The sequence below is a fragment of the Nipponia nippon genome, unplaced genomic scaffold (genome assembly GCF_047370975.1).
Source record: "Nipponia nippon isolate SJK-2023a ecotype South Korea unplaced genomic scaffold, ASM4737097v1 scaffold_3, whole genome shotgun sequence".
Lineage (NCBI taxonomy): Eukaryota > Metazoa > Chordata > Aves > Pelecaniformes > Threskiornithidae > Nipponia > Nipponia nippon.
This window is the reverse complement of record NW_028262347.1, coordinates 7795711-7936867: the sequence shown is the minus strand read 5'-3', so window position 1 is coordinate 7936867 and position 141157 is coordinate 7795711. Positions and strand designations below refer to the sequence as shown.

General features: G+C 46.4%; 3 protein-coding genes and 2 long non-coding RNA genes across 18 annotated transcripts; 2 read left to right on the top strand and 3 right to left on the bottom strand.

The window, feature by feature from the left end:
• Positions 1-6960: 6960 nt before the first annotated feature.
• Positions 6961-27252, bottom strand: MCM10 (minichromosome maintenance 10 replication initiation factor). Of its 4 annotated transcripts, none has more exons than XM_087765570.1 (20): positions 27166-27252; positions 25870-25924; positions 24745-25065; positions 23866-23970; positions 23137-23271; positions 22446-22617; positions 21475-21640; positions 20549-20716; positions 19025-19141; positions 17358-17557; positions 16258-16358; positions 15073-15174; positions 14850-14967; positions 13676-13904; positions 11953-12112; positions 11153-11271; positions 10175-10288; positions 9139-9284; positions 8886-8928; positions 6961-8506 (listed from the first exon to the last, which is right to left on the bottom strand). In XM_087765570.1, the coding sequence occupies exons 2-20, from the start codon at positions 25874-25876 to the stop codon at positions 8423-8425; spliced, it is 2607 nt and encodes an 868-aa protein (XP_087621696.1). In that variant the 5' UTR covers positions 25877-25924; positions 27166-27252; the 3' UTR covers positions 6961-8422. The 4 variants fall into 4 exon arrangements, with proteins under 4 accessions (XP_087621696.1, XP_087621699.1, XP_087621698.1 ...); XM_087765573.1 differs by having other exon boundaries at positions 11971-12112; XM_087765572.1 differs by lacking the exon at positions 27166-27252 and adding an exon at positions 27072-27129.
• Positions 27253-33199: 5947 nt separating this feature from the next.
• On the bottom strand, positions 33200-57572 carry OPTN (optineurin). Of its 4 annotated transcripts, none has more exons than XM_087766663.1 (14): positions 57438-57572; positions 56410-56589; positions 54404-54606; positions 51800-51958; positions 50318-50394; positions 48046-48180; positions 46816-46900; positions 43561-43676; positions 42742-42891; positions 37093-37186; positions 36262-36420; positions 35429-35559; positions 34401-34480; positions 33200-34169 (listed from the first exon to the last, which is right to left on the bottom strand). In XM_087766663.1, the coding sequence occupies exons 2-14, from the start codon at positions 56573-56575 to the stop codon at positions 34048-34050; spliced, it is 1677 nt and encodes a 558-aa protein (XP_087622789.1). In that variant the 5' UTR covers positions 56576-56589; positions 57438-57572; the 3' UTR covers positions 33200-34047. The 4 variants fall into 4 exon arrangements, with proteins under 4 accessions (XP_087622789.1, XP_087622788.1, XP_087622792.1 ...); XM_087766662.1 differs by having other exon boundaries at positions 57311-57451; XM_087766666.1 differs by having other exon boundaries at positions 48046-48177; positions 57311-57451.
• A 38-nt stretch (positions 57573-57610) lies between these two features.
• On the top strand, positions 57611-61926 carry LOC148054493 (uncharacterized). 2 transcript variants are annotated; one of them, XR_015706648.1, is made up of 5 exons: positions 57611-57743; positions 58288-58702; positions 59518-59588; positions 60153-60325; positions 61659-61926. It is a non-coding gene; the product is annotated as an uncharacterized LOC148054493 (long non-coding RNA). The 2 variants fall into 2 exon arrangements; XR_015706647.1 differs by lacking the exon at positions 61659-61926 and having other exon boundaries at positions 60153-61639.
• Positions 61927-64859: 2933 nt separating this feature from the next.
• LOC148054492 (uncharacterized) lies at positions 64860-85919 on the bottom strand. Of its 7 annotated transcripts, XR_015706605.1 has the most exons (11): positions 85873-85918; positions 85524-85605; positions 84835-85091; positions 84077-84661; positions 83375-83481; positions 76067-78243; positions 72640-73760; positions 71942-72157; positions 68433-68523; positions 67133-67453; positions 64860-66283 (listed from the first exon to the last, which is right to left on the bottom strand). It is a non-coding gene; the product is annotated as an uncharacterized LOC148054492 (long non-coding RNA). The 7 variants fall into 7 exon arrangements; XR_015706602.1 differs by having other exon boundaries at positions 76067-76170; positions 77306-78243; positions 84835-85919; XR_015706600.1 differs by having other exon boundaries at positions 85524-85919.
• A 247-nt stretch (positions 85920-86166) lies between these two features.
• Positions 86167-129697, top strand: CCDC3 (coiled-coil domain containing 3). Its single transcript, XM_009467282.2, has 3 exons — positions 86167-86798; positions 87749-87923; positions 127048-129697. The coding sequence occupies exons 1-3, from the start codon at positions 86386-86388 to the stop codon at positions 127321-127323; spliced, it is 864 nt and encodes a 287-aa protein (XP_009465557.2). The 5' UTR covers positions 86167-86385; the 3' UTR covers positions 127324-129697.
• Positions 129698-141157: the final 11460 nt, after the last annotated feature.

Below are 141157 nucleotides of genomic sequence, written 5' to 3'. Positions count from 1 at the left end.
CTTAGAATTTATGTGCTCTTTTCCAGACTAACAGTTCAGACATGCCAAATTCAGTCTGATTCCTGCCCTTGCTGACTGTGGGTGCACGCTCAGCGCTTTGATATGAAGGCACGGGAACAGGTGCCAAAGGAAGGATTTTGAATCTTGGCTTTGGTTTCTAGTGCTGCCGATCAAAGTCTTTCTTACTTCATACAAGAGAAACGGGGGGGGAAAGGAAGTTTAATTAACCACATTACAGTTTTTTCAAAGTTGATTCGACTCTTCATAAGCTGTTGCAGGTCAGCAGAGCTGAGGCCTGAGCTGTTTCCTATTCAGAAGCGCCCAGTTTCTGCGCGGGCACAGAGTACGTTGAGTTATTAAAACACTCGGTTTGTTCGTGCCATTCCCAACAACTCCGCAGAGCAGCGGTGGACCCAAGAACCATGGCTGGGGTCTTGCTGTGCCCTAAAGCGAGACTGAAACCCATGGGGCCTTAGATCCGGGATGCACGAGATTTTTTTTCCACCAGTCATTCGTAATCGATGTGGTAGTGAGCGGTGCCCCGGTTCCTCGGGCAGCGTATAAGCTGCCACTTCACCAGTTCAGAGCGCTACTACATTGACGTTAAGAACACGATCCAAGAGCACCTGCAGAAAGAAGTGATTGAATTTGGACATGCAAAATAGAAAGTCGCTTCTGCCTCACACCTTGCGGTAATCTTAAATCATGATCTTATCTTGTAATTAGCAAGAATTTTTGGCCTTCTAGCTGATAAGGCTGCTTCTTGCTGCCTGGCTGCCCGTGCTGGAGAAGTGCCCTTCCCCTCCAGGCAGCCCCTTCACGTCTCTGGAAAGCAGCAGAGGAGCTCTGCAGGTTCCTCCTCCAGCTCTGCTCATCGCCGTTCCCACCTCTGAGCTGCCAAAACTGATTTCATCCACGCGCCTTGGTACCTTTCAGTGCAAATCAGCCCCGCTAGGGCAAGCTTAGGCCAGCAGCTCTTTAGGTGACCCTAACTGTGACCATGCGAGAACAGGCGGACACGGTTTATTCAGTACCCATCTGCGGCGTTTGCTCTGCACGCCACGTCAGTCCACTGAGCCTTTTGGCTTATTTCAAGCCAAAAGTGGTTTTGTGTGTCGGGATTTGTAGGTTTTTTTTATTCCATTTAGTGTTGTCCGTACTTTTCTATTGGGGACTTTGAAGAGACAATGAATAAGTTAATGGGTATTTTTATGAATACATGGCCAAACAGATAAGCTCATGCCAGGAATAAGCAGGAAACACTGTATCCAAAGATGGTGGCTTCTAAGTATTTGTTTGTTTGTTTGTTTTTCTCTTTTTGATGCAAGGTGTTTGGAAGAAGCAAGCAAAGGTCACGCAAAGAAAAAAAAATGCTAATACAAAATAGTTGCACTGAGGTTGAACAGCTGAAGAAAACCTGACCTACAAAACCAGATTTGCTGTGGTTATTTTACGTAATCAAAGAAAAATGATGATGAGAGATGTGCTTCACTTCTTGATTATTTTTTTCTAATCTCTCTCTTGATATACTTTTGGGCTGATGCTCTATTAACGTAAGGATACGAATAATCTTAATAGAACTATAATAATTATTATAGTTTGATGAAATTAATATTATTTACATAAGATTCAATGCACGATTATGTTTTTAAGGTTCCTAACATCCTTTTTTCATGCAAAGTAAACACAGTGAATCAGAGTTTCATGCATGTTTCAGTTTGAGCCCACATGGGAAGTCATTAGTACAGCTGATGAAGATGCGGATTTTATTTTTATTTTTGAAATAAAGATTAAATTAGAGCAAAACCATGTCTGGTGGCTGCGTTGTCGTATTTCTATGGTTCAGAAATTCTCTTGGTGGGTGTGTGGTTGAATAACCAAAGTGAACCCTGAAAAGGAAGGAGTTTGGGCTGAGAAAAACATTAGGATGCTGCAGCTGAGAGTCACCCAAAAACCAAAAAACAACTGCCTGTGTCCTGCCTGTCCTGCTGCCTTGTGAGCTATGGTCAGTTTTTTCTACTTTTAAATCCTAGCAGACACTTCATGACTCTCTATTACAGCCTTTGCTCATAGATATGGCAACACCAAGACCATTTTGGAAACAGCTTTGGGCAAACCACCTGCCAGTGTCTCTTCAGCTCCTCACTGCGTGACCATCCCGGTCCCAGCCCGTGTCCTGGCTTCCACGCTGTCGGAGCCAAATGGTCAGAAAGCAGCGTATCGGTGCAGCAGTAGCTGAGTTATGCTGTGTCTGTGATTAAAAGCCAACTGTCCTAAGGAATTATTGTGTGAAATGCAAAATGAGCTGCAGCTGAAGGCCTAAGGACAGCTTGTGTAAGAAAAAACTGGCATGCATGCTATTTATGGAAAGGTTTTGTATATTTTTAATAAGGACTTTTGTTGAGCAACAGGCATGAAGCAAGTTTTCATGCAGTCAGTTTATGCACATGCATGTGGAGCAGATAGCCAGCTTGTCCGTGGGGCGTGAGGCAACCTGCATTGAACTAGAAAGTTTCAAGCCCATCGTCTCCTTGCAGACGTCTGGTCACCTGCACCACCAGGCAGGGTGCATGGTTTCAGGGCTGTGAGTGACGCTACATGTTGTTCATGTAATTTTCAGACCACCTTTCCCCTGGCACATGCAGCCCTTCCCCTTCCCCTTCCCCTTCCCCTTCCCCACCACTCTCATTGTGAAAAATTTTTTCCTTATGTTTAGTCTAAATCTACCCTCCTTTAGTTTAAAACCATCACCCCTTGTTCTGTCACAGCAGGCCTTGCCAAAAAAGTCTGTCCCCATCTTTCTTGCAGGCCCCCTTTAAGTACTGAAAGGCCGCAATGAGGTCTCCCCGCAGCCTCTCTTCCCCAGGCTGAACAACCCCAGCTCTCTCAGCCTTTCCTCACAGCAGAGGTGCTCCATCCCTCCGATCATTTCTGTGGCCTCCTCTGGCCCCGCTCCAACAGCTCCATGTCCTTCCCGTGCTGAGGACCCCAGAGCTGGACGCAGGGCTCCAGGTGGGGTCTCACCAGAGCAGAGCAGAGGGGCAGGATCCCCTCCCTCGCCCTGCTGGCCACGCTGCTGGGGATGCAGCCCAGGGTACGGTTGGCTTTCTGGGCTGTACTTCCCACAGAGCAGAGGTTTCCCCAGGTCCGTCTATGTCTCTAGGCCTTGGCTGCATTTTCGACCTTGACGATCACTCTAATTCACACATGGGCCTAGGCCTATTGACCCCACTTGTGATTCTGATTACGTTGTTAGCAGTGTCTGGGGCATGGCCTTCTTTTTTTCCTAAAGATTCAATTCCAGAAATTCTCTGGTTCACATGAGGATTTCAAGAATTAAAGAAAAATGGGAAGCAGAAATCTTCTTCCCAGCCCTAGTGTTTCTAAATACTGAAGCTTGAAAAAACAGGAAAGTGGAAAAATGGGATCCTAAAGCTTCAAAACCAGAAGAGGGAAATGAAGAAAAATCCCATTTCATCATAGTTTTAGCCCTTATGATTCTGTAAGCCAGTTTCATAATTTTCAGCACTTGACAAAGCTGCTGCTGGCCAGCTTTATTAACAAAAAGCATCCACCCTCTCATACCTCGGCTTGGGGTTTGGCTTGGGAGCTTTCCAGATGTTCAGCTTGGGTCTTCAGCAATTGTTTCTATTGCTGCATGAAAAAACATTTTCTCAATGAGTTATTCTATTCCTAATCTCAAAACTAAAGGAAAAAATTCAGCCCAGCCTTTCCAAGAAATCTCCCTTCCAGACTAAGACCTGGCATGTGAAATTTCATCCCCAAAAAGGACTTATCAAAAGCAGCAACAGCAAAAAAAAAAAAAAAAAAGAGCATGAGAAAGCCTTTATTGCCACTGCTCCCAAGCAATTTCTAGGCTGAGACCCCACATTCCGCTGCGGCCTTCTCTTAGGAGCAGAGCAGCAGTTTCAGCGATGAACAAGCACTGAGATTTTTGGGAGGGATTTACATAACTCACCAAACCTAACCTGGGTGTTCAAGTGCTTTATCCCCAGGATCTCCACGGGCCTGAATGAAACCAGACTGACAGCATCAGACAGGTTTAACGCACAGGACATACGAGTCTTGGCATGTGTTGTAACTGAGGCCTTAATTTAGGAAGGTAATTAAGACCCCATGTAATTACTTCCCGTGCACATGCCGTGCTGCTGGAGCATGGGATGGGCTCAGATACAGGGGCACCAGGTGCTGCGATTTGCCCACGATGGGCTCCCATCCAGCCCCTGATCTCCTCTAAGCCGCCCCATTTACTCCAGCTCTGCCAGGGAAGGAGGAACCTGCTGGTTTTGTGCTCATTCATGTTCAGTGTCCTCTCCTAAAATCAGCACAGCCGACAAGTGCCGAGTTATCTGGGGTTACGGCGCAGGCGCTCGCCTGGCGAGCACTCCCTGTCGGGACGGCAGCCTGCACGGATGTCGCTTATTTTCACGTTTGCATGTGTACCCTGTGTCTTTCCCAGCCCCATCTCTGCCTGGATAACCAGCCCAAACGTGTCTGGTCTCCAGCCCTTAGCTGCTGTGGGGAGAAACAGGGAGCAATTACCTTTTCCTATGCCAAATACCCCCTCTCCTTGCTCTGATTACGCCCCGGCTCATTCTGCAAGTGGTGTGGGTACCCCAAAACCAGCGCTGCTCCTCCCTTGGCTCTAAGTCTATGAAGACAGAACAGAAAAACACAATATAAGCAGCTGGGCTGGCGAGGAAGCCATGTGGCATGTTGATACGGCAGCAAGTCCGGCTGCCTGTGCCGCGCGCTGTCAGGCAGCCAACAAAAGGCATAAGCAAACAGCAGGTCAGGTAGGAAAGTCTGGGAGAAATCAAACAGCAAGGTGCAAACTTAATAGTGAAAATAATTGTCCTGGAGAAGCCAGGTCCCCAGAGACACTAAGGGTTTCCCTTCCCTCTGCATTTACCTCTCATTCTAAAAGTCAGGTTTTGAGTTTTTGTCTAAGGGACCACGGGCAAAGGTTATCTTGCCATTTTTGTCACTGTTTGTCATTTAAATAGAGAAGAGCACTGATTGCTCAAGCTGTTTTTTCAGCCAGCAGTGGAGGATCCCAGGTGCTCCTCCAGGCTCTCCCACAGGGGCATCGCAGGGCTGTTTTCGGGGCAAAATGAAACAAGGTCTGCACCACAGCTTTGCATGGGAAATGAGAATAAAAGAACAGGAGAAAAGTTTTGCCTGCACTCTTGTCCCACACATGCTTAATTTTGGGAAGAAAAAGCCAGGCAGCAAGTGGGTTGGGAAAAATAAAATGATGTGAAATGGCTGGGCGAGTCCAGCTTGCCGGGGGAGCTGCACATGATGGCCCAGGAGACCATTGCGCGGGCCCTGCCATGAAAAACTGACGGGGAAAAAGGAGGTCCTTTAGCAGTTACTTATTGTGAAAGCATATTTTCATTAAGCTGATTTTACTCAAGAGTTAATAAGCCTAAACTGGTTAGCGCGGAGGGAGAAAGTGCTAAAGGTTTAGTTTTTCTTCAAAGCGTCTGTAAAAATCCAAGAAAAGATAATTTGTGGCAGCAGGGTGAGGCGTTCTAAATCAACACGTCAGCAGTAGCCGAGGGCTGAGGGGAGGCAGGACGCTTAACTTACCTAAAAACCAAGACTGATTTTGTAGGAGGTTATTAGGAGAAAACCTGGATATCTTCCTGCCCATTTTGACTACACACAGGGCATTTTGTAGCTGGAGAAACAACTGTGCAGACAGGTGAAAATTCGGCTGGGGTAAGGGCTGATTTATCAGCTTACTACTCCGTAAATCTCAATAACGGCTCTGAGAATGCACATTCAGCATTATATTTCCAGTGTGATTTTGCTTAATGATTGAGGGGACAGGGCAGCTTCAGCAACCCTGCTGTTGTGATTCACCAGTGATGCTAATGGCGGCGGTTTCTGTAACGTGAATCCAGTTTAATGCCTTATACCCACTTACCGGTGTTAGGGCAGACTCTTGCTAACACAGCCTGGCATGCCGTTGGGCTTCTTTGTTACGAGGTTGGAGGTCTTTGCATCACGTTCCCCAAATTGGGACAGCTTCAGTGATAGCGTAGAACCAGCTGGGCTTGTCAGGTCACGCCTGAGCTGCCTCTCGTGGGTCTCTGCTTCTGCTCTCACTCCCAAGGATCGGTGGCAAAGTACCGGCTCGGTACGGACCGGAGACCCCGCCGGCTGCTCTGGCACAGTGCCGGGGCTGTGCGCTCACGTGGCAGCACGCCCCAGTGCGTAGCTCCCCTCCTGCCTGCTTCTGCTGGGCTGGAGCCATCTCTGGCACGAGAAAAATATCTCCAAAAATAGACTGAGGCACATAAAATCCGTTACATCCATCTCCCCCGCTCCTTGTTTACTGCTGGGGTTTAAGCAAAGCAACGGGCCTTGGTTTCTTCATCCCATTTTTGCGTACGAGGATGAACTGAGAGTATTGCTTTCATTCCTTGGCTCCCAAGGAGGAGCATACCTTTCCTACATAGGTATGTAGGAACGGACAGTAGAAAAGCCCCAGTCACGGTTCCACAAGGCTCATTTCTTACCTGCAGTGATTTTTTGGGAGCCTGTCAAGGGAAATCAAGCCTGGGGGCATTGATGAAGATAAAGCATTACCCCACCTTTGACAGTTTCATTTCTGCAGAAATCTCCTTTTCATTGGCCAGAGACAGGAACTGGAAAAAGCCCGAAGCTTTCAACGTGCTGGCTGAAGGCTGATACCAATGTGGAATTCCATGCTGGTTTTGGGGACTCCGGGTGAGAAACTCCTGCTGGTCTGAATAAGAAAACCGCATGGCAGCCAGAGTTATGGACCACAAATCAATTCCTTTTTGTGATTCAGCACCAAGCTCTTGGGCAAATGAAGATACTGAGCAAGCAACTCATCCTCTTCCTCAGAGAAATGATACCATACAAACGCAGGGAGTGTTTTATTGCGCACCGTGTTTATTCTGAATGAGGAACCAACAGGAGAGATTGCCAGGCAATGTCACAGTCACACATTTAGTCACCTACTAGTGACACCTCACCCATCAAATGGTATCGACGCGAGACTGAAATGAATGTAGTATGCCTAGCAAAGCTGCCCAGCAAAAGCACCGGTAGGAGATGAGGGCTGCAAAATACTGAGATAAATCTGTCCAGTTGCTTCAAATGAAGTAACTTACTTCTCTTGCAGCCCCTGTGCAAGCAAACAAAAGAGGTATCGACAAGGCCACTGGGACACGTGAGACTGCTGGTGGCAGTTTCACCAAATCACTGAGGTACTAGTGGTTTTAGGCACTTAAAAATACCCTGTGGTCTTACGGGGCATGAGCTAGGGGCAGCAGAAGGATCAGGACCAGGAAAAGCTGGCCAAATGCCACAGGCATCCCTACAGAGATGTGCTTTCAGAAGAACACCTGTATGCAGAGAGTCCTTTGCAGGAGCCAGCCCTTGGAGATCTCACCCTGCTTGGTCCAAGACAGCTACTGTCCCCATGCAGCTGTGCCAGCAGCAAAGGGTGACATGGTGATGACCAGGAAAGATTTCAGGAAAATTTAAAATGCCAGAAAAAGGGTAAAAGCTGTTAAATGTAATCGTTCAGCTCTTTAAAACCACTCACAAAACGGTCTCAGATTCATTAAAATTCTTTTCAAAGTGGGAGCTGGAGGTTTGTAGCCGTAAAGGTGCTGTAGTGTGGATGGTGCTGGGAACCCGGTATGGGCTGTGTGATAGGGAAAGGGCTTTCAAAAGAGCTCGTGATAGTCTGCAGTGTAAACACCGCTGGTTTGCAAGACCAAAGCCACTGAGGGTTTTTTTTGACACATAAGCCAAGGAGACAACTCAGGAATCATTTGACATCTGTTCTTAAAGGTTAAAAGTGAGTAATTTTGGAGCCAATGAAGAGTGTTCTGTGGCTACAACCCTCTTGCACCCCTTTCTGGCCAACAGCTGGAAAACCTTGACAGGCTGGCATTTACACACCGCAATAACAACTTCACAAGTGCTTATGGAGTCTACAGTCCTCACAGTTCATGATGATTTGTCACTTAAAATTCTGGTGAGGTCACTCTACACCAGCCATTCAACATAAATGGTGGGATCCCTAGGGATTTCTTGGTACAAATTCTTCTCTAGCTGTCTCTTTTCTAGGTTAAATCTTGTAAACACGTTGTTAGTAAGAAAGAACAGGCATGAATGTGTATTTCACATGCAGCCTTATGCAGTCACTTTTAAAAAGATCAAAGCTGAATATCCATGCAGTCGCCTGGTGGAGACTTTGTGGATGTCCTTCTCATCAGGAATTCGCTCCCCTGCTCATTCATCCCTAAAACCAGAATCCTCTTGGCATTCCAGTAAAGAAATGTGTGTTTTAGACACAGAAATACAGCCTTATGTTGTGGAAAAAAAAAATTAAAAAAAAATCAACTCCGGGTCACTTAAGACTATTGAGAAATTTCGGTTGTTCCTCCCCTCTTGGTAAAAGTGTTTCTCCACCAATTGCCGGACCTTTTTTCTCCTAGAAACATGAACCATGGAGAAAAGAAGTTAAACGTGTGGTAAGATGTCTCCCAAACATTTCTTTGACAGAAGTTGTGGTAGGGCTAAATTATCTGATTAAATATTGACAGACACTCTAGGAACCTTGACATTCTGAATTCTCAGAACTTTGGTCAAAAGCAAATTCCCTACGGTTAAATAAAACAAAGCTTCAAGAACAGAAAGCAAGAAGAGAAAGTCCATTAAAACACAGCCTGCAGGTACCTGTATGCACCTGACAAAACGCAGAGCTGCTTGGGTTTGCTGGCAGCGGTAAGGGCACTAAAGCAAAGCGTGGGACAAAAGTACCAAGAGAAGCAGAGTGCTGAGGCGCTCAGAAACCGCTGGCTCCCACTCACCTTTAGCATCCCGTCTCGCTCCCACTTGAAGAGGCCACAGGTACTGAAAGATGAAGATGGCAGGTAAGGACCACTGTGGTGTGTTTGCTGCACAGTATGAGGGGGTCCAAAACTAGCCCGCACCTTTCCCACACTGCTCAGCACAAGGGCTAACATTCCCCTTTTAGGACATGGTTATGCGACTCCCAACATGTTACTTGTGAACGGAGAGTAGAAAAGCCCCAGTCACGGTTCCACAAGGCTCATTTCTTACCTGCAGTGCTTTTTTGGGAGCCTGTCAAGGGAAATAGCACGGTTTCCACAAGGACATTTGAAAAATCGCTTGATGGCATCATGCCAGTGGTAGTCGTGGTTATCCTGCACACACGTCTCCAGAGGCTTGAAATAGGTGTAATTACACTGTCAGGGAGGAGAAAGAGCTGTGAGTGCTTCACCAGCATGTGAGGCTGGTGACAGCGGAACATCTGGAGGAAAGCAAGCAACCTGAGCAACTTTGTCTAGTGAAAGGTGTCTCTGCCCATGGCAGGGGGGTTGGAACCAGATGATCTTCAAGGTCCCTTCCAGCCCAAACCATTCTATGATTCTATGAAAGCACCTCTGTCTTCTCCCACCCTGAGGAGGCCACTGACTGAGATCATCGCCCCAGGCTTTGTCACTGCTCCTTCTAATGCCATCCTCCCCTCTCTGCCACCACCCTGTGGCCCTGCTCCCAGCACCTCATGGGGCACACAGTGGCCCTCTGTGCAGCCCCAAAACAGATAGGAAAGGCAGCAAGAGGGGAAGTCCAGCAGGGGCTGAAACTCTGGGAATAGGAGGTAACTCCTCCCTTCCTCTCAGCACATTTAGGATAGTAACAAAGCTCCACTCCTCCTCCTGACGGCAAAGTCCCTGGAAATCCTGACAGAGGAATCCCACCCAGTGTTATGTTTTCAAGGCACTTTGCTTATTTTGTCATCTAATACGGGGAACTGAGGGTCCTGGTACAAAGTACTTCAAGGAAGAAACTGATAAATATTTTCAGGATACCAGCACCTCAGGAACCCACTGGTTCCACCAAAACATCAAGTTTTGGTGTTCAGCACAGCACTAAAGCCTGCCTTGCCAGCGTCTTCATGTCACTCAGTGCAAGGGCTGCTCTCAGCAACAGGCATAAGGAATGAAACTGTTTCCATTTGATCCCTGCACTGCCAAGAGAGGGACTAATGGAAAAAGTCTGCAGGATGGTCCAGCATTATTTTGTACAACCCATATCCCACTCCCCTGCTGTCACCCCGCTCCCCTTCACTCACCGTTTTACATGTCACAACTCGACATTTCACTTCTTTAATGCTCCTCATCTTCTCTTCCATTTCTTCCTTTTTCACCAGGGGCTGAAAGTATTGCTCCTGCAGTTCAGCCTCAGCCTGTGGGGGCACACAAACAAGGGTTGTGAGGAGATAAAGATGGGAGAAGCTACTCCATAAGCGGCCTTAGGGCAAATTACTACCGGGCCTGCTTGAAGCAGACTGCAGACTGGGAGCCAGAGAAACACCAAATATCTCTTGCTTCAAAAAAATCCATGTAGTGCACGGGCTGCGCTTCACCAACACTGAAATGAGCCACCTCTGAGATGTATGACTGGGAGGGTTTAACAACAGCATGTACTACTGAAATAAGCACATACCTACAAGGACAGCGCAAGGAGAGGTCAGGTAGGCAGATATAATGAACAGACTTGGTTCTTAGCCAACATATTACCCCTCAGAAGACCTTAAAACAACTAGGACTTCATACCAATACAAAGTGTCCAAGACAAGAGCCCTGTGCCACTGGAGATGCTGTATCCCTGGAAACATGCTCAGCAAAGGCCCCGATGGGAGAAACCCAACCTGCTGGCATTTCACAGGCTCCACAACTTACACGAGTCTCAGATGAAGGTGGCAGCTGTCTTTATGTGGCCAAGATGTCAAGAAATGAGGGACAAAACAGGAACATGGCTAATGTGGTCTTAAGGTAGAAGGATTTATTTGATCATCCACTAACCAGGAAACTTCACTGATTCTTCCAAACACAGCAAAAAAAGACGAGGGCAACTTGACCTTACCATGGCTATGGCGATAATGCAGACTTGCAGGCACTGTGCCCTGTGTGCTCAGAGACCCCTGACCCTGCTCATCAGGACGAGGTGGTGCCTATGACATGTTTGGGTGCCTGCTTCTTGCTGAAATCATTATGAGGTGTCCAGACACAGTTCTGAGCCCTCAGTTATGGCTGGATTGAGGCCATACCTCTTTCAGGACATCTGTGTGCTTGGACTTTGCATTCAGGATTTTCTGGAACTCTTCTGACTCCAGATAGGCCAGCTGCTCACGCCGTTTCTTTTGGGCAGGCTCCAGTGCATCCATATCTAGGGAGACAAAAGGGCTCAGTCCTACAGAAGCCAAGTTCAAAACAAGGTTGTGATCTCTAAGCAGGACCACTGTAGGAGATTTTGGAAGTCTCAGGTCTCTCAGGCAGATGTTCAGGTCAAACAGCAGCCTTTCACAATTCAGGAGAACATGAAGCCAAGTTCAAATATGGCTTCAGAAAAAAATAAAAGCATTTTTTTAAATAACATTGCATATTCTGTCAAAGTACTGTACTAGGAATTTTCACATCACTCCCAGGGGAGACAGCAGTACTGCTTCCCTGACTGACAGAGAAGCTTTAAAGGGAATTAAGCAATTCATCCAAGATCACACAGTAAATCACCAGCAGGCAAACTCAAGTTCCCACAGAAAATTCAGAAACCTTCACAGGTGGGACTATTTCTTGGTTTCCCTTGGTTAAGTCAGCCACGCACTGCAGACGCTCAAATGCCAGAGGAAAGGGAACAGAGATGAGGCCAGGGAGCTATCAAAGATTACATCTCACACTCTCTCCACAGGGTTAGAGATTGTTTAGCTTTTGCATTAAACCCTTTAAGTTCTCAACAGACCTAACTTGGCCTCTCTTTGGCACAGCAATTAAGTCCTTAGCCCAGCAACTAGTGCTCCGTTCAGCAGGACATAATCATACTTTTTCTATTCTAGAAGCCAACATAACATACCATTCTCTGCTTCTGTACCTTGTGGCTGAGCAACATTTTTCTCAACTCTTTCAACAATTTCTAGGACATCATCAACATCAGCTCTTTTCCTCTTGACACTGTTCGGGTCAGTTTTAGCAAGAATCTGGCCTTTTGCTCGTAGTCTGTGTATCGCAGCCAGCTAGAAAACAGGAAAGAGCAGTGAATACATTGGTGACCACTCTAGCTCCCGTGTTCCTGCTTCCAGAAATAGCAGAGGAAGTCTGTCAAATGGAGGAGACAAGATCCACTGGCCCGAGCGCGGAGCTGGCCGAAGAGAGGCCCAACAAAATTCCCAGCTCTGCCGTACATCTAATTCACCACATCGCCCAACCTCTTGTGACTTCCCAAACCATAAAATCACTCCTCCAGGGGTGTTACCAGGCTTGCTAACTCTGCAGCTGTGCTTTAACTGCTTCACAAATCAGTAAGTTTTCCAGAGGAATCAAATCACTTGAGATTTCCACATAAATTGGTAATAATTGGGAACTAATAGAAAATTGCGTACAACTATTCCTTTCCATGCTACCAAAATGTTAAGACTCCTTCTTCTTTGCTGGAAGAGAAAAGTTTCTTTGACAAACATGTGAACAGATTTGTGCCAAGGAAAGATGCAGTCTGTTCTAGCTAGACACCAAACTTGTCCAAACTCATGGCACAACATAGCTAAACCAGTTTAGTTGCCTGTTGTTTACCTGGCAGACGGCAAACACCCACAATACACAGCACTAGCAATGCCAAAGAACAAACGTGCACAGTTTAGCACTCCAGGGATTTTCAGCAGAAATCCCCTGCCCCTTCCCAGCACTTAAGGGTTTTCATGCTCGTAAAACAATCAGTAGCGACAGGCCTTGCTCTCCCTTCTTCTGTAAAAATCACTTCAGCACCTCCCATCCTGGTCCAGGACCTATCCAGAACCCAATACTTTAAGGTGTCCCAGGCTCCCAAAACATAAGAGCAAAAGAGCAGCCACTGGTGGACAGAGAGGCTCTGTCCCACTTGCATGAAGAACAGAGTGCAAGCAGAGCAACACAGCTACTCCAAAATGCTCTCCAAAGGTCATGTCCTCAAGAGGTGACAGACTATGTCAGGTCATGAAGAACAGAGTCAATTCTACTCACAGAAGCTGCTAGCGTGCATATAGAGGTGTTTCTTCAGCAAAAAGTTTAGCATCAGGCTCACGACTTAAATGAGATGCATTATCTCCCCATCTCCTTTTCCTCAGTCCCATCCCAAGAGGCTCCTCTGTCCCCTGCCCACACCCAACTGGCATTTGCCAAAATTGCCATTGTTCCAGTGGCTTTACTGATGCTTGTCTTCAGAGAAGATCAAGAGTGAGCTCATGAGCATCACACATGAGACAGATCGTAACAACTCACTGCTGACCAATTCAGGTGAATTTTGAATTAGCAAGAGACACCAGCTCCTGTGGCCAAACGTCACAGACACAGCCCCCTCTGTAGCAGCTCTGCCACTGCTCTGGAGGTTGACTACACGCATGACATGAACCTTGGTACTAACAGCAGTCAGGAACCACAGGTTTCTTGTGTACTGTAATACAGCCCAGTCCAATCCCACAAATCAGAACCTTCACGAATATCAGCACTGAGCTGTCCTGTACTGATCAAAGACTCCTCTACTACCACAAACCAAACTTCCCTTAACCTCCCCTTCTTAATACTCCAAAGATTCAAAGAGATGTTACCTTTTTGGCTTCTGCCAAGCTATCTAGCTTTGGTGTTGGAGGTGGAGACCCGTCAAAGAAGAGGATATCTTCTCCTTCTGAGAAGCCTGTGCCCAGCCTGGGCCTTTGAGAAGTTGACATTTTTGCAGCTTTGGGAAACTCTGCCCCAGGTATTGGGGAATGGAGCAAGGATTGTCTGGAGGAGGATGGCAAAGCAGGGGTGCCAGCTTTACTTGTGTTCTGGAGAAACCTTGTGAGACAAGAATAATCCATTGAAATAGGGACACAAGTCAAAGAGACAGAAAGGTTTAAGAAACAGATAGGAGCGGAAGGGATGCAGACTGATTTTTCACTAATTGGCCTTTTATTGCTAGAAAATCATGCAGCAATTCAGGCATTCAGGAGAGGAAAACAAGACCGGTAAGGAAATCGCTGGGTCGCTGAAGTCAAGAGTGACTTGAAGAAGCCACCAGGAGTGAATGACTAATTGCTTTCCAAAATAAAAAACAGAGAGAAGAAGCATCAAATGAAGCTGGGAGCTGAAAACACAAAAATGGGCTTCTCTGCAGAACAGGTAGTTAAGCAGTGGGACTCCTTGTCACGGGAGTCACATAAATGCTTAGGTTTACATAGGCCATGGTGAAGAGGTTGGACAGGTTCATGGGGAAAAAAAACACCAAACCTTCAGAAATATTGTGACAGACACCACCTCTAGCTTGGGAAGTCCCTGAAATACATAGTGGTGTAGGCTGGAAGAGTATTTGGGGGAAATATCATCATGATTGTGCCTAGTCTTATTATTCTCCTTCAGGTTCTGTTTTGCTCCTGTTGAGCCTTTTGAGGCTACTTGACTACATCAATCTCAAGTCTCACCCAGGCTCGCTCTTCTGAAGTTCTTCTTAGGTTTGTTAACAAGATATGCACAAAACACTTGGCAAATCTTAAGGTTCAGAAGACCCTTGCAAGCCAGCAATGAACAGAACCATGACTCCTGGCCCCAGTTTCGTACTCTAAGTAGCCTCTTCCCATCATGCTTTCCAGTTGCTGGGCACTGTGCTGGAGCATTTGGTTCTCCACTGAATACTGGGGTATTTCTATTTAAATGAAGTTTTTATTAAAATAGCAAAACACCTCCCACAGTTATACTTAGGGCCACAATAACAGAACCCTTCCTGTGAAAGTCAGTATGTATTACCGCCTCTGAATCTCTTCAGATCGCTTTTTCCTGGCCTCCAGCCACTTCTGTTTCTGTTGCTTGAGCAGTGCTGAAGCAGAGACAGACTGGAAATTGTCTCCTTGCTTCTTTTCAGCATCTGGGAAAAAAACAAACCAAACCAAAATAAAAAGCCACTAATGTTTGCTCAGAGGAGGCTGAGTGATTTCAGGAGTGGGTTTTCCTTCAGGCAAAAGGACAATACCTGCTTTGGTCCAGTGTTTGCAGAGGTTTCGTGCTCCAAAAGTTGGCTGTGCCAGCAGTTCCTTGAATTCATCAGAACACTGCATGGGTCTCTTTGCTGCACCTGGAGCGGAAGAGGCAGGAATACAACCGATTTGGAGCCAGGAAGGGAAACAGGCTTGGCTTTAAAGATGTAGAGTAGTCTAGGTTGGAAGAAACCCCTGTGGGTCACCTGAGTGAGCACCCCCGCAAAGCAAGGCCAACTTTTACATTATATTTGGTTGCCCAAGGCCTTGTCCTCACAGAGCACATCACGAAGACATTTCTACCCCTTCAGCAATTTCATTAGTCAGTCAGTTCCCCATCAGCCTTGGCTGTCTGCGGTGCTCCCACCATCGTTCCCATTTTTAGAATGCTTGAAAACCCCAAAGACACCACATCTTATCCCTGGAGAATTAAGAGCAGCTAAAAGCTAGAGACAGGACAGACACTGTATTGGCTGAAATGGAGGCAACGGTTGGACTTGATGATCTTAAGGGTATTTTCCAACCTTAACGATTCTATGATTCTAAGACATCTATGTGGCATCTAGAGCACATAGTTTGAATAACCTGTCATCTGCTTTCCACTGAGCATAAAGAGGGTGTAATATTAAGAGCTTTACAAACACAAAATGGAGGCAGAGAAGATCAGTGACATCCCAAAGGCTATGGAAGGAACATGCTTTGAAGATCACAAAAGAAAAGCATTAGAAACAGGCCGGATACTCAGGAGGTGCCCTGCATTGCAGACCTGACTCTGATTTATACTTAGTATTCCTTGGAAGCTTTCAAGACTGACAGAAGTCATTTATTTTAATCAAATAAAATAAATTCTCTGGTTCAAAGTTCTTAAAACTTCCAATTCCCATTAATCTGGCAAAGATCTTCTGTCACTGTCCAAAGACAGAACAGGAGACTTAATTCAGGGGCACTGATGAAAAAAAGATGCATGGAGCTACACAGTTGCTTAGTTACATTTGCCTTCCAGCTGCGATCTCAAGAGGGAAGAGGAGTTTTAATCAATTGAGAAGGCAGCCTGCAAACAGCTATCTCTGTAGCAAACCAATTGTCAGATTCATTCAGTGAGTACCAGGGTCCTGGGACACAGCTACATATCAAGCTAGCAATATCTGGAGGGTGAAGAGACTACATGGGTAGTTAGGTACCAATTTTCTGCCTGGTTTCCTGGACAATTGCATCAACTCCTCTCACGACCAGATTGGAGAGAGTGGTTTGAATCTTCCTTTTCGGTACTGCAGCTGCTGCACTAGAAAGAAGAAACAAAATCAAAACATCAGTTTTCCCACGCTTAGAGCAAGGACAGGAGCTTGAACGCTAGCCCACTGCTTCAACAAAACTCCAACCACCCTAAAAAGTGCCTCTCTCCTGTCATCTGTCTGTCTTTGGGAAGGATGCGGATCTAAATCCGAATTCTAGCACAATGTTTAGGATCTCCCATTTCTCCCTGGGTTGAGATATGTATTTCCTACGCATTGAGAAAAAACTAATCACAGGTAATGGCTAAGCTTTGCTCACAGTTAGTTCCAGGGATGGAGAGGAGGCTGGAATTGCTTCATTACTGTGGAGTCACACCAGTTATCAGAGGGCAGTGGTAAGGGAACGGAAGCTGTGAGCAAGCACAGGGCTTGATCCAGCTCTGACTCAAGTCTTTCCACAGCTGAATTAAGGGGGATTTGGATGAAGAACATGGCCCCTCCATGCTAGTTATGAGATGCATACTGATCTACTGATCTTGGTCACTTAATAATACACAGGGTGTACTACTGTCTCTTCATTAACACAGTGATACTGTATTATTTCAGTCAAGGAAGAGAGAAGGAGGAAGTACAGAATACACTGAGTCCGAGATTAAATGCAATGAGCCATAACAAATATGGTAAGGGAACGACACTGAAAAATACTCATCTCAGAGACTCGCATGCTTGGGATCTCATGATAACGTTCGCTTCATCTACTGAAACACAATGCCACCTGGCTTCACAACACAGTATTAATTTAGAGGTAAAAACATCCCTTACCACATCTTAGTGCTGACTGTTAAAATTTTCCTATCACATAGCACCTCTGTTACCCCATGGGGCCAGGAAGATTACACCAAACGTGGGCATTTATTCCTATTTCGTGAATGTAGTTAAGTCAAAGGGATCTCTAACTAAACAGACCCCCTTAGAGATAGCTTCAGGCTCACTTCTATATGGGAGGGAAATTCTGTTCAAAAGCAAGGGAAAGAAGCAGTTTATCTTACACTGAGGCTGCATACGCTGCTGAAGAGACACCTCCATAGTAAAACCCATCCTGACACAGCCTCTCCTTCAAACTGGGATTTTTCCGACCAACTTTTCTGGGAATGCGGCCACCAGAGAAGGTGGACTGCAGATCTGCCCGCTTCGAGCTGAGCTTCTTGTACTGGGATTGTATGTGATACTGACAATATTCACAGTCGTTCTGAAAAGGAATGGGAGAAGCCTGTTGCAGAACACTAGCCATTACAATTTACTTCATTCCTCTCACCCACATGCATCCTCCTATGGCTAAACTGAAGTAACATCTTGATCGTAGTACTCCAGCATTTGACCAACTCAGCAAACATATGCCCACACTCCAGCAATGAAAAACAAAACTAAAGTTGCCCATACTAATCACTGGAAAAAATCCTGCGTGTCAAGGAATTTTTAAGGCTATTCCTTGGCTCAAGTCAACTGATGTCGCAGGTCCTCTTGCCCAGATTCTGTACTCTTGACTCTGAACTGTATGCAATTTTCTTACTAGTATGAACACAAAGGAAAACTAACATCAGAGCATGATATTTCATGCACTCATTTCAAATTAATTCATCGGTTTTCAGTGTCAATCTGAGGGAGTTTAGAACTGAAGACAGTGAGTCTGCCAGTCAGAGACAGCAGTGCCATAAACACACTCACTCAGGGTGTTCTTTAACTTCTTACCAAAAAAATAACTCTGTTCTCATTGAGATTCATCTGCCCCAGATTTGTATAACTACAACTACCCCACAAGCAAACATTTTTTGCCACTAACTAAACAGACAGCCAATGCTTTCAGCAGGTTCTTCTGCCAGACAGCCTCCATCTACTGTTTGTTCCAGGTGGCACTGGAACATCTCACTGACACCGAGAGCCCTGTGCACAGCCACCTCCTGGAGTGGGTCTGCAATCACAGCCTTGTTTTGCTACAAGTACCTTCTGTATTTGTCTTCCTCCCACTCCGCACACTTTGAGTTCCTCCCCAGCTCTTCATTCCTTCATTTTGTCTCCTCCTTCTAAGTGCTACCCGACTAACTATAACCCTTCCAACCTAGGGTTCCTTTCAGGTATCATAACATCACCATGGCCATGAAGTGACATAGTCCACAAGTCCTTTAAACTAGTACAAGTCAGTACTATCCCCAAAAAAAGAATCCCAACACCTTTTTCCTCTCATCCCCAGTGCCCCACATTCAGGTATAAATATTCTGACAGCTTGGGGGCAGGCTGGACCAGGGAAATCATTGGGTTAAAACCATCTCCAGAAACCACAACCATTCCCAAGAAAAACCTCCTATTGTTTTACCTTGGATGAGCTCTCTAGTGCAGTGCATGGAAGCTTGCACCGGCATAAAGGAGAGTGAAAGGGTGTGGAGACGGTGGCAGTCATGGGTCAAGATCGTCCTTTTCCACTGCAGCACCAGCTTAAATTTTAACTAAATTTCACCACTTAGGGAACTACCGTGCTGCTGCCACGGTGCCATCACAGAAACAGCTCCACTGGGTTTAATTTCTCAGTTTCTCCACCCAGTTTAGTTAGTTACAAGTCAAGATCCAGAAACAAGTCAAAGAGTCGGAGCATCAGTACAAAATCAGCAGCCAGATTTTTTTACCAACAGCTTAAGGATGTCCTGACTACTGAGATACAGACCAGGTTCACGATCTGTGCACAAGGATCACCGTTCTTCTTTCTGGCTTTGCAAGTGCCCATGTCCAGAGCTTCACCCATGAGGAGGATCTTCTGGGGATGGTCAACAGACAAACACACCTAGAAAGAAATCAGAACATGCCTTGAGGAGGACTGGATGAGCTTCTCTCTCGATGACAGTGGTTTGGCTCTGGTCCAGTTTGGTACCTCTGGTATTAACAATGCAGTTTTAAAATGCAGGCCTAGTTTCAGAAAGCCACATGTCCTGTTCAGATTGAGAAAAGGCTCAGTTAAAAAGAAAAAAGTGAATTTCTTTCTCACAAAGAGATGAAAGACATTGGATTTCTATGCTCAGAGCCCCAGGAAACCAAGGACCAGTAAAGGCAGATCTACTTGTGCTATAAATGATGGTCCTGTACAACCACTTGGCTCCGATGCCATCATGGCAACCACATTCGTCAGCGGATGGGAAGAGGAGCTGTACTAGAGCTCTCTGTCCCTCTCCATATGTCTAGGTCCAATCAAAACCGACTCCTGTGCAAGCAGAGTGTCTACTTCGCACAACCAAAGATACTAGGAACTGTGTCTGTAGGTAAGAAACACTTCTCAAAGTCAGTTTTAATGTAGTTCTAAATGTGTACATATTAGCTAAGAAGAGCCCTTCTTAACAGTTAAATACAGCCCTTACATTAAATCTGTTATGCCTTTCCACTCACCAACAGGACTTTCTACTGCTTATTCATGTTAATTCAAGCAATTACATAGCTTAATAGACAATTAATGAGATTCTTAATTTTTCCATTTGGAGAATTTAAAATGCAAAACACTACATCACCAGCTACTAGACTGGAATTCCTCTTGACAGAAGTCAGTAAAAACGGTTTCCATTCCGGTGCAATTAAAAAGATATTAAAAAAAATTAATTTATTAGCAAAATGAAGCCACCTTAAATGTTTTGATACATACAGAAAAGTAATTCATCATGTTCTGCACTTGCAAGTAATTCATTAAACAAGCGAACTACTATGTATCAACTTATCATACATAATACATCATTTGTTTAATAAATCAAATATTACTTCTTCTCAGTCATGATTTTGGAACCAGGAAACATTTTGCAATCACATCTCATGCTTAAATTAGAAGAGAGAAATGAGCTTCCCCACCTTTTTCAGCTTTGAGAGACCTCTAGGCTGAAACAGGCATTGCACTGAAGTAAATGAATAAACCGAAATGAAAATACACTCCCTACATCTGTGGAAGAGCCGACTGCTACCGAGAGCAGATTAACCACTTGAATAAACTCTGGGTTTAGATGCTTAATAGGACTTCTTGAAGTTCAGCCTTCCAGAAGGCCAGGAGCAAATACACACCACGCAAATATCTGAGTGCAATGTAAACTGTTTAGGCAGACTGCTGAAATTTCAGCCTTAACATCTGTTATAAAGCTAAATCTCAAGCAGATATGAAAAAGTTCAGCTGTGCGTTTTTATCTACAGCTGATGGGCAAGTGAAAAATCCTCTCACCTCATCTGAGCCTTCTTTAGGTTTCATAGGATTAGCATTGAGCAGCCCGATGACTGTGCCTTGGTCTGTCTTCCAGTGCTCTTTGTGGACATCACCAAACAAGAAGAGTGAGACACACTGATTGAGATCCCGCAGGTCATTCAGCCGCCAGATACTGAAGGTTCTGCCCTGGAACAGACATTCGCTTTCCTTTCAGCTCTCAGTACAAGGACACTGACTGCATCCCCTCTTGCTGTTGCTTTTAAGGAGTTATTCTGATTTCCCCCCCTCCCCTGAGTCTTCTTGATTTAGAAAAGCACAATTTGTAACCTCCGTAGAGGTTAGATACACTATCTCCAGCCATGCCACACAGCGAGTCCTGGGATTCTTAAAGGCCAAAATAGCACACTAACACTGCTACCACCACTCTTCCTGATATTAAAGCTGGACAGCACTCTTGCTTTCATCCCACTGAACAAACAAAACCAAGGCATATCCAGATCTCTGTTTCATCACTGACTTTCTACAGGACACATACACCATCTAGGACAGAATGACCTCTAGGGAAATGATGGAAGCACCATGTGTTGGCACATTTAAAACAAGAGGGCTGTCTAGAAAGATTCAGAGTCGCAGTCTTTTTTTTTTTTTTTCACACTGGCATTTAACATATAACAGTGGATGAACAGATTTAAGACAGATTTATGCCATGGTTGCATTAGCCAATGCTACTGTCTGGGACAGTTGCACCAGATAAGCTAAGGACTTACTCTGAGGACTAAAAGCAGCATTACTGCATGAAACCAGACGAGCCAAGATCTTTAATACAGTAGCTTTTCATTAACTACATGGAGTTGGCTGATTAAGCTGAAGACCTGATTAGTTTATCAGGAAAGAAGACCAGCATTTCACTTGAACTGAGCAAGGGATACAACAAAGTTACTTACATTATTTGCGCTCTGAGGAGTGATCTTCTTCACTATGACTCCAAATGTTACCCAGTCTATTTCCTCCAGATTTTCTGCAGCAAGTTTGCTCTTCAGCTGGGACAGTCGGATGAGCTTCCGGTTAGCCATTTTCCTGTCCATTTCAGCTGATGAAACCCGGGGTTTTCTAGATCAAGCAAAAGCATGTAAAAGAGAACACATCCATTGGCATAAACGGGCAATCAAAACCATCCAGCATTCTCCTGGGGAGGCTATGTCTTGCTGCAAAATGCCTCTGTGCCTTATTTCACCCTGAGTTCACTTGACACAAAACCTCTCAGTTCAGGACACCATACAAATATCAGAAAGCTACTGATCATGCTGGTTTTTGTCAAAAAGCTGCACCGCAACTTAGCTCCAAGCCTGTGTTAACTCTACTCATTTCAGGAAGGACTGAGTCTCATGACTGTCTAAGCAAGGTTTGGAAATCCAGCATGGTTTCTGGTGAGGAAAGGCACCATCAGTATTCAGAGACCTCTTGTGGCCACATCGAGTATGGGGATCACGAGTGGCTCCCAAGACTTCTCAGCGTGGTGCAAAATCTGCTGAACCGGAGCACAGTCAGGCCTTGCACATGCCCACTGCCTCCCTCCTCCACCACTGAGGACATCCCAGGGAAGGCAGTGTTAATGAAATGATAGCTTTTTCTGTTAGAAAAGAGCAAAGGTGAAAACGGAAAGATGGTAATAAGCCAAAAGTCAATGTCACCTATTGACTGATCAACCAGCCAATGCTGTGGCTTTGTGTTACATCCTCTAATGACAGTTGACTAATCTGACATGTTTAAATGATGTATATACAGCAAAACAGAAATCCAGTCATCCGCGCACCACCTGTGTGACAAGCATCACAGGATGTCGGACTGATTGCATTTTCTCTCCCATTACTGGAGGGTGATGTCCCCAGACAGAGCTCAGTGCTGGGCTGCTGACCTTAATCTCAGTCCCGAGAAGGTTTCCACAGACACTGGCTGAGTTGTTGCAGAGGAGCAGGTAGGCATGTGAGGAGTCCTCTCTCTGGTCACCTTACTGGGCGTGTTCCCTGTGGCAGACTTGAGAGGCTGGAAAGCCAGACTGATGACTTGCTGTGGAGGAGTCTTGTTCTCTTTAGCAGGAAAAAAAGGAAGAAAAAAAAAATCATCTTGATAATGAAAGAAAACTTCTAAATACAAATTACATTTGACCAGATACAGGAGTCTAATATAACACACTTAAGAAAAAGGTGTAAAACTGTCTTATTTGTACTGAACTGGTCTCCCAGTCAGCTGGGAACTGACAGCTCCAGATCAGCCACATGTAACTCAAGCAATGAGTTCTGCCTGGTGAGGAGCTTCCCAGGGCAGCTCTCATTTTCCAGGCAAGCTAAACTAACTGTAGGATACACAGATGCAAGCTAGACTGCTGTCAGTGTCCAAGTCAACCATAGCAGTACAGAGCATAGCACCCATTGCAAAAACACAACAATTAACTCTGTAATGAGCTCTGTTCCGCTGTGACCAGACTGCTACTGGTGCAGCGACTAGTGTAAAACTATCCTGGATGTGTCTACACTGCTGCTGTGAACTAGATAGGCTTTCAACAAAAGTCCAGTGTGTTTCAGTGAAAGGCAGACTGAGAATGGTACCTGCTGAGGATGCTTTTGATTTCTGGATTCCTCGCTTGGCTGATGGTAAAGGATTGCCCAGCTGGGCTGAGAAACATGGTGACTCTTGCAGCTTCTGAACTTTCCTTTCCTTTAAGGGTGGACAGTGAGATTTACCTGGCCAAGAAAACAAAAAAATATTTATGAGATCTCAGGATCTGGACTCAAACACTAAGAACTACTCCAAATTAAGCAATTCTCTGAATAACAAGTCTACATAGAAGCTCTTCAACTAAGTTGCCAGCATCTGAAATGGAACAGCTGGAAAAGCCCCAATGCCTCTTCCTCATGGTGTCCTAAAACTCTGGATGTCACTGAAACCACAAAGCAGTGGCAAGTAGGAACTTCCCCTTGCTTTTCAATTTTCCCATGTAGTTTCATTACTACACCTAACGTGCTACAGCAACAACCACAGTTGTGTTTTCTGGGTGTACCAACGTCTGCCAGTAAGAAGGGATGCTTCCAGCAGAAGACCCTGGAGCACTTCAGTCACAAAAGCTGCCCCATGTAGAGTCAACCCATGATGCAGACACCAAAACTGCAGCTCATTAATTTAGTCTGTAGCCGCAGGAAACAACCTGTGTGGGAATACACCAGATCACCATTCCTCCCTGCTACTCAGTGCCCACTTTAGGATTATCTGGAGTCTTGCCTATGAATTGCACGTTGGTAGGCCAACCAATCATAAACCCATTTAATTAGTCTCATTACCAGGGGTTTTCTTCTCAGGGCCTGAACTGGACTGCTGCCCAATAGCGGTCTTTTGCAACTGCTCTTGTAATGTCTTCATCTGTTCTTGCAATTTTCTCAGCTCAGCTAGGAGAAGAAAAAGGATAATAATGAAAACAGCAGGAAGCCATTGCAAACAGGGATTTATGAGATCCCTGGAAGTCTGGCAGTTTTACTACATCATAAGAACTTAGAAAACAAAGACTCGAGCCACAACACATTTACTTAAGTCTACATAGCTCACAGGGAAGGGACACTTTTCCATACAGCCTGGAGCTGATTTATCTCATATAAATATTTTACTTGACTGTGGTATGTTCCTTGCCATGTTGCATATATCTTTCCTACCGAACATAAGACAATTTAAATGGCTGATGATTGCACTCCTTACTGTAAAGAAATGCTTCCAATATAACCAAATATGTGGCCTGGACACAGGAAGGCTCGGGCCAGCTCTGCTTCCACACTGACTGGTATGGCAGAACCTCCTGCTGCTAGGTCCTGAGGGGGAAGGGATTGTTGTGCTGGTGAAAGATGCCAGGACGACAGCCCTGAAGACTGAAGCAACATTGCTCTTCATCAGACAAGACACAGGGACATAGGCAACTTTCCCTGTCCTGCTCACCAGAGCTAGTTTAGTCTCCCTGGCTTACTTCAGTCCTCTGTCTTTCTTTTGGAAAAACAGGTTTGGCGAGTTTGGCCATTGAGCACTGAAAACTGGACTGAGAAACTTTCACAAGGACTTTCTGTATTCCCCCTCTGGGCACCATCCTAAAGCGAGAAGCAGCAGGCCCTGCCTTCTGCCCATTAGCTCTCTAAAGATATATATCACAATCAGATAAAAGATGCTGTTACAGAAACCTTGCAGTTCTTCGTTGGTTTTCTCTTTTGCCTGACTGGGAGCTGAAGTGGGGACAGCTTCTTCTGCCGCCTCCTCTTCCAACAAGTCATCTACATCTCCAAACAGCGTAGCCAGGTTCTCCTTCTGCTCATCAATCATGCTGTCCTCAGTATCGACCTCCTCAGTGTAGGACACATCATCTTCTGCATCGAAGAGCTCATCGTATTCATCTGGTTTTCCCCCCTCATCCTCTGGGGCACCTTCCTCCTCAGGAGAATTGCCCTCCTCAGTGGCCTCGCTTTCTTCCAGGAGGGAGGCCAAAAGATCCAAGTCATCATCAGCTAAGGCAAAAATTAAACTCAGCGTTATTTCTGTCCAGTTAGAGGAAAGCTGCCACGGAACAAAACATCCAAGATACTCTAATCACAAGCTAATGACAACTGAAACTAAATCAGAGCAGCAAGTGGTATTCTTAAAAAACTACTTCAACTTTGGCTAAAGGAAGATAAAGCAGCTTCCTGCTCTCTGGTTGGATGGAAATGTGGTTGCAGACACTCTCAGCTTGTGATCCAGGCTGACTGGTAGGCAGAAAACTTGCAGCCCACTTAGAGCTGGCTTTTCCTCCTGCGCGGCTGCTTGTACAATAGCTGCTGTTAAAAAGAAAAGCCTTGAGACCTGTAAAGTTGTAGCTAGGAGCTCTACAGATGCCCATGTGGCTTTTGCCAATAGAAGCTGACGAGGTAGATGCAAGGGAGGCAAGAAAGCATATCCTCACATATGCTTTGCTCAAGGAAGAGAACAGAGCAAAGAAACATGGATCAAAGGTACAAATAATGGAAAAAAGAAAATCAAGTACAGAGAGAGGAATGGGACAGACAGAGCAGAACTGAAATTCAGAACAAAATAAGAAATATATTCAGCATTTTCTGCTGAAGAAAACACAAAACCAGGGAAAGGGCAGAAGCAGCCTCACAGAAAGGTGACAACGAAGGCAAGGGGCAACCTCAAAGGCCTCCTCAAGTGAAGTCAGTGCAACATTACTTCCCTTGCTAAAAGGTTTACCAAGCTTTCTGAACACCCACTAATGTAATACATGGTCAGAAGACAACTTCCTACTGAAAGTAAAAGAGTACTTTCCCCCTTACCGTCCATGATTTCACCAGGATTTCTTCAAGAGCCCCTCAAGGAAAAATATATTCTCTGTTATGGGGAGAACAACATTGATACTGTTAAAACAGATATAGCTCAACCAGAAATACATGTGTTCAGGCTCCTTATTTGATGATTTGCAAACCACCAGCTTGTTTTTGTTTACAGCTGCAGATGAGGGCTCCACTAAATTTAAAACTTCCATGTACATTTTCTGCATCTAAAGTCTGACCTACGCTGAACTCACTGCAGCGTAAGGGCATTACTTTTAGAAAAAAGCCTATAACAGACACAGATTTTAAGAAATGCCTACCATGTTCTCCCAGTAATAGCCATTTACACTTCATCGGTTCTGTGTTATAATTAGCATTTAACTAAAGCAAATTTTCCAAAACAGATTCAGTCTTCATTCGAAAATGGAAGAAGGTAGCAGGGTTTCGCTCTCAACTCACAACCCAGTTCTTATTCTTAAAAGCACACGGTCTACATTTCTCATAGCTCCTCCATTTCACAGGCACATGGCCATGAAAAATAATCAGCATGGGCAGACATAAATGGCCAAGGGAAGACTGGATAACAGAAGAGAAATCCACTGGGGATGGATTACTCTCAAACCCAAACTCTAACTCCGTGCTTACAGGTCTTCCCGCTGCAGAGACTTTTGTTTCGCCCATAAACTCCATTTTTAATGGTTCTCTCTCCTTTTCCTCCAGAATATTAATTTTCAGCAAAGAACAAAACAAAACTCAAGGGCATACACGAGCAGGCATGGCTAGTGACCACCGCACAGCTCCGGGATCCCGCTGTCCTGCTGGTGACACTGGCCCGGGGATCCGCCCGGTGACACTGGCCCCCGGATCCGCCCCGCCGCCGAGCGGCCCTCACCCCGGGACCTCCCCCCGCCTCTCTCCCGACGGGCAGCCCCGGGCTCCCAAGGCCCGGCAGAGGCCGCCCCCCTCCCCGTGGACCACAGCAGCGGCGGGATCCCCATCCCTGCCCCCAGTGGATCCCCGATTCTCCTCCAGCGCTGCCCGGGATCCACACCTCCCCCCCCAGGGGATCCTCCTTCCCCTCCCGTCCTCCTTCCCCTCACGGCCCTTCCTCCCCTCCCGGCCTCCCTCCCCTCACGGCTCCCCTCCTTCACCCAGGGGAACCCCGACCTCCCCCAGAGTTTCCCCGCGGATCGCCGATCCCTCACCCCAGCCTCTGCCCCCCAGGGACGGCTTGCAGGGTCCCGCTCCTCCCGCTCGTCCCGCTCCCCCCTGCCCCTTCCCTCACGCTGCCCCGCTCACCGCCGGCTGCCCGCTCGCCGGCACCCGCCAAAACTCCAACCAGGCCCCGCCCCTCCCGCTCATGCGCGGGCGCGGCTCCCGCCCGCGCCATCCTTAGTTCTGGCAGCGGCGGCGCCGCCCGGCGCCATCTTGGTTGTGGGCGGGTGGCGAGGAGGATGGGAATGGGAGGGGGAGATGGCGGCGTAGGGATGAACCGCTGCGCTGAGTGAGGTCACGGTGACGTCATGGTGCTGTTATACGCCTCGGTGGAGCTGCCTGAGGTGTCCCGGCCTGCTCTCTGGGGTAGCCCCGCGGCCTGAGGCCTGTGTCCGCAGGGTGCCGTGCCCTTGGCTCTGGGTGGGCCCACTTCAGCTGCCCAGAGCTGCCTGTGTCTGCTCAGAGCGGGCTCTGGGAGCGGTTACAGCAGGGGCCATAGTCCTCTGAATAACCTAAATAATCTCTTATTTGTGTGTGCACTTGGGTTAGGCCAGCAAATTCAAACCCAGGTATTGTCATGTGCAGGTTTTGTAGTCCAGTTAAGTATTTCTTTGGTACAAGCAACTACGATTCTGTGAAAAATAATATTTCTGAATACATACAAGCTCATCACTCTAGTCCCTTTCCCCTTGCATCAACTGTATGCAGAAATTGCCCCCAAAACAGAAGGATTTTAGCTCAGACCCCAAGGCTCTTGCAGCAAAGCCACCCTGTACAAAGAAAGAGAGGAGGTCTCTGGTATTTAAAGGCCAGCAGTACCGGTACCGGGTTAGGAAAGATAAACTAAGGACAGAAATTCCGTGGCAGCTGAAGGAATCAAGAAAAAGTTCCAGCAGATGGCAGGAAAAAACCCAAAGAGAGAAATGCTCTGCTGAATATGTTGTCAACCAAGCTGTCCGGCGCGTATCATGTTGGACTCTCTTGTTTTCAGGTTTTCTCCCAAAAACCACGTGCCTAGCCCAGGCGTGCTGGGCTAACTTGTTCTGGATGCATCCGCCTGCAGGGTGCTCGTGCAAGGGTGTTTCGGGGAGCCGGAGCAATGAAGAACGACAGGAGCTGGGGAGGAGCGTGTGGGCGCTGGGGGCCCGAGGGGACCCCTGCGTATTGCCGCTCATCCACGATGGAAGCGGGGAAACACCTTGTGCCCCATCTTGGCATGGGTGCGAATCCATGGGCAGGCATCGGGACGCTGTGTTTTTCATATTTTCCCTCCATCTTGCTGCTAATTGCCAGCGTGACCCAGGCTAATCACAGAGCATCACCAAGTCCCCCTACTCACCACCTAACTGGAGTGATGATGGCTTGCCCTCTCCTGCGACTTAAAGTTTGCAAATCCCGAGATACCTTCCTGCTAACAAATCTCAAGCCCACCCCACAGGACTGTTCTGGCCCCTTCCCAGTCTGGATTTTAAATCTGAAGTGGAATGAAACTCTTCTGGCTCCTGTTCCACGTCGAGTCAGGGTACTGATTGCGGGACACGCTGCTACACCAGGATTGTCCTTTGTTAAAAACAGGGATATGCGGACACGTAGTATTCCACGGATGTGTAGATCCAGTCACTTTAAAACACAAATACATTTTATCTTATCTTTCATCTAAGGGAAAACAAAGGGGGTGTACTTAAACCTGTGCTAATGAGCATCTGCTGGCCACCTGTCATGATAGCCGTCTGTCTGTCCTCTGGACTGCAGTTAATGATGGCAACAACAGACAAATAATCCTCCCTGTTGTGTGGACAGGTTTCAGTGTATTGTGGTTTTGTTCTTTGCAGTTCCTTGTCCCTCCTGATTTGCACTATTAGACCTGGTATCTTATCTTTCTATGAAGACCTACTTCAGCTAATGCCTATGTCTTCCTGTTAGTATTCCTGTGCTAAGATCCCTTCTCTTTCTGACGCCTCTTAAAATGATTAATTTTGACTTGACAGATGCATAAGTAATTCCTCCTTTGGACTTTCGCATTGATTTTCTGTGTTTTCATTAAGGTTAATGCTCCTCAGATGAAATCAGCTCTATTATCATTCTATTAGTTTGATTTTGGCCTAGTAACGTTTCCATCAGATTTTGATCATCGCAGAATCCATAACTATCACAAAGCTCCCGTAATAAAATTGGATTCAGGGAAAAAAGCCCATAAATTCTACTGTCGCAAGGAACCAATTAAAAGCCAATAAGAGATTGCGTCTGCTGGGAGTACTTGTAATTGATGAAGAAGGTTGCAACCAAGCTGATGAATACCTCTTCACAACAGATTTCAGTCAGTTCTTGCGTTACCTGAAATTATGGATGAAGCTGCGTGAGAACATGAGCTATAGCCAACAGAAAACAAGAATACGGAGTCTACAAGAGATAATTAGAAAAACAGTGACAACCAGCAAAACAAAAGCAACTCCTCGCTTTAATTACAAGGGCAAAAAAGGGATTGTTTTTCCTGGTGTTGGTAGCTGAGCATTTGCTGATGGCATGACATGAAAAATACACCGAAGGAATATTTTCTTTGGCCCAAGAAACATCTGCAGGTATTTTGCTTGTGCATATTTTAAGAATATTCATCTGCTGAGAGTGAAGCATAAATCTTACACTGTTGAGGCCTTTGTTTTGAGTTAATCACCTCTAGACTATTTTCTGTTTCAGGTTTGAAGCAAAATACTGAGTAAAATATTGAGTCACCAAACTTTTCATTTCTAATTCCACTATTGATCTGTTCAGTGTGTTTTCTCCTCTGTGATTTGGATCTTTACCCACAGGGCAATTTGGAGAAGCACTTATTTATGGAAGCAGGTTGACAGGAGAATTTGTCACGTACAAAATATCTGCGATAACTCTGCCCAGTCAGTTGTGGTACCCAACGCCCCTAAGGCTTTCTCCTATAGAGTTGTTCCGTTCTCCATAGCAAAACATCACAAGATGACATAAGCTATATATATTAATTTTACTGCACAAGCATCTCTCTCTTCTAACTTCAGAGCACAGAAGCATGTTGATCAGCCACACGTGACCTGATCTTTACCTTCGTTTGGAAGACAAGCGTTCCTGCCCCTGTACCTGAAAAGCCGTGCTGCTGATGGACAGCAGTAACGCCTGGACTTTGTACCACAGCTTGAGTTTTTTTTCCTTGAGAATGCTCTGCATGGCCTTGTCTGAAGCTGGGGGCCCAGCGGAGTTTTCCATGTACCCTCTTACGCTAGAACAGCCATCCCCAAAGCAGAGCCCCTCTTCCAGGTGCATGAAAATGCCCTTTCTCCTCACCACTCAAAGCACTGAGCTGGGATCTTCTCATAGACCCTGTGAGTGCAGCGGAGAGAGGACAAGCGATGGTAAAAACGGGTGCTTCTTTTAGCTAATCTCTCTTAAAACTGGAATCCGATGTTTCTGGAAGTGAAACCCCCCCGTGAAATGAGTCAGCAGCAAAGGCCACGGACCAGTTGCTGTCGGTCGTAGTCTCGTGTTTCTTACAGAGGGATGACACAGCTTGTAAGCCGCGTCGCGGAGGGCGAGCGCATGACTCCTCCTTGTAGGCAGCACTCCAGCGAGGGTGTCAGATGTGCGAGGAGCCGTGTTTGGTCTTGCCTCCCTGGTGGAGTGCTTGTGACTGCCCTTTTGCAGCTCAGCAGTGACAATTGCTTTCTCCATTTCTGGTGTACGTGGAAACTGAGAAAACCCAGGTTTTTGGACTAAACCCATTGCTAACTGTAGTCATATCATAATCTGTCCTGACATTTAAGACCTTTTAAGATCATAGAATCATAGAATTGTTAAGGTTGGAAAAGACCCTTAAGATCATCGAGTCCAACCGTTAACCCAGCACTGCCAAGCCCACCCCTAAACCATGTCCCTAAGCACCACGTCTGCCCGGCTTTTAAATACCTCCAGGGATGGGGACTCAACCACTTCCCTGGGCAGCCTGTGCCAGTGCCTGACTGCCCTTTTGGTGAAGACGTTTTTCCTAATATCCAACCTAAACCTGCCCTGGTGCAGCTTGAGGCCGTTTCCTCTCGTCCTATCGCTTCTTACTAGGGAGAAGAGACCGACCCCCACCTCACTACAACCTCCTTTCAGGTAGCTGTAGAGAGCAATAAGGTCTCCCCTCAGCCTCCCCTTCTCCAGACTAAACAACCCCAGCTCCCTCAGCTGCTCCTCGTATGACTTGTGCTCCAGACCCTTCACCAGCTTCGTTGCCCTCCTCTGGACACGCTCCAGCACCTCCATGTCCTTCTTGTAGTGAGGGGCCCAACACTGAACCCAGTACTCGAGGTGCGGCCTCACCAGTGCCGAGTACAGGGGCACCATCACCTCCCTATTCTAACTGAACTGTATTACGTGACTATCTGCAGAACGGGTACGGAAGTAGCTATTCTTTTCAAACGGAAAAAAAAAATGCGTTGATGGAGATCTGTTAAGTCCTGAACTCACCTTGCTCTGCCCCACCTCCTTTGTCCCTCAGCCGATTTACTCAATCGAATGCTATCCCGTAACTCCTGCAACGGGACACAGTAAATACTGTCACCGCAGCTGTCAGTTCTCAGTTCACAAATCCCCGCTTTGGACTACTCGAAGCCTGCCTGGTGAATAATTAATGTTACAACGGTCTTTTACCCTGATTGGCTACGTTCTGAGCAGAATTCATGCCCTTTTTATTCAGTACACTTTTTAACCATTTTATTAGACTTATGCTGAACAGCTAGCATTTTCATCAGACTGCGCGACAGCAGCCGTTTAGGACGACTGTGGCACTGTCCTAAGGAAGTCGGAAACAAGGAGGAAGTCAATCGCTTTCACTCACACTAGTTCTGCGGGAAGCTTATGATCCACAGAGGCCTCCAGGGAGATTTTGGGTGACCTTCTCCACAAAAGGCATTTCCCTCACCTTTTCCCTTTCTGCGTTAGGAAAACGCAATTGCCTAAAATCCAGAGACAAAATTCCTGCTTGCTTGCTTTTAATTCCCAACAACTTTTTAACCGATGAGTCCCTCAGATAAGCATACCCCACGGTTACAGTAAGGTTTTGGGATCGGGGCACTGTTTTTTGTTAAAATAATTACAAATGTACAAACAAAAACTAATTACAATTGCATTTTGTTATGGTTTTGCCCTATACGTAAACCTACGCCAGCATAGGTGCTCTAGTTATACATACAATTTCTTCTGCATTTTATCTTCCAGAGGTCCAAGCATTTCTATAGATTGCACTGCCTAGATATGTAGGAGGATTCAGGCTTCCTAACTCTGGCAGCCCAACACTTCTGAGACCACTGCTCTCAGCACTGTGATGTCAAATCAGGGAACATTCAGGCTTATTATAATGTGCACTTTGAAGTGGAAGGGTGAGCCACGAAGTAATAAAGTGATACGAAGTGTTGAATTTTCACATTCAGGCTGTGTGATCATCCCAGCCTGCTCCTTCTGAACACCGCGCTCTCAATTCTGGCAGTTGGAGTGAAGTGGACTGGCCACAAACAGACTCTGCTGGTGCCCCTCAGTGAGCCCGCCAGACCTACCACAGAACAAGGTGGCACAGATCTAACTACGGGGTTGTAGTGCGTCCTGGCATGTTTGCTTCCAGAAATTCAGTTTTGAACAGTGGAGGAAAAAAATAAAAATCTTTCCCTACACCAAGACTGGCAGATCAGTCCAAAACCACTTAAGAGGCTTCCTTCCAACCGGGCAGTGCCTTCGTTTCTTCAGCAGGAAGACGATGCCCTAAGGAGACACCATTTTGGCTGCTCAGAGGTTTTCGTGCATCTCTTCCTTCCCTTCCCTGCCCGTTTCCAACAGTGCCAACGCCAGCTATTTGCAAAAGACATGAAACTCCTCATTTGCACGGATCCCAGCAGTTTGCTCGAGTTGTTTCCTGCCGTTCGTGCTGGTTCATATTTTCTTAGGAGTTGCGTGTTTTCCTCCCTTATGCAATGGCAAGTTAAGAACTGTTTTTTGTTGAGATAAAAACACCCGTGAGAGCAAGAACAGATCTAATACACTACAGTTCTTTCTACATGAGCTTTTCAGCCATAGGTATTTACAATCCCCTTTCAGCCTCCAAAGCATTCACAGGCATAGATAACTTTATACTTGGAATAGATTTATTTTGAGATGTGAAAATCCATTATACTCTTCACTTTAAATTAGGTTACATCCCTCCCAGCTCCTTCTAGCACAGTACTGTACAGGTTCAAATGAATTTATTATAATAAAGAAGAATCAGCACAATACCTTAAAAATGAACAGTTCTGTAAAACCAAGTGACTTAGGTACACCAGGAGCTACACATATCAGACCTAAATGATCTGTTTTAAACCTTACCCACATCTGGCTAAAGCAAGAAGTTACATAAGCCATCAAAAATGTAACATCAGATTAGCATGGTCACAAGGGCAGCAATAAAACTGCCATCTGGAGAAAGAGCAGGGTTCATTTCAAACGCTCGAGGAATACAGCACTACTCCGTTTTGCTGGAAGCTTCTCAAACAGCTTTTTTAATGTATTATTTTCCTGATCTATAGTGTATGAGAGATGAAGTATTTACAGCCTCACAGTACTTAATTGATCAGCATATATCCCATCTCCCTTCTGACTTCAGTGATTCGGCCCCGTTCTGCAGGCCAGCCATAAGAGCAGAGCACATCAGGGGAATGTTCCTTAAAGATTTCATAGCAGCAGACACACTGGGAGTTCTTTAACATATCCATGTTGTTAACCTATAAAAATTATTTTCCTAAAGCAGATTAAAACAAGATTAGTGAGTACAGGGCAGGGTAGGAGTTTTACCCTTTTCCCATTGAATTAATGAGAAACCCTCTGAAAACCTCCTTCACAGGATGTAGAGTTGAGCATTATTCGAGCAGGAAGAAAAAAACAAATGCGTTTGGCAGGTGAAATTCCAGAAGATGAAGAATTGGAGGGCATCACTCAATTAATGCAGTCCATGACGTGAATCTGCAGTGTGTCCAAATCAGGCAGAATTTCTTCACATTTGGGACATGAATACATTGAGATATTCCGCTGCTCTGGCCAGTCTTGACTACCAGTTCCTGCAAGCAGAGAAGATAAATGATTACCTGTTATGCTACTTGATTTTTCCACTCTTTTTCTGGAGCGGTGGAAAGAGGATTGGCGGCTTGCTCCTAACAGCCAGAGAATCACGTTCTCTGCAACTACCCAGCTGCCAGAAGAGCCACAGGGCAGCTGGGGAGCTGCTTGCAGCCAAGCAAAGCTGTTTTAAACTGAACACAGCAGGGCCTGGCCCCATGAGCTGACAGTACCTCTTTGGACAAGGCGAGGTGAGTGTTCCCGATCTGGTGCCCTGGCTCCGTGGCGATTCTGCATCTCCGCCAAAGAGTTTCTGAAAATAAAAAAAATAAGTCAAGGGCTCTGAAAAAAGACTGAGCAAAAGGTATCTTCCCTTTGTCTCCAGACAATGTAAGAGATTTCAAAATAAATCAAAGGATTTGCAAGTAAATCATGTCAACTGGTCATGCGTTTAGTTCACAACTGCTGCTCAGGAAGAGGACCTGGAAACGCTGCTGCTTTGTGAGATCGTGCCAGGGTCCTGCTGAAATCAGGGTCACACAACTGACGCCAGCAGGATTTGCGCAGCTGCACACCTAGGGATCTGGGCACACTCCTCTGGAAAACTCCAGGGACTCTCAGCTATTCAGGGCAAACTGCAAATTTGATTAAAGTAGAGAAGCAAGTTATACCAGAAAAAGGGTTCAGTGCACAGTTAACGCAAAACGTAACTTGAGTCTTCAAATTCTGGGCACTCTTCTCCTACCCATGGCTTCCACAAGAGGAGTGGAGGACACATGGTTAATACTTTTTTTTTCTCTTTTACAGCTAAGAGTGCTAAAATGGTGCAATTCCGGGGTATCACAGTACTTGAAACTAAGGGTACTCACTCACCGCTGCCACCTGGAGAAGCAGCAGATATCCCTGGCACACGTGTAGCAAGCTTAGCTGCAGTTTCACCACTAAAATTGAGGCCAGAACCCAAAGAAACTCAAAAAAAATCAGCAGGGAAAATTTACCAAGTATGAATCACCCAAACTGAAATCTTGCTAAGGCACCCAAGTAAGAACTAACGTGCCTTACAGAGATCCTATCACAAAATTAAAATGAGAAGTCAGCCAACTGTTTTTTTTTCTCTTTTAAAATTAAAATTAACCAAGACATAAATGTCTGCAAAGTTGTTTGCCTTTCTACTGAGATGCTAGCAAGACAATGTTGGTCATCTCCAGCACACAGGGTAACAAGACAGTCCAAAGGCAGCTCAGCCGAAATCTGTTCTCACCGGCCAAGATCTTCGAGGTTTTGCTGCTCTTTTAGCAGGTAGGCCAGCTGGACAGCCAACTGCTCCTTCTCCTCATGGATCTTCTCTCTTGCTGCCCTCTCAGCGTGGAAGTCAGAACAATAAACCTCCATCTGATCAGAGAAATGAAATTGTGCTGAGAATTTGTAACTTAGACTGAACCACAGTCATATACGATATGCCAAAATAGCAAATCTGTACGATAGCCTGCATCTACTTAAACCAGCCCCACAGCACCTACACACTGCAAAGTGAAGTGAAGCCCTGCACTACTTACAAGGTGAAGAAGACTCAGTAGTTTCTGGATTCTGTATAAGATACTTCAAGTGTCTTATCCAGGACACTGCTATTGCCCTCTGCTGCACAGAGGCAGAAATGAGGTACGAACAAGCAGTGAGGAGGTGACTTGATCGATGACACAGACAAATCTGTGGCACAGACAGTGGAACCGGGCCAAGATGTCAGTTCTGTGCCTTAAATGCGAGGCAGACCCTTTTTCGTCACTGTTTACACATACTGGTTTGAGTAAAATCATCCCTAAAACATAGGCAGTGATTCTTAAGACAGTGGTTTTAAATACACAAACACATCTATTCCCAGCTTTTGTTTGTTGTGCCAGACTCCAGCATACAGTTCCTCCTACAGAACCGTAGGATATGGTGTAAAGGCTCTGCAGGGATCTGCAAGGCAGGCCGAGGAAGGGAATTATGCTTTGGAATTGAGCAAGCAGATATTCAGTATTCCAGAGTGAGCCATTAAATGGTTTCTGAATATTGGGTGGGGGAACCAGCCAATTTCTGAAGACAAGCCGATACCTGAGCACGGAGCACAGCCATGGTTTCAAGGTCCTCCTCTTGCTTAGCAATTATCTGCTTCATTTCATCTATCTGGAGCTGCTTTGCAGCAAGGGCTTGTTCTGCCAACTCCACCTTTGCATTCAGCTGTTCCACCACAACTTTATCCACTCTGTCCAGCTGCAAGGAAGAACTATGATTACGAGATGAACTCTGCATACAACACTGCTTGAAGTGAAAGTTTGCTTCTTACTCTGCCTGCCCTTGGAAAAGCTTCCAATTTTGGTCATCACAGGAATTTAGACTAAGCCAGCAATGGTGATTGATATTTTAATTTAAAGATTAGGTTTGAGCTTTCAAACTACATTGTATCAAGGTAAAAGAGAACTCCTTAATGGACACTGCAAAGGAAGTTTTCCCACTTTCCAAAATTATACAGAAGAATCTGGCACTTCCATGGAGCCTCAGTTATGAACGAGACCTCGCTGTGGCAGGCATTCTATTTAAGATTACAAAAATGTTTAGAGGTCTACCTTCCCATATTTACAAATTATGCTGCAGGAACACCTATATGCCTTTGCATATCACTGGCTCTAAGGACTGGACTCCACACTGCACTGCAGATTAGACCTTATCTAGAAAACACCATGGAAGTACAGATGTGTGGATAAAGTTTTCTATAATTGACAGCACAAGGTGTATGTTTAATCAGAGCAATGCTGCCATGCTGCATACTGTATTATGTGGAAGGGATGACAGTTGTTCCCTGCCCAAATTTCTTCCTAGATACATTCTCCCATCCCTTCCCGCTCCCCCCTAATTAATTATGATTTCTTCTTGTGATGAGTTTACCTCTTTGACTTTCATTTCATCGATTGTTTTCTTTGCCTCAGCGAGTTCAGGAAGGAGTTTGCTGTATGCATCCTGCAAGCTAGTAAATCTTGCCCTGTTTATAACAAGAAAAGAAGTGAAAGTTTGAAACACTGAAAAATTCTTTGAAATCTAAATAATCTGTTAGAATTTAGAAAAAAAAAAACACCACCAGCTCCTTGAAAACTAATCTGCATTTCTGATGAGAAAAAAATCATGCTCCATGTCTCAACATCTCTCTTCCAATGAGTTGTGTGCTGCTCTACCCATGGACCCAGTCCAAACAAATGTCCTTACTGATCGTCTGCATTTCAGATTGAAGAATCCATCATCCAATATTTTTATATCAAGCTCACAAATTCTGTTCAAAATTTAACACCTCTCTTAGGAAGACATCCAAGTCTTGACTCAGAGACTTCAAGTGAAGAGAATTCATCAGGAGAATCATAGAATGGTTTGGGTTGGAAGGGACCTTAAAGATCATCTGGTTCCAACCCCCCTGCCATGGGCAGAGACACCTCCCACCAGACCGGGTTGCTCAAAGCCCCATCCAACCCGGCCTTGAACACTTCCAGGGATGGGGCATCCACAGCTTCTCCGGGCAACCTGTGCCAGTGCCTCACCACCCTCACAGTGAAGAATTTCTTCCTTATATCTAATCTAAATGTACACTCTTTCAGTTTAAAGCCATTACCCTTCGTCCTATCATGACATGCCCTTGTAAAAAGTCCCTCTCCAGCTTTCCTGGAGGCCCCCTTTAAGTACTGAAAGGCCGCAATGAGGTCTCCCCGCAGCCTTCTCTTCCCCAGGCTGAACAACCCCAACTCTCTCAGCCTTTCCTCACAGCAGAGGTGCTCCAGCCCTCTGATCATCTTTGTGGCCCTCCTCTGGACTTGCTCCAACAGCTCCATGTCCTTCTTACGATGGGGGCCCCAGAGCTGGACGCAGGGCTCCAGGTGGGGTCTCACCAGAGCAGAGGGGCAGAATCCCCTCCTCGACCTGCTGGCCATGCTTCTTGTGATGCAGCCCACGATATGGTTGGCTTTCTGGGCTGCAAGCACACATTGCTGGCTCATGTTGAGCTTCTCATCGACCAACACCCCCAAGTCCTTCTCCGCAGAGCTGCTCTCAATCCCTTCATCCCCCAGTCTGCACTGATACTGGGGGTTGCCCTGACCCAGGTGCAGGACCTTGTACTTGGCCTTGTTGAACTTCCTGAGGTTCGCACAGGCCCACCTCTCCAGCCTGTCAAGGTCCCTCTGGATGGCATCCCTTCCCTCCAGCATGTTAACCACACCACACAGCTTGGTGTCATCAGCAAACTTGCTGAGGGTGCACTGAATCCCACTGTCCATGTCACCAACAAAGATGTTAAACAGTGCCAGTCCCAATACCGACCCCTAAGAAACACCACTCGTCACTGGTCTCCACTTGGACATCGAGCCGTTGACCATAACTCTTTTGAGTGCAACCGTCCAGCAATCCAAGCGGTCTATCTGTCAAATCCATGTCTCTCCAATTTAGAGACAAGGATGTTGTGCGGGACAGTGTCACATGCTTTGGACAAGTCCAGGTAGATGACGTCAGTTGCTCTTCCCTTATCCACCAATGCTGTAACCCCATCGTAGAAGGCCACCAAATTTGTCAGGCACAGTTTGCCCCTAGTGAAGCCATATTGGCTGTCACCAATCACCTCCTTATTTTCCATGTGCCTTAGTGTAGGTTCCAGGAGGATCTGCTCCATGATCTTGCCAGGCACAGCGGTGAGAATGACAGGCCTGTAGTTCCCCGGGTCTTCCTTTTTTCCCTTTTTAAAAATGGGAGTTATGTTTCCCCTTTTCCAGTCAGTGGGAACTTCACCAGACTGCCATGACTTCTCAAATACAATGGATGGTGGCTTAGCAACTTCATCCGCCAGTTCCCTCAGGACCTGCAGAGGCATCTCATCAGGTCCCATGGACTTGTGCACCTTCAGGTTCCTTAAGTGGTCTCGAACTTGATCTTCTCCTACAGTGGGCGGTTCTTCATTCTCCCAGTCCCTGCCTTTGCCCTCTGCGACTTGGGCGGTGGGGCTTGAGCACTTGCTGGTGAAGACTGAGGCAAAAAGGTCGTTGAGTACCTCAGCGTTCTCCATATCCCAGGTAACCAGGTCTCCCGTTTCCTTCTGGAGAGGGCCCACATTCTCCCTAGTCTTCCTTTTATCGCTGATGTACCTAGAGAAGCTTTTCTTGTTGCCTTTGCTGTCCCTGGCCAGATTTAATTCTATCAGGGCTTTAGCTTTCCTAACGTAATCCCTCACTGCTTGGACAATTTCTCTGTATTCCTCCCAGGCTACCTGTCCTTGCTTCTACCCTCTGTAGGCTTCCTTTTTGTGTTTGAGTTTGTCCAGGAGCTCCTTGTTCATCCATGCAACCCTCTTGGTGTTTTTGCCTGACTTCCTCTTTGTTGGGATGCATCGCTCCTGAGCTTGGAGGAGGTGATCCTTGAATATTAACCAGCTTTCTTGGGCCCCTCTTTCCTCCAGGGCTTTATCCCATGGTACTCTACTAAGCAGATCCCTGAAGAGGCCAAAGTCTGCTCTCCTGATGTCCAGGGTAGGGACCTCACTGTGTGCCCTCCTTGGTGCCCCAAGGATCTTGAACTGCACCATTTCATGGTCACTGCAGCCAAGGCTGCCCTTGAACTTCACATTCCCCACCAGCCCCTCCTTGTTGGTGAGAACAAGGTCCAGCATAGCACCTCTCCTCGTTGGCTCCTGTATCACTTGGAGAAGGAATGTATCATCAACGCATTCCAGGAACCTCCTGGATTGCTTATGCCCTGCTCTGTTGTCCCTCCAACAGGTACTGGCGTGGTTGAAGTCCCCCATGAGGACCAGGGCTTGTGAACATGAGGCTGCTCCTATCTGTCTACAGAGGGCCTCATCCACTCCGTCTTACTGGTCGGGTGGCCTGTAGCAGACCCCCACTGTAATGTCACCTGTCCCTGCCCTCCCTTTAATCCTGACCCATAAGCTCTCGGTCAGCTCCTCATCCATCCCCAGGTGGAGTGCCATACACTCCAGCTGGTCACTGACATAGAGGGCAACACCCCCTCCTCATCTCCCCTGCCTGTCCTTCCTAAAAAGCCCGTATCCTTCCATTCCAACACTCCAGTCATAGGAGCCATCCCACCATGTCTCCATGATGCCAATAAGATCATAGCCCTGCAGGCGTGCGCACGTCTCTTAACTCCTCTTGTTTATTCCCCATGCTATGTACGCTTGCATTTCAGGCATTTAAGTTGGGCCCCGGCGAAGCTGACTTACTGGCTGGAGTGGCTGGAATTCCTTTGTGCTGCTCTACAGGTGCTCTCCTGCTGACCTGTGATCCTTCTCCAGGCTCTCGGCATCTATTGCTGACACTGGCATCACACTGGGAGGAGTGGGATGGACTGAGGTTCCCCTCCACCAGCAACTTTAGTTTAAAGCCCTCTTCACCAGCTTGGCAAGCCTATGGCTGAAGATGCTCTTCCCCTTCTCTGGCAGAGGGACCCCATCAGCCCCTAGCAGACCGGGTTTCTCAAAGTGAGTCCCATAGTCTAAGCAGCTGAACCCCTGGCTGTGGCACCAGTCCTGTAACCATTTGTTGATTTGCCAGATTTGACTGGCCCTTTTAAACCCCTTTGCTTTGACCAGAAGGACTGATGAAAAAACTACCTGCGCTCCAGAGTCCCTTACCGCTGCTCCCAGGGCTCTGTTATCTTTCTTGATACCCCTCAGACTGCTCCTGGGTGTATCACTGGTGTCCATGTGAAACAACAGCAGCGGATAATAGTCAGTGGACTGTACGAGGCTTGGTAGTCTCTCGGTGACATCCCTGATAAGCCACCGGTAAGCAGCACACCTCTCTAGAGTGCATCACTCGGCAAATGGGTGCCTCTCAGAAGCAAGTCGCCTACTACTATCACCCGTCGCCTTTTCTTAGTTGTGCTGGTTGTTATACGGGGAGCAGATCGGGCTGCCTTACTCAGCTCCAGTGTCTCTCCTGGTGTGACAAGTCTTTCCTCTTCAGTCCACAAGCAGTGAAGTGGTTCTGCAAGGGCACCTCAGGCTTCGGGGGGAAGTCTCTTCCTCCTGCTGGTCCCTGTCGTTACAACCGTCCATTCTTCTGCGTTATGGGATACCCTCCCTTCTGTGCGTGCCGGTGGGGGAGTTTTTGGCTGTTTGGCCGTGGGCTGTGTGTCCACTGCAGACTGCGCTTGGAACCAGCTATTTAACTCCTTCTCAGCCTCCCTGATGTTATGCAGCCTTCTCACCGCCTCCTGCAGGAGGTCCTCCACCTGGGCACAGCTTTTGCAGGCAGGTCTGCCGCCTGTCCCTGTCCCAGGAGAAAGGTCTGGGCACTTCCTGCAGTCTGAGGTCTGCACTGCAGCCTCTCCCTTCCGCAGCTCCGTCTGGGTGGAGGCATCGGCCACCACTGGGGTGGATGGTGCAGACCCGCCCAGCCAGAGCTGCAGCCTTTGCTCTCAGATGAATGCCCGCCATTCTGCCTTGAGGGTCAGGTAGGATGAGTGCCCTTGACCTGTGCCGATGGTCACAGAATGGTGCCCAGTTGCTGGGTTACGTGTACTGGGTTATGTGTACAAGTCTCCCACTTGGCCAGTGGAATGCCCCTCCTTCGAAGAGGCACCCTCCCTGCACGACCGCCTGTGCAAACTGCCGCATCATGCCCTGCATGACACTCCGCGTCCTGTTTGCAGCACTCCTGGTCGCTAGCGCTCCCTGGGGCTGATTTTGTGGGAGCAGGGGGTGGCTGCTGTCCCCACCCAGCCCTCGTCAGCCACTCTCGTGAGAGCTGCTGGCTCCTGGCAGGGCTCTGCGCTCCCCTGGCATTTCCCTGGCTCAGGAACGCCCCCTGTACGCCATGATCCCCTGCTCCGCTGTGGAATGTGCCTGCTCCAGAGCAGAACCAGACACAGACTCCAAACATAATAAGCAGCTTCTCCAGTAGCTGAAGACAGGTCCTTCAGGCAGTTCAGCCTCTCTGAACAGCTTGGACTGACATTTTCACACTCCTTACATGGATTCCACATGAAAGGGAGCAGGGAGCCAGAGCAAACAGTGAGTCTCTTTACCTCAGCTTCACTGCATACTTACCTCTCTTAGTTGCAAATGTATTGTAGAGACCATAGACCTCTTTATTAACATAACTGTCTCACCATTGTAACCACCTGACTTGTCCCTACCCTCCAGGCTGTGGACACATTAACCCCTGCTAGTCAATGGGGACAGCTCTTGTCACTTTTCTGCTTCCTCTGCTTGTACGTTATACCTGACCCTGTTCTGTCTTTGACTTTATGACAAAAGAAAGACACAAGTCAGGGCTTACAGCTCAAATTTTCCTAAGTGAGGGGTTCACTAGATGAGAAGATACAATTCAAGCCTGATGTGGAGACTCCAGATTCAAACTGACACAGACACTGAGGTGAATGCAGGTTTCTAGTTCAGACTCTACAAACATAACATGGCTTCAAAGGGTGCAGAACACGAAACTCGTATTTCAGATTCAATTCCCCTTTGGCCAGGTTCGCTTGGACTTCCCTTCCTCACTGACAATACCTCCCTGAAATATAAACCCAAGTCATACTCACTTTTCTTCATGTGTCTTGGCTTGTTCCAGCTTGACCTCTGCCTGCATGCTCTCCACCTGAAGTTCCAGTTTCTTGACGGTGTATATTAGCTGCTGCTTCTCCTCCAATTCTGATGCAGCAGCCAAGCTTTTCCTTTCCAGTACCTGGCACCTGACAGAACAAGGAAAAAAGGTTGATCTCTCCTGTTCATCTTTTCCTGATGGATTTGGCACACTAGGCATAAAACAAAAAGAATCTTTGTGTGGTTCACTTTAAAGGCTTATTTTGATGAAGAACGAGGAAAGACAAAAATGAATCTATACACAACCATCAGAAAACAAAGTTACTGAAACCAATACTTACTTTCTTACTATTAAGAACTGGAATTTGACAGAAAACTAAGCAACTAAAGGGAGGATCTTATACTCATTTTTTATAACCTACACAATTGGTCTTCAAAAGCACAAACAGTTCATGTGAAACGGGTCATAACTAGGTCCCTTAGCTTCTTACCCTAAGACTAGAACAGGGGTTGATTATGTGAAGCAGAAAAGAGGAAAGATTTGCCTTTACATCAGGAAGGGTTAAAACCCAAATCTTAAAATTCAAGGCACTGGGGTTCTATTTGTAGAACTAGGTTGGCAGCTCAGATTTTCTGACAATTACTGTATTTCTGTACTTTCATCTCCGCTTACAAAGAAGCAGCAATCTTTTACAGCGTTTCTATGAAACAGACATTTAAGTTGGTATTGGTAGAGCTGGTGAGTTTCCCAAGGTGGGAGTTGTCATACAAATATATACTGGGTGTCATGGCAGAACTTCTGTTCTTCTGAACCTTACTTTTCTTGAAGTTTCTTCTGAATCAATTCTGCTTCTTTTAACTTCTCATGGGCTTCCTGAAGCTCTTTAAACAGAGCACAAACTTGCAAATTCAGGGTTTCTACTTCACTGCCAACCTTTTAGAGAAAAAATAAGGAAAATTACATACGGACAATTCAAGATAGAAAAGTTGCAGGCTAACTAAGAGATCTAATGAGGAAGTATCATTCTTTCTCTAGAGGAAACAGCATAAGTCATTACGCACCATGACACTCTATACTCAATAATAAGGCCCATCCACAAGGCTTCACCATTACCAATTATTCCTAAATATGGCAGAACCCCATTTTGACTTAACACTTTCATAAAATCCAGGTGACTCAAAAAACAACACTATTACTGACTTTCCAACATTGGCTAGAATACACCTCATGCAGGTGGGAAACACGTCTACATTTTCTTTTTCAGAGTTCACAATTTAAAACATGCATCAGCAGAGCAGGCAGACGTAGTGATTACTGCCAGTCCTCTAAGCAATAGTTACAGTCTGTCAAGGAAGCAAACACATGATCGATCCCTAGGTAGGCTTCCAGTCTGCTAGCATCAACGAGCTCTTCTGAAAGAGGTGTGGCAGCAGATGTGGAACAGAAGCAGCAGTTTGGAAGCAGAGAAGTAGAGGAGGCAGACTAAAACCTTAGACTTTCTCTTCCCAGTTATATCCTGCACTGGGATTACCCCTTCCATTCTAGTTTCTCCATTCTTGTTTCGCACAGGAAGCAGAGAACACGGAAGGTTTTATGCATCGTTATTTCAATTATGCATGAAACCCCTCCAGCCAAATGGCTCTCTCCCTACACACACCAGCCTCTCCCACCCCACACACATGAGTACCACAGGACTGGAAGGCTTCAGCTCTTGACTTTTTGAAGGAGAAAATACAACCCCAGGTGGTAACTCCATTACCATTTATTCATGAATCAACTTTGCAAACCAAGAAGAACATGATTTCTAGTAAAACTGTAATAATTTTTCTTGCAAGTCACTGGCCCTCTCATTTGGGCTTTAGACCACAGGAGGATCACTGAAGGATCCTAAAGATAGGCAAAAAGCAGGAGGAGGAAAGAAACAGCAGCTGTGTTCTCCTCCAACCCAAGACACAAAGGACACATATGAGTTTCAATTCTTAAAATATATCCCCACGTTCCAGAAGACGTGAAACCTTTGACTCCTGCTGGTTTGTAGTCTCTGAAGGTACATCCTGGAGCTTTCCTAAAGAAACATCTGAATCTCATTATCATGCTAGCATCAGTTTAATTGTCCCTAGCACTCTAATTTTCACTGATAATGTCTTATCTCATCAAATGCACAGAAACTCTCCAGTCCAACTTGTGAATGAGCTGGGTGGCTGTGACTAAAAAGATACCAGGTGTATCAAGAGCATGCTGCTGTCCTATTTTCTTGAAGAAAAGCTCTCGTTTTCTAACAGGGAAAGTCCACCACTTCTTCTACCATCATAGCTGCAAAACAAGCCACAGAAGTATTCTATGCAGCAATCCAACTAATCCAATCACACTCACAGATGAAAGCAATGATTTTTGCAAGGTGACGGCATTTCAATTTGCAGAAAAATAGGCATTAGTAGAAATTGCCTTAACAGAAAACGTGTCCACAAATGAAACCACATATCACTGGCAAAAGTCTGACTTCTAATAAAGCTGCGCTGTGAATTCTTGGTCCCGGGTGAAAGCCATCGTAATTCAAGATATTTTACTTAATTGGAACACAATCAATCCATGCTTCTGGAAAGCAAGTCTGGCAGCCTTGCTGAAAGAAAAGGCTAACCCAACTCAGAAAATCCCACCCCACAGTACAGACTGTCTCTTCCCAACGCCCATTTCTTAGCCTGCCCAGGAAAGGAGCAACACCTCAATCATTGCCTCCTAGATCTCTGCTTCTGGGAAGCTTGCAAGCAACCTCCCAGGGAAGGCAGAGCAATAACTGCGGTGGGGCTTTAAGATGACTTGCCTCAGGAGACCTGGCTGAGGTTAGTGTCCAGCTGCTGTCTGGCAGAGGATATGCTCTAGCCTCTTCTCTCCCAGCCACTCCTCACTCTCCAAACACAGCCAAAGCAGGTTTGAAAAACTTTTCCTTCTCTCCCAGGATTTCTTCAAATGCAGAGCCCTCAAATGGTCCACACTGTACACCCACACTGTTTCATTACAGATCTACATTTTACGAAGATCTGCATTTTACAATAGGGGGAGATAACATGAGCTCCACGGACAAGAGCCCTCTTGCTATGCTGACCTCAGTATCAGTACTTAGATGAGGAGCATCTGGCTCAAGCTGTAACTCAGGCAAAGCTGAGATAAAAATACTGGAAAGAATTAACTGAGGCATCATCTGCTTTCCTTAGAAAGGACATCTCTTGGCCTGACCACAAACTGGTCTAGTTTAACTAAGCCAGCCCTGCCCTAAAATACTTGTCCTGGCCTTCAGAAGGGCACAGGTCTCCAGCAGATCCCACAGCATATTTGCTAGCCCCACGCACCTCAGATAACCCACACTGCCTCATATACAGGCATTCTTCGTTGCCTGTGTTATGGAGTTTAACTGAACCTGAATGGGTCTCCACTGCTATGGGAGCTGACACGCTTACCTCACATGGAGACGCCTACGACGGTAGGCACATAAATTTACGTGTCTGAATCTGGAGCTGAATCCCAACCCTAACATCCATTCAAACCCTTAACTGAAAACAACAGGACTGAGTTTGCCTGGAACTGTGCCTCAATCCAAGATAGTTATGTGCCACCATTGTAATACATCTCACCAAAACCATGAAAAAACCCCAAACCAGGTGCCATATGAGCTCCACATTTAAAGTCTGTTTTACAGTATGCTGTCATTAGATTCTGATCCAAAAGCTGACCTAGCCAGCAGTGAGGAAATTCACCCAGTCTAGAAGACTTTCTGGAGCTAGAAATGACTGCATCTCTCTCTGTTTAGTGGGCATGGCCAGGGCAATGAGGTATACCTGCAGTTATGCCACACTTCCCTAATTCTTGGCCACCAATCTCACCGCTTTTTGATGGCTGGTGTAATTTGGAACCACCTCTAAGATATGGATTAGGGAGTTCAAAATTCACTTCCATGCCCTGTGCAGGATATTTGCCCCTTGCTCCCTAAGTGCAAGTGGAAATCTAGGCCCTGAGGTTGTTGGCCTCAAGAAGCAAGCTGTACGTTGTTAAATCTTGGCTCAGGACAGGTACTTACGGCCTCTGAACTCTCCTCTTCTTCCTGTTCAGTTTGTGTCCCACTCTCCAGGCAGTTGCTGGTTTCCTTCTCCAGCTTTGACAGTCTGGAAAACAGAAGGATCCAACAATAATGGATTTGGCCTATATTTAAAGTGAGATTGTGACTATTCAAGGATTTCATGCAAATGATGTACTGTCTTTCTAACATCACAGCCACAAACAAGAGGTGGAATTGAAAGCACAGACATGCAGGAAAGCCTGCACAACCATGGGGGTTCCTGAAGCACACAGGACACCCAGCCTGTATATTTAATTAAAATGGATGTATAAGCCTGCAGGTGTGGTGAATCACAGTGACATTCAGTCCACAGTGATCAATCTTTGGTACAGTCAAAAACTGCTAACCCTTTGGAAATGGGTCAGTCTGTTCACTGAATCCAGTAATTAATATTGCCCCTATTTTCCTTTGGTATTTTCAAAGGCCGAGATTTCCAAAAATCATTTGGCTATGGCTCATTACCTCTTCTAGGAAGACCACACAGAAGCAATTACCATGACACCAACCTTTCATAGTCGATAATGTCCAGCAAGTCTTACTCTGTCTCTGCGAAGTGGGGATTTGCAACAGCTACTGCTTAGGCAATTTTCCACGCCTGAACAGTCATGCCGATTTATACCACTAGAACTGAGCTGAGATGGACCCTCATGCAGGTCTCACTGGAAAAACTCTCTCTTAGACAAGTTTGGAATTAAACTTATTTTAGACATTTCTAAGGAGCTTTTCCAAGCCCATGCGTTGCTAAATGTAGCCTGCCAATATCACGAAGAGGACTGTAATCCCTGACTTATACATAGTGATTTGCTTAAGGCCCCGCACGCAGATGATTCATACAAACCCAAATAACTATGGAGGAGTGACTGGAGAGAACATCCTCAACTAGTCATCATATCATTCTGACATAACCTGGGGAAAGTTCAAACCCAAGAGGAAATGGGTAGCTTGTCTTGATCTGTCGTGCTATAGGAAATAACGATAAAACATGGAAACCCTTTTGCCCATGGAAGAGAACCTGTGGTTTATCCCTAGAAGGACTACCACAAAAGTAAGTTATTAATACGGAGTGCTCGGGAAATTCCCCATCCAGGTCACACTGACATTTCAGCTTGTCTCTGATCAGCCACAGACTTGATAACTGCAGCAGCCCTGAAAGAAAACAGCTCCAAATGTTACCGTGCACCTGCTTCATACCTCTCTCTGTGATCCTGCAGCTCCTTCTCAAGTTTTTCCCTCCTCTGAGTTTCATTTCTAAGGCAGCAGAGCAGCTGGCTCACAGTTAGCTCCTCAGACTCCAAATTCTTCGATTCATCTGCAGGTTTGCTCCTGCTTCAAACCAAACCAGAAGTAAGTAACAACAGCTATGGTTGTACTAGAGCACTCCCTTATCCCTAGTTCTGGGACCCAGTCTGAGAGGCCAGCATTTCACACGGTGCTGAAAAATAATGTTCTGAGCAAAGGGCTCATTCCCACAAGCTGCCCACAAGCTGCTAGCCACAGTCCCCGTGCGTGCGAATGCAGTCCTTGCTTTGTGCAGTGCTCAGACAGTCCCCGTCAAGTTGGGGGAACAATTTAGCAGGTAAGCAAGGAAAGCAAAAGCAGTCAAGACAATACAAAACCCAGTGCATTTATTCTGACCTACTTTGCAGCTCCTTCTGCAAAGTGCTGCTGTTTGTTCCTAAAATAACTTTTTTTTTTCCAATGAAACATGCAACATTTCTTATCTCTGTCTCATTCCTTTCCAGGAAAAGAAGGCAAGTTCCACCAAAAACAGTAATCAGAAATTGCTTTCTTTTTCAGAAAAAAATCTCTTCGATATTTCACCTCCATCATGTTCTATAGCTCTTTTGAAAATCGCATTATGCTACTGTAGAAATGAACCAAAACAAATACAAAACCCTCTGAAAAATAAGGTAAGTTAATTTCCTGGTGATAAAATGCTGTGTTTCATTCCCTCCATTTTTATGTCCACCTAGAGAGAAAGTAAAAATCCCCTAACTATATGGTAAGATACGCAGGTTATATACATTACACTTCAGAAGCTCAGCTGTTAAAACGGCATGTGTTTTTTATTTTGCTTTTGTAGTTCAGAACAGAAAGTAAAGCGTAATCCTTTATGTGCTCCTCAGAGCTAGAAATCTTTGGTGAGCAAAATTCAATACCCCAAAGACAGTGTTCTGCCAAGGTATTTTAAGTAAATAACTTTTATCAGGGGATTTTTAGTGCACCGTTCTACTCTTACAGAAATAAACCTGTCCTGAGTGGATCACATTTCTCTGAACCTGTTAACAGCACCAGTCTAAAGTTTCAACGCTGCACAAAGACACATGGTGACACAGGAAATATTTTAAGAGGTATATATACCTCCTGTTCTTGTAGATGTGGCCCAGATACTCATCAAAAGGTAAGCAAGTCCCACAGAGCATGTCTTCTCCTAACCAGAGTGTTCTCACAAGCCACCGCTAACAGCAAGCTGAATACCTGCAGCCTGGTCTGTGGTCAGCAACCCTCTGTTTCATCCATGACCATAACTTCCCCCCCCCCCCCGCCCCCCTTGAACTTCTTAACTGCATGCTGAGGGACAAGTTTTCTATATCATTACATTAAAACGCTGTTCTCCCTTGCAGTGACACAGGGAATGACGGGTTTAAGGGAAAACCTGTACATGGAGCACAGATTTCTGGCCTGCTATGCCCTTAGCATTTCCTATATCCTTTCCTTCCAAAAGCAAAGGCCACGAAGTAAATAAGAGAGTTCAGCCACAACCATCTAGCTGCTAAATTGGGCAGTATCCAAAATGGAAAGTGTAACAGTATCAGCTGTCTATGTCCATGAGGAGTAAAGGTTCAGCTAGGGGCAAGAAAGTCCCCTGTGCCCTCGAGCTGATGTAAAGATCAAATTTTGAGAAGTAACCTAAACAGAATGCTGGTGTCTTAAGCCTAGTAACCTGAAAAATAAGAACTATGTTATTGCACTGTCTGTCTACCCCACCGCGATACACTTTATACCAACCACACACAAACAGAACAGACAGGGTTCAGATCTGAAAGCCTACAAGACCTCTGATTCTTACCAACATCATTATAATTGGGTAGAGGACAGATACTCTATCAGATGGTCTCCAATGACTAGAAGGGAGGGAGTCCCTGCAGCCTCTATCTTTATCTTTTCTGTTTGGCCACCCTTAAAAGCCTGAAAAGTTGGCAAGTCAGCATGTACAGAAATGCCTGGCCAACTGGCCAGAATATGCACTCCCTCTTGTCAGCTAGTGAAAATTGGAAGGAAAAATGCCAGAGAGCTGAGGGTCTTTCTGACATGGTAGGAAGGTAGGGCTACTGCAATGGAGGGATGCAAGGCCGCAGAAAAACCAGGATTTTCTAGTGCATTCCTCATAGAAAAGTACTTCCCTCACATTGAAAACAAAATACATTGCAGAAATCTGAATCACACACAAAAACCTACATACATGTAGACAGCAACGTTACTGGTCGTTTCACCACTATTCTCCTGATGTTCCTTTGCAGTTCTATTTATTTCTCCTTCCTAGGAAAGAAAAAACACTATTAGCTTGGTATTTGGACTAAGCAGGACATAGTTTTATTTACTCGAGTTAAGGAAGGAAGAAAAACAGGGAAAACTACTATCCTGGCAATAAAAAATAAATAAAAACTCCTACAGATCAGTTTCATGTTTGGAAATTCGTAACTTAAATACTTCACATGCCTTTCCCTGTATCTCTTCTGGACTGATCAGAGAAGAACAACAATGAGATTTGGCCTTCTCCTTTCATCATCAACTTCCATGGCCACTCTCCCCTATGAAGATGACTGGGCACCACACAGCAACAGCCAACATCACTGCAGGTGACTTTAAATATAAGCCTAAAAACCACTCTCCTGCCTCCCAAAAGAACCGCACTTCTTTCCCACTACAAAACTCACTCCTTGATCTTCACAGTCCAAAGGTGAATCTTTGTAGCAGAAAAAGGAGAATGCATCCTTGAAGGTTTCCTGAAGTCAGAAGTTGTCTTCAACAACTCCAAACAAGTTTTAACTAAATCCTCTTAATTTCTTGTTGCACTTGTACTTTCCAGAGAGGGATCTGCTATTATGGGGATAGCGGAGACCCACATTTTCACATTTTGCCTGTGAAGATTTTTCAGATACAAGAACAGTAGAAAAAGATTTTTGTGCCTCTCGGGAACACTCTACAGCTTTGCACTTAGTTTTGTTTGCCTGCATCTCTACATATCTGTCAGTAGAAAGTGAGCCTCGTTCTCAAAAGAAAATGCCCCTTCTATGCATAGGTGTTGCCCCTTAACAAAACATAGCCCAGATGTTCCCAGGAATTCCAACTAAGATAAGACTCAACATTTTGAAGTAGTCCGAAGTCACCTGCTGGACCATGCTGTTTTTTCCAGAGAATATTTTTAGTGTGATGGAGGCTACCTATGAAATTAATTTACTCTGAGCATGAAAGTGGAAGGACAAAAATAAATTCCAAGTCCTTTACCACTACATCTTGTAACGCACAAGCGCTCCATGTCAGGTAACCTAAGAGACCATAGAATCATAGAATCATTTAGGTTGGAAAAGACCTTTAAGATCATCGAGTCCGACCGTGCAACTCTTCTCCCAAATCCACCGCACCTATATCTTGTGGTACTGCTGTTGCTGGCAGTTTGTTGTTCCCTCTCAAAGAGGCATAAAGACTTTTCATTGACATGGATACAGAGTCACCCTTTCTACTAAAGCAAAACAGGGTGCTAAATACCTCGCTGTAGAATGTCACCAAGTAGACATTGTCACCATAATTACACTCAGACCTGACTTCCTCATCATTTAGCCTGGTGCAAGAAGAAAATTCAGTTTGCAAAAAAAGAAGGACCAAGCTGAAACCGAAGTTTCTGGCCGCAGGTCACTGTGTTCTTTTTATTCCCCTCACTTACGTTCATCCCAATCTCCACAAATGAATCCTCTGCTGAGGAGATGTTCAGCTTGACCTGCAGTTCTGAAATGATGGCTAGCAGATCTGCCTTCTCAGCCTGGAGCCGCTGCACCTGGGATTTCAGCTGCCTCGCTTCCTTCTCGGGAGCCATGCAGCCCTCCTGGGATAAAGACACCTTGCATTAGCCAACCAAAAGGAAATGCCAGCCAAGGAGCACAGAGCCTGAACATAACAACAGTGTCCCGCATCCCTTCTTCTCTGTTTAGGTTTGCCTGGAAACACCCGGTGTACAGATCCTTAAACTATGCTTTGGTCCACTGGACAGCAAGAAGTCTAAACTGTGAAACCAAGTTAATCAAATGATGAGCGTCATGCTTCTGGAAAACATGGGCCTGGTTCTCTGAATGCACAGATAATTAGGATGTAAATCTTCGGCTGAATCTATGCCTCTCACTACCACGTAGGGTCTCAGCCAACCTACAGAATTATTGTCCAGCATTATTTTATTTTTTCACCCATATCCTTATTCCTCTTTTCCCAAACCTACCTAAGATTCTAGGGAGAAAAGACCAGTGGGCAGAGAGCTTGTCTACACACCCCACTTTCAGCCTTCCTCCACCATACAACTTCTCTGTACCCTATCTCCATGTATAAATCTCTCCCTATATCCCTTCCCTTCCACAAAGCCTCTGTCCCTCAGAGATTCTCCCCAACCTTAATCTCTCCTTCCAGTCATGACCATCTCCTTCACCTTCTGCCTCTTCCCATTCCCCAGGATCCTCAAAACCCCTCTCTTACACCTCTACATAACCAGGAAGCCTCAATTTTTTCTCTCCTTTAGATGCTTCTCCCCATTATGAAACTTTCCCTGCGAGTTTGTTTCTTCTTCATTTTGTAATCTGAGCCTTCCACCTCCTGGTAATGCCTTTATTACACCACATACCATCAATGTAAATTCTGGACAATTCCCAGAGTCTGAACTACATTCTAATCTATCGTTCATGCCAAATCTCCAAATTCTTGCTATGCTTACAGTGTCTCTCATCCTGCAGTACCACCCTACCCACCTGACTTGCTGCTCTCCCTGACTTTGTGCTTAGGCTGTAAGAGGATGCAATTAGAGTCAGCTTCAGTGAAGAAGAGACAGCTTCACAGCAACTTGCGCTAACACAGATACGGTTTTGAGAGAAACCCTCCTATGAGGGCTGGTTTATCACTAAGGGAGGCAACACAATACATCTGTGATTTACTTTGAGTGAAACAGAGGTGTCCCTTAACGGTGGCAATAGACTATAGTCTATCTCAGTTAATAGTAAAACACAGAGGAGAGAAAAATTAGACTAATTTAAAATTATTCTTTCTATCAGAGGAAATTTTTTTATGCTCTTTCTAAACAAAAAAAGTAAAAGGAAAAACAATTAAAGTAGAACTAAAGCATTAAAGACAGAAGGTCATTTTGGCTTAAATGACAGTCAGCCTGAAAATCATAATCAGAAATGAAAATGTTGCTGTCTAAATTACAGTTACCACTGGCTGATAAAACTGCAAAGAATCACAGAAGAACGAGTGCTTACTCTATGAAGCTCTTGGAATGACATAATTAGAAGAGATTCATTTTTACTTATCCGGATGTTAGATTACTCAAGCAGGTTGGATCACTCTGTCAATAACATACTTTAAGTATTCCAAGTACCAGAAGTTCTAAAACAGGTAGAGGCAGAATAAATCCTCTACTTCCCCTTTGAAAACTATTCCAGATTTATGAAATTCTGAGTTTCCTTGAGAATCCTGAAGTACAACTTTTAGCCTGTGAAGTAAAGATTGTGTAAGTAATGCTTACACATTCACACTATTTATACATGACTTTCTTCCCCCTTGTAACTTCTGAACTCATTGGCCAATTTTGATTTACATGCTGAAAAGTTTCTTACAGAGTTCCATAAAATAGGCAGTCAGGAGAGGAAAGGAGAGTCTACTAGTGTCTCCGTTGAGAAAAAGGCTAATACTAAGCAATCACCTGCAATGTTAGAAATGATGTGGTAAAGAGCCAAAGTTAAGGCAGAGGGAGGAAGCCCAGTCAGACTCAAATGGGGCAGCAGAAGTACAGATCTAATCTGACCTCAGTAAAAGAGTTTTCATGAGAGGAGAATGATATAATAAAAATAGATGGCAGGTAATTTCTTTTTTTGCTTACATGTTGACTTCTTCCTGGAAACACAAATACAAAAGCAATTAAATGATCATGAGACATAGATAATCTAATGAGCAAAGGGAGGGATAAAGTCAAGAGACAGCCAACAGTAAACAAAATAAAGAATGAAAAGTTAGCAAGAAATGTTAATTTCTTGTTTCTTATGTCAAGAATGTTAATTATCACTGTTAATTAAATGTTAATGGCAATGTAAATTATCTCAGATGTGGCACTATTTTCTGTTACTACACTCTGAGAAGCCTCACTTTGTAAAACACGTCAGGCCAAGACCTCTTGTATTGGATAAAGATATAAGCATAAGGATAAAAATTGAGACGTTAACACATCTCCAATGACTGAATGATCCAGACTTTCAATTCAAAAGTGTGTCAATCCAACCAATTCCTTATTTACCATTTCAGCTCCTTCTTCTCTTTCCTTTAAGCTCTGAAGTTGTTGCTGTAGCTGTTCATTTTCAATGCACTTGGCTAGCAAGCACTGCTTGGCCTCCTTAAACTTTAACTCGTAAAATTCTCGTTCTTCTTTCTGCTTCTCTCGCCAGACGGAAAGTTCCTCATATCGGTCCTTCATAGCTTGGTTATGCAACTTCATGGCTTCTAAACGACAGCCAGAGACAAGACATTGATTCACATTAATACTCTGTCAGTGAAACAGCAGATTTCCACTACGCTGAGCTCAGCACTCTTCAGTATCAAATGGATTAGCAATAACTGGGTATGAAATGCGAACCTCCTTCTCGTGTACCTTAAATACCAAAGCAAAACTAAACTTCCTATATCCGTTAGCACTATAATAAATAGCATTAAATCCACTGCTGAAATCACATGCCCACACTCTCTTACTTCTTGACCTATTCCTAAACCAAGAAGTAGAAGCTTCCTTTACGTGATCAACCCAAATGAAACTACTGAACTGAGATTCTGAAACTACTGAGACTTGGTAGGGAAAACAGACATCTTAGACTGGTAAATTACTGCATGAAAACGGATGCTATCAAATCAAATGTCTCAAATATGCCCAACAATGCTCTACTTGAACATTTGGTTAAGATTTGATTGAAAGCATTGAAAAAAATACACCCAACAATTTACAGCAAAGTCAGTTCCCCCTGGCTGGGAAGCCATACGTATGTAACAAAGTCAGTATGTAACAACAGCAGTCTTACTATTCCAAAATGCTTACAAGATTTTTAGGAAGAGTCAATTAAAGTATTTCAGACTTGCTTTTTTTAAAAGCAACAAACTCAAAGCCAGTTGCTTGAAAAATCTTTTATACATTGTATTTTCCAGTAAGTTCCATTATGTCCTGATGTCATATTATAAACAGCCAACAAATCCTGCAGGTTATGTAAATAAATGTAGCTCTGGAGAATGATTCTGCAAGGTCTGAGTTACAGCAGCTGTAAATATGGTCCCACAACATTATCGTATATGATATAGGACCTTTTAGCAAAATACCAGAGGTACTTCTAGAAACAACTTTCCTGCCAGATACCCATGAGACTCCAAGGCAGAGAACTTGGACCAGGTCCAAAAATGATTCAGGCGGAATTTAATCACTAGTGTAAAATCACAGCAAACAAGATATGTGACTTCGCGCTCTGCTGCCATGTAAACAGTGAGGTACCTCTGTCTTTTACACAGAAAATTCCTAGATCCCTTGAGTTTTGCTCTATTGATTTAAAAAAAAAAAAAGTCGTATCTGACACCTAAAGTCCTGGGATCCAGAAGGAAATCTATCTCACTTGAAAGAGTCACATCTTTAGGCGTTTTCAGGGAATCCTATTGGTTTCTCCCAGATAGACCCTGCCATGGCCACCACTTCCTTTTGAAGTACAGAAGGTGCTGCCACATCTAAACGTTCATAGTCGTTACGACACACACTGCAGGACAGCCTGCTCTCTGCCCGAGAGGATACAGCTCCTTTCAGACAGCATCCCAGCCCAAACTGTTCTGGGCATTGTGCATTACCCACCCCTCCTGATGCAGCTATGGCAAAACATTAGTCTGTCTGTAACGGAGCTGCCCGACAGTCCTAAAATACAAACCAAAAAAGCTTTTAGAGGTTGATGAGCAAAGAGCCTATCATAGGAAGAGATTTTTCACCTCGCCTCCTAAAATACACAGTGCTCTACTACTTGTACATATAATTCTAAAGCAAATAAGTCACCCATACATTGGGCTGTTCTCCCCCTGATCTTCTATACTGATTCAATCTGATGTGTGCTATCACACTGGCCTTCCCACTTGCAGAGTCATTTATACAGCGAATGCTACCCAGGTATAAAATGTTATCCAGCAAGGGCAAATGACCACGGAAATCATACTCATAGAACAAAAACCCCCACAGAACAGACTCAGGGCTTCTGCATTTCAAGACCAGTTCACATGCACATTCACCTTTTAACTCATTGTTCTCAGTGATTAGTTCTTTCATCTGTTGTACCATCTCTTCTGGGGTGTAGGTGCTAAGGGCTGGGGCAGCCATGCTGTCCGTCCCGTTTTCCATGTTACTCCTGGGATGCTCTCCATTTTCAGCAGGATGGCTCTTCAACTTGCTGGACATCTCTGAAGCGTTTACTACAAGGTTTGCAAAGAGAAAACTCTTGATTTCTTGCCCAATAAATATTTATAAAGGAAACATAAACACACCTTCCTTTTATGAAGACAAGCAAGCCACACATCTTGTCATAACAGGCAGGCACCTTCTAACGCCTCTGACCCCGCCACACCAGAGTATCCGTGGGTCTCCATATCCCATTAACCCCTCACAGACTGCATGAATAAAGCAAGTGATCCCTGAGAGGTCTCTCGGGCCAACCAACCCTTCCTCGGGAGCCCCTTCCTCTGGCGATGGAAGAACCCCCCTCTCCCCCACTCTACCCTCAGTCCCTCACCAGCCTGACAGTATTTTGGGAGGCCGGCAGCTCCCGGCCCTGAGGAGAGCGGGCTCCGACGCCCGCCCGGCCCTGACAGGGCCCGGGCCGCCGCCGCCTCCCGCTGCCGCGCTCGGCCTCAGCTCCCCCCGCCGCTGCGTTTCACGCCGAGATGCCATTTCCGCTGATTTTTAACTTTCATTTTCGCTTTCTTGACCCCTTTTTCCTTCTCCACCGCACGCCCGCCACCCCGCCGCGGCACCGGGGGGGCCTGAGGCGCCCGCCCCCGCCTCTGCCCAGTCACGGCCGCTCTGTCCCGCTGCAGACCCCCCCCGCCCCGGGCCGGGGGCGGCCTCCGGGAGCCGCAAACCGGGGTTCCCCCGCTTGCCCTTCCCCGGCGCGGCCCGCCCTCCCCGCAGGCCCACCCCGGATCCGCCGAGTCACCGGGCGAGCCCGCCCCAGGCGACCGCGAGGGAAACCGGCCGCCGGCCGCCGTCCCCCCGCGCCGGGCTCGCCTCAGGGGCAGCCCCCGCCGACTGCCGGCCCGCTCACCCCCCTCACGGAGCGCCCATGGCGGCGGCCCGGCTCAGCTGACTGCCGTCCCCGCCTCCTCCTCCTCCTCCTCCTCCGCGGGGACTTCCCAGGCTGCGGGCCTTCCTCCGGGTGCCCGGCCTCCCGTCCCAGCGCCCTCGCCCTCTCCCGGGCACGTAGCGTCTCCCTTCCCTCACACCCCCTCCCCGCCCCGGTTCCCGCCCTGAGGAGCCCAGGGGCTGCCAGCCGAGCGGGAACAGAAGCAAAATCCCCCAAGGAGAAGCAAGGTCGTGCGGGGAAGCACGCTGCCCGTCAGGGGGGAAAATGGTGGGTCTCCACAGGAGAAAGACTAGAGGGTATGGTGGAGCAGAGAGCGGCGTCAAGAGGGATGGTTAGGAGGCCTAAAAGATGGGATCCAGCAGCGGGTGTGAGGCAAACAAAAAGGAGCGCTTGTCGCACAGAGCGTAATGACCTTTTGTTGATTATTGCCACGGGAACAAATCAATTCGGATGGGGTTTGCCACACTGTGGGGGTGTCATCCCAAAATGGCTGTTAAATATCGTGGCTGGATGCAGTGGCTGGGCTGGGAAGTCCTTAGATGCCTGGTTCCCGGGGATGGGGTTAGCTGGGGCCGTCCGTCCTCAATGGCTGTCCTTACCAGGGTGCTGGGCGGGCAGGACCCCACAGTGCCTGTCCTTAGGGCACAGGCCCAGCTATGGTATTGTGGTTCCTTTGTTTTCAATGGGAAAAATGTCATTTTAGCTAAAACGTCAGCTTTCTATGTGGAAAATACCAATCTTCCATTAAAAAACCTGCATGGCTTGAAAATAAGCTCTTCTGATTTGAAAATGCTGCTTTGCTGTCTCCTAGGAGCTGTGAACTGTCTGCTGTTTAACGAAGGCATGCCCTTCTGTGGATGGTCCCTCCAAGCGCTGCAGCCAGGGACTCCCCAGCATGAGAGAGAGGAGAGGTGCACGGTGGAGGGTGGACGGTGGACGCTGGCAGGGACCAATCCTTTTACAGCTGAGGAACTTCAGCATTCAAACTGAGAGTGCAGGTTACAAATCTCCCTGGAAGTAAAATCAGCAAACATTTGGGACCACCTGCATGGTAAAGAACAGGTCTGATAGCACATTTATGCATGCTGAGCCCATAATCCATGTGCTTTCTGCTTACACTGCTAACAAATGGAATCCGTCTCCTTGTTGGTGCACTGAGATCTTCTCTGCTTGGGGGAGTGTGAGCTCTGAATTACTGTCATCTCCCATCACTGCATCCATGGATGGTATGTTTCACAGGAGTGTACGGGAGCTAGAGGGGCAATAAAGGTAGCTTCTGTGAGAAGGAGGAGCAGAAATACTAGCAGCTCATCATGGCTTTTTATTTGAGATCTGAGCTAAGTTGTTGCGAACTGCAGGACCTTACTGTGTGTGCAGCAAAGGCAAAAGAAGAGCAACAAAGATCAACTGAGTTTTACTTGTCAGAGGAATTTAAAGAAGCATTTGCTATTTTATTACACTTCTCATAGCTGCTTGCTCCCACAGTAATCCCAGATCTGTTTTCAGTACCCAGAATTCATTTTTGGGAACAGTTCTTATTTAGACAGCAAATACCCAAGTTTTAGGGGAGCAGTTTAGCATTTCGATGTGTGCTTCACTGCCAATAAGATCTGTGTATCTCGCAGTTCTTTGAAGAGATCCAAATGCAAGAACAGTCCTTGCTTGCAGTTGTAAAATGGAGGGGGGTTCTTGGAATCAGAAGTGATGTACCTGAGTCTGGTTTCACTCCTAACTGGAGTGAAACATTTTGCTTTTTAAAAGCCAGAGAAAAATTAAAGTCATTGTAGATAGGGGAGGGAGAGAAATAACCAAAGAGGCCTTGTGAAAAATAAAAAAAATGAGACAATTCAAGTTTTTTACATAAAAGGAAAAATTGCTTCTATCTAAGGAACATTAAAGTGTTTGCACAAAACTCTGTTGTTACACATCAGTGTTGTGGGAGTGCAGTGGAGAAAACAAGTGTTTGGGCCCACCTGTTTTATTCAGATCTTTTTTTCACCACAGTCTCTCACATGATGAATTCGTTTTGTCCGTTCTGCAGGACATGGGTAACACGTAGGAGCGGACCGTGTTGGCTCTGTGAAGGAAGGAGATTTCTGCTCTAACTCTCTGGTGAGTGGTCTGAGCTGCTGGGCTGAGTTATGACTAGCTCATCTAGCTGTGCTGTACTGCACAGATGGTAAATATTTGGAAGCAAGAGGTATAAAAGTATCTAGCTTTCCCCAAGCCACTCCATGACATTTGTTTGTGAAAACAGACATCGGTCAGCTCTGTGTCTGAGGGCTGAGATTGAGTCAAGTTACTTAAGAAATTCCCTCGCGGCAGCTGAGCCATGGAAACAGTCTTTGTGTACACCCTCGCTCCCTAGCAAATGTGAGATAACGCAGCTTAGCTTAGTCTGAAATGACGGACGGTTGTGGTGAATTATCTTCACATCGCCCTGGGCTAACAGCTTGGATACTGTTTGCAGTTGTCCACAAGCTGAACCCTGAGAATCTGACAGAGCTGGGATAAAGGCTTGAACTTCAGAAAGCTTCGATACGAAGAACATGCCTCTATGTATATCTCTACGTATATACACATAGGGCTTAAGTTTTATCTGTCTGTCTTATATTATGTGAAACTCCTGCTGCCTTTGACTCTTTTGTGTTGGCTCTGCTCTTCCTGTCTTTCTAGTCTCAGCGTTGACTTCTTGCTTCTGACTGTTGCTGTGGTAGCTGCTGGAAACACCTGATATTGGCCAGGATCCCATAGATACTGTACAGACGTAGCCCAAAGACTGACTTCTCTCTCAGGACACTGTGAATATACACTACACCAGTCTGGATTGCTTCCTCTGAGCAGCTCAGGTTCCTAAAGAGGCTTTGCTTTATTCTGTCCACAGAGGTATCCACAGGTCTATGGAAGGACTACTACCCTTGATTAATACCTGGGCTTCTTGCCAACGTAATGCTGGAGTGTTTGCTGTGACTTCAAATTTGCTGATCAAGCTTAATTTCCAATTGACAAGTAATTTGAAAACACCATAAAGATATGTTCTTTGCAGGCTTTGAGCAGATTAAGTGGGGGAGTGGGGATGTTATGAAGTGCATCCAACTTCTGCAGTCAGCAGTACTGTGTGATGAATGTCACCATAACCTAGAGAGAAGTAAGATAATGAAATGCATTCATTTCTTCCAACAATTAAATGCTACCATGGCCTGGAGAGGGCTTAGAGCCAGCTGGTAAAATTTACATTGAACAGTGTCAGGCCTTAGATTATCATCTACAGTAAAACAACTACAAAGAGCATGAAAGTCAGATGTGTGATCAGAATGTTTATCTGCCATCAACAGATGGTATGGTATGTTCAATCCGGGATCATCATGGGTTTTTGATTATCAGTCCAGTATTGAACCTATTTCTATTGATACTGTTATTACCTTCAAAGAGAGAATCATCAAATGCAAAGTCCAGGAAGCCAAGAGATGACAGAAATAAAACAGCAGAAAAAAGTGACCCAAGATCATGTTTTCAATCTGGTAACCCTGTTGTGGGCACGATATGTGAAGCAACGGTAGTGCCAAAGAATGTATCTAACTAATTGCTTTTGGCCCATTCTGCTCAGTTTAATACAGAGTGCCATGTACCATTTTCCCTCCCACATACAGCCGAATGGGTAACTTATTTTACAACTGCAATTATATAACATCCCTGTGCAATGACACAGAAGAGTAAAAATAGTACCTCTACCACAGCTTTTAGATGATCTAATTCGGAGCTTGCTGGTATGTAGAGCAGTTGTACTGTAACGGTTTTCCCTTTCAACTTTTTCCTTCCTCAAATGAGTTGCAGTTTGATGGTGCCGACTTGCTGGAATTCCTCACCAGCAGCTCTGATTTCTTTCTTGAAACAAACTCATTCTGTCACCAGTCAAAAATATTATCTGTAATCTTTTTTTCTAATAAATGTAGTGGTTGGAGTAAAATTGGCAAAAATGTCCCCACTTATTTTCAGTCTAACAAGAGCAGCAACCAAGAAAAGTACTCCATGCTATTTCCTCTAGGTACATGGCCCAGCGTTAGGAGCCCTGATGACAAAGTAATTTCCTGCCTGTCAGTAGGATGCTTTAGACTTTTTGCTGAGAAGAAGAGCAAAATGTTAACCATGAGTCTGGTGGTTTTGTGATTCTCTCTCTGGCAGTTCAGAAGAGATGAACTGATTCGTGACTGCAGAATAACTGCCGTTGACAATACTACAGGATCCTTGTTCGGGCTGTCTTCTCGTTTCTTGACCACTCAACAGATACTGGTGTCCATGCAGGAAGCAGGACATTTCACTCAACAGCTGCCATGCCAGCAGGTGTTGCTGTTTCTGTCCTTACACCCGTGATGATAAAGGGCAAGGAAAAAATAAAATGGATAAAAGTGCAGAAAAGCTAAAAGCCGAATTGAGGACTGTCCTTGTTTTCTCTTTCCAATAGATGGCACCAATTCTCTTCCCAGATCATCGTGGGTTGAACAGGTCAGGAGCTCCAGAATACCACAAGTGTTTAAAAACACAGGCATCTTTGCCCTTTTCTTTTGCTCTTTCTGAGTGTGAAATTTGGACCAAGAAGGCAGCAGACTGAGAAAATGTCTGAAGCCCTTGGAATGTGGCACTGCTGCCAAGTACAGCTATGCCAGGAAAACACAGGCAGATCAACGAGCAAACGTGACCCAGGGCTAGGAGACAGAGGAGGGAGGTTTACTTTTGCCTAAGGATGGTCAAAAGTAAAAGTGCGACTATTTTAGGGAATTATTGAGAAGGAACTGGAGACCCATGGAGAGAGGAGAATGAAATATGAGGATTCCAGGTCAGACGGAGAAGTCTTGGACAGCCAAGGAGCAACGACAGTGCACCTCGTCGAGCGAGAGCAGCGGTCTGTGCAGTGGAGCACGCTCCCCTTGGAAGTGGCTCCTCAGTGTTTCCATGTAGGGGAGATCTGCAGTGCTTCTATAAAGCTGCAAAAGGAAATTAAGCCAGAACGGGGCTGAGGAAGCCTCTACGCTGAAAGTACTGTGGCAAAAATCTCTCGCAGATTATATTGTTTTCTTTATCCTGAAATGCACTCATGTTCATCATTAAAAGAGCACGGTGTCTGCAGCTCCGTACCGCCCTATGGGCCATAGGGAGAGATTAGCCAGGCTCCCATTATGCATTATAACGTAAAGGAAGCATTGCTTCCTGGCTGCAAAGAGGTGGTCAAAACAAACACATTTGGGTGGAAGCATAACATTATTTTAAAAGGCGTAACTCTCAACTACAGCCTGGAGGCAAATGGATCATGACATCCAATTCTTCATGAATTTTACCACTTAAATCCTTTTGAAAATCCCCTTCTTGATATATTTAGACATAAATTCCCCTTATTTTGTTTTTACTTCCAATGTCTTGCTATGATATTTGGTTGAAGGGCTCTCTGACTCCACAAGCTGCTTTCCTCCTAAGTGTGAAAATATAACTTCTGGTGTGTTGTGTAAGTGCACTCATCACTATTACCCTTTTTACACAATCCAGAGGAGGGAAATACTGCTATCATAGTGAATTGAGCTGCACTGGCATTTTTGATAGGTTGCAGCAAAGACCGTGTCAGGTGTTACAAAGCACTAAGACAACAACTGCAGTAACATTATGGAGGTTGTGACAGTACCGAGTTTCCCAAAGAGAGACCCCAGATCACACCCATGGTAGGAGCCAGCTGGGGTTTTTTTCTGGGGCATTTTCTGCCTCTAGAAGCTGTGAACCCTCAGCAATACTCCTGAGAGCTGTGCACCAGCATGGGCCCATATCCTTGTCTTGCTCTTGAGACATTGGGGCTGCTACTGAGTGGAAATGAAGCTTGCAAGCACATCTCACAAATTGCAGTATTTCTCTGATCATGTAGGGGACCTTCGTGTGTCGCAGCCTTGGCTTATCACTGTGATGCCTGTAGGAACACTCTGGCATACCTGGGAATGCACCTCCTGCAAGGAGACTTGGAGTGGAAAGTTTACAGAGTGTTTAAGCCTGTATAAGACAGCATTGCCTTTGAAAGAAGTGCAGGTGGAGACATAGCCAGATCAGAGTGAACCAGACCAGAGATTTTAACCTGGGTGAGTTTTTAATTAAATCAGTTTCCCTTGTGCTGGCTCACCACATGCTCATGCGGCTTTGGGGGAAGACTGTGAAGAAGCGGCTTTTGGACCTGTTGCAGCGGGTCCAGAGGAGGGCCGTGAAAATTATCAGAGGGCTGGAACGCCTTTCCTCTGAAGAAAAGCTGAGAGAGTTGGGGTTGTTCAGCCTGGAGAAGAGAAGACTCCAGGGAGACCTTATTGAAGCATTTGAATACTTACAGGGGGCTTCTAAGAAAGATGGAGAGAGACTTTTTACCAGGACCTGTAGTGACAGGACAAGGGGCAACAGTTTTAACCTGAAAGAGGGTAGGTTTAGATTGGGCATAAGGAAGAAATTCTTTATGATGAGGATGGTGAGACATTGGCACAGGTTGCCCAGAGAAGTTGTGGCCGCCCCATCATTGGAAGTGTTGAAGGTCAGGTTGGACAGGGCTTTGAGCAACCTGATCTAGTGCCAGATGTCCCTGCCCAGGGCAAGGAGATTGGACTAGGTGATCTTCAATGGTCCCTTCCAGCCCAACCCATTCTGTGATTCTGTGATCGAGGAGAAGAAGGGCTGATTCTTTCAGCAGCCATGCTGGTTTATGCCGGCATAAACTCTGCATAAAACTACAGTGTGTTTGAGAACCTTGAATCCCAAGGCAGAGAGAACTCGTGGGATCAAGAAAGGATGTTATCATCACGGGGACTTCGAGTGAGAGACCTTCAATGGCCATCTGCCCTGCAGACCACAGAGGGGTATCCCAGCTCTCAGTGATGCCTAGATCCCAGAGCACTTCTGCTCTGCCTCGCGGGCACAACGGCGGCAATCTGCCCTGCTTGGTGGCAAACATGCAGCACTCATCCTCTGCAAAACAGGCCAGAAATCCAGAGCCTGCCATTGCACTGTCACTGGGAGAGTGGTGAATACTGGGAGGAATTTAGTTTGCAAGAAAAAGAAGAGAAGGAGAATTTTTCCGAGGCTATTCAAGGCAGTAAACACAGGCTTGAAATTGTGGCAGAAAACGAACTGCTTTTCAGACAGCTGAGGGCGCTCAGCACTTCTTAAGTGAAGTTGGTGTTTTGTAGGTTTGAACCTTAAGACACAACACTAAAATGAATCAAAGACAGTGCTGCTAGTGAGCAAAGCCCAGAGCTGGTTAAATAGCTGATTATGTGCTTCAGTACAAGCATAAATTTAATGCCTTAATTTTAGTGGCACCTTGAAAGAACTCTTTGATCACGGATTTCCCCTTCTGAAGCAGCAGGATTTTATTTATTCATTACGATTTCAAGTATCTCCATAAAAGTAGAACTGGAGAAGGATGTTAGGCTAATATACCTGGATATTTATGTTCTGACCATTTTATTGACGTTTTCTCTCATCCTCGTGTTAGTCTCATCTTTGGGATCTGCTTCTTGGCATGACGCGCCTTTGCCAGAGTCGCCATCGATATCTGTCCCGAATTCCCCGAGAAAAGGACCTCTGTTTTGGTGGGTTCTGCATTGTGGGCACATCTGTTCAGTTCTGGAAAGAGACATGCTGACCTCATTTCACCCAGACCATGTTACATTATTGTTTTTAGGGATTTTTAATATAAACCAGATTTCTTTGGGTTCTCATTTATCTTCCATTGATTTCTGTAGCTTATTCAAACTTCTTAAAATCCTCCTGTGATTTCTGTTTATTCACCACTATTTATTAGCAAATCCTTAATTTCTTAGTGCTTCTCAAGCGCCTTAGGACATGAAACAATGCTTCTGATTTGTTAACCACTATTATTACCACTAGTGGTATGTATAAAAATCAGTGTATTTTGCTGAAATGCACTTAATACATACACTTACTTTATTCAAGTCAAGTAATTATTGCTGCTAGTCTTTCTTAGTTGGATACCTCATGTCCTTGAGAGGAAAGATTAATCTAGTTATCATGGCAATGATTTCTATACTTGTTTCAGCTCTAAATGGACATCTTGGCTTAGAAAGTTAAGGATTTTTATGTCAGTCAATTGCCATGTTTTTCATCCACAGAGACTTTGATTTGGGTTTTCAAGCAGTGGTAATTAAATTAAAGCACCTGTTACTTGCAAGGCCAGTTGACATTGGACATCTAGCTCATCTCTCTTAGGTACGCATGTGCGTGGTGAATTCCCCCCATGCGGAAATAAATTGTCTTAATTTAGGGTTTGTGTATGACAACGTGGCTGTAATAGTGCTTCCTAACTCGAACTATGCAGAGCCTCATGGAATGGCATGGGCTAGCTCATTTGATTTGTTTAGGTGCCTTGGCACCTAAGACTCTACATTGTGTCAGGAAAAAAATGTCTTCCTCTCTTTGTCTTGCGTGACGGGTCCAACCACTCAACCAGGCTGCAGCTGGCGTCGGCCCTTCAGGTGGGATTTCCCTGTCACCCCGGAGCACAGGACTTGGCTCCTGAGCTACCCAACTCCAGGGTTTCCCCACTGAGGGCTGAAGAACAGTGCTGCAGAGAAATGGCATAGCACTTTTTTCTTGTCCTGGTACTCTCTTCACTGAGAAAACATCATTTCTCAGTACTCACAGTCTGGAATTTCCAACCCATTTCAGCATTTCCAATGAGATGATAAAAAATGGCTTTGGCACCACATAAGTTCCTTACGGCACAGCCAGGCAGCACAGTAACCATCTGTTTTCTTCACAGAAGGATGTACCTGGGTATTAAAGGGAGAGACATTGGTGCATGCAGAAATCAGGTCCAGCTTCCTGACAAGATGCAGGCTAATATCCAGATGTCAAACCCTTTGTTGAATCCTGTTTCTGCCTGTCAACTCTGCTGGGGGTGATTCAGACTGGATTTCTCAAGGGATAGCCTGTGGATGTCCCCAGTAGCAAGCAGTCCCTCTCAGATATCTCCTGCTTAATATATTGTCTATCTTTGTCCTCCAGGTACCTTAGGCAGTATCGTAAGATCCAGAGGGCTGTTTGAAGGGCATCTGCTTCTGCGTAGTTCAGTATCTCACAAGTGTGACCCATGAGGACCGCGGGATGCTAGAATACAAGGCAGAGGCATTTCTTCCCCTCTGCCAGCCCTTCTGACTCCCTCCACAACTGCGATATTCTCTTTTCAGCTAGGACCGGATCCAGGTGGGGTTAATGGCTGGAAGGTCTGTAACCAGACATCCTCAGCCACTCCATGGGAGCCAGACTGTGCTTCTGGCAAGCCAGGGAGGGGATGGATGCCGCAGACAGCCACCACTGTAAATCCTTGCTGCTTTCAAAAGTGAGAGCCAGCCAAGTAACAAAGCAAATGAGGGAGCAGACTTTATAATCAGGTTTACAAGTTGATCAATTATTATCATAGCTGCAATAAACTAGTTACAGAGATGAGAACAAGCTGATGTTATAGAAAGCCAGCTATAAAAAATGTGTTTCTAGACATGCTGAGTTCTGTGAGGACAGAGAAACAACCTATTAAAAGATCTTGTTAACCCATAGGTTGTAGCCTCAAAGCTGATGCTTGCTTTATATGTGTTTTATTTTTTCCCCCCTTCTTCACTTACTTGTTCTTTTGCTTCCTTGTCCAAAGAAATATTGTTTTCTTTGGGTAGATTATTGGAGAATACGGTGTACAGGCAGTAAACACATGTGGTCACTTCTGTTTGCTGAGCTCCCCTGAGGTGAACAGAGTTGCACAGGACATGATGGAGACCTGAACGGGACCTCAGGCAGCTTCTTTGCAGTCATTCCTGCGGTGCTCACTGTTTCACTTGCAGCCATTTCCTTTAATCTCTTTCCTTTCTCCCTGGCTGCCTGATTCTTCTGGCTGGCCGCTGGGTTAGAAGGTACAAAGGAGAAGGGGTACCTGGCCTCAACCGCGTACACTGCAGAGAAAGAAAAGTCAGGCTTGTGTTTGATTGCATTACATCATAGCTTCTGTCTATTAAAAGGGGGTTATTTGTGCAAGAGGCACTGAAAAGGGAAGGAAATGTAATGATTTTTACGGATCTACTCTTGCTGAAGGGTTTGGATATTCATTTAAGATATTATTAGTTTGACATATTATTTTTGTCTTATGCATTTATTAGCATTACGATATCAGAGTAGGGCCCAAATGACAGAGTTCCTGTTCGGGTCTCATTGCTTTGGTTTAGCCCATTCTTCCCCAGAAAAGGGACCTGTGGCAAAATCTGAATCAAGCCCAGGGTCAAATATCACTAAGACCTGGCACCATTCCCAACAGGGTTTCCGTCTGAGGGATTGCTTCTACTTGCACTTTTTTCTATAGTGCATCGCTATAGGAGCTGGGCTCCTCCTGATATCATGGTAAAACCCTGTTGATCTATACATGGCATGCAGTTCTGACTTCTGCAAAGATTTTTTCTTGACCTGGTAACTTTCCCTCTGAAACCACCCCCTCTGTTTATAGGCTGTGCTCTGGGTGGGGATTTAGTACAAATCTCTTTAAAAACCCCAGTAGTTCCTCCTCGAAGCCAAAGCTAGACTCCAACACAGCTGCTGCTGGAGTCCCAGCTGGGCATGGGGGATTTTGGCAGCAGTAATGTGTCCCAGAGCAGAGAGACCATGTTGGAGGGTGCTTTAGGGTCCTGGAGGATTTTTGGGTAGGCTATGGGGTAGCTTAGGGCTGGGGTGGGGAGAGCTCATGAAGGTAAACTTCGTAAGAGGCGTTTTCTCTGCTTTATTCTGTGAAAGCAAGGGGTCATCTAAGATTTCAGGCTGCCTGAGACTGTAGCCAGTAAATTACATTTGGGATTGTGTTTGAGAGTGAGAGCTGGGCTAATATATCACTTTGGTTTTGTAACTCATTTTGCCTGTAAGCGCTTCAGTGCGATATCTACATACCAAATCTCAAAGAGCTTCCTAGGCTGCAGCCAGCTCACATGAAGGTGTAATTTGCCCAGAGCCATTGCCCCAAAACAACTCATCCTTGAACCTGGGAAATGAAGAATATGTCGGGTGAAAGTAACTATTTGAGAAGGAAAAAGTAACTTCTGTGGGAATGACTTTTCACAGGTTAACGTAATTCATGGGCCACTTGGATTTCAGATGACTGAACAGCGTTGGAAGCAGATGCTGTTTTTTCCTAGTTCCTTCGCTTGCCACTTCTATTTTTCAGCACTTGTTTGCCACTAAGCTCAGGGAGGCAAAATCAATCGTTCTCCACCATTAATAATTGAGCAAAGCAGGCAGCCAGCTGAGTAAACCCCATCTCACTTGAAATCAGAGCAGTTACCTCCTAGCTTGAGCTAACATATCTGAGAATTAGGTGCAGACTGAGGTGGATAATGGGATAAAAACACCAAAATAAAAAAAAGCCAAACAGCCGGCTCTCCCCTGTGCTGTGCTGTCATGGTTCCCACCAAAAGAGCAGCAGAAGTGAGTAAGGATTGCTCTCTCGAGTCATTTGGTATCAGGATGCAATCAGGCAGAATGGTCTGAAAGCAACTTTAGTTTGTAGGAGTGAAGTCTCCAGGGGTCTGAGTGCTCTTTCCAGTTTCATCCTAAAGCTTAAATGGTGCACTTATTGAGAGCTGATCATATAAAATACATGAAAAAGAAAAGACCCTGACAAAGAATAGCTTTTAACTTGGGGAGTAAAAAAAAAAAAAGGCCATAAACACATGTGGCAAATGATAGGCACGCTGCTGGAGGCATTTCTGAAGGGCATTTGGATACCTTCGCAATGCAGGGTTAGAACCCCACTAGAATATGATGCTCCACAGCATCCCCTTGCTGAAATGCTGTCATCTCTGGAAAAGGCTGCAATAAACTTCTAACACCCCTGGTGAAATCGCACAGTGGTCAAGGGACAGGGTCTCTTAATCCCAGTAAACCATCAGGAAGGGGAGCAGTAGGGTGGCACATCAGATTGTCATACCACCCCAGCGGCTTGTGGAGTTTACAGATGGAAATTGCCTGTGTGGTGTCTTCTTTGAAAATACTGGGGTTTGGAATCTCTAGATCAAACTCACTTATAAATATTGACAACAGGGGGCTTCTCTGAGGGGTAGTCTTGTTTTAATGGGGTAGACTGTCTATTTATGGACTTGTCAGTAAAGGCATAAATCATATCTGAGACATGAGGATATAGCTGGCAAAGAAATCCAATGAGAATTAATGCCAAGACGTCAGCAATCCAGGAGATACATGATAGCATCACCGCGGAGCCAACAGACAGAAAATACAATGTAAAGATTTCCTTTCTTTCATGGAATCTCCAGGGATCCTTCTGCAGAGCATCCAGGAAAAGTGCTTTGAATCCCAAGTAGTGTGAGGGGGCAGACAGCCTTATTTAAATGTGTTTAAATATTGCTGAGGGATGGGAGCATCCACCAGGACTGGGACACTCTGGGATGATGCTGAACACTCACCACGTCAGGGCTTTTGGGTGCCGTGTTGAGGACAAGCCACGTGATGCAATTATTCCATAGAGAATTGCATGCCATTTCTATAAGGAATAAAAATTACATGCCATTTCTGTAAGGGATAAGAATCAAGAAAACCTTCTGTACTGGTGTGTGTGGGAATCCCACTACTGTGTATCAAATCTTCCTTTAAAAGGACAACACAAGCTGCAGTTGTGGACCCAGTTTGTAGTTTGGATGAAGCCTGTAAGAGTGAGTTTCCAAGAAACTCAGCTAATGCTGCCTTTCAGCAGGGTGGAGTTTGCAGCCTTTCTCCCAAACAGCAGAGCAAGATCAAAGCCTTTCATTTTCATGGCTTACAATATGGTTTTTTTTATTATTTCTTTTAAATGGCCTGCAGCACAACAAGAGCTGCAGCATGGAGTGTCGTGAATCCTGATTTAGGATCCTGCCAACTACACCAATTTGTTGCAAATAGGTGATTTAGAATGCTTAAGGAATCACCGACAAAGGTATTAGCAAAAGTGGTTTTAATATGATGTTGTAAAGGTGCGACTTAACAAAGTTTGGTGGCAAGGTTCACTCTATTAATTACTGCATGGAAGAATCATAAAAAGGAAGATTGAGTTACGCTCATGTTAGAATGATTCACAGAGAGACCAGAGTTGCAAAGAGTAAGCAAGACCATCCCGTTGAGTCATGAGGTTCAGAGTAGACCCCCTTGCTTTCTAAACTCCTGATGGAGCTTAAGGGCATCTAGCTCCAAACTTAATCTCAGAGTTGGACAACAGCTTATGTCTAAGGGATTGTACATGCAAAGTTTATGCAATGTTTCATTAGCATCAATTCAGCATGCAATCAGAGTTACCAAGACAAAGTCAAAGTTACCATACTACAAGGTTGTGCACACTATCGGCTGCTTAGCAAAGATCTGTCATTGGTAAAGGGTCTCTCTGCTTCAAGGAGCAACCTTGAGAGATGTCCCAGCTCAAGGGGAGATCACTGCCATGCAGCCACGCTGCCTAGCAGGGAGAGCTCAGAGAAGGCTCACTTAGGCTGTCATATTTATAGGATAAAGTGGTTGGCTTGTAGTCAAATTGCATGCCATAGGAAAGGTATGCAGGAGACTCCTTGTACCCACAACTTTCTTTGTTCCTTGATAAATGAGTCTTGGAAAAGCCACCCACTATTCATGTGTTAATCGCATGATCGGTGTGCCAAGCTTGTATGCATTGATGCTCACTGTGTCTCTCTGCTCCTTTGTGGGTTTTCAGAGAACAGATTGAAACTAGAGGAGTTCATGGCCTGGCTACAGCTCAGGCCTTTACATCCTCTGGAGCCTGCACCAAACCACCACCAGTCTGGTCAAGGGGTCAAGCGCACACATCACACAGAGAGATCGGGATGTTCAGAAGCCAACGAAACCAAAGCTTTGCTAGACAGGGCCCATCTGTATCTCCTTTCCCAGCCTTATCTTTCCCCACTGGCTTTCTGTGCAGCAGCTGGCAGTACGTGTGAATCCAGGAAAAGCCTTACAGAGCCAAGGGAAACCCAGGAGGCAATTAATTAATCTTGAAACAGCACAACCTGAAACAATCACCAGTGACCTGGAGTTTCTATACAGAGAGTTTAGGTAATTGTGCTGCCAACTTGCCATCAGAACTGGGTTTTCATGGCTATTTTTTTGCAATGAGCAGCAATTTGTCAAACGTTGCCCTTAAATATGTCAGTGAAGGAGCAATCGCATGGCTCTCCGCTGCAGCAAGCACTTCTGGTCTCGTGGGTTCTGCCCACTGCCCTTTGGAAAAGAAGCTCCAACCATGAACATGAGGGCCAGAGGAAAGAAAGGAAGAGTAGAGACTTGTTTGTCCCTGGTAATCCACTCGGATGCGTGCAGACTGGAGGTGTACGGCTGGAGGGAAAAATAAGACCGTATAACATGATTCAGCTGATCCCAAACAAAGGTTAAGGGCAAGAAATTCCTACCTGAGCAGAGTGAAGCTTCTCAGGGAATTTCCCCTGGCTGTCTTTCAAAGCTCTGGCTGCTGCATCGTGACCTGTGAGGCATTTGTTTGGTTTGGCTTTTATTTTCTTTTTCTTCTTTTTTTTTTTCCTTTCAGTTCTTGTCTGTTTTGTTTCTGAGAGAGTGACATCCCGGCCTCTAACATTTCTGGAGGCAACACACACATTCCTTGCAGCTCTCTGTTACCAAGAAGACAGAAAATGTGCCTCATTATGACACATGATTTGATCATTCCAGCATTTCCACCTCTTCCCAGAAGTTTTATTATCGTAATTAATTTCTCTGGCACCTACTTGCAGCTCTAGGCATTTTCCCAAATCTTAAACACACAGTTAGCAATTCTGAACGTTTTGCTGCTGTATTTCTTTTCCTCGAGTTGCTAGTTATGAATTCTTTGTTAGTAGTCTTCCCTACAACATGAGCTTTATTCATGTAGTCCCCATTACTCTGGTATCATGATACTCCAGGATCTCTGCTTCACCACACCACTGTGATCAAAGAAAATGGTGTTATCCCTAGTTACAAATGGGAATCTGGGATACAACGGGATGGAGACTCATATTTTTAAGTATTTGGCCTTTGGTGACTCACCCGAAGTGTCACCGGAAGCCAGTGGCAGAAAAAGGAATTACACTCTGGTGTCCCGAGTCCAAGTCCCTACCTGCTGGGCCCGCTTGGTTTTACTGTCTTTCGGTGCATTTCTGTTGCCTTTCAGGAAACATTCTGCAATTTGCAATCCATGCAGGACTCGTCACCTTTTCAAATGCCATGAAGGAAAGGTGAACCAAGAGGGAAGTGATTTTAAGAACCAAGGACTCTTCTCCGGGTGTTGTCTTCTGGCACTTCTGGATATTGGATAGAAAAAGGTCTTTTGCTTAAGAGAGATCTGAACTCTGATCTGAACAATGGAGTATTAACCATATCATATCTTCATCATATCTACATATGATAGCAGTTGTCCATAGTAAATTTCTTGGATCTCAGAGGGAGAACCTAAGAGAGATGATCTCAAATAATGTTGGGTTTCAACAGCCAACCCAACTCACATTAAAAACATCAGTTTCAGCCTCCTGTTGATTTCAGTGAGGGTTGGTAGGTTATTGAAATGAGAAACTCCAAGCAAAGTCCAGCACAACTCTTGGTATGACTGAGTGTGATCCATGTCACCACGCAATGGGCAGAGCTGTACATTAGCTTGAACTTCTGCGTGTCCCCAGGCACAGCCATGTACTGCAGTGGTGGAATTAATGCTAGCTCTGTCGTTACGAATTAATTGCATAGGCTGCAAAAATGTCACAAATTCTGACTTTTCATCTATTTAAACCCAACCCCATGTAACCCTCCTGCCACAACTCACAAGACCCACAGGTATCCTCAATCTGGAGGCAAGCCACCCATGGCTTGTTTGCTGGAATGGGAACGACAACCCCAGAAGCAAAGCTGCTGATGGGGATGCCGAAATCTTGCTCTTTGTCAGACAGAAGCTGAGCAAAAAGTCAGCTTTCAACCTATGCAGAACTTGGCCAAACCTTATTATTAATTTGGCTTCCAACACAAGCAGCGCAGCACTGAAATGCAAAACTACCCCGGTGGGTAAACCATTTTCCATATACTCTCAGGTTACAGCTGAGTAGGATTAGAACTGTCCCGGTGTGGGCAGCTTCCCCCGATGTCAAAGCGAGAGCCACGTCTCCTGGCTCAGCACCGTGAGTCCTGGGGTGGTTCAGTGCGAGAAAGCGGTGAGCAGTCTGGTGGGTTCTCCGGTCCCATCAGGTTGTGCTCCTGAGACAGTCACAGGAGAGAAGTGGTCACCGAGTCCATCGCGCCTGGAGAGAGCAGCTTGCCAGGCTTAGACACTGTGACTAGTGGTACCCAACACAGTGCCAAATATTTTCACTTCATTTACTGCAAATAGAGTTTCACCAATGAACTGGGCAAGGACTTAAACAAGCAAACAAAAAACCAGCCTCAAAAGAAGAAAAAATAGGACTTAAAAGCATTTCACGTACGTTATTTAAGCTATATGTTTGTGTCAGTCTGTGTCAGCCAACACATATTCAGCAAACCTTATCTCTGCAGCATAGAGCCTGATAAAGGTCTAATTGCCTGAGAGAGGTACAGCGCTTGGGACTGCAGTGGCAAAAGCAATTTCCTTCTTTACAATGGAGCCTTAACAAAAACCCCTCCTGCTTAATGAGAGCATGAAAGATTAAGGGACAAAGGTAGGGGTGTGGAGCGGGGCTGCAGCCAGCCCGCGTCTGCATGGGGTGGCTGGGGGTGAGAGGAGCCCCAGGCAGGGCAAGGGGTGCCTGTGCCATCCCTGCCGGCGTGGGGGGCCCTGCCGCACGCCCCCGATGCGGGTGGTTCGCCTGCCTTCCACCCATCTCGGGGCAGCCCCTGCCTCCAGGCTTCCTTGGTGCTGTCAGTCCTCCTGGGATGCGACCAGGGCATCGCCGTCCTGGGCCCCAGCAGAGAAGAACTCGGCCTCCACAGCCGCCTCCGCTCACCGGAGTGAAATCTGGCCACTTGTTGCTGAAGCATTTGGGGTGAAAGTGCCAGAATTGAGGAGAGGAGAAGTGTTTGCAACAACAGTGTTTTCTTTGTTTCAAGGAAAAGAGCCAAATTTAATGCAGGATACAAAGCTGACCCTGGGGTGAAAGACATCACTGAGCCTCTGCAGAGGCTGCCCTCCCACCCCTGAGCCAAACCCAGCAAATCTTTGATGCATTAGCATTTAAAAGTGAGAGACAGGGCAAAAACCCCCTCAGAAATTGTTCCAGGGAGAGACTAAAACAGCAGAAGCAGCAAAGGGTGGTTAATATGGATTTTGCAGCAGATACCGATACAGGGCAATTTCCCCATTTCCTTTCTGGTTTAGAAATAAGATTTTTATCAACACAGAGATAGTCCTGGAAGAGGTAACGAAGCTTAAAGCTGAGTGAAAGAAATCATGTTCTGGGGGCTGTTCGCGGCAACTTTTTCTCCCTGTTTCTTTTACCAATTGAAAAAAGAGGAGTTAACACCTGTGCCTGCTTCACTATGCCATTTTTCAAGTTTGCAGTTGTTCTCAGGGGAATCAAAGTGACAGATTTATGCAAAGCTGCAGTTTGGATCTTTTCTTGCCCTGGAGCAAGGCTTTTATCCGATGCTCTTCTTCCCCCCTTCAAGAGGGGATGGTGAAGAGGAGGAATGCATCACACTTGAAAAAGGCAAAGAAAAAAAATCTTTCACAGCTGTTCCTAGCAGCTGGGATATATTTAGTCAGAACTGGAGATTAACATACATCTCTGTGAAAGAGATATTTTCCTTCCCCTTATGGTTATGTTATCACCTGTGCAGCAGGCAAGGCTCGGAGCTGAACCTCCGCAGCGAACCCACAGTAAGAGGATGGAGGGGCTGCAAGTGACTTTGTACTCTTATTCCCAATAACTCCTGGAATCGGATGGCCCTCCAAGCAGTGAGGACAATTTCTTTGGGCCGTCTACATTGTGAAAGCCCCTCCTAAGTGTTTCAAACTCCTGCAAGGCCTCAGGCTGTGCCTGCACCCAGCTCCAGCGAGCCTCTGCACGGCAGGGTTTTTAGCATGGTGTTTGCAAAAGGCAGCTCTTCTCTAATTATTGCATTGGAGATGGTTTTTCCTGGTGTCTCAACAAGTGCTACATGCACACAGACGCAAATGAGTAATGGTAAATCTTCAGTAGCACAAGAACATCTGCTGTCTCCTAAGCCTTCGTTCAGGGTGGTGAGCCCTGAGCGGCAGTTTGGACTGTGCCCTTCTAGAGAGCAGTTATGTTTTATCTTCACTGCTCAGTGTGCAAATGTCCTGAAATCCCCTGTCCTTGAATCATTAAGGATTTGAGAGGCAGAACTTGAGAGGTAGAACTATTAACACCTATACAGGCTTTCCTGTAATTCCTGTCTCCACGTTATCTGAGTGCCACAAACACGTTAATGGATGTGAATCCACAATCCCTTTATGTAGTAAGAAGCTGGTACCCCTGTGACCTACCAGGCTTGGCTTTTTGGTCCCCAAATCTTTCCCTTCCAGTTAATCAGAGAAGGTTAATCGGTTAATTGGTTATTCTTACCCTTCCAGTAAATCAGAGAAGGACCATCCGCACCTTTCAGCCAGATACGAAGATCTTGCCTCTACTCATAGGAGCACAGTCTTCAACACAAGCAAAACTCCTCCCTGGTGAAGAGACCATTGACATATTTTCCACAGAAATCTACCCAAGATAAACATGCAAAATGTGGTGTTTCAGCCCGAACAGTTAATGCAATCCAAGGAGGAGCCAGTCAACTTTGCTGACAGGCAATATAATCCAGCAAATCATTTGCTGAGGCTGCTGCTGGATTTTGTAGCCTTTTCTGGCTCCAACACCACCTGCCTTGTACATGTGTCATCAGCCCCTGACGTGGTGGCCAGGGGACAGCTGTCCTGGTCTTGACGTATGACCTTGCGCTGGCTGCTGCGTGCATGCAAATGCACCCATCCACTGCGCAGCAGCATAGCAGTCGGCCTCTCCCAGTGGGTTATCAGCGAGTTGCATGGATGCATTTCACTCAGCAAAGGCAGGTTCAGGGGTAGAGGTGTTTCCTCTTTGGCGATGCTGACGGTGCGTGGGAGCATCTCATTGCCAAAGAAGTCGGGAGCAGGACTAAATGACCAACAGTTACCCACCAGCAGCATGGCCAGCATCACCGGTATCCAAGTGAATCCCTCATTAATGTTGGTGGTATTGCTAACCCAGCTCCTGGGGGAAGAAATTCCCCTGAGTCAGGAGGACAGTTTTCCTCAGCAACAAGCCAGCTGATTGCCATGAAAGGAGGGACAAATCTCCAGTGAGGGAGCTGGATCAGGGCCCATTTCACTACCTTGGCCACAAGCTTGGGTTAAATAACTGGGTTAAGTGTAGTTTTATTATCCTTTGCTGAGGGCAGTTTCCAAAACGCAAATAAACCTCCTGCACAATGGCAAGGAGGATGTGCTTTCATGTCAGCTGCTCTGTGAACACAGTGACTGTGTCAAAGACCTGGAAAGCCCTATTCAAAAGCATACCAGAGAAGAACAAGACCTGCTCAAGACACAGAAAAATACAGAGCCCATATGCTAATGGAGCAGGTCCTTGAGCCATTTTGTGAAGTTTGTCTAAATGCTCTCAGTAGCAGTTAAAGAGAAATTCACTGCCTGGTCGTTGGGGCATAGGTGGTTTGTGGGGAGCGGGCACATCTCATGTGAGTGTTGATGAACATTGATGGGAAGGCTATGAGCCCTCACTGTCTGGGACATCGCTTATAAAGCCACCGTAGACAAGAAATCCCACCTCTCTCCTTCTCTTGGTGCTTCATTTAAATGGCCCAGAAATGGAAGTAGATGTGGGGATGCTCGTGAGACAAAAGCGGGGGTGATGGCGGGGCCGTGGTGGGGAAGGCAGGCAGAGGAAGGAGGGCAGCTCTCCAGCTGCAGGCAGGTCAGGGGCACGGGGACCAGCAGAGAGGCACAGCATGACACTCATGTTAAGGCCAGATTTCTGCAAGACAAGAGGCGATGCAAGCTGGCCAGTGTGAGACTGCTGAGCAAAAGCTGGTTTTACAGAAGGGCTGATAGTTCCTGTGGGGAAAAGCAGGTGTCTCTGATGGTGGTTATATTGGACACTTCCAATCAGTGGCCACATAAAAAAAAAAAGAGTTCTAGTTGCTCCTTTTTTTCCTTTCTTGTCCCTATTTCAGTAGTGTTACCGTATGATGTTCAATAAGTTAAATTCCAAACTTCTTAATTCTTTCATTCATTCATTCTTTGCCTAAAATTTCCCTTGACCAGTTACTTCCCTCACTGCCCCTTCTCTCCTGTCCTGAGTCTTTTTCTTGCTTTTCCTCCCAATTCCTCTGCCTTTCCCCCTCTGTCTCTGGTTTTCTCTTGGGCTCTGCATCGCTGTGTCTGCCTCATCCCTCATGTTATTTCCTATTCCCTTCATCTGTGGGACTTCATGGGGTGCAGGGGCATTTCTCACCCCTGTAGTAATCTACAGTAATCTACCAGTCAGTAATCTATGCTGCCTTGCCCCTCTTTCCCACAGGTCTGCCCCTCCAGATGTGCACACACATCTGTACAGAAGGTACACGTGCTCCCAGAGCCAGGAGGCTGGAGTCAAACCCAGTTCAGGGAACTGCCAGTTCAGTGGGATTCCCCCCTCCAACTCCAGAGCTCCTTGGGTGTTGGATGAGACGTGGATGGCAGGCAGTTGTGTTCCTTGCCACATCCCTGGAAAAAAGACAAGTACTCCACTGGTTAATGCAGCTTGAGAGAAGAGAAATGTGCTGAAAATTAAGCATATGTTGTCTTACAATAGAAAATATTTAAGTAAAAACACTTTAAATTGCATAAAGGTGTTTTTTAAGAGAACTGTCATATACCATGCGACAACATTACCGGAAAGAACATCTGTAATGTGAAACAACTCACACTGACCCTTGCTATAGGGCTTGAAAGAAGGTTTCTTTGGGGTTGTGGAGACTCATTTGCCCTCCAGCAGTGGAAGAATTAAGATGTTATGTTTAACATAAACAAGAGAGGTTTAATCCCAAATCCTCATGTGAGAGCACTTTGTGTTCTCTTGGAAGTTCAGTAATTTCATAAGCAAGATGGACAGTTGGGTTATTTTAGACTCAAGGAAAGCAGGGAGGGGACAGAAGGGACATCAAAGGGAATTAACTCATCAGAGTAGGAACCCAGTTGTGAAAACTGAACAGAGTGTGAGTTCAACTGCATTAACTATACGTGGTGCCAAGATCTGTCATTATAAGATGCCTTTCTTCCCTTTTCATTTTATCCAGGCAAACTTCAAGAAGAAAAGTTGGTCTGCATGGGACTGTACCAAGTCAGGGCCATGCAACCTTCTGGACATGCATGCCCGTTCCTGCTCAGTCAGTAATGAGAGTCATGATTCTCATTACCATCTAGGCTCTACACAAGATCCTCTGAGGTCAGATGCTGGTTTCTGAGTGATGAAGGAAAGGTAAGGTGATTCCTGCAGACTGGAAGGCTGCACAGGGAGAGGTGTTGTCTCTGATGACCTGCCTCTGCTGGACCTACCTGCACACCATCTCTGCACTCAGCAAAGACAGAGCAGGCTTTGGTTTGGGAGCGTCTTGGCCCTTTTGAAAGGCAACCCCTTCCCCAGCTCAGGTTTGTCCCCCTGCTCTTCTGCCGGGGGCGCAGAGAGAAGTCAGCCCTGGCAATCTGGTACCGTTTAGCAGCACTAAATTCTCTTTAGAAAAAGACAGTGTCAAACATGTTACCTGCAGCTGGGATTCAAAAATTAAAACAGATTCAACTCTTTGAAAGCATAGGAGGGACAGGATAAAAATCCAGAAAACTTGAGCTATTAAAGTAAAGGCAAAACATTTCACATCTCCATCTTTTCATTTCCAGACAAGAAGCCAAAGTCCTACAACATCGCTGCTGCATTAGGACTCAGACACGTACAGCATCACTTTCTTCATCACTCCCCTGTGATCCTGCAGCTGAAGACACCCAGTGTGAGTGACTGGGTGCAGGAGGGGTGATTGCTCTGGCCCAAAACCAGGCCAGAATTGCCTTCACTTGGCTGAGCTAGGGTTGAAATGCACACTGTGCTTTGCAAATACAATTTTTCTTCAGGAGTGACCAATGCAAATTGCTCCATACTTGTGTAATGCTGGCTAGCAGAATAAAGGTAGTTCTTGGATGAAGGAGCAGAAAACCAAATAGGAGTGGTGGTGCTACCATCTTCCTGGCTCTTTGGAGACCAGTCTCTACAATCCAGTGTTTATCTCTGGTCTCTGCAGGAGTAAAGGATGTTGAAAATCTGGGGCAAATTAAGCTACAACAGTGACTGATAGTCTGATCATCCTACCACTGAGTAAAAGAAATTGTTTGTATTCAGTTTATTCGAGGGAATGCTTGATCAGTGGATTATAAATGCCAAAACTGGGTGAGGATTTCTAATAAGAGGGTTTTTTTTTCAAGTAGGAGACAACAGGACAACATGATCCCGTGGGTGGAACCTGAAGCTAGGCAAATCTAGAATGGGAAAAAGCACAAGATTTTAGCATTGGAACAACTCACGAAGCGGTGAGCTTCTCCATCATCTGAGATTTTAAAGTGAGGGTTGGATGTCTGTCTTCTGCTTTCTTCTTTAAAATTCAGTTATGATCTTGACACAGGAGTCCCTGGGTGACATCTTCTAGACAGTGTGGTCAGATTAGACTTTCCTAATTGTCCCTCTGCCTTTAAAACCTCTGATTTATAAGAAGTGCATTTACCTGGACCAGGGTTCACCCCAGGGACAGGGGAACTAGACATCTTTATTCATTCCTCCACAGCTGTGGGAATGATATGTTTAGATATTTTTCCCATCACCAGTTGTGTCAGTGGTATGTGTTATGCAGATGTGTGTCTACTGGGAGCTACGCTCAGACAGCGCATTTCACATTGATTTATGAACAGACTTCTGAGCGCGGCAACTTCTGGCCTCCGCTGTCTTGGGCTGGAATCAGCTTGCACGTTGTTGCTATTCTTATTCTTGGACCTCCCGTCATGGCTCATGAGCCAGATGCTGCGGAAACGCAGAGCCTCAGAGCTCTTCTGTAAGAGCCTGGCATGAAGCAAGGGGTGGATGCTTCCAAGGGAGCCCAGGGAAAAGATGGCCAGTGAATGTGATCAGTAGTGATGGGCTAGACAAACCGCAACAAGTTGGGTGGACAATGGTGGGTGAAGGCTGGGTCTGCCCAGGAAAAGATGCTGCAGGACTCAAAACATGAGAGAAAAGAGCCTGCACACCATCTTGGTTGTGTAAAGGGTAGGAAAGGCCATGTCTGGGAGAATCATAGAATGGTTTGGGTTGGAAGGGACATAAAGATCATCTGGTTCCAACCCCCCTGCCATGGGCAGGGACACCTTTCACTACACCAGGTTGCTCAAAGCCCCATCCAACCTGGCCTTGAACACTTCCAGGGATGGGGCACCCAGAACTTCTCTGAGCAACCTGTTCCAGTGCCTCACCACCCTCACAGTGAAGAATTTCTTCCTTATATCTAATCTAAATCTACCCTCTTACAGTTTAAAGCCATTACCCCTTGTCCTATCACTATGCTCCCTTGTAAAAAGTCCCTCTCCAGCTTTCTTGTAGGTCCCCTTCAGGTACTGGAAGGCTGCAATAAGGTTTCCCTGGAGCCTTCTCTTCTTCAGGCTGAACAACCCCAACTCCCTTAGCCTGTCTTCATAGGAGAGGTGCTCCAGCCCTCTGATCACCTTCATGGCCTTCCTCTGGACTCGCTCCAACAGGTCTGTGTCCTTCTTATGAGGAAGCTATGCGGGAAGTGTCTACACGACCTTGAGAATAGAGAGGAAAATCTAAGGCGAGGATGACATCCAGGTTGTAAGCCCAAGTGATGGATAAGAGGAGGTGATAGTGCCAGTGACTGAAAAAGTGAGAAAGGGTCACTTGGAATGAGAATAACAGTTCCCCTTCAGCCACGATGGATCTGAGATGAGAGCCAAATGTCCCCAGGTGTTAGGGAGCCAGGCTGAGATGGGAGTTTGGGTAGGAGGACACACCTAACAGGACAGAGGTCCATAACCAAAGGAAACTGCATTTAAATAGGTGAGATTTGTCAGAGACCGGGGCAGAGGGAGAGGAGAGCAGGACCCTGTGGGCACAGTGAGGGCAGGATGGGGAAGACGGACAGTGGGGAAGGGTAAAGGCCAAAGGGGACAAGAAAGGGCAGCAAGATACAATGAAGGTGTAGGCAAAGATCTCCATCCATACCAACTCTTTGATCCTTCCACTCACTTTTCCATTCAAATTCTAAATGGTATTACAGAAAGTCTTTTTACTGCTGTGCATAAAGTAAATCTTTGCAAACTCTTTGAGGCAGCAGTGTATTCCCAGCTGATCGCCAAAGACAGATCCTGTTTCTTCATGGTCATAATTGCTCTTCGGAAGAAAGAAACATAAAGAACTACAGGGAACTTTGGCCAGGGAATATGTTTTTTTCCAATAGGAATCACCCAGCACAGACATTGGTACAAAAATAGGTAAATACAATGGACCAAATGTCAAACTATGAGAAGAATTACTCAGATTAGAGAAGCACAGAGAGAAGAAGGTAACAAAAACATCTCTTCCTGTGGGGACACTAACACAGCCAAATATTCGTTTTTGTAGGTCGCCCAGTTTAAAGATGGGTGGGCAGGGGGAAAGAAATCTGGGTTTGATATTTTGTACCCTGGACAACAAAGGAATCACTGCAGATATATAAATGAAAGACAGCTGGGCTGAGGTTTCAGATCACCTACACCCATCAGAAAGGCAGCCAGACTCCGAGCACGGTGCTCTCTTGTTTGATACCTGGACTAACACTCAACTCTGTCAGTACTTTAAAGGCAGAGAGAGAAACAGAGCAGAGCTATGTTTTATTAAAAGACTTAAATCACCCGCATTGCCACAGAAACAGTAAAGAAAATGACACAGCCAGGAGGGAGAAACCTTTGGTTTAAATATCTGTAAAGACGCGTGGAAGAAAAGGAAGAGCTCCTGCCTGGGAAAACACAAGCCTGTCTCAAAGTCTACAAGCCTGTCTCAAAGTCTACAAGCCTGTCTAACTGGAGGAAGTGAGTGAATAACTGTGGCACATGCTTGAGTGGCTGAAAGCACAGCCTAAGCGGTAATTGGCTCTATTGATGCTCCTGCGATTAGCTGGTTTTGGCTACTGCACTCGTCAGACCCACGCTCGGTTCACAGCACAAAAGTATTCACGCTGCATTGAAGAACGTCTCAGATCAGCTGGTGGATCCCTGCAGAGAAACAGCAAACACAGGTCTAAAAGGATGCGATCTCCAGGGAGGGTTTCTAAATCCTTACTTCATGTCACTAATTCGTTGTTATCCAGAGCTGGAAGGGAAAGGAGCCCTGGAACAGATTCAGATGCTCCTTCTACTTTTCACTACCTCAGAAATGAAGGAAGAGAGAAGAAATTTGACAGTGCTTCTGTGGAGAGAAATTTAAGAGCAAAATCATGTTATACGCTGTGATGTGAATGTAGACAGTTCTAATTCTTTACTAAAATATTGATCTGAAAGTTGCTAATGAACTCAAACAGCAAATAGCCCAAGGGACCAGCTTGTTGGGATGGGAAGGAAAGGTCACGCAGGGATGAATCTTCGGAGAGCCTCCTGACAGGGAGAGGTCTCAGCTGGGGACATCTCGCAGAGGGCATGGGAGACGACGAGCCACCCCGAGCCCTTACAATGGCACTGGGCACAGCACCAGCAAACACAAATGGAAAAGAACAAGGAAATCAGGCACTTTCAAGTGAGAGCTATTATTATTTTTACGTGAAGACTTGCATACCTGCTGCGTCTCCTCCAGTTATGGCCAAGACCTCCTTTCAGCTCATTCAGCTCTGAAGTCAGCTCCATGGACTCCTGCTGTATCCTCAAAACACCGACACAACCACTCTGCAGGATGATAGGGAAATTCCAAAGAACATTAATTAATTGCTTCCACACTTGGGTAATCACCACCAAAAAGAGAGTTGGAGAGCATCACCCAGAGCCAGTGTACGCCAGCAAATGCTGTTGTGTTTTCTGAGATGACTCACTGATTCAAACACTCTCGCCAAATATAAGCAGTTTAATTTAGACTACTAATGGTAGCATTAAGGAAAGACACATCCATATTTTGGGTATGAGCTGCCCGCGTCCCTCCCTTTCTCACCTTGTCGTCTTTCCCAGCTGCTACGTGGTGGCTAATCGAAATGTGAGGAATAGCAGAACAGATCACAGCTTAGATTAGATATTTCCAAGGTGTTTTGAGGACAGTTGACCATTACTCACTTGCAACACACAGTAAACAGAGATGAACCTTAAATATGAGGCTCTTCTACCCAGAAGGTATCAATCTTGTATGTATACACAGAAGAAATAGCAATTGCGTTTCACACAGGCTAAGAATTTGGTTCCCAGGACAAAATCAACCAACCTATGGTTACAAACGTCTCATCAGCTTCTTGGGGCTCTACCTCCTCAGCAGCGTGCTAGAGTAATAACATACCTGTATGTTGCTGCCCACCCCCAACATGAGATTCATGCTGCTGAAGCTGCCAGGCTCTGATGCCAGTCGTACCACTTGGAGGGACCATGGAGAGACCATGGAGAGACCACCTTGGATGGGTTGAACATCTCTCCTGTCGCTTGCAGCACTTCTCTCCTTCTTCACATGACCCCCATGTCTTCACCTATGTCTTGAAGCACTTTTTCTCAACAGAAACCTGTCTATGAGGTTCGTACCAAGGCCTCCATGTACACTGGATTGTGCAAAATGCCTCCAGGATGCCCCAGCCTTGTCTGAAGTCAACAACAGCCTCAATTCTTTGTTTTCCTCCTTAGTTCTTATTTCTGTATCTAAAAAGTACTGAATGAGGCTCTGAAACCTTCCCTACCACAGTTTAGTCCCTTCAGTTTCCAAAGCAAAAGCAGTTTTTCCTGATGGTTAACAGTAAAAAACATTGAGCTTGTTGGTCTGTTGGGATTTCCCGATTTCCTGAGGATATTTTCTTCAAAAAATTCTTTTCAGGATTGTCCTTTAAGCTTTTTTCCTGGAAGCTGTGAAGCAGTTTGTTGATCTTCAAGAAACAGACTATAAAAGAAACGAAGTTAGAAAAGCTCTATCTGTCATTCTGGAGTTTTTGTTAGGGGGAAAAAAACATGGAAGTCTGTTTCTGTTTTAGCAAGAACCAACTTTGCTGTTCTTGCGTAAAGCTATGCTGAAATACATTGTGGGACCATGCCATCATGAAATATGAATATTACCTTTGTTAAAGTCTTCAGCCCATTTTCTGCACACAGCTGAGTCTGATGAAACTATTCCAGGGGGAGACACTTGTCACAGAAGAAGTCTTGTCTCACTGTCATGAACTTGGCTCAGCATTATTTAACTGAGGATTCATTATTTTGCATATTATTTCGAACACCAGTCATGCACGAGGACCCCCCTGCACCGGGCACAGCATGAACATGGAAGAAAAAGGCACCTTCTGCTCCCAAGAGCTCCTAGTCCTTGTAGAGGACTGGGGAGGCAGATGGAGACAGACAGACAGACAGACGGAGGATGAGATTAAAAGAACCAGCCAGGACATGCTGTCAAACTTTCAGTAACCATCACAGTTAGGGAGACATTTAGGTGGGACCATGTCTCCATGATGTTCATATTCTAACAAAAGTTTTTAAGGGTCCCATGCCCATTCCTGACTCTTACCCCCAGTGAGATCAGATGTGGGAAAAAGAGAATACTGAAATAGAAAGGGGCTATTTTGGGCTGTGAGTGGTGCGGGGCCCCCGGGGATCCTCGGGAGAAGCTCCACAGCAGTTCGTATGCGGGGAGAGGGTCAGTCCCTGAGCCATCTGCCAAAAAGCTGGAGAAGCCCGAAGCTGCCTCAGCCAGTTCTAGGAGGAAGCGGTGGGAAACAAAAATATATCGAGAGCTGGCTTTTTATTTTTACCTTGCTCACCAGACGCATTTTGAAAAACGGTTGCAGGCTGCTGGGAAGAGCTGCTCTCCTCCACTTGCAAGTTTTTCTCCATCTTCATCAGAAGTGGGAGAAGTGGGTGACCAGGGTTACAAGCTTCCCCACACACGCATCTTCGCTTTCCCAAGCTCTTCTTTCCCAGCAGGAGCTGCGCACAGCCCCCTGCTCCACTGGGACCCTCGCACTTCCAGAGCCCTACGAGCCACCCCTCCGCCTCCCAGGGCCCCGGGTGCCGCCAGTGCCCGCCCGGGGGCCAGGGGGTGCCCGGCAGCAGCTCCCCCAGCCCGAGGTGTGCTTGCCCTCGGCATCTCTGCTCTCTTACATCTCTCCTCTTTGCAGTGGTTGTCCTGTCCACCTCTTCCTTTTGCATTCCTCCTCGTTGCAACTCTGCCTTTGCATCCCTCCCCTTTGTATCCCTCCCTTTTCACCTCCCCCTTTGCACCTCTCTCATTTACATCCCTCCCCTTTGCCTCTCTGCCCCCTTCCCATCTCTGCCTTATTCCCATCCCTCCCCTTTGCATCTCTGCTCCTCGCATCTCTGCCCCTCTGCACCCCCTGCCCCTCTGCACCCCTGCCTGCTTAGATCTCGGCCCTTTGGCTACCTGCCTCCTGCCACCCTCCACTTCCCCCCCCCCCCCCCGCCCCGCACCTCCTTCTCCCCCCGGCCCTTTCGCACCTCTCCCCCAGCCCCCCCCGTCCCCCGCAGCCTCCGGGGCAGCCCGCAGCGGCTCCGGGCCGTGTCTCCGTGTCCCCCCTCTTCTCCACCTCCGACCCCCCTCGCCCCCCTCCCCTGCCCGCCCGCCGCGGCCCCGGCCCGGCCGCGGAGCCGCCCGCGATGCCGCCTCCGCCGCGGCTGCTGCCGCTGCTGCTGCTGGGCTTGGGTCTGGGGCTGGGGGGGCGAGCGGGCGGCGGGGGGGGTTGCCAGTTGCCAGCCGAGTGGCGACCGCTGAGCGAGGGCTGCCGAGCCGAGCTGGCGGCGATCATCGTCTACGCGAAGGTGCTGGCGCTGCACCCCGACCCCTACGGAGCCTACAACTACCTGCCCTGGCAGAGGGGCCCCCCCGCCGGCCCCCAGCAGGGAGCGGGGGGGCTCTTTTATTCGGCCGAGATCGAGCTGCTGTGCGACCAGGCGTGGGGCAGCATGCTGGAGGTGCCCGCCGGCTCCCGCCTCAACCTCACCGGCCTCGGCTACTTCTCCTGCCACTCGCACACCGTCATGCAGGGCTACGCTTATTTCTTCTTCCTCCGGTGAGTCCCGGGAGAAGGGGGGTCCCCGGGATGGGAAGGGTCGGTATCCCGGCTCCGGGGCAGCTCCGCGGGCCGGGGGATGCGCGCCCGCTCCTGCCCGGGAGCGTTGGCTCCATCCACCCACAAATTCATCGGGGGGGAAAAAAAAACTCACCCCAAGCCCATAATATTCCAGCACTGCCGGGCGGCTGTACGGGGAGCTGCTGTTGAGTACCTCCTGGGTGCTGCTTTTGTTTTTACGGCGGGACGGTCACGGTGCTGGAGAGGGGCCAGCGCCCGTTCGACGAAATTTGGCATGGGAGCTTAAAAACCATCCCCAAATACTCACCCGATAGCTTTCTCTCGGCTCGCCTGAGTCCCAGGCAAATCATGACTTTGGGCTCATTGAAAGAATAAGAAAATAAACCACAATGTGGGAACAGAGCCATCGCCATGACCTTTCAATCCAAGAGCATTTGCAAAATACTACTCACTGGCTTGTTTGGAAATACTTGGTATATTCTTGCACTGGGTGTGTAACGAAACACAGTTTGATGCTGTCTAGTGCTTAGTCTGTAGCAATATCTTTAAACACGTTTTACGCAAGTTATTTATTGACTGTTTGAAGAAGTACTTAAACTCCAGGGTCAAGGGCAAAGAGATGCAAATTCAGTAGGAACCGTGGGCCAAAATACAGATTTGCCTCATTCCTGGGGGTTCATTGATGCCTGCAGGGTGGCAGGAGCCTGTTAGGTCCTTACTGCTGCCACCTGGCCCAGTCCTCCGTGGTGGAAATTGCCATCTTGGCAGCTAAGTTGCAGGAGAGCCAAGAGCCGCGTGCCGGCTAAAAGTCTGTCTGTGCGACTTTGGTGGCACTTGTTGAGCCAGGCTGAAGTCTGATGGGTGGCTTCTGCGGGAGAGAAGGCAGCGTTCAGCCTCACAGCGGGCTGCCCGTGCAATTTGTGTTTCAGAATGGATGAGAACTACATCCTCCTGCCGCACGGAGTCAACTTCCAGGAGGCGATTTTCCCGGACACCCAGGAGAACAGAAGGATGTTTGCCAGCCTTTTCCAGTTTTCTAACTGCTCGCAGGCGCAGCATGTGTTGAGCTTCTCCAGTGACTGGGAGATTCAAGAGGACAACCGGGTAAGGGATTTATTTGCTCTCCAGTGCTTGTTTTCTAAGCAGGCACAGGCGTTCCCACATCATTTGCAAACATCTATATATGAATGCAGAGCAGCAAGTCCCTGATTTTCCTGGTCCTTTGGTGGTATCACTGGCAAAGTAGCACACTGGTGGGGAGATGTTAAACTCTGTTGCCAAAGCTGGCCTCTGCGTTAGCTCTTTAGCTTCCCGTGGACCTGAGCAAACCTTGGTATCAACCTGTTCATGAGCAATAGGTTGGAAACCACTATTGCTTGCGATCCTGTCCTACTCCACCCAGGTCGTTCCTGGGTTTGCTGTCTCTAGACCCCATACTTCAGCTGAAGTGTTCAGGGGCAGAGCTTTGCTTTTTTACTTCTGTGTTCAGCTCATGTAGCGAGAACAGTGCCTGGACCACGACAGCCTGTAAGGGATTATTCTTGCCCAACTCCACACAACAGCATAAACATCTACTTCTGAACTGATCACCCTGAGCTGTCTGTGTAGCAGCAGGGGAAAAATAGACTCTTGAGGGCACGGTTCGTCTGAGCGATGAGGGCACCTACTTCTGAACAAGCTGAATGAAATGCCTCTGTCTCCTCTCAAGCGAGGCCACAGCAAGTAGTTCACCTGCTAGGCAATCCTCCCTTAAGAAAGTACATTTTTAGTATGGAAAGTCCAACGATGCCCGTTGTTAGTGGCTTCTGAGCCCCTTTATGGGGCTGTAGTGTGTGTAATAAATGCAGGATTTTAATAAATACTTCCTTGGCAGCGAGGAGCAACCTGCAGTTATGTGTATGCATGTTTTGGATGTGCGTATACATTTGCGAAAGTGGAACTTGGAGAGCTGTTTTAGTGCCAACCCTTGTTTTATGAGGCTAGTGGTTTCCACTGGTAGCCGAGAACGTTTTAAGTGTCTCTTTAGGTCAGGATGGACAGGACACGTGTCATCACTTGCGTCTTCTGTGGATTCATCCAAGGCACGATGTTTATGTACGGCAGCAGATGCACTAGTGGCTTGTTTGGGAGATGAATGGAAGGAGCTCGGTAGCTGGCCGAGCCCTTTCTCTTCACCAGCTGGCCGACTGCCAGCGTGCAAAGTTTGAGCTGCTGCGTGGCCGTCTGGCCAGTGACACAACCCCGCTCCTTGGGATGCCCCGTGAGCGAGCGTTTTCCCACTGATGATATTTTGGGGAGGGAGTGGAGAATGGTGATGTTCAAATGTATATTTGGGGATAGCAATGGGAATTGATATTTAAGAGAAAATTAATTATCTTACAATTAGATCGCAGAGCCGTAGCCCTGGCTGGGCAAGAAGGGGGAGGCGTAGAGCCCTGCTCCCAGCCCTGCCTCCTCCGCGCCAGCCCACAGGCTCCCCAGCGCCCCAAGCAACGTATTTGGCAAGTAAAGGGACTGCCGCTGCCAAATCCACAGATTTTGCTCTGGGGGAGCGAAGTGGCATTGGGGAACCACCAGATCCAGCTCCCAGTGTCTGCTTGTGATGCCTCTGCACTGTTAGTTTAGCTGCGCTGGGCTAAATGTAGGGGATCTTGATGGTGCTCGTTTATGCCAGCAGTGAATCTCACCGGTTAGTTCTAATGGAAATCACGAGGCAGAAACCCCCAAGGTAAGTTGGGGCAACTGAAAGCATATGTATCAAAAGTGCATTTCAGCTGTTGCGCTCTCTGACCCCACGCAGCTGTGAGCAGATTAGGGGGGGATTAGAGCTGCTGGTCGCACAGACCAGGGCTGGGGGCTTTACATACTTCAACACCCACCCGTCGAGTGAATAAATTCAGCACAACTGACGGACACTTTGTCTCCCCTTCGTAATGAAAAGTAAAAGCTTCCTCTGCACCAGTTAAAAATAGTTTGGGCTGACTGTGCTCCCATTCAGCTCCTGCATCTGTGTTTGCCCAGCCGAGCGCCGGCTCCCGGCGCCTGCGTGCCCCAGCCTGGGAAGGAGATGGTGTTTCTGGCTGCCATGGTATTAGGAATTTTTTTCCCAGCTCTTCCCAATGCAGGTGCCCATGTCCAGGCTGCAGCCCTCTTTAGTGTTTTGCTCCTCTCTTTGCCTTGTCACATCCGATGGTGACTTTCGCAATTGCCACTGTGCCTGCTCGCATCCCATCACAGTGTGAACAATTTTCATTTCCAAATGCGCTCAGTCGAGCTGCCCCATGCTGGCTCCTGAGCCAAAACCTGTGGCGTGTGCTGGCTTTGCGGCACGGAAAGTCAGCATTACTCAGAGCATTATTCTTGAAGCTTTTTGGAAAAGAGGCTCTTAGGGAGCCTGGGGACATCCGCAATGGTGTCAAGCTGTAAAGAACCTAGACAGAGAGAAAAGGGTCTTCTGATGAGGCTCACGTTGAGGGGTCTCACCAGCTGCTGCCTACTGACATAAATTGCTAGTTAAAATCCATCATGGATGTTTTGTGCAGTCAGAGGGAAGAGATGGAGATGCTGAGATCCTCAGAGCAGACGGCAGCTGGGGCGAAGGTCTGGTGCCAGGAGTTAGTAGCTGAGGTTCTGCCTCCGCGTCTTGGGACAGCTGTGTGCAGGGACATCTCAAAAAGCGGCTCTCTCAAAAAGCAGTGTGCCCAAGTAGGTTTGGAATAAAGGAGCAATGAAATCTCCTGTTTACAGCTGGATCCTGTACTCCAAAAGACTTTTTGAATCTCTGTATTTGCTTATGGCTCTGTGCTCTACTCTTGATATATTTCTGGGGTGGATGTTTTAAGGGAGAATTCGGCGCTGGAAATGTGCAGTTGCAATGAGTAATTAGTGTTTGTAGCTCTGGGGTGCTCAGCCAGAAGGTGACAGAGCTCTGTGATGAGGAAACGTCTTTTGCCCCATGTAATGCTGCTCCCAGCGAGAGGTCCCTTCTGTGGGGTGTGCCTGAGCTGGCCACAGAGCCGGGGACCTGAAGGTGACGGCTGGCATGCTGTCCTCCTGCTCATCCTCTTGGCTCTGCTGTCCTCCTGGCATGCAAGCAGCCTTCGTCTGGGCTGTCCCAATGGGTGAAATGAGGAAAACCCTGGCAGCTCCTTCTCCTCCTCACTGCAAATGTGTCTGATGATGCCAAAGAGAGCAAAGAGATGTGCAGGAACTTCTCGATGCACTGGGATGCACAGCCTGCCTTTTCTGTTGCGGGAAAAAACTTAATTTTCAGAGAGCCCCATGGTGCATGGTGAAAGAAGGCCAGACCCAAGGCACATCTCATTGGGGATAATACATTTCTCATCTTGGGCCTGCTGCTGTCGCTGGAAGCTAATTCCAGCTGTGTTTTTAAGCCCCTTGCCGTCTGGGCTGAGGGCCAGATGCTGCTTTTCATAGCTTCCAATAACCCCACAGCCTCATAAATTCACTCAGGTGCTTGTTCTGGCCACTCTGGAGAGCAACGGTAGCTCCGGCTGGCGTTTCTTTAGGCACTTGCATTTTGGCTTCCAGGTTCGCAGAGGCAATAATTAATTGGGCTCCATCCTGACTTTTCTCCCAGCCCCTTAGTGATGTTTGCAGACCTGCTTTATGCCAGCTTGCTGTCGCGGTGGTTTCTGCAAGGTTGTTGCTAAAACCCCGAGTTCCCACCACGCTTGGGGTTGGAGCTGGGTCTGTAACAAGTGGCTGCAACTTCTTGCAGAGCAAGGGGCCCCTTCTTGCAGCATGTTGCAGGTACCTGGGTCCCAGGCTTGGCCCAGCCCCAGAGCTGATGTTGGTGGAGATAATAACACAGGAACGCTCCTTTTTCCACTTTGGAGTTACAGTTTTAGTCAATTCTTCCCACCCTCTGCCCCTGGGAGAAATGCAGTATTTGCCTATCTTGCAGTCACAGCAGTTTCTTTTAATAAGGTGCTTTTATTAAAGAAAGAAACAATTAAGAAGTAAGAAAAACCTAATTAAAATCCTTAAAAGCTCCATGTTTTTACCCAAGTCTCATGTTGACTCCCTGAGGGAAGACCCGTACACGTATCAAAGAGTTTGCAAAGTGCCTCCTACGCAGGCATGCCAGGCTGTCCTGCATTGGCTGGCGTGCGGCCTCCGGGTCACCCCTGCCTCGGGCAATCACCCCAGACCCCTCTTTTCCTTTACCCTCTGCTTCCCTCAGTGCCCCTAAAATTGCTCACAGACGCCTGTGTGCCACCCAGTTATTCTCTGGTGCAGCTGGTGTTTCATTACTGATGCTTTTAGGGAGCAGCCTTGCAACCTTTTCTTGCTGAAAAGGAGTCTGAGGAGGTCAGACTTTTTTTTGAGAGATGGGGATGAGCATTCGGTGCTGCAGCCAGCATCCTCCTCCAGAGATGAAGAGGGCGACGGGAAAATCCTGGAGGCCCAGAGAGCATCCGTATGTGCTGGTGCCTATTTCTCACGACAAATTTTTCTTATGGCTACGTGCTAAATGACACTTTTCTACACTCAAGGGGTTGATTTCTGCATGCTGGGAGGTGGGAATCATCGCTGCGGTTTCCCCCCTCTCGCAGTGCCTGCTGCTAAGTCTGGGGGTGATGCAATGGGTTGGGATTGAAATCTTGCTCCCCTGTGGAGTTTTACCATTTTACTGCAAATCCAGAGGCTGTAATTTCTCCTCCTGACTTGGCCTTCTTCAGGGTGGTGTGATCTCCTAAACAAGAGCTTGTTGCCTTGTCTGCAGATGAGAGATTATGCTGAAGTGACTCCAGGTCTGGTGATAATAAGGTCTACAGAGGTGTCTAACAGCGATTGTTGTTATTTATTAATCAGAGGGGTTTTAACTCCTGGTTTTGTCAACAGGTTGGTAGGGAAATGTGGTCTTTTGGCCTCCATTCCAGCTTGCTGTGAGCTGCGGAGGTGCTCGCGACCTGGGCCTGCACGGTGCTTCTTTTACAGGGCACCTTCCTCCCCTTTTTTTAACGCAGGAGAGTTTCGAAACGACCCCGTGTGCATCATAACAAGGGAATTAACAGCAGCGTGTCAAACCGATCATGAGCAACTGTGGGAGCACCAGCACTGTGATAAAACACACGGTAATTAAGGAGTCCAATAACTTCAATTAAGCTTGGCAAGATTGCAGGGGGAGATTATATCTGTTATTAAGCCTCTCTCCCTGCATTGCCTCTTCTCTCAAGCATCAGAGCCACAACCACGCTGTTACTTCAATTGATTTAGATGAACCAACTTGCCTTCTGAGAGGCCTCCAGAGGTTTATCTGGGTAATAGTAAGATTTTATGAGAGTAGTCAGTGTCCCAAATAAAAAGCAAGGTAATTAGCGGGTTAGCAGGGCAGTCTACAAATATCTGCTTAGCATCTTTGGGCCTGGGTCCTCTTCTCCGGTGGCACTTTGGCTGCTGTAACAACCTGATGACCTGATTCGGACACCTGCAAGGCTTTGGAGCAGCTGAAAAGGAAACCGGATAAGAAAAGCAATATAATTGCATAAATGGCCTTGCCATTATTAAGCAAAGCAAAAATTAAATTAAATGGCATTCTTCCTCTGCGGAAGTAGAGGAAAGTTTCAGAGCTATTTGTATTTTAGCAACGGCTGTGTGCATGAACTGGGAGCCACTGGGTCGGATCATTCCCTGAACGCATCTGTGGGCAGCAGCACATTTGCTCAGCGATGGCCCCAGCCTGTCTCTTCCCTGATGCTCTCACCCAGGCGGACGGTAGCGGGTCTCATTCAGCGACACTTCACAGGACCACGAGGGCTTAAATCACAGAGAAATAGCCGCTTACACAAAAGCTCTTTGGGCTACCAGAGAAGGGCTTGCTCACATGACGTTTGCCATGGGGACCTGTATTGATCCATCTCTCCAGGCAATGTGCCCCCAGAGAGGGGAAAAGAAGAAGGAAAGTTGAGGAAGTCCCCGTAATTTTTCTAACCACCCTGATTTTGAGTCTGGACAGTGATTAAATAGTATCATGGCTAGATACCTGCTGGAGAGAGCCTGAGCTGCCTTGGATGAAAGGCTCTTCCTTGCTGTGGCTGAGATGGACATCGATGATGCTGAAGGTGACTCCGCTACATGAATCATGCAAAGCCTGGCCACTAGAAAAAATAGCTGATAACGGCAATGGATTTCAGCTGAAATTTCATCCACGGTATCCACCGAGATAAAATGAAAAAGCAGTTTTGTTTTTCTCTCTTAAAAGTTAAGCACTTCTCTTCAGGAGTTCCCTCTCTGCTCTGAGTGCTGGGAGAGGAATCGCAGGACTGGAAAACGCCCATCGTGGAGTCCAGAACCAGGAGTTTTTAGGGGAAGGACTGGTCTGGAAAAGAGCAAGCAGCAGCCTGGCTCGGTTAAGACAGTTTTCTTTAATTCCCACGTACTGGCCTTTTGTGTTTGCTTGTGGCATGAGTGGCGTAAAGGATCGTCCCCTCTCTGGTCCTAAGGCACTAGGGAAATAGAAAATATTCTTAGTTCAAAACCCTGCTATGTGGCAAGGGCAGGGCAAAAAGACCTTGAAATAAATGAAAGTAAGGTCCAATATCTAGAGGTTTGGAAATCTTGTTTTACACTCGGTTTCTTGCCCTGCCATTTGTTAGAAGTGTTGTTGCTCCATTAGCCTGGTAACATGATAGAAAGTGTACATCACTTCTGGGTTGTTTTAATAGTGATTTACAGCACTTTTGTTTTCCTCCCAGAAACCCACCCAGAGCGTACCCCCACCCTACAATCTGTGTTTAATTTGAATACATGTAAGCAATATTAGATGAAATGGAGAAATGCTGACAAGTGTCTGGGATGAGGGGAGACCACAAGACAGTTGATACATTTGGGTAACATCCCCGAGAGTCTTTTGGCATAGAAATGGCATTGACTCATTTCCAAATCTTCCCACCCAGGCTGTGGTAGGGGACTCTTAGAGGTCTGAGTGGCATCTCCCTATCAGTTTTCTGTCTTCCCACATGCACACAGGCTGCTAAAATACAGAATAAAAGATCACAGAGGAGTTCAAAATAGTCTTGTCCGTGGGACGTTTCCATTGCATATAGTCTTTCTTATACTTATAGCAACACAGAAGATGTTCTGAGCACTTCCCAGCAGGGAAATGGGGAATTTCTCTATTTTTAGGGTGTTTTTTAGATGTACCTCATTTCTGTATTGGGATGCAGGTTGGCTGACTGCCATATGCAATGCAGGAGGGTTGACCTGAGGTATCATGGGAGCCTTGAATTTGATACCAGTTGTGAACAGTCTGAATTTGGGGTTGAATAATGAGTTTTTCTGCATCTACCTGAACTCTTGTCTCCACTGGCAGCTGTGACCAGTGGGGAGCTGCCAAGGTGAGGCCCCCAGTTTGTGCCCTCCTGGTACCAACGCAGGTGCAGGACGAGGTGAGGGGAGTCCCAGATTGGCGTCCCAGCTCCTGGTGAATGAGTCTGGACCAACTTGCTCCCTATCAAGAGATGCAGATTACTCCAGAGCACTACTCTCTCTGACTGTATGTAAGGCACATCCAAGTACATGATATCCTTAAAAATATGTGGTTTCCAGCCTGCTGAGCAAGGAAATGCCTAGACAGCCATGGGTATGTGTGTGTATGTACATGGCTGCCTCTTCCGAAGGGCGAAATGGCAATCCTTCCAGGAACTGGCAATGAACGAAGACCCACATGGCTCCAGGCTGCTTTTAATTATCCAGAGCCACACTTTAAAGAAGTTCTGCCAAACGCACTAAATCATTCTGAATTTCATGGCATGAGGATATCTGCTGCTGTACGTGAACTTGGTGGTGAGCAGGCATCTGACCCCAGCCCCAGGACACCTTTTTGGCTCTCCATCTGGCTTCTTCCCCCACCACAGGGGTGGGAAACTGCTGGTGGCCACAGAGGCGGTTAGTGGTTGTGGGCTGAACTCTGCACTTTGAGAGGCACAAAGATGGGGCTGAAGGGACCTCATTGCTCCCTCCTGTGTTTCAGATCCAAGGCTGCCTGAAGGGGTGCTCTGCCCTTGGGGTTTCCAGCCCAGAGGAGGTTGAAAGACCTGCGGTGGTGCTGCTGGGCATGAATCCTGATGCAGTGTTTGTTTAGCTGGACAAAGATGTTTTTGCAAGCCCCTGACTGCTGACTCTTAGCCAAGGGCTGAAGCAGTGTGTTTCCCGGTCATGTTAGAAAGATGCATCTACCTGGCCAGGGCTAACTGCGTAGTGTGCAGCACAGGCAGGGTGCTGCTGCTGTTGTCTCAGGGTAGATAGGAGAGGCAGGACTTTCATTGAGCTGGTCTCATTCCCTCTGTGTTAGCACAGAAGTGGCCGAGGTGGGAGATACTTCCCTCTGGGGAGGGCAATGGAAAATTTGAAGCTACCCCCGTGAGCATCTGCATGTGAAGGTGGGCTGGGAAATGCAGCACTGTAACAAGAGGTGGACCGCTCGTCCATACCCTCTGGGGATGACACTGTCATGGGAAAAGCAGCAATCAGAAGACATGAGGAGGCCAAGGCTGACTTTGGTCCCTTGTCTCCTTCCCTGTGTGTGAGTGTTTCAGTGATTCCTCTGCTTTTCTGCCCTGCCCTCCTATTCATGGCCTTCCCAGCATGAGAAAGTGAGGGAGGATGTCCCACCGCACGTAGACTAGGAAGGGTGAAAGCACTGGTCAGCGAGGGAGGCAGCTGGTGGGGACCTGGGTGGTTACTGGAGCTGGGAACTGAAGTGGTGTGGAGCAGCAGATGCTGGAAAGCACTTGTGTCCATGGCCAAATCACCTTCCTTGGCCCAGGTTCCTGTACTCAAGGTGCTCCCCTGGGTATCTGGGACCTGGCCTCCAAGGAGGAGGGTTGAGGCTGGTGTTCCTGTAAGGTGGACATATTATCTTACTAACCCAAGTCAAAACAAAATATGGAGACCAAAGAAGCAGATCATGGGTGTTTTTTGATCCAGTCATGCTTATTATTCATTGTCCCATGATTTTTCAAACTTAGAAAGTGGAGGTACTGACTTAGCCTGAAAGTTACTGGAAGATGCTCAGATATGTCTTCTGGCACCCCGCTCACAGTAACCTCACTGGGACTATTTCAGTGCTTTGGGGTTGGGAAGAGGAGGGAGAAACAAACCTTTTGCGCTAGGTGCACTCGGCTCTTCACCTACTTGAATTCTCCTAGACCTTGGTCTGGGCTCGCCATTTTGAGGAATACATTCAGAGTGAGTCTCAGGCAAGTCTGCTGGGCCAAGAGCAGCCAAAATGAATGAGGGAGGTCTCCAAATTGAGTGTTGTTCACCCCAATTATGGAAGCATTCCAGCCCCCTCTGTAAATCTGCGAGCCTGTAGATGTGTTAGCTGTTTTTGTGTGTGTAAATCCATTCTTCGTGTTGTTCAGCAGTTGGGAAGAGTGATTCATGTGGACCAAGACTCCTGGGCCATGGTCTATCCTTGATGTACACGCTGCTCCTACAGGCACTGTGGGCAGAGCTGATCTTTGGTTTAGTTGCTGGCCTCAGTCAACCTTGAATCCAGTGAAAAGTCTTTTCTTTCCACTTCTCTCTCTTTCCTGACCCACCTGTGAGATAGATACAGAAAAAGATGGAGCAAAACGTTTATTAAAATCAACCGCCACCAAAATCCAGCTGGCAGCTGGCAGACGGGACACCTGTAATGCTTCCTGTAACTGGATCAGCCATTGCGGCTTAAAGGCAGATGAGATCTTTCAATTTGGGACGTATTTTCTCCCAGCCCATGCATTTTGATGTTTATTTTCACAAATGGCAAGCCAAGTTGGCTCTGAGGCAGCAGTAGTTTGAATCCCTAATGGAAGCTGCAGACGGAGCCTTTTAAAGCCCGTCCTGCCTCCGCCAGCCAAGTGCCTTTCCAAATTCCCCCGGAGAAGTGTCCTTGCCCCGTTGCGATCGGCCAGGGACGGCCATGCGGTGCCAGGCTTGGCTTCGCCGCCGGCCCTGGAAGCACGCAGCCCCTTGCAGCAGCTAACGCAAAGTGACAAACCAGAGCCACCGGTTTCGAGGGACTGGGAATATGAGGTTCCAGTGTGACCAACTACAGCTGGTTGCTGCTCAAATCGTTGCAGGTGTCTCTGGCAGCTGACACAGTGACTACCTCTTTTTGCTGCCCCAGTTTGCGGGGTTTTTTTTGGAAGAACGCTGCTACAACTGTTAGTCCAGTTATCTGTAAAATGAATGACGGTAGGGAAAAATATACTGAGGGAGAAGCAAGTTTCCATGACACTGTATAATGCAAAGGGGAAATTATTATTTCCCTAGAAAGACCTAGAAAGCCAGGTCTGAATTTCTGCCCAAAAACTTAAGAGCAAGCAAGCAAAAAAAATATTTCCTGAGATCTGAAAGCACTTAATGGACTTGTTCTGCAGTATTTTTGCATTTCCTAGATCAGTGGGTAACCAGCAGAAGTCCTAGCTACTGCAAGGGGGAATGTCAATGCAGTGTTTTGTATTGAGGCAAGATGTGGGACTAAAATGCAAGCTAGTACTTACGTATTGTCATGCTCAAGCTGACTCATTTTCATCACCATGCTGGGGTAGCAGGAGAACTACTCGCATTCTGTGGATGGTAAAAGCGAGGCGGACAATTTAAGCTCTAGAGACAATTCTCTTTGACCCAGGATTTATCCCAGTGGGATTACAAACAACTGTCTGAACACTTTTTCTGTCTGTAAACTTATTTGTATAAATCCTGTACCCTTCGCCCTCTGTGTCTTCCAGCCTTGTTGCAGAGGCAATGCCATACTTTGAGTAAGGAGATATGTTCAGATGGGTGACAGATGAGCAAATGGGGTTTGGTTGTTCGTTCAAACCAAAGCATGTTGGTGGTATGAAGCTTGGCTTCCTTCTTCAGGTAGGCAGTGACATGTCCTCTTCAGTGCCTCAAAACACAAGTTTATCACTTCCATTTGCCTTCACTGTGAACCCATTTCAGAACACCTTCATTTGTTTGGCTTGCTTTTTGTCTCTCCAGAGCCTTTAGACAGGTTCTGAACACAATTATGTTCTTCTGGATGTTCTTGATTATATTTTTTATTGTGGAAAAAATTCAGTTAGTTGCATAAGTGGATGATAGTCAGGGAGAGAAAGGAAGGAAAGTCAAAATGGAGAAACAACTTGTACTGATGTTGGCTGAGGATAGGAATAGAAATTCAGATGCTGTAGGTCCCCATTTCCATTACATAGGTAAAGGAGTCCTGTTTCAGAGCCTTTGAAGGATGAACATAGCAGCCACGTCCACTCAAAATCCTCCGTTTTGTTGCGGAGCAGGAAAGCTCTTTTCCACCTTGCAAGCATCATCTTGGGGTGTGGAAGAGGAGGGATACTGAGGAAGGGCCTTAGCCACAGTGGCCATGGGGGAACTCTGCCAGATGTCAGCCCATGCTTTAAAAGAGCTCTGAGGTCTCAGAAGGGTGGGAGAGAATTTATTCATGGTCTATAAAAGATGCCTTAAAGTGAGAATCTCTGTGTACGTGGCTTATCTGTGGGAAGGAAGCAGGCAGCTTATATTTGGTCAACAAGCATCTCTGTTGGGGAGGTATCTGTAAGTAGAGACAAATAAAACATAACAGATGTAAATGAGAGAAAATTAAAATAACATGGAAATAGGAAATGAGGAAATAGTCCACCGAAATATGTAGCCAACTGATGTGGTGAAATCTCCATCATTTACAAGGCTTGGGTCAAGCTGGGAGATTACAGTGGGTCTCTTAGAAGATGACACTCTCCTTTTGCTGTCTGCCTCTGGAGGAAATCCATTGCACGGGTCATGAGATGGCTCTGGGAGAGACTATATAGGGTTTCAGAGTGCTCTGTCCCTGTCCACTTCTCATCCCTCAGACTGGACTGCTGTGGCAACAGTAGTGACTTGCTCCCTCTGGAGAGGGTTTAGATCCCCCACGCTGTGGCTGAGCAGCTCCAGGAGGTACCGGATGGCATCCACAGCCCACCTCCATCCGCTGGATTGAAAAGACAACCTGGAGGTGAATTTTTCTAAAAATCACTTGCAAGTTCCCTGGGCCCTTTAGACAGCTACAGCTGTGCTGGACACAAATGCTGATGTTGGAAAAAGCCTGTGGATTGGAAATCCACAGTTTTAAGAAGACCCCAGGGAAGGGTTGTTACACCATTGGGTTTCTGCCCTTTTACATGGTTTAGGCTCAGGCACGTTTTGTCTGAGTTCAGTGAACGCTTCATGGTCTGTCCCTTGAAATCCTAATTGAGCCTGTGTTTTATTAAGTCTCGATTTCAAAGGGCAGGGGAACAAATGTGATTCTTGGTTCTTTTCCCAAAGGTGCAAAACTGTAGATTAAATGTATCCTGGAAATAATATTTTATGCTCAAATCTTTCCCGCTGCAATAAAAATGGCTCAAAACCACATCCAGTGACAAAACCCTCCTATATTTAACCCATGTCTAGAAGCAGCTGAAATACTGATGGCAAATGTCCTGGCGTTTCCGAGTCAGTGGCACTCTGGAGCCGCTGGAACGCATCCCGCTCCTTAAGGACGGTTGTTGCTCCAGAAACATATTACAGATGTTGAGGATGTGAAGGAGCAGGCTCCTTCCATCACAGCGTTAGGACAGAGAAGGGCTAAAAACAAAATCCCGGACTGGAGGCATCCCTGAGGCATTTGCCTGCCTGTTTTGTGTCCAGACTTCAGGATCGACCTCTGGTTCCTGCTCATTGTCAGAAATGTCTGAAACGGGAGAAGCCTCCCATGATCCGTGCTAACGAAGTGGTGTTTATCACGCTCTGGTAACTGCATTTGCTATGGTATTTACAGCATTTCCTATGTTTTGAAATGGAGAGATCTCAGGCTTGCCCAGGGCTAATTGTGTACTCTAACCTGCTCCTCAGCCCACATGTATCTTTAAACACTAACATACACATTGGCAGTGTCCAGGGTCGATCTCAACCCCACAACTACCGAGCTGGGAACGTGACTATTGCAGTGTTAATGTTTTCTCTCAGTATTTATCAGGGGCAGTATCTTGTCCCTTACTCTAGGGACTCTAGGGAATTTTCTTTTATTTTTTTTTTTTTTTTAATATATCTTGAAAAGTTGCAGGCAGTCCTTGCAGGCAGTGGTACAGGCAGACAATGGATGGAGGGAGAGGAGGCAGGTTCTCAATCTAGCTAAATGAGATTCAGAGCAATTTGGGACTCTGAGAGCAGAATAGAGGCTGTTGCAGACTTGCCATGTGCTTTCAGCGAGAGGTTCATCTCTGTCTACCCTAGGAGGTCACCAGCACCAAGCAGATGTTCAAATGTGTTATTCTCCTGTTCTGCATCTTAGAAATGTGCTTTCAGTTAGTGTAACATGCCTTTTTCTAATAAGGGAAACCACTAAAAGAAAAAAAAAAAAGTTTTTTCTTTTTTCCACCCTCAAACCCAGAAAGTTAAGAGATGCAGCTGGCTGGGTGTCACTGACAGTTCCACCCCTGGGTGGGAATCAGCAGTCCTAAGGGATACCTACCTTATGGGAGCAATTCAGCTGCCTGAAGTAGGTGGCTGTTACCATTTGAGAGGCTGAATGGGATCTGAGAGATAGGGCACAAGACTAGAAATAGCAGGAAACCGGCTGTTCATCACTGAATCATCACCTTCTTCATCGGCAGCTGGAGACCACACAGGCATTTCAGCTGGCACTAGGTGTCACAGGGTGGGCAGCTGAATCACACTTCTAGGCTGTGCAAACAAAAGAGAGTAGAGAGCAATTATGCTGACCAAGCAAAGGTGTTTGCTTTAGGACAAGCTGAGCAGTCATCCATGGTCCTCCGCGGATGTCTTAGGCACACTAAGGTGTCCAAGAAGGAGGCAGACACCTTGTTTGGGCTCTAGATCTCCACTGACTTATGAAAACTCAAGACACTGATCTTTAAAGACAACTACTTGTTGACATCTGAGTTGAAGTGTCTTAGTCTGTGAGCTGAAATCTATCCTATGTTTTACTGAGCTTTTTACTTGTGAGAATTGCCAACAGAAATACTACTTACAGAAATGCTTGAGAAAACAGAGCTACGTGATACCAGTGTTGTGTCCTCTGCTTTGCAGCACTCGTGCTTTCTCTGTGCATAAATCGATACTGAAGTGACAGGTTAATGAATGTGCATCTTGTGGCACATAAAACATGGTATGGGCTCGTATGACTCCTAAGTGAAAAAGCTCCACTGAAAACAAGATAAGAAGCAATTGGTGGCTTTCTCGTAGAGCTAAAGGCTATTTCTGGCCCTGAGCTCCAGATCTTGAGTGCTGTAGCTGCAAGACCTTCCTGTGTAGTTAGGGGAGTATCCTCTGTCATATTGGAGTATGGTGAGACAGCAGATGTTTGAGTGCTGAAGTCTTTAGCTCTTTTGAGCTCACATTGTGGTCTGGGCTTGGCCCCATACAGACTTATTAGGGACTAAAGGGTACTGACGTGGTCCTGGAGCGTTTATGCTACAACACCCTGACCATGACTATGGCTCTGTCTCACTGTCTGCTATTCCTGGATAGAGCAGTTCTGGGCTTAGAGTCAGTGGATTCTGGGAAAGTCAAGAGTTTGAAACAAGCGCTGCAGCCTGCCTGGGGTCGTCCTTCCATATCTATTGCTGTGTGGAGCAGGTGGCTTGAATTTGGCTGGAGCTTATGATGCATTTTGGAGCCTTTATCTTCTAGCTTATAAAGCCTTTTGGATAAGATTCGCTGAATGCATGTAAAATGTAGAGTTTTATTTTGTGGATTTAAATCCAATCTTCTAAATTGCTCTAAAGTAATTCCTTGTGTTTTGAAATTCCAAAGCCCCGGCCCCCTTTTTTTAAATGCTTGTGGTCAATTACAGACTGATTTAGGAAATGGTGCAAAATGTGTAAATAAAACTAAAAGCATTTTTCAAAATGGTGTTAGGAAAAGGAAAAAAAGAGGACACATATGTTATCAATACTTTATCAAAAGGGAACAATGTCTCTGACCATAGAAAACCTTAGACTCCAAAACTTGCAGTAACAACAGGAATAAGCTTTCTAATCCAGGCAACATTGTTGGAACCATCATGTAAGACAACCTTTTTACATGGGGCTCTCTGAATTACTTCAACATTGATTTTAAGGCTTTTTCTGTTTGGTCTCCAAGTATATACTCTAGATGGGACTCTGAACTTATTTTTTCCATGTATTTTAGGTATAAATATTCTGGTTTGGGATTGGCTTCTTGGTTGGATTTTTTTAAGTAGCAGTTGAAAGGAGTTAGGGAGCTTGTCTTCTTCAGTATTGCTCCCAAAATGTGAGTAAAGACTGAATTTCATTGCATGCAGGGCTCTCGAGCTCTGCCAACAGCAGAGTGGAGTATAGGAATCCTTTTGACAGGTGCTCCAGTATTGGAAGCCCTGAATTGATGCAAAATAGTGTCTTCTGAGGAGAAAGTGGAGAATACAAGTTGGGGCTACAAAAGAAGCACAAGATATATACTGGCTTCATTTTAAAAGTTCGAAATGGAAATCAATTATATTCAAGTGAAGCAATGCACTGAGTAGCCAAATCTACTGTGCTTTGTACTGTCTACTTGGTGGAAGCAGTTTGGGACCTTGTCCCATATCCACTGAAACTCACACTGACTTTAAAGGAAGAGGAATCATGTGTTAAGGAATATAGTCCACTTTCTCCTCCTAGTGAGCCTGTGCCTGTAATTTGAGAAGTGTGTAATCTGTGGTTGTGATGGAAGAAGCTGGCGTGAGGCACTTTGGGCACTTTTGGGCTGGAGGAAACTAAAGATGCAGAAGAACCAGCCAAGCCAACCACAACGTTGCTTCTGTTCATGGGGTTTGAATAGAGGTTTGCCCCATGCCAGAGAGAGGAGACATGTTTTTGTGGAAAACTCTCAATTTCTGGAAAAAGAAAAGGGCAGGAGATAGAGTTGTCTCTTGCCACGATGAAGCAAGTGGTAGCATGGTGCCTGAAAGATACCAATGATCTTGGGAAGATTTTAGTCAGGAACTAAAACACCGCATCAGTTTACATTGCCTCAAGCCATTATTTAGAATTTGTCATTCGTTACATGGCCCCATTTTCTGGGGGCAGCTGAACTTGGATGTAGAAGATCCAACCAGATCTAAGAAGCTTGAGCATCATCTTTCTAAATTAAAGGATCAATTAGCCTAGTAGTTGCAGTAGTCTCAAAGCCTGGTCGACCCCTTGAAGGGAACAGTGAGTCATGCCGTATTTAACACGAAGGCCTAGCAATACAGTAAACTTAAACTTTTCAAGGACATGAAGTTAAGAAAAACCGATGTGATTTGTTCTAGGCACGGGTTTGCTTAGCTGGGCTGATCCTCAGGATTTCAGCTGCAGGCTCTTCTGGTGTCGGGTTGCTGGGATGGTGGATGCTGGTCAGGGCTTGTTGGATAAAGGATTTCTTGGATAACCTCGCTCATACATCAATACCTACAATGTAGACACGTAGAGCAGGATTCGGTTACCTAACCATAGGATCCTTATGCCATTTTAAATGTCCTAGGCTGGCCAACGCCTTTGTGCAGGGCTGGCAGATATGTCACAGGACTTGTGGAAAACGCTAAACCACCTGCAGTGGCAGATGGCGGGTAGGAACCTGCCTGCAAATGCACACCACCTGAAATGTGCACCACCTGAAGTGAGGGTAGACACCTCCACTTGAGCAACTGGATCGTCCCCTTAAAGTCAGGTGTCTAACCTAGAGCTGGATTCAGACCTGGAGGACATGAAGTAGAACAAAGGTCTATAAAAAGTACTTTTTTTTGCTCATCTCAAAAAGGTTTTGAATGGACTTGGCTTGAAGAATCAAAGTAATCATGCAAAAAAACCCCAAAAATCACAGTACTCTTGAAGAGTTTTGGTTTTGTGTGGGTTTAAGTGCTGTTCTGGTTAAGAGGAACTTGGACCTGGAGCGCCAGTGAGGTAGAAAAAGCACATTTTTACCTGGCGTGGCATCGTGCCTGTTACGTGATGGCTTCCACCTTCAGAAACTTGACAAAGTGAAATCCAAAGTGAATTGGAGGCACTGCATCAGGGAACTTTCTGAGAAGCCACCGAGACAGTGCCCAGAATTTACGGAGTGCTTCAGCATTGCTTTTCCTCTGCCGAGGGCCACAAAAGAAAGCTGTGATACCAAATCCAGGGGCTGGAGTCTGGTGTAGGTGCTCACCCGTGGACTTTTGTGTGCAGCAATGGAGTGGATTCCCCCATGCCCTCAACCAGGCATCTCTTGTCAGTGCTTTTCTGGAGGGGCTTCTCCGCCTGCCATCAATAACGGGATCCAGAGGAGACCAGCCTCATCCACCAAAGGTCAGCTTTTATCAGTACCCCTCCCCAGCACAGTACTGGCCTTCAGAAATTCCCAGGAGTTCAGGTAAATATTTAACCACTGTTAATGTGGGCAGAGTGACATGGAGAGGTGAAGTGTCTTTCCCCAAGAGATGCCAGAAAAAAACAATGATCAGTTTAATGGCTGAGAGTTCAGGGCTGGGAAATCAGCAGAGGTTCATCAACCACAGAGACCTCACCCCACCTCTGGTCCTGGAGTTTCTCCTCTCTTGTGTTGGAAACCAAATCATCTGCTTGGGAGGCCATGCTCTCGTTTGACATGGGAACAGTGATATAGTTTACTGATAAAAAAAAAAAATACTGCAAATTGTGATAATAAGAGAAAAATACTAAATAGCAGTGCAGTTTGGAGCTGTAGGTGAGCGGCGGGGGGGGGGCTTTTGATAACTGTTCATGGCCACTCCTCTTTCATCTGCCTAATTTCCAGGGGGAATCAAGTAGGACCTTCTGGAGATGAAGATCTCCATTCAGGACCTCATTTATGGCTGTTTTGATTTTCTGGAATGACATGTTCAGACATAGTTGCAAGCAGCAAACTGGTGTGCCATTAATAAAATCAAGATGACTCACGTTTCCTGGTGTCTCACATGCAAGTGTTTAGAGGTAGAAATACAACAGAAGATAAGAGTAGGAAACCAATTTTCTTAAAATCATTCTCAAAAGCTTCCATCAAGGTGAAATGTGAGTGAGTTTCTTCAGTTAGTATCCTTGAGCCAAGCAAAGCCAGTTTCCAAGCAGTCCGTGAGATGAGTTTGTTAGGAAGGCAGAGGGATGAGTTTTGCCCCGGTGCTAATGACGGGTGACTTTAGTGACCTGTACGGGATTTTCACAGGCCCTGCTGGGCCATGCAAGTGGTTGCTTCCACCACATCTCCCAGGAGATGGGAGCTCCCTTCCAGTATCTGTTCCCAGCCCTGCCTTCTAAAATTGGTAATAAACTATTTCCTACTGATGGCAAAGAAGAAGGAAGCAAGGAGGAAGGACACAAAGTCCGTGGATCAAGAAGAACAAGCATGGTGTGAAAATCAGGTTGCCTATGTCTGGTGCCCGTACCTGGTCAGTGGTGACTCAGGGGAGTACCAGGCAAAGGTGAGCTTCAGAGCTGAAATGGTCCTTACCACCTGCTTGGCTGTGAAAGAGCTGAAATGAACCGTTTGCACTAGTTTTCTTCACATACAATGAAAGACTGCCAGGATTCCCCCCTGTCCCCGCAAGACCCACAGCATAGCAACAGAGATCTACATCAGGTATCCAGTGAAGAGTATGAGAAGACAGGAATGATATATGATGGTTCCTGCTGGTGCTCTCACAGCCTCCAGTGTTTTCGGGTGAAGGACTCTCTGTGGTGAAGTAATTTCCATATATTTAGTTGTTTCTATATATTCAGTGACTTTCAGTGGATTTATCTTCCATGAAGCTGTTCAGCCTCCTCTTGAGAATCACCACTTTTTGATTGCCTTGAACCTGGTTCCTACTATATCATCTGATATCCCCAGTTCCTCTGCTGGAAGACACTGTCAGTCTCTATTTACTCCCTCCATGGCACTCGTGATTGTGTAGACCTCTGTCCTATATCCTCTCATAGCACGGGACTCAAGGTTACAGACTGCACTTGATGTCTGAGCCTCAAAGGACGTTGTTTCTGTCCTATCCTGGATGGGAATCAGCTACCACAAATGCTCTGCGATGCAAGTCCATGAGAAAAGAGGGAGTAAAGCCCCTTCCCTGACTGTCTGGGACCTCCCACTGCTATTGCCACAGGGAAATTTCAAAGTTTTGCCTAGACTGCTGGAAGTGCCAACAGGGAAAGCAAATATTTGTGTGTAAGACTTAACCCCAAAAAGATTAAGTGCAGATGGATGTCAATGGTGCCAGCAACCTGCGAGAGAAAGTGAAAACTGAGAAGGAGATAAAAACAGAATATGGTGTGGGGGAAAAAAAAAAAAAGAATAAAATTCAGAACAGATTAGAAGCAAATCAGGGAGAAGGAAAATTTCAGCAGGGCTTTTTCCTTTCCCAAAGAAGGGCAGCATGAAGACCAGCAAGAGGAGCACTGCAGCAGGGGCTCATCAGTGTTAGCAGCTTGGGAGTCTCCAAGGGTGAGCACAAAGTAGGGAGGGGGTAGGAATATCAGCGTTGAGGGATGCAGCTTGGTGGGATGCCACATGGACAGTAGATGCCTTTTGAAACTGGGAAGGGTCCTGGGGGTGACTAATATCTTACACATGCTTTTGGTTCCCACCTCTTCAGCTCTGGAAGTCAATTGCTAGCTGGGGAAATCGTGATCCGTGGGAAGAGGTTTGGTTTTGTGAAGCTTGGTCCATGTTCTGTGGGAGGAGAGCCGTGCAGTTTGGAAAGCGTCCATCTTGGGAAAATCGTAAGTGGTAAGGCTGTCTAGACTAGTCAGGAAGGCGTGAACAAATAACCAGGGGAAAATAGGAGAAGAAGAAAAGAAAGCGTGATTCCTCACCTAGAATTAAAATAAGATGTCAGGAAAAAAATTAATCAAAGCTTCAAAGGATGCAAACAGAAGACTCTCTTAACTGACTTTATTTCTAATGCTGTGAACCCGGTTAATGACGAGGGGAAATCAGACATGCCCATCGTTGGACTTACATGCCGCTGCTGGAAGTGGGTGGGAAGATGTGTGATAGGAATGTTACAATTAATTATTATAAATCTCTTCATAAGGACCGTGTGGGCAGCGTGCAGGTGTGTCTGAGGACCTTGGCAGCCTGACAGAAATGTAATTACCGGTTATGGAGTTAGCGGCGATACAGAAGCAAGCGCTCTTTGGTGCTTTGTCGATCAGCAAAGTGCTAATTAGTGATTGCTAGAGGCCACTGTGTTTCTCTGGAGAGGAAAGTAGCACCTCCTTAAACACCTGGATGTGGCGTGGGTGGGAGCGCGGGGGGAAGCGTGACTTACCTGGGAGACTGCAATTACAGTGAGGATTTCCTGACTCAGAAATCAAACTGGAACAGTTCTGCCTTAAATCCTTCTTTTTTCTTTTTGACCTGGTGCTGGTAATTGGTAGCAATATACGTCCATATAACCCAACTTAAATACGAAAATTTTTTAAACCAGCGTAGATCATTAATCTTTCCTTTAGTTTGCCAGGGGTCATGATGGACTCCCCATCACTGGAACAGGGGTTGGATCTTTTTTCTAGGAAACATATGCACCTGCTGATGTAATTTGGTGAGCCTAAGGGATGTTTTTCAACAATTTTATACAGGGAGTCAGATCTAATCTGGTTTAAACAGAACTGATTCTTGTTGCCCTTGTTGCCCCATACTGGACCTGAGCTTTCAGCATGTTATTTTCTAGTCTGGCTAATAGAAAGCCTGTTTTTTGGGACCCTGTGCTATGTACCGGAGAATTCAATGTCCTTGTTCCAAAACCCATCCTTAGGGATTTTTCTCCCTGTGGGCCATGGGAAACTTTGTACAACCATGATCACAAAGAAATCCCAGCCACAAGAGTGAACAAGAAGTAGCCCTGAAAGCAAGGTCAGAAGTTGTCCAAGGCACCATTTTACCAAGCTCGACTATAGCTGGAGAGTCAGAGTGAGAAAAAGCATTGCCATATGGAGGCTGTCTTCTAAAATCACTTCAGAACAGGAGCCTTTTAAAGTTCCCTATCAAATGCAATAAAACACACTGTAGAGTAGCTTTAAAAACAAGGGGAAAGCAAGGGCCGATACATCTCCGTCACAGCAGTGGCAGCCAAGTAGTGTTTGTCAGGCCTGGGTTCCTTTAAAAATGTGCGCTGAGCCCTTTCACACTCTTAATGCTGTTTGCTGAAGTATTAAGGAAATGGGAAAGTGTCCAGAAAACTGGTTCAACTCAGCTGACACCGTGAAGTTTAAAAAAAAGAAGCAGGAAGGAGATTGAGGTCTGCAGAACGCTGCTGACCTGCCGCTGGCCGGGGACGCGGTGATGCATCATGCTGGTCCTGCCGGTGCAGCCCCATGCTCGGAGGTGTCCGGCAGCTGTTGAAAGGGAGGTTGGAATAACATCTGCTCATGGCTGCTACGGGGGTTTTGTAGGGTCCCAATGGAAATAAGGTGAGGGATTTTTGAGGTAGCCTTCAGGAAGCTTTTGACTCTGCTGACGACAAGGAGCGAAAGTGCCCCGTAACAACTCATTGCCCTTGAAGACATGGAAAATCTGTAACAGTGAATTGATTGTAATTTGTCAGCGCTGAGCAGAACTGTGTCCTCTTCCCCTGAACTTCTGCAAGCCTCACAGATGCTTTGTGTGAATTATTTGTGTGCTGTATTGGTTTAATGCATAACATGCGCAGGATGAAGACTGAGGAGTGCCCATCTGTGGTTCCTACAGACATGCTTTGTCATGGCCATTACTGTAACTTCATTGTTTCTCAACCAGGATTTTTAAAGTCCAGGCAACCCATGTCTGCGTCCAGGATGTCACTGTCCAAGATTCAAAACTCATCTCCGAACTCAGCATATAACCCCTTCTTGCGATTTAACATCGAGGGGAGTTGATACTAGAAGACAGTTAACTATCTTTTCAGGTAATGTAGAGTTTATTACAGGATCCCTCCCTTCTCCTCTTCCCCTGTGTATGATTTTGTGTAGACCTCACGAACTACGAGTCATACGTACAAAAATAAAGTAATAAATGATTTTGAAAGCTGAAGCCACTTTCAGAAGTGTTTGGATAACAGTGGCTTTGTTAGTTTAGGGTATTGGTCTGCTTTGGTAAGCGGTAGAGGTGGAACGTTGCTTTGTGAGCTCTTCTTTCACCACTGTCTGGAGTAGACTTGGGTTTAGGGTTGGCCAAACGAAGAGGCAAAAGGCTGTCTGCAGACCCAAGGAGGAGCCTGAACTTTAGGATTAAGCCCAGTAATTGAATCAACTGGTGTTTATGTTGGATTATCCCTGTAATTTTCTTGTTTCTTGATTATTGTTACATATGCATCAGTTTTATTCTAATTGTCTGAAAAGACCTTTGAATAATTAAGCTTTGAAATGCCTGGGAAATATTCCCTCGGCAATCAAAGGCATACACAAGGATGTGCCATGCATTTTCAATAGTCTTCACTAAATTTAAGTATTCAAATTAGTGACCTAAGACATGAGTTTACACCTACTCAGCAATGATACTACTGACTTCAAAAGGCATGTGTAAGTTGACATGTGGCTGTTGGACAAATGGCAGTTTCTTTAGCTGCTATCATCACGTTATTTTTGATCTCCTTTCTGTCACCTTACCCAAATTGCTACCTGGTCAAGTAAGCAAGTCTTAGACTCATTGGCTTGAGTCTGTAGCAGAGCATCTTCTCTGATCTGTCACTCTCCAGCCCTTCACGCAAAGCAAATGGCTGGGGCAAACTCCATTTCTTGGCATTTTTGAGTAGATCTGAACATCTGTGGCTTTTACTGAACTCAGTCCAGCTCCAACCTCATGGTGTACCCGAAAGTCACGTTCTGGTTGTATCTGAGGGACTCACTTCAGAACTGGAGTATCAAAACAATTTTTAGCTGGCTTTAAGGTGTGGACAGTCATCAGCAGAGCTGGGAGGCAATACTGGGATCGTTGTATCTACTGACTTCTTCTTGCTGCTAGACATGCGCCTTCCTTCACACGTGACTCTGAAACCAATATCCCTGTCTCTTTGCCTGTATTTCATGTGTGGTATTTTGGGGAGAGCTCATTACAGCCAAACTCAAGTGTAGCCAGTGCTTAGTTACAAGTGCAAACATATCATGAAAGTCTGTTTTGCATTAGGATCTTTCCAGAAGGCATTAAAACACAGCCAAGGTGGCTTCATGGGCTCTGTGTTCTCCCAGCACTTGTTGGTTCAACTGTTCTCAAAAAATGTGGGAGTTTGGGAGAGCATGGATGTCAGCACCAGTAAGGATTTGCAGTGTGTCAAGTAGAGGGAAATAAGCGGGTTATTTTAGAGCCAAGCCAGCCCTCCTCTTTGCTCATGCTTTCAAGTGAAACTTCAGGGAGAGAAACGTAGCAAGCTCCAGTGGTAGATGGCTCTTTGGGGAGCTGCCAGCTGCTATTTCTGAGTTACAATTGGATTACACAATCCCGGAGCTGCATTGCACATTCATCACCACCTCCTCTCCGCAGCCGAGCTGTGAGGGGCCCCCGCCAGCTCAGTGCCGAGACCTCCAGCGGCTGGAGCCAGCCCATCGGTAAGGATGGGAGGCAAGTGCGAAACCGGTTGCATTGCAGCCTGTGCAATGGTTGTGAGGGCTACTGTTTGAAGTTTTCCCAAGTCGTGGAGCTCAGGGAAAACACCTACGGGAATAGCAGCCATCCTAGGTTTGTCAGCAAGAAGATGTGTCAAATCAGTGCAATCTCCTTAATGACAGGGAATGAGCCTGGTGAGTAGGAGACATGTAGTTTTGCTTGGCAAATGTTGGTTTGGTTCACAGAGAAGTTTTGGTGCACACTGAGTAGATTCCTCCTGGGGGAAACACAGCCAGGCTGCTCCAGGCGCCTGTCTGGTGTCCACCAGCTCCTAATGGGAACACAAGGGATCCATGGCTGGTCCTTCATACACCTCATCCCAAACACATCTAGAGCTTCAGTGTGCAGATACGTTCCTCTTGCTCCAACTGACTTGCTGATGTGGATGCAGACAACAGCCCTAGCCTTTTTGCAGTGTCCCACCTGAGATGTTGAGTTTCAGGCACCCAAATCTCACTGTGGATTTCTGGCACATGCAGTTACTCATCTCTGCTGCCTCTTTGCTCTTGCCTTTAAGCCAGTCCATGGACAACTGCTCCAGCCACCTTACTGCTCAGGCATGGGTCAGGCCATCACCGTTGCGCTGGTCTGGCATGGCAAATGTGACAGAAGGGATGGATGAGTACAACATTAGCCATGGCTTGGTGAGGGATTTCTGTGTCCTTTTGCTGGAAGACATGACTATAACACCTTCCAGCTGACCAGCATCGAACTGAATAGTCTCAGCAGATCAGGAGAAGCTTTAAGGTATCATATCAAGGCATTTGCTCTTAAGTTTCCAAAAAGCCTGATGCCTCAAGCAAAACTAGCTTCATTTTATCCACAGTCAAGTGCAACCTCTGCCTTGCTCTCAGTTTGCATCCAAAGCATTTAAGCACGTTCATCAGTGTGTTCACCAGTGTTTAGTAAGCTGGGGCTGAGTTTCTGCTTTCTGACAGCTCTGCCTAGACTGACGTATGTGCTTACCCTTTCCTTCTGCACAGGGATGGGTCTCCTCATTTCCATTGAAAACCTCCATGGTGCGGAGTCTCCTTTTATTTCGGCACATATCAGGAATTACTTCATAAAGGTCACTGAGGAGGAGAGTTGGAATTATCTTCAGATTTTATAACTTGACTAAAAAAAAACTGTCTGCAAGCTAAAACTTGACACATAAATCTCAGCCAGGAAATAATTTACTTCCCCTCCTTCCATCAAAACAGCAAACAGCTCCTCCCCCTCCCAAACACTTGCAAATGTCTCAATGGAAAAAGGTTATTTTAGGAAGGGATTAAATAAAGAAATGTTAGTAAGTGGCAGGATCTCTAGGGTGGGGACTATATGGAAGGAAAAACACTTGAAATGATGCAATTTTTTATGTTTTTTTTGTGCTTCTTCACTTGAAATGCCTCACAATTATCCTGAGGGAGCAGTGTAGATCACCAGTTTGATTGCCTTTCAGTAACACCAGCTGCCACGAGAAGTGTAGGTGCTGTATGCCAGTACAGCGATGTACTTATAAACAGGATTAAACAGACCAAGGCAGAACTAAGAGATCAGTCTGGATGGGAATCAGATTAAAAAAATTGGTCATCTAGTCTTTCCAGCTGAGCTTGTGTTGCAGTTTACATGTATTAACCCTAAATCACATCTAGTTGATGGAGAGAGGCCTCAAATACCTGCAGGAAAGGGTCTCTACCAACCCCTTCAGGGGCTTAGTGCCATGTTCTTGCTGTGCTCTTCCACACTTGCTCAAACTCCCGGTAATTTCTATCCCAGCCAAAGAGTGAGAATAAATGTTTCCTTCCCTTCCTACAAAAAACCCTTGTGTATTCTTCTGCTGGCTTTTCTGCTGGTTTATTGACCCTTAGGTCCAGAAGAATGAGAGGTGTGACCATTGACATGTTGTTGCCCAACTGCTCGCACCCACTTTGTCCCTGTCAGTGAATGGTGCCTAAAGAACAATTGATTTTGTAATCCGTGTCCTGATGAGGGCAGTTGCTGGAAGTTGTCCCTTTGGTCACACTTGAAACCCTTGGTCTTGGGGCTCTAACACTTACCCACCTGCATCCTCCATTGGGTACGTCTGGAGCCGAGCAGGAGGGTCCATGCCTTCCCCAGTGCCCATTGCCAAGTCAGCAATCATGCACCAAGCAGAGGGCACAGTCATCTTGATGACAGATAATGACCTGACTCTGTTTAACCAACTAATAAATGGCCCAGGTTTTAGCTGGTGAGACACCCTTCGGCTCCCAAAAGAAGATGTTTTTTTGTGGGTAGTGAAATGACAGTCCACCATTTCTTCATCCCTTTCAATCTGCCAGGCACTTGTACACCACCACTCCACTTTCATTCGGTTGAGCAGGTCTGTCCTTGTCCTGCAGGCAAACAGGATTTACAAATAAGCATTAAAAATATAGAGAAAATACTCATTAGTTAATGCCACAGAGATCCCTCTTTTCCCAGTGTTATAAACTTCTGCGATTGAAGCCTTGTGCACATCACCTACAGCTCATTCTCCTCTCAGTATCTGAGGGAATAAGGGTTCAGGATTGCAGCACGTTTAACCACATTACCTTTGTCTTCAAAAAAACCCTATAAACTCTTAGTAAATCATTTAGACATGTGGGGAGATTTCCAAAAGTGTCCAATGATTTTGAGTGGGATCTGTGATCTTCCCAGCTTTGAAAATTCCTCCTGTCTGTCATGAACGCAATGCAGCGCACACCCAAATCCCATGGATTTGGCCCATGTATCTAAGCCAAGCATTCACGTAGCCAGGATTTTCTGCTTCTTGGATAATGTAGACTTAAATGCCTCAATCTGTGACACTCAGAGATACAACTTTTATATTACAAACTTTTATTGACTAAACACCTAATTATTGAAAGCTCAGCCAGTCATGTGCTCCAGTGCTGGGCAATTTATCCAGGATCCTTATTGGAAAATGGCTTTCCAGGTCACTGGAGACAGGGCTGCAGTGGTAGGCAATGCCTAGCAGTACCATTCATGGACAGATGTGGTTTCTGGGCTCATAATCTGAATTTGCACAGACGAGCACTGAGACCATTCTGCATGCAAGTGAAGTATCTCAGCTCGGGTCCTGGCTCCCCTGTTGTTCCTGTCCCCACACTATCCAGACTTTGAATATAGACCTTTCTGGTTTGGACTGTCATGGCTCAGAAAACTCTGTAAATCACAGATGTCCTGTAATCCCCATTTTCAGAGATGGGGAACTGAAGCGCAGAGAAACTAGTTCTCGCTGGGACTGCTTTTCCCCTAACCTATTATTGCCATCTCTGGAGTGGAGACATCCTCTGATTTGGACATTCGTTTTATTTGCCCTCTTTGATTAGGTGTGAAGTGCGCGTGTTGCTTAATGAGAACAAGCTGTTCAGATAACGCAGCTCAAAATAATTGTGATTTTGCTCTTCCAAAATTACCATTGCCAAAAGACAAGGAAAGTGTCCTAGTTAAGAGACTAGACTAGCCCAGGTCCTGGCTTTCTTAGAGTGGTTTTTTTTTGTTGTTTTTCTGTCTTTTTTTATTGCTATGATAGGCAATTCTTGTGGGGTTGTGTGGATGGTGCCCGGTGTGGATACTGTGATTGCTGCTGCAGGAAGGGTGGGGGGCAATTCAGATCATCTGCTCTTTGGGGCTGTCCAGATCCTGGCTCTTGCTATTGCTAAAGGGACGCAATACAAAGCTGGTGAAAGTACAGGTAACTTCTGTGTCAGAGAAATGTGAGCAAAGAAAAAAGAATATCCACGGAAGAATTTTGGACCGTTAGAGAAAATTACTTTCATAATCAGATTTAAAGCCCTCATATGAAGATGCATACACAAACAGTAACACAGACTTACAGGGATACATGTGCTACCTGCCCCTAAATATTTGGCCAGGATACAGGTAATTTTACAGGTAAGTGCACGTGACAGCAGGATTTTACAACATTTTGCAGACCACAGGGCAGTTATTCACAAAAGAGGCAAAAACCAAAGCAGCGCGTGGTTGAACTGTAGCTCAGAGGTATCGCTGTGTGTTCGTGTGTGGTGGTGTGGTACTTGCTATGTAATTATCTCACTCCAACACAATTATTAACTGAGGATTAAACAGTCGAGAGCCACCATCGTAACATTAACCAGCAGTGGAGTGCGTGCTCTGTAATTTAGATGCTTGCAGGGAAGAGTTCACCGCAGGGCATCTGTCAGCCCCATGGGTGTTTTGTCTGATGTAGCTGTGGCTGCAATCCTCCTTCTCCTGAAATCAGGCTGGAAAGAGGGCTCCAGGATGTGTGTATGGGGACACCTGACTCACACTTACCTTAAGACCTTATTTTCCGTGGGCACTGTAAAGATTCCTGTGTGAAAAGCTTTTCCCTGTATAAGGCAATAAGTTGGGTAGCATTGATGGGAATTTCTGATGCTTCTGCGTGTATCTGAAGCACAGCAAAGCAGCAGGGAGAGACTTGGGCCATTAAATATGATGTTGGATTTCAAATATGACCTTATATTTCCCTGACCTGAAATTTCTACTGAGGATTGAAATACTGGCTCAGGAACAGGACCCTATCTGAGGGATTGTACTAGAGTGAAACAGCAGTTTTTGACTCCTATGGAAACAGCCATTAATGCCCCAAAAGCTTAAGGCCATTCGAGCACAGGCAAGCAGGAGGGTGGTCCCCTAAAGACCACGTCTCTGCACCTTGAAGACTGATTATTTGCCAAACGCTGCCATGCTCAGAGTAGCCTGTTGCCCATTTATCGCATCCAGGGTGGTCCGGGGCCCTTTCAGGATTTACAGCCCACGCAGTGGCCGGAGTTGTGGACAAGGCTGTTCTGAGCTGCCCGGTGGGAAGGGAATATCTGTGAGTAGCAGTGAGCTCCCGTCAGCCAGATGTTAGTGCTTGGAGCTTGTTATTCAGAGCTGCTGATTAATCTCTCAGGCATTTTGCCTCCTCAGTTCCTTTCTCGGCGTGCTGACGTTAGCCAGAGAGCGCCTGCAGATCGCAGATGTTTGTTTTTCCATCCCTTTGTCTTTGCTTCTTCAACCTCACCAAAGCTTTTCCACTTCACCGCTGTGGCAACCTGTGGCACCTCCATGCTTGGATGAGGGCTGAGCCTGCTCCTCTGCTGTGCATGTGCCTGTTGGTCACCGCTGGCTCGGTCACCTTCCCGAGACTGATTCCGTGGGGTACAGCAAACAGCTCCTTGCTGAGCTCTCCTCTTTGCTCTGCGCTTGCAGAGCAGCTCGGGAGCAGATGCGGATGCCCTTCGTCAAGCCCCTGTGCTTCACCATGTCTCATTGCAATGCCATTGCTATCATTTCCCTCAAGGTTTCACAGATCCCTTATTGCTTGCAGGGAAAGGCTTCATTAGAGCCTCTTGTCCTTCTTCTGCCGTGGCAGGGACGTCTCCGGCTGTGTGCATAAGCACGGTGTCGGTGTTGTTTCCAACAGCACCAGAGGACGGCAGGTTGCCCTGGGGCACCTGCAGTTGCTCTTCGAAATCCAGAAGCTTTGCACAGCAGCAGTGCACGCTCAGGGCTTCCAGCCGAGCTTCAAGCCAAGGAAATCCTATCTGTTTGTAAAGGCAGCTGAGCTGCAGCAGCTTATGGGAAGTATGAAGCCAAGACGTCCGGAGTGGAGGGATTTATAGGGGAACATGACTTTAATAGACGTTGAGTTAACTTTAAACATTTGCCTTTCTCAGCACGGGTTCTCCTCCTGTGCATAAAACTTCCCCTAGGTATGATATATATGCTGGGGAGGAGACATGGCCTTCAGTTACAGTAAACGTCCCTGTTTCTGTGCTTTCTTGAGAAGCAGCATTTAATTCATTGCAGTCACACTGTGGCCATTTGCAAATACCTGTTCACAGCCTGCTGGGATTTGCTCTGCTTCTCTCTTTCCCCATTTTGACTTAGAGGTGACAGAGAAGTGAAGTTTTTTCATATTATATATAAAATATATTTTATTATATATTTACTGATCCCAGTCCTTCCCTTCTCTTCTCAGCAGAGAGGATGCAGGCACTGAGCATTTACGCTCTGAACCTGCCGGGGGGTACACAGAGGTCTGGCATTGCCTTACCCACAGGAACCTTTGAAGTCATTAAGCTCTTAATCAACCTTGTTTGGCTGTTTCCATGTGCCCCCCATCCTCCCACATCCCACATCTCCCACCCGTTATTTTGTGCTCCTAAACAGCTATGTTTAATCTAAACCTCAGCTTGTAGACATCCATACAGCACCTGACACACCGGAGCATCGATCACCTCTGTTCGGACCCCCAGGGAACTCCTACGAGTTGTAATACATTAGACTGAAGTAAACCATATTTAAAGTAAACACTCCAAACCAGGCATAACCCTGGTTGAAACTAATACTGTTCTCATGTTAATTAATATTGGTAAAGATAAATACGTTTCCTCACCAGCTGATGCTGGTCCTTGGCGTCAGCTCCATCTGGGGATGGTGTATTTGAATATACTGTACTTCCTTCACTCCTACCCTGCTATAGGGGGCATGCTGTCTATTTAACAGGACCATTACATTAAATGCAGCTTCTAGGAGCTGTTGTAACACAAGGTAGAAGTCAGCTCATTCAAAAATCAACATTTCAATAGATAGGAGCAAAGCGTAAGATGCCGTACTGCTCTGATCAGCAGTTTCTCATTTCCCTGCATTCCCATCAGTGAGAGGGAAGGACACAATGCACTCTGTTTCTGAGTCTTGCTGGTTTTATCCCTTCCTTGGTATTTAATTAATTTGCTCTGTCTTTGTGTGTGGGGAATGGTGACCTAATCCTACTGAAATACAAGCCAAGTAAAACAAGTTTAGATGGAGACGCGGTCACACAGCAACTTTCAGTGGGAGAACAATACACTTGAGGTAAGGTATATTGGCAGAGTAGTTTTAGGCATATCAGATCTAATTAGTTTTATTGTGATAATAATAATACTAGGTGGGAAAAAGCTGAGTTGAAAATTGAAGTGGATAGCAAGTTTCGGAAAGTTTGGTAGCTGTGGAAATGGAAAGTTTCTGTACAAGTTATAGAAAAAAAAGCCTCTTACAGAGACTTTTGAAGCCCAGCTGAAACTGCAACCCTAGCTCTGAAACAGAAATGAAAAAAAAAAAAAGGCAGTAACTCAGTAACTCGGTCATTTTCAGAGTTCAGGCAGAGCAAAATGCAGAAATCTATGAAGCAGCCTGTCTTGTGAGATAGACTTAAAAACCTGTTTGTTCTCAGCACCTAAATTGCTTCTAGCAACTTTTGTTTTCCTTACTCAAAACATTTACGTTTAAGCTCAGCATAGTTGAACTGGGCAGTGCACTTTAACATTCAGTGTCATTTACCTATAAGTAAGCAGCTTAATCCATGCCTGCGCCCTGCACTCTCTGGGAACAGGACCGAGGTGTACCAGGAATATCTACCACCCATGTATGGTACCTAGAAGGAACCAGAGCAGACGCTGCATTGCCCTGGGTTGCATTTGCAATTTATATCTTGCAAATAGCTGTGTTAGAAAGTCTACGAGCTGTCTGCCTTTGCAATGAGCTTTGTACGTCCCCTGTAATAGTGGTGGAGAGCCAGGAGTAGTATCCTGGCGGCTGCATCTGCTTTTGCATGCTATGGAGGCGTGTGCCGCCCCATGGTTCGTTATTTCACTGGCCACCCTGAGTATTTTTGATGGAGGGAGTCAGAGAGGGGTGACATGGGTCTCGGCAAAGAGGCTGGCAGGGTGGCACTGCCTGTCGCTGGGGGCTAAACCCCAGCAATGGCTGTAAGACCCTCTGCTTCCCTGCAAGCCTGACCAATCTCAGTGGGTGAGCATTGCCCAACCTCGAGCTGGGATCGGTGCCAAAGGCTGGGAAGCTCCTGGAAATGCAGAAAGCACAAGATATGGGGCTGCTGGGGCTGAGCCCCGTGCTCAGTGGCTGCAGCCAGGCGAGGAGGAGGACGGCTGCTCCTGCTAAACCACTTAGACGTGAGACTTTGCTGCTGCTCCCCTCCCAGATCCACCACCGCATTCCTGTGGCATCTTGGGCGAATCGCTCGGAGGAACGTTTTCAAAGGAAACAAGGCGAGAACGGAGCCCCTCCGCCTCGGAGCAACTGGGAAAAGCAGCCGGCTGGCTGTTGGTGTGCCTCCCTCGCCCACACTGTGCTGCCTGCGTTGTCAGTGAGGAGAGGAAAGGGACTTGGAGATGCCCCAGAGTGAGATCCTGCCCTCTTGATTTATTTTTCTCTTCCTGGAGACCTTCTGTCTCCCACTGCCTGGGCAGAGAATTTAGGGATTTACTGTCAGGACTGACTTATCTGCTCACTTGGCACAAGTGAGGTGCCTGTGGTAGGCAGCCTGGCTCATACTCTACACCTTTTTTTTTTCCCTTTCCTGTCTTCTTGATTAGTGTGGTTTCTATTCTCGTTAAACCATTGCCTTTTTTCCTTTGCAAGTATAGGGAATAAGGTGTTGATCCCTTCCTGGGAACTGACAGTGACCGATCCAAGTACCGTGGAGACACATTTCCACCTCCATCCCCAGCCTTGGCAGAGGGGACCGGGTGCGACTGTCACCTGGTACCTTTGCATCATCCCCCTCAGTAGCATCTCAGGCTTCAGTGTCAAAGTGTCTGGGGAAAACAATTCCCCAGGACATGCTCTACACGTGGTTTTGGGACCAGGGACCTCTCTCCAGGTACCTCCAGGGTTGAGAGACTTTTCACCGACCCTGAAGTGCCTCCTAACCCTGCTGTGTCCTCTAAAACCACCCCCAGCCTGGGAGAAGGGGTGCAAGGGTTGTGAGGCAAAGGGCAGGGTTTTGAAATGGATGCCTGCAACACCCACTGCAGATGAGAGCCACCAGCAACTCAGACACCTTACCAGGGAGGAAGGTCTGGTTTTTCAAAGTACTTAATCAGAGGGAAGTATCTTTTTAAAAAAATCTGTCATTCAGCTTAAGATCATTATTTTAAAAAGTTCAGAAGAAAAAGAATAAGTTGTTTTTCACCAGGAAAAACACTCTTCCCTGAGAGTAAACCGTCCTCTGTGCTGAGTCGGTGTCTTGGTGGAGCTGCTGGCACTCGAGCCTTACGTCACAGCTTGTAAACACCACTCACATTTTCCAGGCACATGGGCCCTTCTCAGCTACTCAGGGGGACGTCAGGGCCAAGTATCACCCAAGAGACCTGCCAAGACGCCGTCCAAGAGCTGCCCCTGGCAGGCCCTCCAACGGTTCTTTGGGTGGTTTTCCACCAAGCAGCGGTTTGTTGCAGATCGGAACAAACGAGGCTGTTTTTAAAGACTCCCGATTGCCCGTGGACATGGATTTGGGTCCGTTTCCAGGGCAAGGTTCTCCAGACTCCAAGAAAACTATCTGTATGCTGCCCTTGCAGGCTGCCCCAGCTAGTCAGTGATGCCAGCTACCATTTTGTGGGACTCAGGGTGGGATCCATCTCAGTTTGAGCTAGTTATCTAGGCAATGGAGAAGGGTCCCCAAAAGCGGTCCACCTGAGGTAGGTGTCCAAGGTAGGCAAGAAGTCTCCCATTGGACATGCCCATTCCTCTCCGATGACGGCTGGGAAAGGTGAGACAACTCGCCTTGACTGGCTGCGTCTTAGGAGTTTAAAGTGAAAATCTTTTAGTGAGCAGTGAAATGGGGAAGAAAAGCACTGTTCACAGTGCTGAGACACCTCGGGGTGGGTGTAGCCTGGCAGAGGCTCCCTGCAGGCAGTGCTTCATACCCCAATGAAGTCCCCATCTCTTAATATTTTGAATGGAGACTTGTGCCACAAGTCTTACACCTGCCACAGCAAATGCTGACCCAGCATTCAGTAAGATAACTAAGGTAAGAACAGCCACCATAATGTCTTTCTCCATCCAGGTCTTATGTATCTCAGTGATTCATATCAAGTCCTAGGGCAAAATCCCAGCTTGTCCCCATTAATGCCAGTGATGCTGGATCTGCCCTCAGGACCCCAATTTGGTACCTCTGAAAGGTGCGGTCTCGCAGCAAGCAGAGGTGGTTTAACCCAGCACTGCCATGCCGCCACCACTTCACCCAACACGGTGGTTTAACAGTGCTGACAGGGGCTTTTCCGCACTTCAGCAGGAGTGTTAGTCTTGGCTGAAAAATCCCAGTAACTGAAGGTTAAGTCACTCCATCCCAAACCCAATACCCTCTGTTGCCAGACCCCTCCTGCTATGCTTCGCCGCACCGTCCGTCTTTCCATCCAACATGCTCGCTCCCACGTAGCCTGCCCAAAGGGGCTGAACAAAAGGAGAAAGTGATGCTCAGAGTCTGAAATGTGGCCATGGCAAGGCAGGTCTCAAAGGGGGCCTCCCTGGCCAGGAGAGCTGAAGATTGTCTGAGTGAGCTGTATCATGTCCTTATCAGCTTCCCCAGGGCACGGAGTTCTTCCTCTTGCTAAGAGCACAGAAGGGGTTGGGAGAAATAAATCCTGGTGGAGTTAAAGAAAAATAAAGAGCTATGTTTGGCTCCTGAACCCCTTGAGAGAAAGTGTATGAATTATTGCTGTGCTGAGACAAACAGAGCTGGAGGTACGCACTTCGTGATGCATACGGTTTCAGTTTAAGATGTTTTATATAACTCGAACAGTGGTAAAGCACAAAGCAGCAAGTCAATGTGCAGCAAATGGACAGTTTTTACCTTTTCTGAGGAGCAGATTTGTAGCAGGGAAGGGCGAGAGGAGAGCAGTGCGAGGATGTGGTGAGCTCACTGGGATGCAGTGCAGAGGAGGCTCCGCAGCAGAGCAGGAGCTGTGCTTCCCAACCTGCAGTGTTTGGGATGCATTTCCAGAGAGAGACGCTCTCATTTCTTCCACCGAACGCTCCCAGGAGGTTGTGGTGGGGTGATGCTGGGTCTGGGATGCTGAGGGAATATCCCAGCTAGACACTGCTCCAGTTAGCAGTGTGGGTCAAGAGGAAGATTTGAGGGCAAGAAACTAAAGTGACCCATCCCCAATTCTTCGAAAACACATCGTGTCCATGCAGAGATCAGGTCTTCCTGTCACACATTTAAGACATTCCTACAGTCACCTTGCCTGATGACACCCTATATCTAAATGTCCAAAAATACTGTCTGATGTGAAAGATATTTTTAGGAGAGCTGAAATGAAAGACTTTTGGGTAATGGAGCTCCAGTGCTTTTTAGCTGTGCCGCCCGTAGGGAGAATGCATGAGGAGCTAGCTAGAACTCAGCTTCTCTCCCTTTGGTAAATGAAGGGCAAGACTTGGGTGCCACTGCTGGGGTTTGAGTGGCTTGAGCTCTGTAATGCTAACTTCAGCCATTTATGGACAATTGGTGGTGGATGAGCACTACCATTGCACCTTTATCCATGGGGCATTTCCTAGCCGCTGTCCCATTCTAATGAAGCTTATAAAAGGCAGATGTGTGTGTCTGTCAGTCAGACAAATGTATATATATACATCAATTCAGGGTGTTTGGTAAAGGGCTCGCATGCCTGTAATGTGACGCTCAGAAAATCAGTTTGATTTGTTACAGTGCTGATTTGTTTGGCAGATGGACAGATTTTGTAAATCATCTGGATGTGGTGAAACTTAAAACTGGGTGTATTTGTGACAGGATGTTTCAGACAAGTATTCAAATATATTTGACTTGGAGTTTCACAGCTGTAGGCTGTCTGGGATGAATCCTAAGGATCTGTATGGTTCTTGTTGTGCTACCTTTCTTGTTACATCTCCTGGTATTGCTCTGGACTCGAGTTTAACCACTGCTGAAGATGCTTTGCTAAAAAACTGTGGAACAAGCAGACATGCAGAGAGATGTCCAGAACAAACAACTCTTCTGAACTGTGGATCACTAGAGCACGTAACTTTTGAAGGAAACCTGGGAAAGTAACCCGTAAGTTTTTCTGAGGAGGCATTTCCTGGTCCTTCTCTCCATTTCCCAGGTCTGTGGGCATGTATGCCATGCTAAGGGCAGCATTTCAGAGCTGTTGCTAAACTGTCTGCTGTTGATACCTTGTGGGAATAGGAGTTGTCAGCTATCCATCCTTTCCTGTCCTTTCCTTCAGTGGCACCAAATGGATCTGGGTCCTCAGTGACTTACCTTGCTAGATGGAGATTTCGTTATCCCTTAAATATTGCATTAAAAAAAAAAAAATCTACCTTCTCTAATGTGCCTGACACGGCAAGCTGTGGTGGGGAATGGGAGCACAGGCCATTCCCAGAAACAAAATCCAGTTCTCTGTAGCTTTTAGCAATGCCTTTGGACTAAGGTCTGATCTTGATGGTCATCGAGTGCAAAGTGTGCACATTTATGGGTGGATGAGATCAGACAAAACGGGGTGTGAAATTCCTGTCTGTAGATATGCTCCATAGGAACGACTGTGCAATGCAGGGATATCTTATCTGGCTGTAAACAAGAAGTATTCAAGTAGCAACACGGACCGAGGGCTGGTTAACTTCTCACCCATTTGTTCAGCAGCTGGGTTAGCTATACAGGCTGTGCTGAGCTCCTAGCTGTCGCAGTTACACAGTTCTCAGCACCGGTTTAAAAATAACTTGGTTGCACCCATGTGAACTGCAGCCCTAGCAGTAAGAGCAAGGGTAGGACAGCACTCACTTTTTAAACATCACCCTCACTGCAGAGCTCTATGAAAAATGCTGTTTGTAACCAGCTGGTGAGAATGTGAGGACTCCACCTTGTTATTTTTCCCCATGCAGAAGGAGCAAAGAGTTTATTTTTCAGCTGGTAGTCCTGCGATTGCAGGCAGGCATCCAGTTATCAAGCTGGGCTCTTCCTATCACCTGCCCTGTTGGTAAGCAAAGCTGTGCATGTCTGACAGTACCTCAGGTTTTATAGCTGTGTTGTTCCAGTGATTGCTCTGGAAATCTCCAGGTAATTTAAGCACTAAACTGTGGGTTTCAGACTGGAGAGTGAGGACCTGGAAGAGGAACGGCATAAGCAAATGAGGTGGCTAGCTTTTTGATGGTGTTTGAGAAGTTTCTGAGTGGCTCTGTAGAGCTGGACTACCTCTGCTGACAGAGGACCAGCCTCAAAAGGTTTGGGGGTGCCTCTGGAATGAGGCTAATGCCATCCCTGATGTCTGCCATCAGACATTACCATTCTCCCACCGGCCAGCCCAGAGAGATGAGACACGGCTGAGTTCGCACAACCTCACACATCAGCTGCATGAATTGTTTGTTCCTCTGCATTGGACTCTGTCATGTGCCATGCCTATCACTGCATCGATGGAAAATGCAAGAAATTAAGTAGAGTTTCCATCTCCTGTCTTCCCAACAAACGTCTTTTCCTAACTCAGTGCTCTCCTTCGCAGAGATTTGAATTCAAGAAGTGTTCTGCTTGAAGTTTTGCAAGGGTTTGGCAAACACAAAAGCCAGGAGGTGCTGGCTGTTTTCAAATAGCACTTGGAATGAGCTGTGATCAAAACCAAATTCCCTCCTCTTCAGTCCAATTTCTGGCCCTCTATCTGTGAGCTCCCAGTCTCCCTAGCATGCATTTATAAAAGAGCCCTAATGAGAGGACAGTCAGGGCAAGCATTTGCCTTTTAGTGAAGCCCTGCAGTGGTTTTGCACAAACAAGAGCTTACGGTGACTGGAAGCAGTTGCTGTGTTTGTGTTGACTGGCCATGGTTTTCGGCTGCTGGGGGTTTCCAAAGCAAATGACATGTTAATCATCAAAGCAGGCTCCCTCCCCTACTTTCAGTTGTTGAAAATACTACAAAGTAAGATGGAAAGAAACATGTAATCCTTCATCATCACAGTGAGGATTTACTTGTTTATTTAGATTCCCTGTCTGTTCCAAATGTTCTGCCAGAGAAAGCCCATCCAGGCTCCAGGAGTGCTTGACACACATAAAAAAAAAATCTAGATGCATATAGGAGATAAATCCAGCAGAAGACATTGCCTTTCCTCACAGCGCACCAGTGCAGCAATCAGCTGAAAGTCCCACTTGCACAATAGAACATCTCAGGATGCTTTTTGAAGGAAAAAGAAAGGAAGGAGAGACATCACCCTGGGCAGAAATAGGTTTCCATGGTGGCTCCTCTAGACCAGAAACTTTATGGTGGGGCTGTCCTTGAGCCCCGGGCACCTCTTTTTCTGCTTGGAAAATGTTGCCCAGGTAGAAAACATGGAACTTGATGCTTTTGTAGCCAGTGAAACGAGAGAGTTGTGTTCAAGAGGGTGATTCCTCCCACTCTTGAAGGTTGTCTCTCCCTGCAGCCATTACAGGGGAAACCAAAAGAGAAGAGCCCAGATGTGTGGCTCACTTTTAGCTGCTTAAGAGAAGACAGCCGAATCCCGTCCCACGTAACACTGTGCGTCAGGAGCACAACTCCCTTGCACTGAAACTAGTCGGCAGCCTTTAGCTGGTGTTTCTGATCCCATTCCTATTGGTGCACCTACAAACAGGAAGCAAGTCAGAAATAGGAGACCGTAGATGTGGCAATCACGTATAGCTGAGATGAGATAGACCTCTGGGTCATCCTAGGAGGAGGTAGTAGAGGAAGAACAGTGGTCCAACAGATCATTCGCATTTGGACCATCATCCAACCCAGGGGATTTGCCTGTGAGCTGCTCTTCTAGTGACGCCTTGGGTGCAGCACCTTTGAAGCTCCTTTTTTTTTTTGCCTAAGAGCCACAGGCATGAGTGGACATCAAGAGCTTGATGTCTCTAGTGGGGACAATATTGCAATACATTGGTAATGGGTAGAATGGGAGGGGCAATTTTCAGCCAATGACCACCCCCCAAAAAATCACTTTTGTTAAAGTTGTGGGATCTTGAATGCCCCTAGAAACTGATGAGATTTTAGCCTTTAGGATTTAATCTGAAAAAAATCCATATAATGAAATATTTAAGACAATTCAGTTATTGAAAAGGCAAAACCAACCCGTTCTGTGTTTTGTAGGTGCTGTCCTTATTTCACATGTTGACATAAAGAGCAAAGGGCAGGCTCACGTTAAAATCTGGAGTTTCTGAAGGGCTGCTAAGCTGAATCACATTTAGAGTTTTCCAATAGGAAATGATAGAACATGAGGCAATGGAATGAAGCTGCGTCAGGGGAAGTTCAGGTTGGACATTAGGAAAAGGTTCTTCACTGGGAGGGTGGTTGGTCACTGGAACAGGCTGCCCGGGGAAGTGGTCACAGCACGAAGCCTGTCAGAGTGCATGGAGTGTTTGGACGATGCTCTTAGTTGTATGGTTTACTTTTAGGTAGCCCTGTGAGGAGCAGGGAATTGGACTCGATGATCCTTATGGGTCCCTTCCAACTTGAAAGATTCTATGATTCTATGAATAGTGATGCCCTTTGGCCTGAATTCCAGTTTGATACCAGAAACAGTGCAGCCTTCCTCCACAAATTCAACATAGCCTCAGTAGGCTGGACAGGTTTGTCAAAACAGCTCATAAAAGTAATTGTGAATCACTAGTATCATTAAGATCTATAGTTTTGGGTTTTATATGAATATAGAAGTGAAAGAGAAGATTTTAGTAGAAAAGGTGTAAAAAAAAAGGAGAACTTCAGAAAAAGCATTCTTCTTTTGAAGAGTTGTGAGGTGTTTCAAGGAACACCTGAATTAACCCTTGCTTTAATAAGTTTTTGTGTAAAGTTCACCTGTTCCTATTTTGTTTCTGCTGTCCCCTCAGCTCATGTGCTCCTCAGTCCAGAAAGCCCTGTTTGAGGAGGAGGACAGAGTGAAGAAGCTGCAGCAAAAGGTGGCGACGCTGGAGAAGCGCAACAAGCAGCTGCGAGATCGGGTGAAGAAAGTCAAGAGGTCTCTCCGGCAAGCCAGGAAAAACACAAGGCACGTAGAGCAGATGAACCGAAAGCTCAGCGAGAAACTTTCTTCTGCAGGTGGTCAAATCCCCTATATTAACTCTTTGAAGCAGGAGAACTCCCATGCTACCTACCTTAAAGTATAATGCAAGGGTAAGTGCTCAGGCCAATGATAATGGCGAATTTTGCCTGCATTAGATCAGGATCTGGCCCTCACACCTTGTCTACACTGTGCTTCAAACCTTGCATGGAAAATGAATCTGAACTTGCTTTAGACACAGTGCTAGATGGAATAGTGCTAACACACAGTGCTAACAGGAATGCAAACCGGATTTGGCTGTGTGTTGGAGGCACAGCCCAAAGCCATGTCCTTGCTGTCCTCAGCAGACACAGGGCCAGACAGTAATCTGTGCTTCTCCACCCTCACCCCCCTCCATCACCAGTTTTAGGTTGTCTTTGATGAAAGTGTTCAGCCCCATGGGCCATTGCAGGCACTTGACACAGGAGCCCTTCTTGCCAACTTACCTCCTCCACATGGGCTGAGTAAGCAAAGCCAGGGAGATATATGGAGATGGATGCTGTGGGAAGGATGCAGGCATGAATGCTCTTTGCTCCATCATCACCCCCAAGCCCTCATACTCCCTTTAGCTTTACTAAAGTCTACATCCAGTGTTTGAGCAAAGGCTATGTCTGGGACACACATTCAGTTTGGGCCCCTCTTCAAAATGTAGTATAGATGTGCCCAAATTGTCTAAGACTGTTTTAAATATCCCTAAATATTCTAAATAAAATATCTAATATTTTTTATTTTACCAGGAAGTGCCTCAAGGGTCTCAGTAACTCCCTCAGGTGCCTTTATCATTGCCCAGCTAACAGGGTTGGAAACCACATAATTTCGGGACGGTGTCTAGGACCTAATCCACCTCCTGCAGTCAGGAGGGGACTTAGCCTGACTATTAGTGGGTGCTGCATCAGGCCCAGCAGACAATTTCAGATCCCGTTTTCAAGCAGGTTTAATTTACAATGTGGACAAGGCTTCAAGTTTTGTAATCACTGTTTGAGGTATAATGGAGGTTGCTGGGCAGCCTCACTTATTTACACTTAGGTACTGTAGAGACCACATCAATATCAACAGGGCATTAAAAATTAAGGTAGTTTATATATGTATATATTTTAAAAACCTATAGAAAATATTTTTATTACACATTTGATATAGTCTAATTTCTTAAAATATGAAGTAAATCCCATTTCTTGGTTATCTCATTAAAAATAAGTCCATCATGTCCTTTATTAGACATTTACAAAGTGACTTCTGCTCAAGCAGCATAGGTTAAGGCATCAGTATCCATGGCTGATAATGTTTTCAGCTGTGTTAATGTACCAGAGCATGTCTTGGGTCTTGGTACTCAACCAACCTTCCTTCATAACAGGGCACCATAAGGAGAGAGAGGTAGAAGAAGAGGTTTTGTGTTTTTCTTCCCTTCTCAAAATAGTTTTTCTTACTCCAAACACGAGACCCGAGAGCAGACATGCTTCATGCTTTTTGACAGGGGCAGCCAGCCCTTGCCCAGCCCTGGGCAACACTGACGGTCTGCCAGGGCTAAACCCGATTTGTACAAGGTGGGCTGATCCAGATTGTTAACATAGAGGTGAGGCCCTCAGAAATAACTGTGCAAACCACCGCTCTGCTCCTAACTCTTCACACTTTACCAAATCACTGCATGGTCTCCATGCTGTATCTTCACACTCAAAATTAGAGTATATCCAGGCTACAGCCCTGCTGGACCACGCTTTGACTATTCCTCTGCTAGGAAAAGCCCATATGAGCTTTCAACCATGAGCTTCAGTCCAAGCTGAACTCAGAAGTTAAGCCTTGTGTTGGCTTCTAGGATGCTGCTGAGTTTAATTACCTTCCAGTTTTGCTCCTTTTGGAAATAGAGCTTTTTTCTCTCTCCCCCCCCCCTCCCCCTTGAAATAATATTGGCATTTCTTAAGATTCTGACTCCTCCACAAGCTCCACTGGTTTCAAAGGCTCTGCCTACCGAATCAGCACAATTTGAATTGTTTTGTGCTGTAGTCAGCAATGCAGTTTCCTGAGAATTACTACAGACCTAAGGCTTCCCTAGAAGCCATCAAGAGATTTTAACTCCAAAATTTAAATCCATAGGAAAGTAACTAATTTTTTTTTTGTTTGTTTCTTTCTGGTTTCCAAACTGCTGTTTAAAGAAATGAACTGTTTTTCCTGGTATAGGTATTAAAAGCTTGTGTTTTAATTTTTTGTTAATAAAAATATTCCCTCTGGTATTCATTCATGTTTTAGAAATGTTTGTATAAAGCTAAGAAAGTATAGTTAATATAGCTACACTTTTGCTATTCTTAGAAATTTTCCAAACACAGTGTTGAAAATCTTCTTCTTTTGGCTGATATTTTTTTCTCGTGATGAAAAGATTGGAATTTTCTTCCTATTTCCCCCTTTCTCTAGCTTAAAAAAAAAAGTAAACCATTTTGTTCTCCTTTTCAGTTTTGTGCAAATTTTGTTACTTTGCAAAGAAAACAAAAACACCCCCCCACCCCCCCACCCTCCCCAAAATGCAAAATCCAAACGCAACCCAAAATGTCCCCTCTGGGTAAAAAACCGAAAAAGATTGTTTCCTTGTGTGTTTTTTTCCTTTCATTCCTGCTTGGTTTTGGATCATTTCCAGAGATAAGGACTAACAGTCAGATCAGATCACAAGTTAACCCTCTCAACAAGTAACAGCCAAGCCCAAATAAAAATGCTATTAAAGTGTCACCATTGATTGCCTGTGTCTGCTGGTGACAGTATCCTGAGAGTGACCAGGGAGGCTGTACGGGCAGGAAACACGAGTGGGAAGAGGAATTTGGGTTACGTCCATCCAGGCAGCTACATGTCACATAGGGCCCAACACATACTCTAATTTTATTTAGACCCACTCCGTAGCAACTTCAGGGACCAGCTAATCTGGAAACCCACAAAAAGGGAAAAATTTCACGCCATTTTCCAAATTAATGCGAAAGGCATGATTGAGCACGTTCCTCTTGAGAGCTACATGGGAGAGACTGGGGTGCAGAAATGCAAAGGAGGTTGACATAGCCAGGTGGGTTGGCAAGAGATGGTATAGGAACCCAAAAACATCCTCGGAAAAAAAAGAAAAAAAGAAAAAGAAAGCAGAGGTGTTCAAATGAGGAAAGCAATTGGTTAGAAACAATACACCAAATGCAGCAGCCCCCCATGAGAAGTTCAAAGATGCTTTACAAGTTAATAACATCTGCTTTTGCAAACACATGAGGAGGTTGAAGGCTGCCAGAACGTCTGCAGGGCCAGTGCTAGGGGTTCCCAGAGCAGATGAAGCCAGAACTGGAGGCAAGGAGGGGCTTTTCAGCATCTCTGTTCACGGTGGAGGAATTTAGGGATGCTGTAGTGGCTGAATCAATTTTTCCTGATGGATCCAGAGGATGACAAGAAGAAGTGAAGGAGCAAAATGAATAGTAACAAATTGCAAGGACAGGGATTAAATGGGTGTGAACAGTAACAAAAAGTAGACTTAGCTGAGTGATGCTGAGTGAGTGACTGACAACAAAAATAAATGAAATGTGACATAAGCAATGTAAAAAGATATTAATGGGGAAAAAGAAAACCAGTCCTATCTTTTCACATGAAATGAGATACTCTGAGTCGGCATCAGCCAGCTAATATCATTGTGTACAATTAGTGGTCAATTAGTCAATCAATTGGGTCAATCTAGTGTCATGATGATAGAGAGGTTACCTCATATCATTCTATGAAAACATTGGCTCAGCACTTAGCGGCAATCAGAAAGGTAGGTGAAGTGGTGGAAATTGTTAGGAAAGGGCTAGAGACCATCATTACACTGCTAAGTATGAGGTATGCCCACTTCTGGGATGCAGTGTGCAGTTAGTTATTCGCCGTCTCAAAAAAAGTGTCTAATAGGAAATGTATAGTGAGAGGCAACAAGGAAAATCCAAAAACTAGAGGAGCTTCATATGACAAGCAACCGTATTTTCCAGGACTTCAGGCTGGAGAAGGGAGGAGAATGACAGAGGGAAACAGGAGAGGGGAATTCTTGGGATTGTTCTCTTTTCACCACCACCACCACATGTCTCTGTTGTGCTGTTTCAGTCACTGTTAAACTTTTGCAAGGTTTGTGTGTCTCACCAGAGCTGAACTGGATACTTCAGATGCTGATCTGCACCCAAAAAGCACCTTCTGTCCTTAGACTTTACAGGATTTTCTGGGCTTGTTTGTTTGTTTGTTTAATTTTTAAATTATGTTTGTTTTTTTTTTAAATTGGATGCTTATAGAGCAAAGTGCATCAAACAAGCTGTATTATTTTCTCTTAAATCCCAAGTACTGTCCTGGTTTAAGAACCCTACCTGGGTAGCTTGGGAAGAACCATATAGTAAAGGAGGATTTATGGAGAGCAGACAATGTTAGCAGCTTTCTTTGCTCCTTAACACCAAAACCATTGAGAAGGGAATGACTTCCATATGTTTGAACAATAATTTGGGGAAATAGCCATGTTATTCTGTTTGGGTTTTAGCAGAAGGGGTTTTTGGAACAGAAGAGCACATCAGTGTTACAGAGCTGTATCAGTAAAGCCCATTTCTAACACACAAAACTTCTCGCCAAGCTAGGTAATCTCTCATTAATGAGGCAAAGGAGTCCAAATTCATTTCTAAAAGTAGAAAGAAAAACATAAAGGGAGAATTGTGGAGAGCAGATAAAACTGACAAGGTATATCATTCTTTCTTAGAATAAATCCAAGTAATTGCAAAGAAATTTCATTTTCCTCCCCTTTTAACCCCAATTATTTTCATTTAATCACAGAAACGTTGCTGTTTCCCTCCAAACCAGACTGCTTTGTGTGTGAAACATCATTTCCAACATGCACTTGGGTTTAGGCATGTTCCTAATCTCCTAAAACTAACACAGCGAGAAGGACAGCACGTCCCAGCATACGTGGCACTGCTGGGAGGGCTTGTTGACTCTGGTTGCATTGGCTGTGCAGGAAACCAGGCCAAGTCATCCCAACAGGGATTTCCCAGGTGGCATCGGAGCTAGTGCCTGGGGAAGCAGGCACAACATGGATGTGGTGGGGCAGGAGTGATGCTGTCTTTCCAAGGAATCATCTTTTTGTGGGTCAAGATTTGGTGAAGATGACACCAGGCTGGGCAGGAGTGTTGATCTGCAGGAGAGTAGGAAGGTTCTACAGAGGGATCTGGACGGGCTGGATCGTTGGGCCGAGGCCAGCTGTATGAGATTCAACAAGGCTCAGTGCCGCGTCCTGCACTTGGGTCACAACAACCCCATGCAACGCTACAGGCTGGGGGAGGAGTGGCTGGAGAGCTGCCTGGCGGAAAAGGACCTGGGGGTGTTGGCTAACAGCTGCCTGAACGTGAGCCAGCAGTGTGCTCAGGTGGCCAAGAAGGCCAACAGCATTCTGGCTTGCATCAGAAATAGCCAGCAGGACCAGGGAGGTGATGGTGCCCCTGTACTTCGGCAGTGGTGAGGCCGCACCTCGAGTACTGTGTTCAGTTTTGGGCCCCTCACTACAAGAAGGACATCGAGGTGCTGGAGCGTGTCCAGAGAAGGGCAACGAAGCTGGTGAAGTGTCTGGAGTACAAGTCTTATGAGGAGCAGCTGAGGGAGCTGGGGTTGTTTAGTCTGGAGAAGAGGAGGCTGAGGGGAGACCTTATTGCTCTCTACAACTATCTGAAAGGAGGCTGTAGCAAGGTGGGTGCTGGTCTCTTCTCCCTAGTAACAAGCGATAGGACAAGAGGAAACGGCCTCAAGCTGCGCCAGGGGAGGTTTAGATTGGGTATCAGGAAAAAATTCTTCACTGAAAGGGTTGTCAAGCACTGGAACAGGCTGCCCAGGGAAGTGATTTAAAAGATGGGTGGATGTGGTGCTTAGGGACATGGTTTAGTGGTGGACTTGGCAATATTAGGTTTGCAATTGGACTTGATGATCTTAACGATCTTTTCCAACCTAAATGATTCTATGATTCTATGACTTGTTGGTTTTCCATTAGATGGGCTTGGTGGCATCACACCACTCCTGAGGTGCCTGATGGTTTCTTCTGATGAGAGTGTCTTAGCAACTGCTTGCTGCTTTGCTTAATGTTAATTGTGCACAATGTCACGTCCCCCTCTGGTTGTCTGCCTCATGAATAGTTTTTTTTTTCTTTTTACTGAAGTTTTCCATAAACAAGGAGCCATTTCTCAGAGCAAGGTGGGGTGGAGGAGAGGGGGCCAGGAATAATTGTTTTGCAACGTTAGAATATAATCAGTGAAGTGACATTTTCTTTGGCAGACTCCCACTTTGGAATTGTGACAAAGTTTGGCAGAAGTCCCTTCACATCTGTATACCCCCCTGCCCCCAAAAAATCAGCAGGAAGCCTTTGAAATGTTTTCGTTTGCAATGCACACACTCTCAGCAAAGCCTTCACAGTGCTTCATGGATAAAACCACAGCGAATGCCCTTAATGAACCGTTCTGAGCCTGTCCTGGTTCTTCATCCAGACCAGACAATCAGGATGCCAAAGATGGCAGCACAGACAGCCCATGCCAGAACAGATAAAACCAGATTTTTATTGTATCTCCAGCTCCAGGACACCTCCTCAGTGCTCTGAGGCTGGGGAATTTGCTGGGGGAGGTCACAGTCTGTGCAGGCAGGGAGGTGCCATGAGGACAAGGGTGCTCTGATAAGCTCAGGAAGAAGACAAGGAGTAGCTACACGGAGTAGCTACATGAGTGACACTGGAGCTGGCTACCAGGACCTGGATGGGACTTCTGGAAAAGGGAGAGCCATTTGCCATGCGCTGTCCATCAGAGGTCTGCATAAGGGAGCCCAAAGGCCCCCACTGGTGAGGACTTGCTTGTGTCAGTGACATTTCAGTGGGGTGAGAGGAGGAATGGGTTTGCTTAAAAACCAGACCTGCAGAGGACGGGTGGCTGGTGAGTTCCTGGGGAAGGTGCAGGGAGGTGTGGGATACTGAAGGCAGTGCAACACAGGGACTGAGCAAAAGCCAGAGCATTCAACCCACTCCCTCCAAGCTCATTGAAACCTCTCGCTTCTCCAGAAAATTGTCCAAATACCAGGCACGGCTACGGTTTCAAAGCTTACCTTTGAATTATTGAGAAAAATCAGTAACTTTAATGAGAATAGACCCAAGATGCTGTGTTAGCAGCACAAGTCTACTGAAGATCGAGGAAAATCATCTAACCACGGGCTGGGCAGAGCTTTGGGCTCAGCTGGCGCTGTGCCCACAAACCAGCCCACAAGTACTACCAGAAAACCACATATTAGCTCAGGCAAGTGGGTGTGCGGCATCCAACCCGCTTGAGTCATCTGGCCAGCAAGGAAGGTAGTAGGATCCATCAGGTTGGTCTGCAGTCATCCGAATTGACATGCCAGTTGAATCCCACAAACCTCTTGGTACCAGGGTCCAGAGTGGGTTTTGTCTTGCCACATTTTGTTGGGAAATAAAATGTGTAGGAGTTGTAGTTTTGCTTAAAATTACCTAGATCTAAGATTAGGTGGGAACTGAGTGGAACGTTTCCTACAAATATGAATCTTTCTGAGTGTCAGACAGGTGCTTGCTGACTGTAGCCTCTGAAAGTCAGATTTATCAGCATCCTGTCCTCCTACAGAGGAGCAAGTAACCCAGAAACTGGCCACCTCAATGAACACAATGAAGTCAAAAGCACCTCATCACACACACTAGGGTAGACAAGCCCTGCAAGCAGGAGGAGGAAAGTGGCCAGGGCCAGTGTTGGGAGAAGGGGTTCTGCTTCAAATGAAGCAGAACCTTCTCCTCCTTTCCACCAAAGAGCTTCGCCAAGGGTTTTGCAGCCAGAAGTTGCATTGCAGCAGCTCGCAGATTCAGTCACTTCTCAGCTGCTGCCATGCCCCCCTATGGCACCCTGCTACCACCCTTCCCCTGGGTGGGATCTGCTCTGCTAACGTCAGCCCACCCTGTGCACTCTGGCTTGTGAAGGCAGGGACACATCACCGTGTGCAGGCACCATCTCCCCTCACGTTGCTCTTCAAAAGCTGGGCTGACTTCAAGAGGACCCTCTCAGTGTGTTGCTTTTTGCCCTGTCTTGCCAGGCCATGGGCTGCAGCATCACACAGGGACAGTGTCACCAATTAAAGAGCTTTAAAGAATCTCATTTCAGTTGTGAAGCCACAGAGGAGAGGGATTATTAGTGCGTCCTTCTCTTCTTGGTCACTAGGGCAGACTATTCATCAGAAATGCTATGAGGCATTTTGTACTTGAGTGTGTTTGGCCCCATTCCCACCAACTTTGGCTCTGACTGTGTTCCTGGCATGTCAGGAGATCTGGAGTTGGCTGGTAGGTCTCACAAGAGGCCAGATTGAGTCCTTCCTATCTGTGCATGTGCTCACTTTCACCAGGAGCTCCTCCATCCATACACAGTGAACTGACAGCTTGGTCTCTGCAAGGAGTGGGCAGGCACTGCAGTGAGACATGTTGGTCTTCAGCACCCAGCTCTCCATGTACAGATTATGGACCCAATTCTCTTCTCACATTAGGCAGGAGCAGCAATGACATTCAAGCCACTGGTGATACTGCTGACAAACTGATTTTCCCAAGGTTGTGGCAGATTACAACTGCACACTTGCATTAATGTGAAATGAGGTGCAGCAATCAGAGCTGACTATTTCTCAGCCCAGTTCCTTCAAAAATGCCCAGCTCACCTGCAGCTCTTGGCAAAGACCCCTGTGGGAGAGAGCTCCTATCATATATGTGGTTTGTATCAGTAGATGGCCAGGAGATGCACGGCTCCAGCTCTAGCTTCAGGTAAAGCACCAGCATGGACAGCAATGAACAAGTGATCACTTCTGTGGTGGGAGCGACCCAGGCAAGCTTGCTGCTGACCTGGAGGCATTGCTTTTGGGTGGCAACTTGGCAGCATGGTGAAGAGTAGAGGTGAGCTCAACCCAGCGCTGTCAGCATCCAGAGCACACAAAGTGGCCTGGCTCCTTTTCTCCATTTCTAATTGCTCTTACAGACTCTTGGGATCCTTTCTGCAAGGAAGGCAGTCAAAAGGAAACCCAAAACCACATGGTTTTGGAGGGCCACCAGCTGCCAAAGTGCAGCCCATAGATCACAGTCTGGGAACAACTGCAACAAAATACTTCACCTTTCCACTTACTACGCTGAGTCCTTAAAATGTTTAAAATGCTTTAGGCAACACTTTGCATGATCCTCTTCCACTCAAAGTCAAGCAAAGGCACGAAGACACGTAAATCGCTTAAATTCATACAGCAGTTCAGTGGCAGGTCTGGGTAAGAAAATTCAGAGATCCTCAATTTCTGGCTCCTGCTCCAGTTTCTAAAATCACCGACTGCCCAAATGGGGCAGGGAAGGGAGATGTCAGCACATCAGTGAGGGATGTAGCTTCTTGCAGAGGGTGAATCAGTCATCTGCGTTAGGTGCCAAAATTTGGATTGCTTATTCACACAGGAACACACCTAGCTGAACAAAAGGGATAGGACAAACGCACTCTTGGCTGGAGCAAAGCCCAAGATCTCTTTTGCTACTCAGCATCAAGAGCTCTTTTGACAGCCTCCGACTATTGAAAGTCTTTACACAGCACCCACACAGAGCTCAAGTCCTTCCCAGGGACTGCCATGATTTGGCACTTCTGGTATGCCCAGGCTGCCTGACAAGAGGCAAACTAGGGAATCCTTCATGACAGGAACCATAGGGACATCATCCCATTGCTGTGACCATGCACAGAGGATGACGAGCACTTGGGCAGGTAAGCCACCACCTTCAGCGTCTCCCTCAGCAGCAATCCCAGTGCTCCCCATACAAGCAGAGGCTGGAAACCCATTGCTTTTTCTCAGTGTTTCCTTGCAGAGTAGACATACTCTTTGGAGAGCAGAGAGGATTTTTGACACTTATTTTTTCCTATTCTGTTCTATTTACTCTAGCAGATAGGCCATAATCCAAACTGTAATTTTTACAGCACTCAGTCAAATCCTGTCTCTAAAGTTTATAAGTATCTGCCCTGTCATCTGCTGTAGTCCCCCCGCCCCTGCACACATCGCACAGGCGCCAAAGGAAATGTTTGCTTCTGCCAGGGCTCTGCTCAGCTGAGTCAGTGCTGGAGCCCACATGCTCAGGATTTTCCTCTCTGCCCGCAGCCTCCCTGGCAGCCCTGGACCTGCGGCTGGAAGCAGGTCTTTGAACTGCTGATTGCTCAGTAAAGCAAATCTGCTCCATGGGTATGAGACCTCAGGCAGAAAAATGGCATCAGAGGCATTTCATTAGCTTCCCGCCGAGCAACGAGGGAGCTTGTGGGTTGTCTCGTGAATTTGTAGAGTAGGAGGGGAGCAGCAGCCTGACTGAAAAGTATTTCAGGTTATTCATAGAATCATAGTATCACAGAATGTTTTGAGTTGGAAGGGACCATAAAGATCATCTGGTTCCAACCCCCCTGCCACGGGCAGGGACACCTTCCACTAGACCAGGTAGCTCAAAGCCCTGTCCAACCTGGCCTTGAACACTTCCAGGGATGGGTCATCCACAACTTCTCTGGGCAACCTGTTCCAGTGCCTCACCACTCTCACAGTGAAGAATTTCTTCCTAATATCTGATCTAAATCTATGCTCTTTCAGCTTAAAACCATCACCCTTTGTCCTATCAGTACACTCCTCGATAAAGAGTCCCTCCCCATCTTTCCTGTAGGCCCCCTTTAAGTACTGGAAGGCTTCTATAAGGTCTTCCCAGAGCCTTTTCTTCTCCAGGCTAAACAACCCCAGTCCTCTCAGCTTGTCCTCACAGGGCAGGTGCTCCAGCTCCCTGATCATCTTTGTGGCCCTCCTCTGGACCCACTTGAGCAGGCCCATGTCTTTCTTGTGATGGGGACCCCCAAGCTGGATGCAGTACTCCAGGTGGGGTTTCATGAGAGCAGAGTAGAGGGGGAGAATCACCTCCCTCGACCATGCTTCTCCTAACCTTCACAGCCCAATTTCTTCATCTCTTTCTCACCCTCTCTCAGGGTAAAAGCAGGTTCGATAGGCAGAGATGCTCCCGCAGGGTCGCTGGTGGCTTGGCAAGAGGACAGGGGGACCCTTGCACCAAATGCCAGGGCACACGAGGGAAGGGCTCGACCAGCCAAGAAGGGAGGAAGAAAGCACAGAGCAGCAGGTTGTCCCAACCACTTATTTAGGTCTCAGATGACATTTCTGTTCCACTTTCCCTGCCCAGAGAAAAACAGAGAGCCTCCAAGGCAAAAGAGGTTTATTTGATTTGTCGTGCGAGTAAAACCCCAGCAGATATGGAGAGGATGAGATGCTTGATCTCTGCTCACCGTCTGAGGACAAACACATGACCGCCTCACGAAGGGGTGCTCGCTTGAACTGTTCCCAAGCATTTCTATGGGAACGGGGCAACTGTTTTGCTTTCTTCTTTTTAATTTTCCTTTTATGATTATTTCTGAAATACCCTGCTAGCTGGAGACTTGGCCTCAAGAGATAAGGAAGAGGAAATGTCACAGACTGTTGTCAATAAATTATTTTTCCCATTTCTTGATGCCAGGAAAAGCAGCTCTTGCTGGAGGAAAACAGATCATGGGTTACGCTCTCTTCAAATTATTTGTTTCAGAGATGTTGGAAATTGCAATATGCACCAATAGGTATAGCGTGTTAGCTGGAAGCTGGCAGCAATGAAAACGTTTTCTGTAGTAAATGAAAACATCTTTACAACCTCATCTCTCTTCTCTTGTGCATATATAGGTGATTCAGGCTAGTTTTAGGATTACAATCTATTCTTCACACACACAAAATGAGAGCTTCATTTTGCTCCCCACGAACACAAGATGAAGAGCTAATTCCTGCCTCAGGAAACAAATCTTATAATTGTGGCTGGAACCAGCACTGCTTGCCAGGAGAGCAGGACAGCTGTGGTTTTACAACACTTCCAGTAGCTGTATTTACACCGTTCAGGTTGAAAGTTTCCATGCTGGTGCCGGTCTCTGCCTCAGTGCATGGAAAAAATAGTTTTCAAACTGTCAACCATCTCTGGGGCTGTCTGCAACTGAAAAACATTTAATTTTTCTCTAAATATTTTTGCTGATGTTTTTACCATCGCCATCTTCAGAGCAAAGACCTGGAGTCTGATGAGGAGATTTTGATATCAAGTCTATTAATAATTTCTGTGGAAAATCCACCCCAGTTCAGTCAGGTTCTAATGAATGGTTAAGAGCTCTTCAGCTGCAGACACTCAGCCAAGTCTCCCTCTTAACCAGCTTCACTGGGCCAGTCTTATGGACCACAGTAGTGGCCACTGGTGGGATCTCTGGCATTGCGCCACAGCTAGGTAACATGGTGCAATATGATGGTCCAAGTGGTGCCACTTGCTAAAAGTCTCTTCCAGAAAAAGCACTGTCTGTAGTTGCATCTTCATGTCACCAGGGAAGCCCATCCTGTGGCCATACACTTGGTACCTCACCCAACAGGAGAGAAAATGCATCACTGATCTGGATTGCTCCAAGACAGAGAGTCTGCTCAAAAACCAATGGTCTTGGACTCAATACCGGTGAGATCTAGGGGAAGAAGGCTGTCTTCCATGCCTAGAAGACTGTAACACCTGGAAAGCTCACCTAGCTCAAAAAAATACCTCCTGTGTCCCTGTGGCAGGAGAGGGCATGGCAGTAGCAGCTGCTTTTGCTCATAGCCCCGTTGTTTGAGGTGCTTGCCTAATAATCCATGTGCCTCCCACAAGTGGGTGATGGTTGCACCAAACATGAACCACCACGCACCTAGTGCCACAGCCACACTGCTCTTAAATGGCCCATCACAAAACAGGGCTGTGAGCCAGAGAATGACTGAGATGAAATAAAATAATCCGTCCCCTCCATCAAGGAGGGAGCTGCTGGATGGAGTGGCAGGAGGACACTAAAGGTGATGTCAATGAGGCGGACAAATTGGTAAGAGCAGTTTGGGAGAATTATCATTAAATCCCCCATGACAGATGTCTCCAGTAAAGCACTTGGATCAGATTTGTCAGGACAAGGTTCTGAGCATGAGTCAGACATCATGAGCATATCAAATCCATCCGTGACCCAGAATTACATACAACCCTTCCAGCATCTCAGCTCCACAAGGCAACAACGATACCGCCTCTCTGGGCCCTGTTGCAATAGCATTTGCCACGTTGACCACTGGGAATGGCACATGCTGAGCTGCTGAGCACACTAAGGGATGCATAGCATATGATGTAATAACATAATCTTACATTTCCACTGTTCCTTCAGTCCTCCATTACATTTGATAACTATCACCCAAGCCCTGCCATGCAGGCACATCTGGAACAGGAGAGCTGTTTAACAACCTCTGCAACAGCCACAAGGCCATTTAAGACAAGAAATGAGAAGGAATTTCACATTGATTGGAGATGAGGGGCTGGTTATAGGAGCAGACTGCAAACCCTGTGGAAAAGGTATAGGGACTCTGATGAAGAGTCTTAGCGGACTGGGTAACGTTAGATGGTCAATGCAGGCAACAGATCGCTGGCCATACAGAGCCTCCCAAATTGGAGAGTCACGTTGGGAGGGGGGCAAGACCCTGCAGAGACAGACCGAGCTGCTGGGCTAAACCCCGCTGTATTGCTGCCTCCCAGCACAGCCCTGGTGGGATGATCTCCCAGGCATCACCAAGTGCTTTCATTGAGCCCATGTACAGGGCACAGCTGGCATGGGCAGGCACACGCAGAGGCAGCTACCACGTGTGGCACCTATGGACACATGCATGGCAGCTATTTGGGATTTGGGCCAAAGGGACATCCCAGATAACTGGGCAGTTCCTTTATTTCAGTGGGTACCCGAGGAAATAAAATGTTAAATAAGTAATGCTAAATAAAAGTAGAATAAATAATAACAATATAAAGTAAAATGAACAATAATAAA

Excerpts from the sequence above, each read along its gene's own strand:
- MCM10 (XM_087765570.1), bottom strand. Across the intron at positions 19,142-20,548 it reads CTAAAGAAGGCTCAGATGAG|GTGTGTTTGTCTGTTGACCA; the intron begins GTGAGAGGATTT and ends ATTTCTTTCTAG. Across the intron at positions 8,507-8,885 it reads AGCGAGACGGGATGCTAAAG|GAGAAAAAAGGTCCGGCAAT; the intron begins GTGAGTGGGAGC and ends TCATGTTTCTAG.
- OPTN (XM_087766663.1), bottom strand. The coding sequence starts at position 56,575 with ATGTCCAGCAAGTTGAAGAGCCATCCTGCTGAAAATGGAGAGCATCCC. Across the intron at positions 37,187-42,741 it reads GCCAAGACACATGAAGAAAA|GGCAAGATTTACTAGCTTGC; the intron begins GTGAGTATGACT and ends TGTTATAAACAG. Across the intron at positions 34,170-34,400 it reads ACCTCGCCTTGTCCAAAGAG|GAACTGGTAGTCAAGACTGG; the intron begins GTACTGTCAGCT and ends CTCTGCTTGCAG.
- CCDC3 (XM_009467282.2), top strand. The coding sequence starts at position 86,386 with ATGCCGCCTCCGCCGCGGCTGCTGCCGCTGCTGCTGCTGGGCTTGGGT. Across the intron at positions 86,799-87,748 it reads GCTTATTTCTTCTTCCTCCG|AATGGATGAGAACTACATCC; the intron begins GTGAGTCCCGGG and ends TTTGTGTTTCAG. Across the intron at positions 87,924-127,047 it reads AGATTCAAGAGGACAACCGG|CTCATGTGCTCCTCAGTCCA; the intron begins GTAAGGGATTTA and ends CTGTCCCCTCAG.